The sequence below is a fragment of the Elaeis guineensis genome, chromosome 1 (genome assembly GCF_000442705.2).
Source record: "Elaeis guineensis isolate ETL-2024a chromosome 1, EG11, whole genome shotgun sequence".
NCBI lineage: Eukaryota > Viridiplantae > Streptophyta > Magnoliopsida > Arecales > Arecaceae > Elaeis > Elaeis guineensis.
Genome location: NC_025993.2, coordinates 40,024,170 through 40,168,348, shown reverse-complemented (window position 1 = coordinate 40,168,348; position 144,179 = coordinate 40,024,170). Strand labels below are relative to the sequence as shown.

Sequence of the window (144,179 nt, the reverse complement as noted above, 5' to 3'; positions counted from 1 at the left end):
TCTTTTGTGTCTTCTCCTGAGTTGACCTCCAACGTCTCCCTCCCTTCTCGGCTTGCTTTTCTAGGGTCCTTTAGGTTCTCCCCCAAAGAAAAATATCTTCCGATTCTTCTGCCCCCGTAAGTTCTGGGAGTTCTTCTGCTTCCAACCCCCAGGCCCCTGTCTCTGCAGACGAACCCGCGTTCGGGGCAGGGTCTCGCCCGGTTTTCGCACCGGACGCCATTCTATGTTCGTCGACTCCGGACGAACTTCTTCTGATAAGGGCTCGGTATGGGGTCCCTTCAGAGTATGACCTGGAGCTTCCTGGCCCCTCTGATCGGGCCAGTGCTCCCCCTCCTGGTCGCTTTTGTTTGTACCAGGAGGCATTCCGTGCCGGACTCCGGCTTCCGCTTCCTGCTTTTGTTGCCGCCTTCTTTCGTTTCTTAGATATTTCTCTCGCCTCTGTCGCCCCGAACTCCTTTAGGTTTTGATAGGGTTTCTCTCCCTCTATCATATAGCCGAGGTCCAGCCTTCCCTCTCCCTGTTCAGACATTTCTACACCTTCAAACGCCATCCTTCAGCGAAGGATTGGTGGTACTTCTCCCCCCAGTTCGGTAAGAAGGGGTTGCTGAAGGGCGCCCCTTCTTCGATTCACAACTGGAAGGGGAAATTTCTCTTCATTTACTGTCCGACCCTGGAATTGGGCCTGCCCCCTTGGGGGTCTCTGAGGGATTCCATCCGCCGGGCTCCCAGCCTGGGAGAGGACGACCTTCAGGCCGCCCAGAAGCTCCTGAGTTACCCCGCTCCTTCCCTTCCAAACCTACTGAGGGAGCTGCTTCTCTTCAACATCGGCCTGAGCCCTCAGGATCCAGCAAGTATACATCTTTCCTTTTCTTGTCTTCTTCTTCCCTCTCTTTCTTTCTCTCTCCTTTTTCCTCTTTTCTCTTTCTCTCTTTTCTTTCTTCTTCTTCTCTCTCTTTTTTTTTTTTTTTTTTTTGGACTGATTGGTGCCGCTTTTTCCTTCTTCTTTTCTTTTCCTATTTTTTTTTTTTTTTTTTTTTTAGCAATGGACGCCGAAGCCACACGGATGCTCGCCAAGGCCATGAGAGCCCAGAAAAGGAAGGGCGCGACGACTTCTGGCTCGGCGAAGAGGGCCAGGGTGGAGGAGACGATCTTGGCCGCGCCCGTCCAGGCGACCCCGATAATCGACATTCCTTCGGATGCCGAGCCAGCGGCCCCCCGGGCTCCCTCAAGGAGCCCGCCGACCGGGGTCCCCATTCCGGAGGTCCGCCCCGCAGAGGCGCCCGCCGCGGGGAGGAGGAGAAAATCGATGGCCCGCAGGCCGAGCAGCCACCGAGCCGCTGCAGACGAGTCCGTCTGCTCCGAGGGGGGATCGGAGAACCCCTTCAACGACAAGGCTCTGATCCGTCGGCTGCTCGATGGTTGCATTCTGTCTGATGTCGTGGAGAGGATCGACCGTGCCGATCCCGAGCAGCGGGCCTGGGACACCTTGGAGTCCTTTCTTGAGGTAAGCGGATTTTTACTGGCACAGTTGCTCGGTCTTTGTTGTAACTCTCTATCTGTCTTTGCAGATCGGGCACCAGCTCTTCGCCTATGTCGAGGCGTCGGGCCGCATGAGAAGGGACCTTCTTCGGGCGGAGGAGCGCTGCCAAGATGAGGTTGCTCATCTTCAAGCGAAGACGGCCGAGGTGGCCGCCCTCCGGGAGACCCTGGAGAGAGAGAGACAAGATCGGGAAGAGGAAAGACGTGTCCGGGAGGAGGAGAGGCGAAGCCTGGAGGAGTCGGCAAGGAAGGCGGAGGTCGAGGTCGCCCATCTGGCCGAGCAAACTCCAGTTTTGGTCTCGAAGGCCAGGACCCTTGCGGTGGAGGAGTTCAAGACCTCCGCGGAGATGAGGGAGCTGAACGTCCAGTTCGGCCTGGAGGCGTTCACCAAGGGGTTCGAGCTCTGCCGAGAGAGGGTGGCCAGCAGATATCTCGACCATGATCTTGGCTTTTTGGAGGAGTCTGACGATGAGGCCGCCCCTTCGTCCGCTGCTGCCGCGGTTGCGCCCCCCGCGCCGAGCTCTCCACCTCCAGCCCCCGAGGTCTGAGACCTCCGATCTTGTATCTTTCTTTTGTCGCCATATTTCCTTTCCGCTTGTCTTCAAAATTAATCAATAAAGTTGAATTTCTTATTGTGGATGGCCTTTCCTTCCCCCTGCTCCTTCTTTTCCGCCTTTCTTCTTGTAATAAGTTGGTCTTTAACGTTTGCTTCTTCCGATGGCAGTGTCCCGCCGAAGCACTCCCCTTGCCCCTAGGGGTCCCGCTGAAGTCAACTATCCAACGGCTAAAAAGGGAGGTCCTCCGCCTGACGAAGAGGTTGAAAAAGTCGGAGGACGAGCTCCGCAAATCGAAAAAATGCTATTCCGAGGCCGCCGCTGAGGCCGCCCACTTCAGGAGTCTCCAAGTGAAGGCAATCATGGACTATAGCTGGAGGAAGGCGAACTTCGCGAAGGAGCTAGAAGAATGCATGAAGAGCGCCAGCGATCGAACTTGGGCTCAAGAAGCCAGGATCAGCACCCTTAAGGTGGAGCTGTCAGCTGCAAAGAGGAGGATCGGCCAACTGGAGGGGAACTCATCCCGGCTCACAGCGCGGGATGAGCAGTTATGGTCACAAAAAGTTTCCGACCTCCAGAGGCAGCTTCAAGATGCTGAGGTGAGCCATGACGTGCAGTGGGCCAGCTGGCGCCGACAGGTAGAAGAGTACAAGGGGAGATTCCGTCGATCGACGGACGAGGTGATTCGTCTCCAGGGGCAGTTGGTTACTAGGGCGCAGCTTGCTAACGCCCAAGATAACGAAGAGCTCCAAGCCCTGAGAGGCACTGTCGAAGGGATTTCTGTCTCCCTTGGGGAGAAGACAGTTGAGCTTCAACAAGTACAAATCCAACTGGGGCTTGAGCGGAAGGCCGTCGCAGACGCAGAGGCGGAGTCCGAAGTTTTGCGGAAGTGGCATCGGGAAGCGGAGGCTGAGAGCCGACAACTTCGTCAGGCGCTCCAGGATATGCTGCAAAAGAAGGAAGAACTAGAGGAAACGGTGGAGAGCCTGAGGCAGTCCTGGTCGAGGGATGGAGGTGATCACCCTAGGTTAGAGGGAGCAGGACCTCCTTAGAGTTCTTTTGTAGACACCCTCCTCTTTTTTTTTCTTGTCGTTTTGTCCCTCTTTCACTGGCCGTCCTGGCCCTGTAGTACATATATCGAAAATGAGGAAAAAGCATTTTGTGTTACCTTGTCCGCGCGTAGCACCAATATTGTCGTTCGTTGACCCTTTCTCCTGTTTGACTTAGAGGTCGTCGTGGGAAGGGGCTCTTCCCTTCCATCCGATCTCGTCATGTGGCCAAGCCTTGCCACCATTCTTAACCCTTGCTGGCGAAGTAGCGGATGGAGCCCGGCTTTCTTGGCGGCGGAGCCCAGCTCCCGTAGGAGCCCGGGCGAAGCTTTCCTGGCGGCGGAACCCGGCTCCCGTAGGAGTGCGGGCGAAGCTTCTCTGGCGGCGAAACCCGGCTCCCTTAGGAGTCCGGGCGAAGCTTCCCTGGGTGGTGGAACCCGGCTCCCGTAGGAGTCCGGGTGAAGCTTACCTTGGCGGCGGAACCTGACTCCCGTAGGAGTCCGGGTGAAGTTTACCTTGGCGACGGAATCCGACTCCCGTAGGAGTCCGGGTGAAGCTTCCCTGGGCGGTGGAACCCGGCTCCCGTAGGAGTCCGGGTGAAGTTTACCTTGGCGGCGGAACCCGGCTCCCGTGGGAGTCCGGGTGAAGCATCCCTGGGCGGTGGAACCCGGCTCCCGTAGGAGTCCGGGTGAAGCTTACCTTGGCGGCGGAACCCGGCTCCCGTAGGAGTCCGGGTGAAGCTTCCCTGGGCGGTGGAACCCGGCTCCCGTAGGAGTCCGGGTGAAGCTTACCTTGGCGGCGGAACCCGGCTCCCGTAGGAGTCCGGGTGAAGTTTACCTTGGCGGTGGAACCCGGCTCCCGTAGGAGTCCGGATGAAGTTTACCTTGGCGGCGGAACCCGGCTCCCGTAGGAGTCCGGGTGAAGCTTCCCTGGGCGGTGGAACCCGGCTCCCGTAGGAGTCCGGGTGAAGCTTACCTTGGCGGCGGAACCCAGCTCCCGTAGGAGTCCGGGTGAAGTTTACCTTGGCGGTGGAACCCGGCTCCCGTAGGAGTCCGGGTGAAGTTTACCTTGGCGGCGGAACCCGACTCCCGTAGGAGTCCGGGTGAAGTTTACCTTGGTGGCGGAACCCGGCTCCCATAGGAGTCCGGGTGAAGCTTCCCTGGGCGGTGGAACCCGGCTCCCGTAGGAGTCCGGGTGAAGCTTACCTTGGCGACGGAACCTAGCTCCCGTAGGAGTCCGGGTCTTCCATTTTGCTTGACCCGACGCGAGGTCCTCGTTATCAGCCTGGCTTGTGGGGGCGCGTTAGGGCGCTGTAAGGCCTCTCCCCCCTCCGGTCTAAAAGAACCGGGCCTTCAACTTTGCTCATGTCAGGACGAGGTCCTCCTCCTGTTCCTGACATGACTGTGGGGGCACATTAGGGTGTTGCAAGGCCTCTCCCCCCATCCGGTCTAAAAGAATCGGGCCTTTGACTTTGCTCAAGTTAGGGCGAGGTTTTCCTCCTGTCCCTAACAGGGCTGTGGGGGCACATTAGGGCGTTGTAAGGCCTCTCCCCCCATCCGGTCTAAAAGAACCGGGCCTTTGACTTTGCTCAAGTTAGGGCGAGGTTTTTCTCCTGTCCCTAACAGGGCTGTGGGGGCACATTAGGGCGTTGTAAGGCCTCTCCCCCCATCCGGTCTAAAAGAACCGGGCCTTTGACCTTGCTCATGTCAGGACGAGGTTCTCCTCCTGTTCCTGACATGGCCGTGCTTTTGGAGGAATCATGTCCGGTCATAATACATCCATGCTAGGTGGGAGGAGCATGTTAGCTAAAAAGAAAAGTAGATTCAAAGCGAAATAGTAAGCGATACATTTACAGTATTCCCGCTCCTTCTTGAGGCCCTCCGGCGACGGAGTCGATGGTCCCGATAGGAGGCCGGTCCCTGGGCTGCTCCTCCCTTTTCTGCGGTTCGGGCGGTGGGAGGGCTCTTGGCCGGTCTCCTCTACCCTCAGGCCGGCGGCGGATGAATCTGTCGAGCCGACCTCGCCGGATGAGCTCCTCGATCTCGTCCTGGAGCTGGATACACTCTTCGGTGTCGTGGCCGTGGTCGCGGTGGTAGAGGCAGAACTTGTTGGGGTTGCGCTTCCCGAGGTGCGTGCGCATCCTCTCCGGCCTAGGGAGCAGCTCCCTGACCTCCATCAGTACCTGGGCCTTCGAGGCGTTGAGGGGGGCGTAGCTGCAGAACTTCCCTGGCGGGGAACCCCGCCGAAACCTGTTGTCCGGGCTCCTCTGCCTGCGTGCCCGGGGGGGAGTATGGGCGCGCTTATGTCCAGGAGGGGATCGAGAGCGAGGCCGGGCTTCCTTTGGCCTCTTCTCAACTGCGGGCTTACCAGAATCTCCCGCCTGACGCTCCCTCGTCGTCTCTTCATCCTTCATTTTGAAGGCCTCTTCCGCTCGGGCGTATCCTTCAGCCCGAGCCAGCAGATCAGCAAAATCTTTGAAGTACTTCTTCTCCAGGGAGTACAAGAGGTCATTCTTCTGAAGGCCATCTTTCAGGGCGGCCATGGCAACCGATTGGTCCAAGTTTCGGACCTCCAATGCCGCGATGTTGAAGCGGTTGATGTAGGCCCGTATAGACTCCCCTTCCCTCTTCTTGATGTTGATGAGGGATTCCGAACCTTTCCGGGGACGTCGGCTGCTGACAAAATGGGCCACGAATTGGTGGCTCATTTGGTCAAAGGAGAATATGGTACCCGGCTTCAGAGCCGAGTACCAGTTCCTTGCTGCTCCCTTCAAAGTAGACGGGAAAGCCCGGCACAAGATGGCGTCGGGAGCACCATGAAGCAGCATCATCGTTCGGAAGGCCTCCAGATGGTCCACCGGGTCTGACGTCCCGTCGTAGCTTTCAAACTGGGGGAGCTTGAAATTCGGCGGGATCGGTTCCTGCATAATCATTTGGGAGAAGGGAGGGTCAGTGCAGATATCTTCACCGTAAGCGGGAGGCGCATGGCGGAGTTCTTCGATCCGCCGGTTCATCTCCTGGAGCCTCCGGTCCAGGAAATCCTCTCGACTTCGAGTCTCGAGGGTCCTTTGGCAGAACGGGGGCAGGGATCTCCCAGGGGTGGAGTCGTGGTCCGACTGAGGGCTCTCCACCCTTGGATTCACCTTCCCGGGAAGGACGGGGCGGCTGGCCCAGGTGGCCCGCCCCACCGTCGGGTTCTGACATTCCGGAGATGCCCCTTCCGGATGCGCTGACGCCTGTGGCGGCTGCTGCTGCATCGCCTGTACGGCCTCGACGAGGCCCTTGACCTGCTGCGCCAGCAAGTCAAACTGCTCCGCGCCGACCGCCGTCGCCGGAGGGGGAGGAGGAGCTGGCTGAGAAACGGGAGGGGAGGCCGGAGCTTGAGATCTGGCCGCGGAGGCCGTGGACCGCCGGGTGGATGCCCTGCGTGGAGGCATCGGGTGTCGATCTCGCGGGGGAGGATTAGGAGTAGATGACGGAGAGATGGCCGGAGGCGGCTCCGTTGAGCGCTCCTTCAAGAACAAGGGTGCTGCGAAGACACAGCCCCCCTTCCTCTAGCGTCAATCCTGTTGGTGCAAAAATCCGCCTGCACCGGAGAAGCTGGAGTTGAGGAAGCCGCGGTCACCGTCGGGACCTGCAAGGGAAGTCTAAACCGGAGGTGGGGTTGCTCCGGCAAGACCCTCCGATGCTCAAGTCAGTTTTCTACCTCAACAAGAATGGAGTGCTCGAACGGAGAGTTTAGCAGAGTTTTGAGATAAGGCAAAAGAGCTTAAAAAATAACGTATCTGAGTCCCCCCTTTTATAGGCGGGGGAGGCAACGGACTGATGGCGATGTTTGTAACCGCCTGGTAGTGGGCCGCCCACGGTCAGGGGAATTGATTGCGAAAGATAATGGAGCAGACACGTGGGCATCACCTCGACTCGCCACGTGGAGTCTGCTATGAGGGGTGGAGCAGCGTCCGTTGTCAGCGGACAGGAGAATTGCATGATATCCGTCGCAGGAGGTGGAGCAGGTTCGTGGCTGTCGCTGTGGCCTGCCAGGGGATAGCGGAGCTGTGCGGAGTCCGCCGCAGGAAGTGGAGCAGGGCAGCTATGGTTACAGTGGCTTGTCAGGGAATGATGGTGCTGCGTGGAGTACGCCACAGGAAGTGGAGCAGGGTCGTGACCGTTTTGAGGGCCTGTCAGGGGGCGTGGATCTGTCGATTGAAGCTCGGTAACGGCCGGAGCTCGGTTTCGGTTGAGGTGCGGGTGAGGTCCTCCTGGCGGTAGGGGTCGTGGGCAGAGCCCGGCTCCCGTAGGAGTCCGGGCGGAGCTGCTCTGATGTCGCTGGCGGAGTCCGGCTCCCGTAGGAGTCCGGGCGGGGCTGCAACTGCTGTCGGCGGTGGAGCCCGGCTCTCATAAGAGTCCGGGCGGGACTGCGCTGCGAACAAAGTTAAGGGTGAAACCCGGCTCCGATAGGAGTCCGAAATGAGCTTACCAGCAGTTGATACTGAGAGCGGAGCCCGACTCTCGTGGGAGTCCGGGCGGAGCTGTTCTGATGTTGGCGGCGAAGTCCGGCTCCTGTAGGAGTCCGGACGGAGCTGCGCTGATGTCGTCGGCGAAGTCCGGCTCCTGTAGGAGTCCGGACGGGGCTGCGCTGATGTCGTCGGCGAAGTCCAGCTCCCGTAGGAGTCTGGACGGAGCAGCACTGATGTCGTCGGCGGAGCCCGGCTCCCGTAGGAGTCCGGGCGGAGCTGCGCTGCAAACAAAGTTAAGGGTGAAACCCAGCTCCGATAGGAGTCTGGATTGAGCTTACCAGCAGTTGATACTGAGAGCGGAGCCCGGCTCCCGTGGGAGTCCGGGCGGAGCTGTTTGGCGGTGAAGTCCGGCTCCCGTAGGAGTCCGAACGGAGCTGCGCTGATGTCGTCGGCGAAGTCCGGCTCCCGTAGGAGTCCGGACGGAGCTGCGCTGATGTCGTCGGCGAAGCCCGGCTCCCGTAGGAGTCCAGGCGGAGCTGTACTTGCTGATGGCGGTGGAGCCCGGCTCCCGTAGGAGTCCGGGCGGAGCTGCACTTGCTGATGGCGGTGGAGCCCGGCTCCCGTAGGAGTCCGAGCGGAGCTGCACTTGCTGATGGCGGTGGAGCCCGACTCCCATAGGAGTCCGGGCGGAGCTGCACTTGCTGATGGCGGTGGAGCCCGGCTCCCGTAGGAGTCCGGGCGGAGCTGCACTTGCTGATGGCGGTGGAGCCCGGCTCCGATAGGAGTCTGGATTGAGCTGCACTTGCTGATGGCGGTGGAGCCCAGCTCCGATAGGAGTCTGGATTGAGCTTACCAGCAGTTGATACTGAGAGCGGAGCCCGACTCCCGTGGGAGTCCGGGAGGAGCTGTTTGGCGGCGATGTCCGGCTCCCGTAGGAGTCCGGACGGAGCTGCGCTGATGTCGTCGGTGGAGCCCGGCTCCCGTAGGAGTCCGGGCGGAGCTGCACTTGCTGATGGCGGTGGAGCCCGGCTCCCGTAGGAGTCCGGGCGGAGCTGCACTTGCTGATGGCGGTGGAGCCCGGATCCCGTAGGAGTCCGGGCGGAGCTGCACTTGCTGATGGCGGTTCCGCCGTGGGTTCCGACTGTGGGTATTTTATACCCAACAGGATCCATTAAATACCAACGCACAATCCTCACTGACAGGGTCCACTAAATACCAGCACATAACTCCCACTGGCAGGATCCACTGAGTACCCACATATAATCCTCATTGATGGACCATTGAAATATAGTTAGGTTGAAAGCATAAATTCGATTTGTATCAAAATACTTTTATATCATAATATATCATAATTTCTATTAAATATATGCATAATCAATAAACCATAGTATTTTAGAATCACTTTTCGTTCAAACATAATTTCATGAATCATGCATAATTTTAAAGAATAATTATTTACTTCTAAAATAAATATAAAATATCTCGAGAAGATAATTCATTACTTACCTTTTACAAATCGATTAACCTTTAGAAGATTCTTCAGTGTCTATTATTCAAAATTATATTCTTACATAAATTTTAATTCAAAATTAAATCTAAACAAATTTCAAATCAAAACTCTACTTAAGATCGGACTCTTCACTAAACTCGATCAAAATCATCAAAAAGAAGCTTTTCACTATGCTAATCTTAAAAAGATAATTTTGAGAGAGAAAAATAATCTAGAGAGAGAAAATTCTAGAAAGATAAAGTAGAGAGAGAAAGTCCAACATTCTAGAAAGAGAAAGCAAATGTTCAGATTGAAGGAAGAGAGAGAAACTCTCTCTCATATTTTTTTAATTATTTTTTTTTCTTTTCTTTCCTTTTCCTTTTTCTTTTCTTTTTTCTTTTTCCTCTTTTTTTCTTCTTCTTTCACGGGAAAGGGAACCCGCATCCCTCTCTTCTTCTTTTTCTTTAATGGAACAGGGAAACTCTTGTTCCCCATTCCTTCTCCGAACTAAGGACCTCCTACCGATCGTGACTATGGCCGACGGTAGCTGGGGCCCTGGCAACACCACTGGAGCCCTTTTTTCAGCGAACGGCGGCGATCCATGGTGATGGAGAAAGAAAGAACACAAAAGCAGGGGATTTGATAAATGAAATTTTCATAGAATTTTTGACAGCAATCTAGGCTAAAGTTTGAGCTTAGGACCTATAACAAACTAAAGGAAAGATGCTTAGAAAGATTTACCTGATCTTCGATGAAAATTGCTGTGATTTGTGGTAGCCAAAATAAGATTATCCATCGGGAAGAATAGAAAGAAAAAGAATTAAATGGTGATCTTTTCTGGAGATTTTTCAGTGAGAAAATTAAAGGAATTAGGGCCTTTAAATAGATCTCTTAGGGGAAAAAATTAGTGTTTCAATCAAATTTCTTTTCCTAAGATTTTTAAGAAATCTAATCAGAGAAGAACTCAGGAGTTCTTCCACCAGCTTCCCATCTTTATGCTGATCCCATCTTTCCCAGCACGTGCAGAGCACGAGCTGGCCCCTTTTTTTTTTAGCTTATGCTTGAGATCTATGCGACAATTGGATCTGGTTTGGGGTATCACATTTTTTTCTACTAAAAAGAAGTTTCATCCTCAAAATTTTTTCTGCTTAAGTCCTCAAAACTTCAGATTACTTTTACGTTAAATCATGTCATCCTCTAATTTCAAAATCGAATCTTTCATCATAATATCTATCAAATCAAATTACTATTCTAATCAGTTTAAAAATAATTCAGACCACTATACTTTCACTGTACACTCTAATTCAATCCACTAGTACACTTGTGTCAATTTAAGTTTCTAAATTATATCTTGATCAGTATAAGTCATTGTCCCAATGTCCCTAGTATCTACCCGTCTACACTCTTGTCAGATTCTATGTGTCATATAGTTTATCCATTTATACTCTGATACCATATTAATTGTCATACTCCTAACCCAAGATCATGAGCCGAGGGTTATAGCAACCACCGTATACTTATAAAGAACTCTCTCCATAAGTATGCAAAGCATCTCATCACGATATCAATACATCACAGTGGAATAAAATTTAAATAATTATTATTTAATTTTAAATAATAAAATCAAATATCTTACATTCAATAAAATTTTACTAAAAATAAAATAATAGATCTAAGTCCAATTAAATTGATAATGCTAAATCTTGTCTCTAAAAGCTTTGTCTTAACGTTATTACCCATGCTCGTAATTAATTATCTAAATCTAAAAAATAAAAAGAAAGATAATGAACTAGATAGCTCAGTAAGTAATAAATATCTCAACTAGATATTTCAGATATTATATAATATTCAAAGATAATGCGATGAATAAATATAAAAATATATTTTATGCTAATTCAATGTATATCCAATCTTTTCAAATATTTATATACAATATATTCATAAATCTAATTCGAATCTAAATACTTATAACTTAACAACCTCGACTATGATCAATATTTAACCTCCATTAGCGGGGTCCACTGAATACCAGTGCACAACCTTCACTGATAGAGTCCACTGAATACCAGTGCATAACCTCCACTAGCAAGATTTACTAAGTACCAACATATAATCTCCATTGGCAGGATCCACTGAAACATAGTTAGGCTAAGAGCATAAATTCGATATGTATCAAAATAATTTTGTATCATAACATATCATAATTTTTATTAAACATATGCATAATTAATAAACCATAGTATTTCAGAATCACTTTTTGTTCAAACATAATTTCATAAATCATGTATAATTTTAAAGAATAATTATTTATTTCTAAAATAAATATAAAATATCTCGAGAAGATAATTCATTACTTATCTTTTACAGATCACTGAACAAACAGATCGATAAACCTTTAGGAGATTCTTCAAGGCCTATTATTCAAAATTATATTCTTACATTAATTTTAATTCAAAATTATATCTAAATAAATCTCAAATCAAAACCTCACTTAAGATCAGATTCTTCACTAAACTCGATCAAAATTATCAAAAGAGAGCCTTTCACTGTGCTAACCTTAGAAAGATAACTTTAAGAGAGAAAAATTCATCAAGAGAGAGAGAAATAATCTAGAGAGAGAAAATTTTAGAGAAAAAAAGTTCAATATTTTAGAGAGAGAAAGTAAAGGTTCAGACTGAAGGGAGAGAGAGAAGAGAGAGAAACTCTCTCTCATATTTTTTTTAGTTATTTATTTATTTATTTTCTTTTCTTTTCTTTTTTTTTTTCTTTTTTCTTTTTTCTCTTTTTTTTTCTTCTTCTTTCATAGGAGAGGGAACCCACGTCCCTCTCTTCTTCTTTTTATTTAACAGAATAGGGAAACTCTTGTTCCCCATTCCTTCTCTGGACTAAAGACCTCCCACCGATCGTGGCTATGGCCAACGGTAGCTGGGGCCCTGGCAACACCATCGGAGCCCTTTTCCTAGCGAACGGCGGCGGCCCATGGTGATGGAGAAAGAAAGAACACAAAAATAGGAGATTTGATAAACGAAATTTTCATAGAATTTTTGACAGCAATCTAGGCTAAAGTTTGAGCTTAGAACTTATAACAAACTAAGGGAAAGATGCTTAGAAAGATTTACTTGATCTTTGATGGGAATTGCTCTAATTTGTGGTGGTCAAAATAAGATTATCCATTGGAAAGAACAGAAAGAAAAAGGATTAAATGGTAATTTTTTTTGGAGATTTTTTAGTGAGAAAACTAGAGGAATTAGGGCCTTTAAATAGATCTCTTAGGGGAAAGAATTAGTGTTTCAATCAAATTTTTTTCCTAAGATTTTTAGAAAATCTAATCAGAGAAGAACTCGAGAGTTCTTCCACCAGCTTCCCATCTCTACACTGATCCCAGCTTTCCCAGCACGTGCAAAGCACGTGCTGGCCCCCTTTTTTTTGGCTTATGCTTTGAGATCTATGCGACAATTGGATCTAGTTTGGGGTATCACACATATGCACTAGGATTTGCCATGGTTCACTTAGACCTGGGTTTGACGTCGGGCATGAGATACATCACGATGGTGTGACCGAATGGATTGTTAGGAATTATATCCTAAAGTCAATTGGCTTATTATAAATAATTAAGCTTTGTATATGAATTATTAATCAATGAATTAAAATTATTTTGGCATGTTCATCATATTGACATCTTCCTTATAGAACTCTTAGTTTTATGATGAAGTCCTTAGAACTATAATACAATTGATAAAGAAAGATTTATCGAATAGTTCTCAAAAATATTTGCGATCAAATGATACATTATTAATAGGATGATGATATTTATCGAGTGTAGATCATTATGTGCCATATAGATTGATTGTCCTCATAATTAAGAGTATGAAGATACTAGTTTGGCATACAGATGAGATATAGGAGTACATCATCACTGAACAAGTGACTCACTTGTTGAGTACTCTGTTGTTAAGGGCAACTCATGAAGATATGGGCATAAGTGTCTCTCAGATCTGAGATCACCACAGTGACTTGTAAACAACTCACTGTGATTTGATGTGAACTATCTGCATTTCTAATATAATGATAGAAGGCTATTGGGTATAGTTAAGTACTTATGAAGTTTGTGCATGGATCAAGATGGGATTGATTCCTCTGGATTATAGGAGATAATGCATTACTATATTTCAATTTAGTAAAATCTTGATCAGGATAGTCCATGTGATGAATTTAAAAGGTTGAAATATAATATAGATAACATATTCAGGGTTGACAGTAAACCCTAGGTCGTCTTGAGCATTCAAGGTCAAAGGGATGAATTATGCAGTAACCATGCATCTAGATTCTTGAATATTGCTTTACAAATATTTGATCTATCCGAACATCAAAAATTATTACTAGATGATAACTTTGATTAGTACAGAAAATAATTTTTATACTACCGACTTAGTATTCGAACCTATGGAGTTACGCACAAAGTCAAGCAACATAGAAAAGAATTGACCTAACATCTATGTATTTAATTTAAAAGTATATGACTCGATTGAATAAATAGATTAGTTTAATTGAGAATTAAATTAGAGGTCATACATGATTAAATAGTTGACTATATCCAGATAGCACTGGATATGAGGTGCAGATTTAATTTTGAAGATCATAATGATCTGATCTATGATCCAAGGGGTTTATGAGAGATTGAATTTAAGTACTAATTATTTTAGATTAGATTTAATTTAATTAAACTTAATTGGATTAAAAATTTAAGTTAGACTTGGACTTGAATCCTAATCAGATTGGGATTGATAGCCTATTCGAATTTGATTCGAATCAGGTTCAAATTGGATTCGAATTGAGCCTAATATAGATTAGATCTATAGAGTTCAAAATACCAGAGACTCTCTCTCATATTGGCTGACCAAGAGAAGGAGGGGGCACTGGTTTTTTCACCCCTCCTCTTGTGTGCGTGTGTGAGATAGTGAGCGCGCCAATATAGGCATCAACCCTTTCTCCCTTAGGTTTCTTAGTTGGATAAAGATTAGAACCTATTCGAAGTTGATTTGAATAGAGTCCTAACCAATTAAATATTTGATCAGATAATCTTAGGCATCATCTATAAAAGGGGTGGCCTCTTATTCATGTGGAGCATAACATCTAATTTCAGCATGAAATAAGAGAGGTGTGTGGAACAAAAGGAGGTGTCCTTTCCTCTTGGCATGGAGGGTTCTTGGCGTGAGGATCCCATCCAAAGAGTTCCTAAGGCATGGAGATCAGATATCTTCCATCCCTTGCTGCCCTCCTGAAGATTTGGTGCAAAGATCTTCATTCCTCTTTCCTGCGGTGCCTGGTGTGCGCACGAAGTAGAGGGTCTGTGCTTTCAGATCTTGCGAGGTATCTAATTCAAGAAACTCCTAAGGATCTTAATCTTATTTCTACTGCATATCAGAATCATAAGGGTTATGAAAAGTTTAGAATAGAAATCCGTTCAAATGCATCCTAGCAATATGATCTGAATTGGATTTTTTTCTTCAACTGGTATCAGAGCCAAACTTGATAATATAAATGCATAGTTAAATTTTTCTGATAGATTTATATTTGATATGTAATCAAATTTTTATAGTAGATATTAAATCTGATTTGAATCTATTTATCTAAATTTTTCTAATCTGATTTTGATCGGATTTCAAGATCCAAATCAATGGTTGATTGAAATATGTTATAATAGAATTTTTTGTTATAGAATTTTCTGTTAGAATAACAACCAGATTATGATCTATTTTAAATCAATTTTTGATAGATTTTTTATGAAGTATTTCAGATTAGAATTTAGATTTAATCAAGATCTGAATTGAATCTATTTTGATAGATTTTCAAATCTAATTTTAAACAGATTTCTACATAACATCGAAACAAGATTAACCAGAATTTTATTTTCTATGCATTCATATGTGTTTCTGAATAGATTTCTATATGATTCTAGATCTGAATTATTTATTTTATATGCTGTATAAATATAGGAACAGATCTGAAATAAAGTATATGATGCATTGATCTAATTAGATTAGGTGAATGTCATATTTGATATGATCATATTCATGTGCTCGTCTAGATTCTTTAACAATGTACATGTAGATGTAAATTAGATTTAAAATTTGATTTCTGATCTTAATAGTCTAGTACTCAGATTGGGATGATTACCAAACTGTCCGATCATAAAAGAAAGTAGAGATTAAAGTCTCTTTCTTGCCTGTTCGATGGGATCTCTTATGATGTGTAGAGGTACCACAGTGATCATATCTCATGAAGAAGAATAGCGAAAAAAATTTTAAAATTATTTTGATGATTAATATATTTAGATTAGATCTAAAATAATTTATGATTTATAGCAATTTTAATGAAATAAATTCAGATTTGAAATTTAGTTTTAAGATCTGAATTGGATGTTGCATATGATGTAATCTATATAGATTTAAATTTTTATATGATGCATGTGATGTATAAATAAAATTTAGATCAAATTAATAGAAGTTTAATTATTAAATTTAGATCTAAAAATTAGTTTTTAAGATCTAAAATAATTTGACATATGATGTATTCTTCACATGAAACCCTAGTAAAACAGTTTTAAAATTGAAACACACGTTTCACACACTTAATTTGGAATTAAGAATAAAAGATCTAGATTTAAGAATTGAAGATTTTAAGATACCTCATAAATTGATAGGTAATGGGTTAGCTCGAATCAGATCATCTAACTGGATTAGATCTAGGGTTAGAAATAAATATAGACTAAATAAAAAAATTGATTAAATCTAATCAAATGTTGAACTAACTTAGGTCAGAATTTTTCTAAATCAACCTCAATAGTTGTAACTTGATCAAGTCTATATTTTGACCATACCAAATGGACCTGATGTGGCTCAGTGGTTTAGTCCGAATCTTTTGGCTAATCAAATCGAAACCAATCGATCAATTGATGTCTCAGGTAAGTATGGCAATTCGACCAGTGGTCTTTAATTGGCAGTCTACTTATCCGATCATTTCGATAGTGTCTAAGGCAAGCCGATGCAGACCCTCCCATCGATCTCACTTATCTAGCCAATTTAATAGATTATATTTTGATTAGATCACTGAATGATTCAATCTGACTCATGCCATTAAGGTAAATCAGTTTGACTGATTTAGGTGTCTCTAAACCAGCTTATCTCTAATCCTCTTCATGACTTGGTGAAGTCAGTGGTGTTAGATATATGTCTTAAAAGCCAATATAGCTGACACATTGTAATATTTTTAGGATATAATTTTGTACTTAATATATTGATATGATCAATAAAAAGGATAAGTTCTTTTTCATTCAAGTGTAATGTGTCCTTGATTCATCTATGAAATTAGTTTCGATACATATTCTCAAAGTGTTGAGAATTATAGACATGTATTTAATTCCTAAAGGCTCCCTATCATAGGATCATCATGAGGACGATGATAGATCCAGATAAACTGGTGCACAAATCACTTTCTTTGGAATAGGTGTCTCTAATCTACTATATAAAGACACACGGTGACAAGTGCAGGTGGTTTGTTAGAGAACAACTGGCATTGAATGTGACCACGTGAGAGATCACTTGGATTTCTATTCAATCATTAGTGATTGTCTCGATGCTGTAGTTGTGTGACTGATTCTTTGACTTGAGATAGTACTGCTACTCGCAGTAAGACTACTAGAGTTTGACTGACACATAAATATGAGTCTCAATGAGCCCTTATAGTGGATGTTGGCGACAGTTGATCCACTGTAGAAGTGGGGTGCGCATCAAGATAGGATCTATCGACCTTGATAGAGAGGAGTGTCCTATGAGATTTGAGAGGCTAAATCCAAGAATTTATGACCACAGTAGAGTGATTGATGGAAAGGAGTTTCTATAGACATTATATCTGGACTTGAGCCAATCAAATCTATCATATGATTGATGTTGAGATTTGATGATTTATCCATGACCTACCATCTAGTCGAAACTCATAATAGAGAGATTAAATCACACGTTAACTACATCTAGAGGTTCATTTCAGTTCTACTGGATTGTCACTACATACTGCTAGGTGTTACTGATGGATTATGAGAGCTCACTAGGATTGTTCCGGATCGACAATCCTTGATTGAGTTAGAGATATAATGATAGGGATCATTGTATATCTCACTATCAGATAGAATTGAATCTATGAGGTCATACAATAAAGAGATTAGGCCTGAAATAAGAAATTAAACTTATGAAGTGTCAATTGAGTTTAGAGAAACCCATTAGATTCATGGTAACCTTGCTAGCACATGGTTGGACCCAATTTCTCTGTCTGCTGGGATTACTTATTTGATAAGATAATTCTAACTTAATTACCTGCTAATAACCTACATGAATAAAATTTATAAGACTCTAATTGTTGGATGTCTAAGATTATGAATTATATAAATTAAGGGTGTAAGTTTCTTATGAATCTCCTTGATAATTATTATGGGGTGCCACTTTAATTTGATCAATTTGGACGTGTCCATTAATTAAAGGGCCTTTGATTTTTATATGGGATATCTCTTGGGTGCAAAAGAGGATGTCTAATTATTGGTGCAAGGGCTCCAATAGTTAGTGCCTAATGGGCTTCCTAATATAAGTTGGATAACTTAAGTTAATAAGAATCCTAATGCAAGTAAGATTTGTATTATGAGATTGAATAGGATTCAATCCTTATGTCTATTTAAAGGGACCTCTCCTAAGGTCCCTAGAACATAAAAACCAGCAGTTTCTCACACCCAAAGGCTCTCCCCACGTCCTCTCTTCCTTTCCCTTTCTCTTCTCTTGAGTGTTCTATACACCATTTCCTTGGGATGCGCATCCCAAGGAGTTCCACGCCCAGAGGAGTTTGGATGCCTCTTTCTTGCTGGTTTTTAGCAACTGGTAGTAGCATATAGCAAGGAGAAACTCTAGAAAAGAGGAGAAAAAGAAGATCAAGGAGAAAAATCAAGTATTGATCGCGATCCAGGTTTTGTTCAGATTCAGCAGGCTGAATTTTGGAGAATCAAAATTTAGATTATAGAATACTGTTCCAGACTGATCTTGAGTGGATACTCATAGAGGCCAGATACTTGTGCAGCTAACAGAGAGCCTTTTCTCTTTCAGATCCAGTTTTGAAGAAAGAGATTGCGAAACAGGTATGTGATTTGATCACAATCTGAATTTTAGCATTAAAATAGATCCATATGATTTTATATTTTTATATATATATAATTTAGATTAAAAGTATTTTAATCTTATTCTCTACTGTAGTATTTAGAAAATAAAAATTTTGAAATACATATGCATGCAACAAATCCTGAATTCCAACAGTGGTATCAGAGCCACGGGTTTTCATATGCTGAATTTTGACATACATATTTTTGAAAAAATTTCAAAATTAATTTTTTCTTTGATACACGAGATGTATAGATGGATCAACTAATCTAAAATTTAATTTTAGATTTAATATTATAATATATAGATGATATATAATTGCATGCATAGATCTGAATTTTGATTTAAAAAGAGTTCTAGTCCATGTTCATGTGATACATAGATGCATGCATAAAATCTGAAATTTTTATATGATCTAAATTTTGATGTATATATGTGATATATGATTATATTTTTAGATCATAAATTTACTTTTAATCTGATCCATGATTAGTATCTAAGATATATGACATCATGCTAAGATCTAAAATTTTATTTAGATGTGATTTTACATGCATATATATGATATATGTTTGTATGTTAAAATCTGAAAACTATTTTTATATTCTAAAACTTATTTTTATACAATAAATTTCGATCTAAAATATGATTTTAGAATCTAAAATTTATATTTGTGCATGAAGATTTTAGTCATAGAAAAATCATAAATTAAGTCATGTAATAGGATTGTATTTAACATTTTTGATTTGAGCCATATGGGTCTAATTCGATTAAGTAATTGATCAAACCAAGTCAAGTATTGATAAGAGTCAGATCAATTAAGTTAATGATCATACAATTATAGTTGATCAAATCGATTGAATCCCATATGTAGAATCGATCAACCTAAGGACCTAATTTGGCTTGTTGGTTTGAGCTTGATTTGCTTGAGCTAACCAATTCTGTTCAATCAACCTATTGGTGTCTAAGGCAAGTTAATGAGATATGGTTATTTAATTGGTTCTGTTAGTCGATCTGATCAATTTATTGATGTCTTAGGAAGGCAATGGGGTGACCCCCATCGATCTCTACTTACCTAGCCAATTTGGAAGATTGGGCCTTGAATTAGGTTGCTTAGCAATCTGATTTAATCCATGCCAGTTAGATCGGTCATATGATGACTGATTAGATGATGCCTAAACCCAAACCTTCCAACAAATATTAAGTCCGTAGGTCTTCTACCGTTGTAGATGTGCAGGCGTGTTACCGATGTTGATTCTTCTCAGCTGGTCACAGTGATTCAGCTGCATCGAAAACATGCAACCACTCTATTAGCAAGGAGTTACTCCAGGGTAGGGATGGGGTTGGGCCCAATAACTGTTAGGTGAGGGATCCAATGATGGCCTTGCACCTGCTTGTGAATGGTGAGTCAGACTTAACTAAGAAGTGTGGACAATAACTGTAAGGTGAGCCCACATGACTTAGAGATCAAGTCGCTGCAACATGCTTAGTAAAGCATCTGGATAAAGAGTTGCCTACACATCGGTGTGCATGTTACCAATAACTGTTAGGTGAGATGCATGTCATCGGTGGGACCGCAGTATCCATTAGGAATCTTTTGTCATATCAGGATTTTCATTTTCTTTTCGGGGAGCAGAGGGATTTAAAAAATTAGTGAGAGTCATTATTTGCATCTTAAAGTCTTCAGAAGTAAATTAAAATATTAAGTATAAAAGTCTAACTTGAATCTCTACTCTTATAGTTAAACCATCATATCAACCTCAAACTCTCTAGCTCGCATCCTTGAAACCAATCATTTGACTGATAATAATTATAAAGATTGACTCAAAAACTTCAAGATTATCCTGACTTCAGAAAAGTTAAGCCATGTTCTCGACCAGGATCCCATTGTGTTACCAAACCATCCTACTACTGAGCAGAGGGCTGCTTTTGAGAAGTGGATAGATGAAGACAGTCGGGTCAAGTGTTATGTGCTGGCATTCATGTCAAACGAGTTGCAAAACCAGCACGAGCATATGTCCACTGCCCAGGCTATGATCACTCACCTGCAAGAGTTGTATGGTGAGCAAAGCCGTACTACGTGCTTCGAAGTATCCAAGAGACTCTTCAACCTCAAGATGCATGAGGGATAATCTGTCCATGAGCGCTGTATGACAGTGATCAAGGATATTGAAGAGCTTGAAAAGCTCGGGCTTAATATGCAAAAAGAATTGCAGATGGATATGATCCTTCAATCCCTTACTAGTTCATATAGTCAATTCATCATGAATTTTTATATGAACAAACTTGACTGCACTATTCCCAAACTTGTCAACATGTTGGTCACAACAGAGGGTACCTTGAAGAGTTCAAGGGGCACTGTTCTCACTGTGGAGTAGACTTCTTCTTCCAAAAAAAAGTCTACTAGAAGGAAGAAGGTTAAATTCGTAAAGAAGTAGAAGAGAGAGAGCAAGCCAAAGAAGGATGGTCCAAAGGTGGCTAAGGCAAAAGGAAAGTATTTTCACTATTATGCTGAAGGCCACTGGAGGAGGAACTGTCCGAAATACCTGGAGAGCCTGAAGATCAAAAAGGATGACAAATCTTCTGAAGGTATGCTTGTAATAAAATCTAACCTCACAATTTCTTCTACTTCTAGTTGAGTATTAGACTCTAGCTCAAGTGCTAATATATGTACCTTAATGCAGGGTCTGATAGAAAGTAGGAGGTTGAGAGAAGGTGGCATGATCCTTTGAGTCAACAATGGAGCAAAGGTTGCTGTAGAGGCCGTCGGTACTTACTCTCTTTGATTACTGTCAGGAGTTAGATTAGATTTAAAAGACTGTTATTATGTTCTTGTAGTTGGTCAGAATTTGATTTTTGTATCTGTACTAACACAGAAAGGTTTTAAAATTAGTTTTAATAAAGACTTTTGTTTTATTTATTTATGAAATAAATTGATTACATGAGGTCTTTTAATTGATAGTATTTAGCACTTGCATGTTAATGCGAATGTGAACTTAAACGAGCAAATAGTGAGTGCCATAGGTCAATAGAGATCCAGAGATGTGATTAACCAGAAGTACTTGTGGCACTATAGACTAGGTCATATTAGAGAGGACAGTATAAACAGACTGAAAAAAGATGGGATCCTAGGCTCTTTTAATCCAGAGTCGTATCTAGCTTGTGAATTCTGCCTTCGAAGAAAGATGGCCAAGTTACCCTTTGTAGGACATAGAGAAAGGGTCACAGAGTTACTTGCCCTGTTACACATCGATGTATGTGGGCTATTTGATGTACAGATCAGAGGTGGTTACACCTAATTTATTACCATTATCGATGATTTGTCTAGGTATAGGTATGTGTATCTAATGAAACATAAGTCTGAGGTTTTTGAAAAGTTTAAGAAATTCAGACATGAAGTAGAGAAGCAGATGGGTAAACTTGTTAAGATTCTTTGATCTAATCGAGAAGATGAATATCTTAATCAAAAATTTTTGAGATATACTATAGCTCACTTTATAGCTCATGGTGGAAAAGTTGGAGGATAGATCTACTATAGCTCACTTTATAGGGTACCTAAAAGAATCTATGGGATACTACTTCTACTTTCCACAAAATCATAATGTGATTGTGAGTCAAAATACCGTGTTCCTAAAAAAATAGTTTATCCAGGATGGCGGCAGTAGGAGGTTAGTGGAACTCGAAGAGAAGATCTCTTAAGAGTCTAAAGCTAAAGATCCTCAGAAACACATAGTCCATGAGCCAGTAGTTGATATTCCTCTGCCACCTCATAGATCTTGCAGGATCTTCTGACCTCCTGAAAGATACATGGGTATGCTTATGGAGGAAGTAAAAGAAATGTTCCTTATGGGAGATAGGGGTCATGGTGATGATCCCAATACCTTGGACGAGGTGATGTCTAACATTGATTTCGAGAAATGATTAGATGCTATGAAGTCAGAAATTGACTCGATGCACTCGAACCAAGTATAGACTTTAGTGGATCCACCTGAAGGTATTATACCTATTGGATGTAAATGGATCTACAAAAGGAACATGGTATCGATGGTAAGGTCGAGACCTATAATGCTAGGCTTGTGGCTAAAGGTTATAGTCAGTGCGAGAATATTGACTATCAGAAATTTTTTTCGCTCGTAGCCATGCTAAAATCCATCCACACTTTGCTTGCTGTTACAGCTTACTTGATTATGAAATCTGACAGATGGATGTGAAAACTGTCTTCCTGAATGGATTAATGCAAGTTGCAAAGGTCCATATATGGATTAAAGCATGCTTCTCGAAGTTGGAACTATTATTTTGATGAGGTAATCAAATCATTTGATTTCATAAAAAATAAAGAGAAATCCTGTGTATACAAAAGAGTCAGTGAGAGTGCAATCACTTTCCTCGTATTGTATGTGAATGATATTCTCCTTATTGGGAATGATATTTTCATGCTAACTGTTGTTCCTAAATTGATTTTGATGATTACAAAGCAGATTGAAGGGATACAATTAATTTTAAATTGAAAAAGGCTTTATGCTCTTCAAGGGCAAAATTGTAATTTCACTAAAATCCTGATTTGATAGTATCACTTGATAGAACAAAAGATTTGTAAACTATTGGTGAAAATTTCATTGTATTTGGACTTATATTTTTGAAGTTATGAAGGTTTGAAGTGCATGAGTCGACTCATGAGTCAACTCATGGCACTGTGAGCTGATTGGCACGCAAAAATTCTCTTTGGCATGCTAGTTTTCTGGCTTGGCACGACCTGTGAGTCCACTCATGAGTCGACCCACAAGGCATGAGTCGACTCATGAGTCGACCCCTGCTGATTTGAGCCAAGAATTTCCAGAAACGCATTCTCTGGTTTTTGCAACAGAGGTCGACTCATGAGTCGACCCCTGAAGCATGAGTCAACTCATGAGTCGACCCCTACGACGAAAAATATCAGCAACGGCTATTTTTTTGCCCATTTTAATTGCCTTTTATGCTTCCTAAAATTGCTCTAACGGCTCTTTATCTGCCTAAATTGTTTTCTCTTACTTCTAATGCAATAAAATGCTTTAAATGGTGAAAGAAATTGCAGATTAAATAGCAGATCAAACGTGAAATCAAAAATGAAAAAAATAGAAGAGAGGATCCGAAATCTGCACGAAAAAGTCTGAGATCAACGAAATATCCAAAAAGAAAAAGAGAGAGGATCCACAATATACAAGAGAGATTGTGAAAGAGAAAAGCAAGAGCATTCAAGAGGATCTTTCAAGCCTATTGTTCAAACTTGATCTAGAGATTTTTCAAAGCTTTCAAGAGATCTTCAATCAACAATCAACCTCTTCTCAAGCATTCGTTCAAGCGTTCATCCACCTTGAGAAAATCCGAAAAGGGGTTCTTCATTTGAGTAAAATTTTTATTGTTATATTCGCTCATTTAAAGGAGCTGTTATTGTATTAATCTGTGCTCAAAATTTTCTAACTCTTTGTGAGTTTTTGTTCTTGATTTTGGAGGATTTCCAAAACAAGAAAAGGTTGATCCGAACCTGAAATCGGAGTGTTTTGGATTTACTTGTACCCGGAAAATAAGTGATCTAGCTTGGGATAGCTAGTGTCGGAGTTTCCGACGTTTTGTATTCGGGTTGAATACAAAGTATAGTGGATTGAAATTTCCAAGTAGGAGCTTGGGGAGTGGATGTAGGTGCAAGGTTGGCACCGAACCACTATAAATCCTTGTGTTTGTGGTGTGCTTTATCGCTTTACCTTATTTCTTTATTATATCCTTGCAATTCAGCTTCAGGTAATTAATATTGAATTAAAATCTTTGTCTTGTTCATCATAAGTTATAAATTAAGTCTAAATTTTTAGAAACCCAATTCACCCCCCCTCTTGGGTTGCATAGCTGGGCAACAAGTGGTATCAGAGCCGGTGCTCTAGCCCTTCTTTGATCTAACAATCAAAGAGCCAAAGATCTATGGCAACCCATGTCGGTACTTCTCTAGCCGAGGGGCAATCTACAAACCGACCTCCACTTTTCAATGGGTCTAATTACACCTATTGGAAAGCTCGGATGAAGATATTCATACAGGCACTCGACTATGATATGTGGAGTATCATAGTGAATGGTCCTCACACACCCACCAAGATTATAGATGGTGAGGAGTCAACCAAATCCGAGAAAGAATGGGATGAGGTTGACAAGAAATTGGCACAATTAAATGCCAAAGCCATGAATGTTCTTTATTGTGCACTAGATGCTATTGAATTCAATCGCATTTCTACTTGTGCATCTGCTAAAGAAATATGGGATATGTTAGAAGTAACTCATGAGGGAACAAATCAAGTAAAAGAGTCTAAAATAAACATGCTTGTACATAAATATGAATTGTTCAAAATAGAGCATGATGAGTCCATAACTGCCATGTTTACTCGTTTTACTGATATAATTAATGGTTTGAAGAGTCTTGGCAAATCTTATACTAACAGTGAACTTGTAAGGAAGATTCTCAGGTCACTGCCAAGAACTTGGGAAGCCAAGGTGACTGCCATCCAAGAAGCAAAGGACTTGAACACTCTACCTCTAGAAGAGCTTCTTGGATCCTTGATGACTCATGAACTTAGCATGAAGCAACATCAAGAGGATGAAGTCAAAAAGAAAAGAACCATTGCCCTCAAATCCACAACTTCGCCTGATTATGAAACGAATGAATCTGAAGATGAAGAACAGGATGAAGAGATGGCACTCATCATCCGAAAATTTAAGAAGTTTCTAAGAAAAAAGAAACAGGGGATGAGAAAGAAATTCACAAAAGGGGAACAAAGCAAAGAAAAAGAGAAAGATCAACCCCTTACATGCTACGAGTGCAAGAAGCCGGGACATTTCAGATCCGAATGTCCACAACTGAAGAAAGGTCCCAAAAAGTTCAAAAAGAAGGCAATGATGGCGACTTGGAGTGCGAGTAATGACTCAAGCTCCGACGAGGAAACCTCAACAGAACAAGCCAATCTGTGTCTGATGGCACATGAAAATGAGGTAACTTCTGAATCCACTAGTGAATTCACATTTGAAGAATTGCATGAAGCATTCTATGACTCAATTGATGAATTAAAGAAACTAGGAAAGAAAAACAAAGAACTGAAATTGGAAAATCAGTCCTTAGTGAAACAAGCTGAAATTCTTTCAATTGAAAAACTCACCTTGAGTCAAGAAAATCAAAACTTAAAGGATGAAATTAACAAGCTAAAATCTATAATAGATAAGTTCACCTTAAGTTCAAACAAACTAAATATGATCCTTGAAAATCAGAAAGCTATATATGATAAGGCTGGACTTGGCTATAAACCTCTGAAGAAACAAAAGTTTCTGAAGGATATTTATGTAAATTATTCAGGTAACAAGTCTACAAATATTACTTGTTTCAAATGTGGTAGAATAGGACATAAATCATACACATGCCTTAAATCTACCAATACAACTATAAAGAAAATATGGGTTCCAAAAGGAACCATTCTGACTAACCCAAAAGGACCCAAGAAAGCTTGGGTACCTAAGACAGAGACTTGACCTTTGCTTGCAGGTGTGTCTAGCATCCCAAGAAGGAAACAGGAAATGGTATCTTGACAGCGGATGCTCGAGATACATGACTGGTGATGAATCACAATTCATCACGCTTGATGCTAAGGATGGAGGGATGGTCACCTTTGGAGATAATGGCAAAGGAAAGATCATCGGGATAGGTAACATTGGTATCACTCCCTCCAAATACATTGAGAATGTTTTACTAGTTAAAGGTTTAAAGCATAACTTACTTAGCATTAGTCAATTCTGTGATAAAGGGTATAAAGTAATTTTTGAATCATCTGTTTGCATTGTGACTAGTCCTATTAACGATGGCATTAAATTTATAGGACATAGGCATGGCAATGTTTATATGATAGATTTGAATGACTTAGCCAAATTAAACATGCAATGCCTAGTATCCTTGAATGCTAAAATCAATGAGACTAGTTAGCTGTGGCATCGTAGACTTGCACATATCAGCATGCATTCTCTTTCAAAATTAATTAAGAAAGATTTAGTTCTCGGTTTGCCAAAACTGAATTTTGAAAAGGATAGAATTTGTGATACATGCCAATTAGGTAAACAAACTAGAGTATCATTTAAATCCAAAAACACTGTTTCAACTTCTAAACCATTAGAGCTCTTACATATGGACTTATTTGGACCAACAAGAACCACCAGTCTAGGAGGAAAAAGATATGGCCTTGTAATTATAGATGATTACTCTCGTTTTACTTGGATTTTCTTTTTGGCTCACAAAAATGAAACTTTTCATATTTTCACTAAATTTCATCGAAAAGTTTCTAATGAAAAAGGATTTTCAATTCAAAATATTAGAAGTGATCATGGAACTGAATTTGAAAATCAAGATTTTGAAAATTTTTGTGATGAAAATGGAATTGGCCATAACTTCTCTGCTCCTAGGACACCCCAACAAAATGGGGTAGTTGAAAAGAAAAACAGAACCTTAGAAGAAATGGCCCGTACCATGCTTTGTGAAAGCAACCTTCCAAGATATTTTTGGGCGGAAGCTATTAACACAGCATGTTACATTTTAAATCGTGCTTTAATTAGACAATTTTTAAAGAAAACCCCCTATGAACTTTGGAAAGGAAGAAAACCAAATATTGCATATTTTCATGTCTTTGGTTGCCGATGTTTTGTATTAAATAATGGAAAAGAAAAACTTGGTAAATTTGATGCAAAATCAGATGAAGCAATCTTTTTAGGTTACTCCTCCACTAGTAAAGCATTTAGAGTTTTCAACAAAAGAACTTTAGTAGTTGAGGAGTCCATACATGTTGTTTTTGATGAATCTAACGATCTTCCTTCAAGGAAGAATGAGGGTGTTGATGATGCAGAGCCACTAATAGAAGGTATGAAGGAGATCACTCTGAAAGACTCAGCAACTCCAGAAGACAAGGATCAAGAAGATAAACAAGATGAGAGAAGTGAAGAAATTCAAGAACAACCTCAAGGTACAAATGACCTACCCAAGGAATGGAGGTATGTTCACAACCACCCTAAGGAGTTAATTATCGGTGATCCTATGCATGGGGTAAAAACACATTCTTCACTTAGAGATGTACTTAATCATTGTGCTTTTGTATCTCAACTTGAACCTAAAACTTTTGAAGAAGCTGAAAATGATCATAACTGGATTAATGCTATGCAAGAGGAACTTAATCAATTTAAAAGAAATAATGTTTGGACCTTAGTATCAAGACCTAAAGATTATTCAATAATTGGCTCAAAATGGATCTTTAGAAATAAATTAGATGAGCATGGAAATGTAATTAGAAATAAAGCAAGACTGGTTGCTAAGGGATATAATCAAGAAGAAGGAATTGATTTTGATGAAACCTTTGCACCTGTTGCTAGATTAGAAGCTATTAGACTTTACTTGCATATGCTTGCTTTATGAATTTCAAGTTATTTCAAATGGATGTTAAAAGTGCATTTTTAAATGGATATATCTCTGAAGAAGTATATGTAGAACAACCCCCTGGATTTGAAAATCATGCTTTTCCTAATCATGTCTTTAGATTAAATAAAGCTTTATATGGATTAAAACAAGCACCTAGAGCATGGTATGAAAGGCTAAGCAAATTTCTACTAAATAATGATTTTTCAAGAGGCAATGTAGATACAACCCTATTTATTAAAAGAAATCAAAATGATATGCTAATTATACAAATTTATGTTGATGACATAATTTTTGGGTCTACTAATGAATCCCTTTGTCAAGACTTCGCTAAGCTTATGCAGGGGAGTTCGAGATGAGCATGATGGGAGAACTCACCTTCTTCCTCGGACTCCAAATCAAACAATCAAAAGAGGGAATCTCCATCACCCAAAGCAAGTACACCAAGGAACTACTCAAAAGATTTGGAATGGAGAACTGCAAACCAATTGGCACACCAATGAGTCCCTCATGTAAGCTTGACAAGGATGATGAAGGTAAAAGTGTAAACTTAAAATACTATAGAGGTATGATTGGCTCATTATTATATTTAACTGCAAGTAGGCCTGATATAATGTTTAGTGTTTGCTTATGTGTTAGATATCAATCTAATCCTAAAGAATCTCATTTGAATGCTGTTAAAAGAATCCTTAGATACTTAAATGGTACTCAAACTCTAGGGTTATGGTACTCTAAGGACTCACAAATTAATTTATTAGGATATTCAGATGCTGATTTTGCTGGATGTAAATTAGATAGAAAAAGCACAAGTGGAACTTGCCAATTTCTTGGAGTTAACCTAATCTCATGGTTTAGCAAGAAACAAAATTCGGTGGCACTGTCTACGACTGAGGCCGAATACATTGCAGCCGGAAGTTGTTGTGCTCAAATCTTGTGGATTAAGCAACAACTCGAAGACTTTGGAATCAAACTTAATGAAACACCAATAAGATGTGACAACACAAGTGCCATAAATCTATCTAAAAATCCAATTCAACACTCAAGATCCAAACATATTGAAATAAGACATCATTTCATAAGAGAACATGTTCAAAACAAAAATATAATTCTTGAATATGTTTGCACTGAGAATCAATTAGCTGATATCTTTACAAAGGCCCTTAGTGAGGATAGATTCTGTGAAATTAGGAGAAATCTAGGAATTCTAGATCCATTTGCCTAAAATTTCTCAATTTCCAAAGAATTGATTAAAGCTCAATTTTCAACATCTATTCTGGTCCCAAAAGCTCAAATTTATCATTCTAAGAACTTATCATTGAGCAAAATTCCTTCACTCAAAATTTTAAATTTTTCTGGAATTTATTCACATTTTTCCTGACTTTCTGAACTTCATGAGTCGACCCCCATGAGTCGACTCAATGGCAAACTTGTAAATCCCACCAACTTTCAACGGGTTCATTGTTTTTATAAGGGTTACTGTTTGTGAGACGACTCATCTTCCCATCGTTCTTCTTCCAAAAGCCGTCTTCTCCAACTCTTCTTGCTCCAAATCCAAGGATTAATTTCGAGGCAATTCTTCCTCCTCCTCTACACCAAAAATCGCCTCCTTCAAAAGGATTTTCTGTGCTTTCTCGCTTTGCTTGGCGCGGTTGGAACGTGCCCTAGCACTTTACCGAACTTCCAAAATCCACTTCTTTTCTCCACCAAAATCCTTCGTCACTCCCTTGTGATCCCTCCTCCACTCAATTCAAGTCTTCTTGTCTGATACTTTAGTGGATATGGCTCCAAAGATGAAGCTTCCCCAAAGAAGGAAATCAATCCGTGAGCCTGAAGAAATTATCCGAAAGAAAAGGCATGCTCAATCTTCAACTGCTCCCACTCCAGTTTCAGTACCTACTCAAGGTCCCTCTTAATCCTCCATAAGCCCCAGTGTGAATCCTCTTTCTGATAGAAAAATTGAAACCGGGAAAAATATAGATTTTCGGTTCTTTGAGAAAGAAGGTTTTACTTTTGCTACCAAAATTAAAAACCAAGGATGGAAACTCTACTGCTCCCTTAAGGAAGTCACCTATGTTGACCTAGTTAGAGAATTCTATCAGAATCTACATTATGGAAACGGGTTAGTGACTTCAACTGTAAAGGAAATTGATATCTGCCTGGATTCTAGGATTTTGGGAGAAATATTACAGTTGCCTAGTGAAGGATATTCATATATGGAACTCCCAATTAAAGAAGAGGGGATCAGAATTATCTTAGGAGAAACTTATTCAGAAAGTTTAAACAAGTTAGAAGCAAAGATTTTGTCCATTGAGATGAGGGTGCTGCATCAGATAGTTTCAAAGCTCTTCTTTCCTAGGAGTGGTAGACATGACTTACTTTCCAGCAGAGATGTATGTGTCATGTTTCATGTCATCACTCAGACCCCCCTGAACCTCCCTGCACTTATGATAGAGGTCATGAGAGAAACTTTGAACAGATCCAAGGCACACTTGCCTTATGGTATGGCCCTTACTAGAGTATTTAGGAGGTTTGGAGTTAGCTGTGAGGGGGAGGCACCTACCAAGCTCTCACATGTGGACACTTTCAATCAACACAGCCTGCACCGAATGAGAATTACAAAGACTGATGGTGGTTGGATCAAGGGCTCTGAAGAAAGAGCTGAGGATAGAGCTGAAATAAGAGCTGAAGATAGAACTGAAGGCAGAGTAGAAGAAGAAGGTCCATCTTCTCCTGTACATGACTTCAGGGCAGCTTCACCAGATACCCAGTTCATTCCTGATACTGAGGCTGGCCCTTCAGAGTTTACTAGGATACCCACACCAGTGTATCAGCCAGAGAGCAGAGCACCTCATTCAGAGTTCAGACTGGCTGACGATCAGATCGAGCATATTTCACAGCGTGTGGCTTCTTTACTGTCTAGCCAGTGGAGTAGTACTTCTTTTGCACCTGGAGCTACCTCTTCTGATCAGACCATTACTCCCCATATCTCCACTGTATTTCAGATGATTTCAGATCAATCCATCAGGATACAGCAACTTGAAGACACAGTCTGGAGATTGACTAACAGAGTTCTTGACTTGCAGGGGCAAGTCCTTGCTTTGGCCCATCCCCAGCCACAGGAGTCTACTATTGAGGTCACAGACCTCACTGCAGAGGCTGGTAGGCTCAGAGGAGCACTAGAAGGTGGATATGAATTGCTGAGGAAAGAAATTCGAGGATCGAGTGAACATGCTACCACTCAGTTCACTGCTCTACTTCAATCTATTTCAAGAGCACTGAACGTACTTGATTCTATCAGACTCACCCTTTCTGTTCAGTCCTTAGCATCTCAGCATTCTCAGCCACCCAGTTCATCTCGCTCTCCTACTCGTGGCAGAGGCAAACGGGGTAGAGGATGCACTTCTGATCCATCATCTCCTCACCCTATCTCTGATAACTCCGATCATTGACTTATCTTGATCTTTACTAGATCCTAGGTGTTAGTATCTTGTTCTAGGATCTATACCTTGGGGCCATGTATTGACAATTAGCTGATTGAATTTTATTTTAAAGAACTATGTATTGAAACAATTATGTTTTTAATGGAATCATCTTTTGCTTATATTTCTACCTTTTGTAATGATGTTGATCATATTATGGTTATATATATTCTCCTTGTTGAAATATTGTCTTCTCTTTGTTGTTGTTTGCTGTTGATAATTGCTATATTAAGGGGGAGCAAACATCTGTGATATACTCTAAAAGGGGAGAAATTAAAGAATATTTCTGAAAAAGAAAAAGTTAACCATGTCTGATGATGTCAAAAAGGGGGAGAAAGTAAACAATTAAACAAAAAGCAAGCAACTCATTAAAAGCAAAACCCTAAATTATGAAAGAAAAAGGGGGAGAAATTAAACAAAAAGCAACTCATCAAAGGCAAAACCCCAAAAGCAAAATTACAAATTATGAGAAATTTGGCATCAAACAGTAATTTGGCATCAAACAGAAATTAAACAAAAAGCAATTCAATTATTGAGAAATTAAACAAAATAATATTGGAGATATTAAACAAAAATTGGAGAAATTAAATATTTGGAGAAATTAAATAAAAATTGAGAAATTAAACAAAATTTGTGAAATTAAACAAAAATGGTATTTTGAGAAATTAAACAAAAATTTTGAGAAAATTGATATCAGACAGAAATTAAACAAAAAGCAAAATCATAAGTACAATGCAAATAAGTAATTTTTTATATGCTCTGATATATTTTAAAATTCAAACTTGCTCTGATATATCTTATGAAATTTACCTTGATACATCTTAAGAAATTTGATTTACTCTGATACATCCTAAAATTTTTTTTAACTTGCTCTGATACATGATAAAATTTAATCTGATACAGTGTGAAAGTTTCTCTGATATTTGCTCTGATACAGTGTGAAATTTTCTCTGTTAAATTATAACATTTACTCTGATACATTGTAAAATATTCTCTGATAATATTGTAAAAATTATTTTTCTTGCTCTGATATATTGCAAAATTTATTTTTCTCTCTTACTCTGATATATCTTAAACTCAAAATGATCTAATACTCTTTTCAAATGTTTATGAAAATGGACAAACTATTTTCGCATATGACCATTTATATCACATGCCAAAAGAATCATACTCTTTTCAAGCATATACACCTATAATGCATTCTTTTGAAATTAGTGATTCACATAAATGTTTTTTTGTTCAAGTGTTTTGTCATCATCAAAAAGGGGGAGATTGTTGTTCCTAAATTGATTTTGATGATTACAAAGCAGATTGAAGGGATACAATTAATTTTAAATTGAAAAAGGCTTTATGCTCTTCAAGGACAAAATCATAATTTCACTAAAATTCTGATTTGATAGTATCACTTGATAGAACAAAAGATTTGTAAACTATTGGTAAAAATTTCATTGTATTTGGACTTATATTTTTGAAGTTATGAAGGTTTGAAGTGCATGAGTCGACTCATGAGTCAACTCATGGCACTGTGAGCTGATTGGCACGCAAAAATTCTCCTTGGCACGCTAGTTTTCTGGCTTGACACGACCTGTGAGTCGACTCATGAGTCGACCCACAAGGCATGAGTCGACTCATGAGTCGACCCCTGCTGATTTGAGCCAAGAATTTCCAGAAACGCATTCTCTGGTTTTTGCAACAGAGGTCGACTCATGAGTCGACCCCTGAAGCATGAGTCGACTCATGAGTCGACCCCTATGACGGAAAATATCAGCAACGGCTATTTTTTTGCCCATTTTAATTGCCTTTTATGCTTCCTAAAATTGCTCTAACAGCTCTTTATCTGCCTAAATTGTTTTCTCTTACTTCTATGCAATAAAATGCTTTAAATGGTGAAAGAAATTACAGATTAAATAGCAGATCAAACGTGAAATCAAAAATGAAAAAAATAGAAGAGAGAATCCGAAATCTGCACGAAAAAGTCTGAGATCAACGAAATATCCAAAAAAAAAAGAGAGAGGATCCACAATATACAAGAGAGATTGTGAAAGAGAAAAGCAAGAGCATTCAAGAGGATCTTTCAAGCCTATTGTTCAAACTTGATCTAGAGATTTTTCAAAGCTTTCAAGAGATCTTCAATCAACAATCAATCTCTTCTCAAGCATTCGTTCAAGCGTTCATCCACCTTGAGAAAATCCGAAAAGGGGTTCTTCATTTGAGTAAAGTTTTTATTGTTATATTCGCTCATTTAAAGGAGCTGTTATTGTATTAATCTGTACTCAAAATTTTCTAACTCTTTGTGAGTTTTTGTTCTTGATTTTGGAGGATTTCCAAAACAAGGAAAGGTTGATCCGAACCTGAAATCGAAGTGTTTTGGGTTTACTTGTACCCGAAAAATAAGTGATCTAGCTTGGGATAGCTAGTGTCGGAGTTTCCGACGTTTTGTATTCGGGTTGAATACAAAGTATAGTGGATTGAAATTTCCAAGTAGGAGCTTGGAGAGTGGATGTAGGTGCAAGGTTGGCACCGAACCACTATAAATTCTTGTGTTTGTGGTGTGCTTTATCGCTTTACCTTATTTCTTTATTATATCCTTGCAATTCAGCTTCAGGTAATTAATATTGAATTAAAATCTTTGTCTTGTTCATCATAAGTTATAAATTAAGTCTAAATTTTTAGAAACCCAATTCACCCCCCCTCTTGGGTTGCATAGCTGGGCAACACTAACCATGGTCAAAAGATGGTTGTTCAAGAAATTCTTCATGAAAGACCTAGGAAAAGCATAATATATTCTCAGAATAAAGGTCTATAAGGATAGATCTAAATAGATGCTTGGCCTGTCATAAAAGCTATACATAGAGAAGGTGCTGAAGAGGTTCAGCATGAAAAACTTCAAGAGAGGTCTTTTACCTCTTAGGCATGGTATTTGTCTCTCCAAGATGATGTGTCCGACCACATCTGAGAAGATTCAGTGCATGAGTAGGAATCCTTATGCTTTGGCAATAGGAAGCCTCATATATGCCATGCTATGTACTCGATCTGATATTATCCTTGCCGTAAGTATCACGAGCAGATATTAGTCGAATCCAAGCGAGGAGCACTGGATAGCTGTGAAGAACATCCTTAAGTACTTAAAAAGGACTAAGGATCTGTTCATGATCTTTGGAGATAATTCTGAGTTGCAATTCGAGGATGTATTCTTATTTGATTTACTAGAAGGGTTCTGAGTAATCGATCAATAGAGGCTGAGTGTGCTATAGATGTGTAGGATGAATTCTGATTTTAATGTTAGTTGTAGAACTGGATGTCATGCCATGACACAGTACTACAAAGACAATGGCACCATAGCTCTTGCTAAGGAGCCAAGGTCTCACCAGAAATCCAAACACATAGAGCACCGATTACGCGACTACCTCATGTTAAGATGCAAAGAGTAGACTCCGTGAAAAATATGACAGACCCACTGACTAAGCAGTTGAGCCAATCCAAAAATGGAAGTCCACCTTGAAAAGATGGGACTTAAATTTATGGCCAATTGGTTTTAGTCCAAGTGGAAGATTGTTATATGTATGTCCTAGAAGCCAATATGGCTGACATATTGTAATATTTTTAGAGCACAATTTTTGTACTTAATATATTGATATAATCAATAAAAGGAGCAAGTTCTTTTTCATTCAAGTGTAACGTGTCTTTGAATCGTCCATGAAATTAGTTTCGATACATATTCTCAAAGTGTTAAGAATTAGAGATATGTATTTAATTCCTAAAGGCTTTCGGTCATAGGATCATCATGAGGACGATGATAGATCCAGATAGACTGACACATAAATCACTTTCTTTGGAATAGATGGGTCTCTAATCTACTGTATAGAGACACAGGGCGATAAGTGCGGATGGTTGTTAGAGAATAACTGGCACTGAACGTGACCATACGAGAGATCACTTGAATTTTTATTCAATTGTCAGTGATTGTCTCGATGCTGTAGTTGTCTGACTGGTCCTTTGATTTGAAATGGTACTGCTACTCATAGTAAGACTGCTGGAGTTTGACTGACACATAAATATGGATCTCAATAAGTCCTTGAAGTGGATGTTGGCGACAGTTGGTCCACTGTAGGAGTGGAGTGTGCATCAAGATAGGATCTATCGACCTTGATAGAGAGGAGTAGTCCTATGAGATTTAAGAGACTAAGTCTAAAAATGTGTGGCCACAGTAAAGTGATTAATGGAAAAGAGTTTTCATAGACATCATATCTGGACTTGAGCCAATCGAATCTATCATATGACTGATGTTGAGATTTGATGATTTATCCATGACCTACCATCTAGTCGGAACTCATGATAGAGGGATTAAATCACACGTTAACTATACCTAGAGGTTCATTTCAGTTCTACTGAGTTGCCACTATATACTGCTAGGTGTCACTGATGGATTGTGAGAGCTCACTAGGGTTGTTTCGGATCGACAATCTTTGATTGAGTTAGAGATATGATGATAGGGATCATTGTATATCTCACTATCAGATAGAATTAAACCTATAAGATCATACAATAAAGAAATTAGGTTTGAAATAAGAAATTGAGCTTATGAAGTGTTAATTGGGTTTAGAAAAATTTATTGGATTCATGGTAACCTTGCTAGCACATGGTTGGATCCAATTCTTCTTTCCGTTGGGATTACTTATTTGATAAGATAATTCTAACTTAATTATCTGCTAATAACCTAAATAAATAAGATTTATGAGACTCCAATTATTGGATGTCTAAGGTTATGGATCATATAAATTAAGGGTGCAAGTCTCTTATGAATCTCCTTGATAGTTATTATGGGGCGCCACTTTGATTTGATCAATTTGGACATGTCCATTAATTAGAGAGCCTTTGGTTTTCATATGAGATATCTCTTGGGTGTAAAAGAGGATGTCTAATTATAGGTGCAAGGGCTCCAATAGTTGGCACCTACTGGGCTTCCTAATGTAAGTTGGATAACTTAAGTTAATAGAAATCCTAATGCAAGTAGGACTTATATTATGAGATTAAATAGGATTCAATCCTTATGCCTATTTAAAGGGACCTCCTCTAAGGTCCCTAGAGCATAAAAACCAGCAGCTTCTCACATTCAAAGGCTCTCCCCACACCCTCTCTTCCTTTCCCTTTCTCTTCTCTTGGGTGTTCTATACACCCCTTCCTTGGGATGTGCATCCCAAGGAGTTCCATGCCTAAAAGAATTTGAATGCCTCTTTTTTGCTAGTTTCTAGCATCTGGTAGCAGCACATAGCAAGGAGAAACTCTAGAGAAGAGGAGAAAAAGAAGATTAAGGAGAAAGATCAAGTGTTGATCGCGATCCAGGATTCGTTTAGATTCAGCACGCTGAATTTTGGAGAATCAAAATTCAGATTATAGAGGATTGTTCCAGGCTGATCCTGAGTAAATACTCATAGAGATCGGATACTTGTGTGGCTAACAGAGGCCTCTTCTCTTCCAGATCCAGTTTTGAAGAAAGGGATTGTGAAATAGGTATGTGATTTGATCACAATCTGAATTTCAACATATATCAATTTTAGTATATGAAATAGATCCATGTAGTTTTATATTTTTATGTATACAAAATTCAAATTAAAAGTATTTTAATCTTATTCTCCACTATGGTGTTTAGAAAATAAAAATTTTGAAACACATATACATGCAACAAACCCCGAATTTCAACAAGTGGAAGGATTTATGACTTGTAGATCAATTTCTTCTCTTATTCTCAAATATTAAATCAAATTTTTTAAAATTATTAGATTCTTAAAATGATAAAGTTATGGGGATAACTAGTTCATAGCCTCCCATTAAGGTGCATGGTAATAAGTCTAATATTCTAAATAAGCATTAGTGGAGCCACATGCTTGGTGTTTATTGGGTATTGGAATTATAATTCATCATATGACCATCTTGATGTGCTTTTCAAATCAATGGTCAGGTTGGCCAAGCCATGCTCGAGTCTGGACATTCATTTATTAGATGCACTTTGTGTAGTCATGTTAATGGTTGGACCTAATTAAGATTTTCGATGGAGATGCCACACACCTAGTGAAGAGAAGGTTGGGGCAAAATCAATTGCTAAAAATTATTTTAAAAAATAATTGGCTAAGAATCTACCCATAGATGCACAAAGATTGATCGAGCCATACTCGGATCCGAATGCAGTCTGTGTGGATTCTAGTACCCACTAAAAGATTAATATAATTTCTTGAATTGAAGGCAGAGGCTATCAATTCATGTAAAATAATGGGAGAACCTTTAGACTAAAGTTCATATCTTTAGAATTAAAATAATTTATATACTAATAGATCTTTGATTTTTTTCAGCAATGGCCAATACACTATCGCTCCACTTGCTATTAGACAGTGACAAGCTTACCAAAGCCAACTTCGATAGCTAGTATTAAAAGTTGAAGATTGTCCTGGAGCATGAGAGGATCTTGTATGTGCTTACAGATCCAGTACCTAAAGAATCTGCTGCGAACGCACGTGGTGTGCAGAGAGATACTTATCGAAAGTGGCTCAATGACTGTACCATAATACATGCATCATAAGGGCGGTCATGAATGACGAGCTTAGCTGTATGTTCAAGGATGCACAACTAGAGGAGATGATTCAAATATTGAATGAGTTCTTTGGTACCCCTGAGGATGTTGAGAGGTATAAAACCTTCTATGCTATGTTCAGTGTGTGTATGCGAGAGGGGCCATTAGTCACTGATCATATATTGTACATGATCGAGCAGATTGAACGTCTGAGCAAACTTGACTTTTCGTTACATGAACAGTTGGCCGAGGATGCTATTTTGAACGCGCTATCGAAATCCCACTTATCCTTCTTGAGTCATTATAGAATGACCAAGCCTGTAATGAACTACTATGATTTCTTAGGATTGCTGCAGATATTCGAGAAGAACCATTAGCTCCAGAAGAAGTCAGTGCATGTAGTGGGAGATTCATCAACAAATCATCGATCCTCTAAGAGAGAAAAGAACAAAAAGGTACAAAAAAGTCATGCTATGGATCCAAAGCCGAAGCAAAGCAAAAAGTCAAAAATCAATAAGAGCCAGGCAGAATGCTTCTTTTGCAAGAAGTTGGGTCATTGGAAGAGGATCTGTCCTACATATTTAGCTTCTCTTGACCCAAACAGACTAAAGAAGAGAAACAAGCAATCTGTTGCAACATAAGGTACTTATATAATAACTCCTTATAATTTTTCTATCTGTAATACTACTATCTAAGTACTGGATACTGAAAGTCCAATTCATATTTACAATTCGTTGCAGAGACAGGTCAGTAAGAAGTTTAGAGAAAGCAAGCGATTCCTGAATGTTGGAGATAGAAGCCTTATTCCAGTTCTAGCTTTAGGAACTATTCAACTTGCTTTTGAGTCTAAAATTATCATGTTAGATGAGTGTCATTATTGTCTTTCTTTTATAATGAATATCATCTCTGTAGGCCTTTTGGCCAAACTTGATTTTAATTTTTTAATAAAGGATGATTTTTGTGATATCATTATAAATGATACTATAATTATACGAGGATAATTGAAACATGGCATATACTTATTATCACAGCCTGTTAATATAATGTACACATCAAACAAACATTCAAAAATAGATAATATCAGCGAAACATACCTTTGGCATTGTAGGCTAGGTCATGTAAACAAGAACAGGATAGACAGGTTAACCAAAGAGGATATCCTCAAAATTAATGATTATGAATTATTACCAATCTGTGAATTCTGTCTTCTTGGTAAGAAGATCAAGTCACTTTTTAAGAAGAAAGATGAGCGAGCCAGTGATATTCTAGGTCTAGTACATAGTGATGTATGTGGACCTATGAACATAAGTATCAGATGAGGATACTATCACTTCATTATATTTACTGATGACCCATCGAGATATGGGTATGTCTATTTTATAAAATATAAGTCTGAATCATTTGAAATATTCAAATGACTTCGTAGTAAAATAAAAAAATAAACTGAAAAGAATATTAAAACTCTTCGATCAGATCGAAGAGGTAAATACCTCATTAGTGATTTTTTGAATATCTAGAAGAGAATGAAATTTTCTCATAATGGATCCCTCTTGGAATATCATAATATAATGGGATGTCTGAAAAGAAGAATCGAATACTATTAGATATGGTTCGATCCATGATGGACTTTGCGAATCTCTCAATCTTCGTTTGGGGATGTGCTCTTGATACTGCCCGCTATGTACTGAATAAGGTTCCAAGCAAATCTGTCAATAAAATATCACATGAGATATGGACATGACGTAAGTCAGTGCTCTCACACCTTAAAATTTGGAGATGCTCGACTTATGTCAAATATTTAAAGACAGACAAGCTTAGATCTAGGTTCGATAAAAGATATCCTAAGGAAATGAAAGGGTATTATTTCTATCTCGTTGAAGAATAAAAGATATTCATCAGCAATAAGACAGTCTTTTTGGAAAGAGAATTTCTTAAAGAAGGAACTGATACCATTAAAATCAAACTTGGTGAAGTTCGTGAGGTAGAAAAATCGGCACATACAGAATCAAATTTAATTGGAGAATCAAATCTAGAGCCTATAGAGACATCATTGAGAAGATCTGGTAGAGTACTATGTCAACCAGATAGATACTATGGTTTCTTGATCCGAGATGTGATCCGAGATGGTGATTCTGTTAAACTAGATGAGAATGATGAGGATCTGATCACCTATATGGATGCCATACAAAGGTCTGACTCTGAGAAATGGCTTGATACCATGAAATTCGAGATGGAGTCCATGGAGATCAATGGTGTATGGACATTTGTTGATCTACCTAAAGGAATTAAACCCATAGGGTGTAAATAGATTTTCAAAAGGAAAAGAGAAGCGGATGGGAAGGTACAGACCTATAAAGCCCATCTAATTGCTAAGGGATATCATCAACGTTATAGTATTGACTATGATGAGACATTCTCTCTTGTGATATTACTCAAGTCTATTTAGATTATGCTTGCAATAGCAATATACTTAGATTGGGAGATCTGATAAATGGATGTCAAAACTATTTTTCTGAATGGAAAGCTGGAAGAAGAGGTGTATATGATACAACCTTAAGGGTTCACATCCACAGACGAATCTAAAGTGTGCAAGCTAAACAGATCTATTTATGGAATGAAGCAAACATCCAGGAGTTGGAACATGCATTTTGATAAGACGATCAAAATGTATGGCTTTGTTAAAAGCAAAGAAGAGCCTTGCATCTACAAATGGACTAACGATTCTATAATCATTTTTCTTATATTATATGTAGATGACATACTTTTAATAAGAAATAATATTTTTATTTTATAAAGTGTAAAGTTATGGCTGTCGTCACAGTTCTTCATAAAAAATTTAGGAGAAACATCTTACATCCTAGGAATGAAGATCTATAGAGATAAATCAAGAAGGTTGCTTGGATTGTCCCAATCCACCTACATAGACACCATATTGAAATGATTCAATATGGATAATTTTAAAAAATGCTATCTTCTGATAGGCCGTGGAATTACTCTCTCTAAGAAGGATTATCCAACAATCCCTTAAAAGAAAGAGCGTATGAGTAGAATCCCATATGCCTCGACAATGGGATCTATCATATACGTCATGACATATGCGAGGTCGGATGTGGCATACTCACTAGAGATACTGAGTAGGTACCAGTCTGATCGGAATAAAAATTATTGAAAGATTGTAAAGACAATCTTAAAGTATTTAAAAAATACTAAGGACCTATGGCTTATCTATAGAGATACTGATTTGAAACTTGTCGGATATATTGATTTCAGTTTTCAGTCAGATCATGATGACAGTAAAAGTGTGTTGGGCTATAGCTTCACCTTGAATGGAGGAGTCATATGCTGGAAGAATTTCAAACAACACATAGTGGTTGACTCTGTATACGAAGTAGAATATATTGCAACATCCGATGCTGCAAAGGAGGTTGTTTGATTAAGGAAGTTTATCAATGAACTTGGGGTGGTTCTCTCTATTGATAGTCTAGTTTTACTATATTGTGATAGTACTGGAGCCATAGCTAAAGCTAAGGAATCCAAGTTCTATTATAGAATCAAACACATTCTGCGATGTTATCATCTTATCTGTGAGATCATGGATCGAGATGACATCGAGCTGCAGAAGATTGATGAAAAGAAGAATCCGACTGATCCCTTCACTAAAGCTCTCGTGATCAAAGAGTTCGATGATCATAAGTAGAAGATGAGTATAAGATACTACTCCAATTAGCTTTAGTCCAAGTGAGAGTTGTTAGAAATTATGTCCTAAAGCCAATTGCCTTATTGTAAACAATTAAGCTTTGTATATGAATTATAAATCAATGAATAAAAGTTATTTTGGCATGTTCATTATATTGACATCTTCTTTATAGAACTCTTAGTTTTATGATGAAGTCCTTAGAACTATAATACAATCGATAAAGTAGAATTTATCGAATAGTTCTCAAATATATTCGTGAACAAATGATACGTCATTAATAGGATAATGACGTTTGTCAAGTATAGATCATTGTGTGCCATATAGGTTGTTAGTCCTCGTAATCAAGAAGTGTGAAGATACTAGTATGGTATATAAGTGAGATATAAGTGTACATCATCACTGAACAAGTGACTCACCTGCTGAGCACTCTGCTGTCAAAGATAGCTTGTGAAGGGTATGGACATAAGTATCTTTCAAACCTAAGATCACTATGGTAACTTGCAAGCAACTCATTGTACTTTAATGCTAGCCTATCTGCATTTCTAATTAGTGACGGAATGCTACTGGATATAGTCAAATACTTATGAAGTATGTGCGTGGATCAAGATAAAATTGATTTCTCCGGATTATAGGAGATAATGCATCACTCTATTTTAATTTAGTAAAATCTTGATCAGGATAGTCTATGTGATAGATTTGAAAGGTTGAAATACAATATGGATGATACATTTAGGGTTGACAGCAAATCCTAGGTCGTCCTAAGCATTCAGGATTAAAGGGATGAATTATATGGTAGCCATACATCTAGGTTCTTGAATATTGCTTTGCAAATATTCGACCTATCTGGACATCGAAAATCATTGTTAGATGGTAACTTTGATTAGTATAGAAAATAATTTTTTTACTACCAGCTTAGTATTCGATCCTATAGAATCACGCACAAAGTCAAACAATGTAGGAAAGAATTGACCTAATATCTATATATTTAATTTAAAAGTATATGACTTGATTGAATAAATAGATTAGCTTAATTGAGAATTAAGTTAGAGATCATATGGGATTAAATAGTTGACTATGTCCAGCAAGCACTGGACATGAGGTGCAGGTTTAATTCCAAAGATGATAATGATCTGATCTATGATTCAAGGGGTTTATGAGACATTGAATTTAAGTACTGATTATTTCATATTAGATCTAATTTAATTAGGTTTAATTTAATTAAGGCTAATTGGGTTAAAAATTTAAATTAGACTTGGACCTGAATCTTAATCCGATTGGGATTGACAGTCTATTCGAATTTAGTTCGAATTGGATTCGAATTGAGCCTAATATGGATTAGATCCATAGAGTCCAAAATACCTGAGACTCTCTCTCATATTGGCTGACCAAGAGAAAGAGGGGGTGCTGGTTTTTCCGCCCCTCCTCTTGTGTGCGTGCGTAAGATAGTGAGCGCGCCAATATTGGCTTCAATCCTTTCTCCCCTTGATTTCTTAGTTGGATAAGGATTAGAACCTATTTGAATTTGATTTGAATAGACTCCCAACCAATTAAGTATTTAGTTAGATAATCTTAGGCATCATCTATAAAAGAGGTGGCCTCTTATTCATGTGGAACATAACATCTAATTTCAGTATGAAATAAGAGAGGTGTGTGCGACAAAAGGAGGTGTCCTTTCTTCTTGGCATGGAGGGTTCTTGGCATTCTGGTTCTTGGCATGAGGATCCCATCCAAGGAGTTCCTAAGGCATGGAGATCAGATATCTTCCATCCCTTGCTACCCTCCTGAAGACTAGGCGCAAAGATCTTCATCCCTCTTTCCTGCGGTGCCTGGCGTGCATGCGAAGTAGAAGGTCTACGTTTCAGATCTTGTGAGGCATCTGATTCAAAAAATCTTTGAGGATCTTGATCCCATCTCCACTGCATATCAGGTAATCATAAGGATTATGAAAATTTTAGAATAGGAATCTATTCAGATGCATCATGGCGATCCGATCTGAATCAAATTTTTTCCTTCATGGATGGCATCGAGGGAGAAAATTTCATATCAGAGTCCGAAGGCCCCAAGCCCTTTTCCTTCCCCTCCAATCCTCTCTGCTCCCTCCTCCCTCTCGATTGACTTGTCTCCTCATCGAAAAATCTGATAGCTTTCCTCCTCTCTCTCCTCTCTCTTCCCTTCTCCTTCTCGAGCTGTCCTCCCTCTCAGCATACTCTACTTTTAAAAAATCAGAATCGAAGGGAGAAGACTATGCTCCCTCCGGCACCGACGCCGATGCCGATGCACCAGTGGAAAAAAGAAGAAGTTAGTACTCCCTTCTTCATTCTTCTTCTCTCTAGCAATGAATGGCTTGTTCGAAGTATCATCAGCATTTGGCAACCAAAAAAAATTAAGATATGATCGGGACAGCTGTGCCGACATTTGATCTGATCGAGATAAAGATAGGATAGCTGGGACAGAGGTCAAAAATGTGTTTCGGAATTCCGCACCCATCCTTGGTGCCAGAATCCCAAAAGAATGGGATGGGATGGCTGAGACGGCCCCCATCCCATCGAGACTTAAATTATTGCTTGCCATCCCATTCAACATTTGCATTAACAAGATGGACTCCAGTGACGGGGTATTCATGTGGGATTTTTTTTTTTTTTTTGAGAAAGATGGAGACTAATAGCATATCACTATCAGTCACTGGATTTATTAACATAAGAGTAAAATTTACAAATAAGCAGAATATATAGATTAACAAACACATCCAATAAAAGGAAGGGGCTTGCTAAAAAAAGAAGAAAAAAAATCAAAATGAAAATAAAAAATTCAGGAATTAGAAGAGAATTTCAATTGAGGGACAATGGTAGAAAGGGATATTCTTAGCCACCAACAATACATGGGAGTCTCAAGCAAAAACCATAGAGTATTGCAAAGCTTCTTTATCATCATTCCAATAGTAGAAATAGAGCTGAACAAGATTTAGAAGAGAGATCAGATAAAAGAGCACAGGAGCTGCAAATGTACAGAGTGTTGTGAGGTTTTCATCATCATCCCAAAGCATAAGTGAGTAAAAATAGTTTCAGAAGTTGGTTTAGAGGAAAAGGGGAACATCAGTCAACAACACTTTTGATCAAAAAAAGGAAAAGTGAACCATCATGTCCAGAATGGAGAAGGATTAGAATCTAGAGATTACCAATCTCAGCCTCACCCTATCCAGAAACTATCCTTTAAAATAGAATCAACATCGAAAAGAATAGGGAATAAATTACAACAACTTCTAAAATCCCTTGATATTATGCCACAACTTAGAGAAAACTGACACGTCCTTTTGAGAATAAAAAATCAACTAATCCTTGTATAGATTGAGAGCTTTAATTGCAATAGAGGAGGAGGAACACTTGTTTAGAAACATCCTAGAGTTTCTTTCACACCAATAGTACCAAAACAAAGCAACAATGAGACAAAGGGCTATAGGTTGTTGGTCTCTTGGGATATACCTAGATCTCCAATGAGAGACCAGGTCCAAGATTTTTTATTTCATGTTGGAATTCAAAAGCATGATGCACTCTTTTCCCACATGTATAACATGTAGGAGTCATTAGATTACTCTCCTTCTTTTTCTTTTTCAATTTTTCTAAGCTCTTCTTACTCTCCTTCTTGGGTAACTAAAGGAGTCTATTGGGTCAGATGTTCTCCAAGCAATCATGGTAGGAGGTTTTGAGTTGAGTGGGTTCATTGTATCTTAGGGATGATCACATCATGAGCTGGCATTAGGAGATGAAATTCGTTCTTAGGGTAGTATGTTCACATAACTTGTTTCAAGTATATCTTCTTTCTTAATTATTTTTTCTAATTTATCTTATATTAAAATTTTAAATTAGTTATATATCTAATTTTATGTAATTATTAGCAATTTCTAAAAATTAGGTATCAATAGTAAGATGACTTGAACACCAATCCCAAACGGGGCCTAAGGTCTTATCCATATTTATTAACTCACATGATATTGTTGCATGATGATGAATTCTTTTTCTACTTGCAAACTATCCGGTAATAAAACCTTAAGCCTAGTGCATTGCGGTAGTTGGCCTTCCCTAGGCCTATCATCTACCTTCTATTTGGCTACCCTACCCCCGCATGAGGTCTTTAATGTCAATTTCGATGCCTCCTACAACCACCAAGGTAGGACGATAAATATCAGCTTCTTTGTATAGGACTATAGAGATATTGTCTATGGTGCTTTGGCTTTGAGTGTGTAAAGTAGTTTTCTTTACTAATGCAGAGTATAGAGTAGCTTAGAAAGCCCTTCGTTCGTGACTTGATGACTCCCTCACCACCATGTTTGGCTAGAAGACAATACCTTAACAATTATATACTAAAACTATCGGCACCCAGTATCATCATGTTCTTCACGCTATACTAGCTTGTGTGCCTTTCTTTCTTTCTTCTCAAGTTGCTCAAATTTCAAGAGATTTCGATCAAATTTTGGATCAACTAGCTTACTGTGAAAGAGGCTTAAGGGGGCACCCATAGGGCTAGTTATTATTGTCAATGCATAATATAAGTAGAAATGCTTTAGTAAATTGAAATTTTTACTTTGTTAAAAAACATAAAATCACTCTAGTAATGTGGTGTCTTTTTTCCCTTTCCCTATTAAATCAGGTTCATGAAATGTGCAATAAAAGGAAGCAAAGACATTGACGTGCGATTTCTTTCTACCATAGCACTGTTCTAATATAAATAACCTTTTCAAAAAAAATAATTAAAAAAAAAAAATCTACTAATTTTTTTGTCCTCACCAAGACTGCAAATAGGTCGAGTCAAACATGACTCTATAAATTAATGTTTATTTAGAACTACAATTTATTTCAAAAAGTTAAGGGTGCGTTTGGTTAGCCATTAAAAAAATATTTTTTTATTTTTTAATTTTTAAAAAATAAAAATCAAAAAATAATATTTGATAATATCATAAAAAATAAAAAGTAAAAAATAATTACTTTATATGCAAAGTAAAAATTTTTTACTTTCTAAAACTTACTTTTCTACTTTTTTTTGCTTCCGTACGTCTAAAACACCAAACCAAAAAGTAAAGAACCCAAATCTTTCTCCCTCGTCGAGCTCTTCATCTCCCTATCTTCTTCTCTCTCTCTTCCTGAATCCTTCTCCCTCATCGAGCTTTTCACCTGTCATCTCCAAACGTTGCTTTTTGCTTTATTGTAACGTAGTTACCAAAAATACTTTTTATTTTTTTATTTTTACTTAATAGTAAAAATAAAAAAAAATTAAAAATATTTTTTAAAAATTAAAAATCAAAAATCAAAAAGTGTATCTTAACATCTGAATATAGTGAGATTAATTTGATCACTTTTTTAAATAGAGGAGAAAAAGGAATGACTTTTTAATACTCCTCTTGGGTGAATTCAATTCCGGTAGAGTTTGGTGACCAAGGTGGAGATCTAAAATAGGCCTATATGGTGAAATGTGAAATGGGTGTAATGTTGGAACCCCACGCGATCCCACGGGTCTTCAAAAACAGGTTGGGTCCGGTCAGGTTGGATCACAACTCCATTTGCAGCCTTCTCGCAGACGGTGACACCATCATTTTCCGTAACATATCCGCAAGCAACGCTTATCGCCAGCTGCCGCCTCCTCCAAATATGGCCACGGCCGTCAAGTTCCCGCCCCTCCCCCTCTACCCTTCGCAGCCGAACCCCTACCCTAATTTTAACGCTCCGAAACCCATGTTGTCTCCTTGTAGAAGCCTCGCGATTCGGTGCGCGAAGCGGACCGGGAAGCAGAGGTACCCGTCCGAGAAGAAGAAGCTCCGGAGAGTGAACGAAACACTCCTCCAGAATAACATCAAGAACCGCGCCGAGGGGTTCTGGAGGCTCTCCAAGCTCGGCGTCCCCGCCCACAAGGACCCTGGAAAGGATTTCATTGGGGTCTCCCTTCCTCTTCTTGAGGCCATTGCCAAGGTCCTCGAATTCCCGGTAATTCTGGCTCTTCTACATTCTTTGTATGTATGATGTAAAGGAGCATAATTGGAAGCTAAGTAATCCATTGGTGAATAACAATTTTGGGTTTTTCTGGATTATGGCCTTATTTTATGATTTTATTTAAAAAAATTCAACATAATCATCAAATAATGCAGAAAATGGATGTGTATGACGATACTTTAAATTAGTACTTTTCAAAAAAATGATCTCTCTAACTCTAACAGAACTTAGTCGAACAGGGGATATCTGGTCTTGTTAGCATTTTGAGATGTATCTGAGGATACTTTAAATTAGTACTTTTCAAAAAAATGATCTTTCTAAATCTAACAGAACTTAGTCAAACAGGGGATATCTGGTCTTGTTAGCATTTTGAGCAGACTAGAACAGATTAATCTAGAGCTTATATCCGGATATTATATTTTGACTACGATATTGAAAGCATACATTATACCGTGACGGAAATCTGATTCTTTAAACTTGCTTGGAGAAGTCATAATTCGAGGACTGGAAGGTCAGTTGTTAGCCTTGGCTTGGTCCAAGGAGAAAGGGTAATTTGTTATATTATGCATTTGTGCCTTTTTCAGGTTAAGAGCATAGTTGTACTGTCTGTAGGCTTTCTTTTTATAAGGCAAGACTACTGCTTCTTACTGCTTTTTGTTTTTGCACCAAAAGATCTGTGACATGTACGTTTAAATCTATGCTGTTATTTTTAAAATGTGCACTTTCTTGTTGCACTGATATCATCTTCCCCCTTCAATGGTAGGAAAGAATTCCGTTATCTCATGATGATTTGTCCGGATGTTTGATGCTCCTTAATGGACAAAAGCTTGATTAGAACAAAAGTTAAGAGATTCGAAGGCCTGGATGATTATGACACAGTGCTCTTCCGGAGTATCTAACTAGAGTTGGGAAATAACATGCAATTGATTGAACAAAGGGATTTATGATTCCTTTTCATAGAATCTAAGTATAACGCTGAACATCAAACAGTGGCAATACAGGAATTCCCCCATCTGAAGATTTCTTAATCTTCAAGCAATTACACAGAAGCCTGGATAAAAATTTCCTGTACTTGCATGATATATTCCATGTTTCTTTAATCTCTATTTTAAATTTCTGAAATGCTTGAAAATTTTTGGGTCTTGTTGATCCTTCCATGACCCCTTTACTCCATGTTGGTTAGTAGCTCAGAAAAATACCAATGGACTATTGCTGGTAAGATATGAAAAAATAGCTTGCAAGCCATCCTATTCTATGCAATCCCATTGCTGAGATAGGTGACAATCTCCTTTAGTACTGCTTTTTGGTTTATCTAATGCTTTTTTCTAGAGTTGTGTAGGTGCATTGGTTCGTGCCTTCTGCAACAATAGCCAAGTAGATGCATTATCTCCACTAATAAGCTAAACTTTCCTTTTGGTCTTCCTATTTCCTAGGGCACTAGAAGAAACTATCTTTATAGACAAGAAAATCCTTTTGGTCTAGTTTGTTACAGGAAAATGATTGGTTTTGTTTGGGAAAATGGTTAGTGGAAATAAGTGGCTTTTCTTGTAGGTTCCTTTTCCCCCTCTGTTGTTTAGTCTTGATGAATTCTGATAATATGTGCTTCTTTTATCAATGATTTTTTTCCTTGTGATAACTTGACCTAATGAAAGACAGCATTTTCAAAATTTGATCGAGGATTAAGTAAATATGAAGCTTCTACCTTTTACCTTTCTTTATTTAAATATGCTTAGCTGGTCCTACTGTCTAAAGTCAAAATTTCTATTTTTCATTTTTGGTTGTTGTAATTTTTCAAAAATTCTCTTGAATTTTTGTTAATAACAAACTTTTCCATGATAAGTTAGTGTCATATTTCAAGATTGTGAATTTGTGATGATATTTCTTTGGATTAAGGATCTCCAATTTCTTGATTCTCTGGTTGCTACCTTCCTTTCCAAATGAGTGATCTCGGGTCTGAACTTGAGTGGTGGTGAATAACCACTGAATAAAAAGAAAATGTGCTGGTAGCTGATTGCACCTGTTGACTGCCAACTGCCAGCTCATTCTTTCATAGTTCTTGGTTCTCCCATTTTAGACTATGCTTCTGATTTGGTTTGTAGGCATGACTTTGTCCTGGTTGATGGTTCCCTTTTTAGTTGTCATCTATGCTGATGGCTTAATTGTGCTTCTATGTTGTTATTTTGTTCTCTTTGAAGCACATGTCCTTTTAATAAAACCTATCTGTTCTGCATGGACTGTTTCTCTTTCTTAAACATCCTTTCATATATTGTGATCTTCAGTTTCCTGAAAGATATAAAGAATTTGCTTCAAGCATTGTTCATTTTCTCCAAAACTTCCACAATCTCTGTTTATAGTCTTTATTATCAGATTCCATTTAGATAATATTTTTGTGAAACCTTTCATGATAATGATCAAAGTTGGACGCATTATTACCTCTTTCCTTAGTAAGTTGATTCTGCTGATTCCTATTACTGAATCATCATTCTTCAAGTTCTTTGACTGGTTGCTGCAACTCTTTCTTAGAAATGTAATGTACTTTATTCTCTTCCCACTTCCTCTAGTAGAGAATTTCTTTGTCATTATCTTGAATTAATGTTATCATGGTCTGGAAGGTGTCCTCAAATCTTCTCTCTTTGCTTCTTTGGAATGGTGCAGTCCATGGTACCGACATCATTCCTTTTGGTTGGTTGCAGCCATGTTTGAAATGGTAATACAAATCAGAAATGCAAAAGTCTTCCATCATGTCTTAGATGCTGCATCTTGCAAGGAAGAATATGTATACAACAGGGAACATATTTCATATCCAAAGATTCTTGGAATGCGTTTGCTTCTGAGTGTTTTCTAGTAAGACATTTGCTTCCTTTAATAAATCATTAAATTTTAGCTATCCAAGTTAGAAAAGTCCCTCCCTCCTCTCCCCCAACAAAGGAAAGGTTATGCACTATTTCCAACACACAAGCAAAGGTCTTCCTATGAGTTTAGTTCTTTTTTTCTTTTGTACAAATATGCTAGTTCGATTGGTTCTTGATTAGCTACTAACTGACATTGCTATTGCAAGAATATTCAACTGATGCCAACATAATATCCTGCATGATTTTTTCTTTTACCTTTAACAACTTGACTTTAGAGAAGAAAAAAATCATAGACATCAAATCTTTACTCTTGCCACTTAAATTTGTGTAGTTTTATTATAATCATGTAATTGAATACCCGCTATATTAATCATCATATAAGATTCTCATTTTTTAAGGCCTAATTGGATAAGCTGCTTAATGAAATGAAGCATACTTTTTGTCATAATTTTTTGTTCCTCTATTGGTATTTTGTATCACCTTATGTTTTTGCATGCTTTTTTAAAGCCATTCTAATTTACATTGTCCAAATTAACATTTATAGATATACGTGAATATTTCTGGTCATGCTTTTCAAAACAATTATATGTTCCATAAGCATTTTTTGGTTTTTTTGTGCATTTAAATGAAGTAATAACAATTTAAGTAGGTTGAAACTAAGAATCTATGAATAGACAGTTTGTAAGTTCAGAAACAAGAGCTACATGACATAAATTATTTAAAATTGTATCTGACAAAATATGGTTTTTGTCATTCCTATGTTCTAGATCATTACTGCCATGTCTAGGAATAACCAAGGTTTTGAGTGCTGCTAGCATGGGTTGTCCCATGTCTAGGGCAGAAAAAAGAGTCCTTTTGTAATTAATAAACTAATAAAAAAATAGTAGGTGCCATGCTGACCTAATTCTGTACTAGCCCTGCATGGTGGGCCAACACTTAAACCTTGGGAGTAACCAAGGTTTGGAATCTCACAAGTCACATATCGATCTGTATTGTTCACATACCAACGCACCATGAGATACAGTATGTCTCTCATATCTGCTCCTTGTTTTCTGACCTGGATGATACCTCGTGTTGGCATCGTTGAATATGGTGTGCAAGAAGGGGATCAGAAGTATGGCATAATCGAGATTTGAGACCTTGGGAGTAGAAAATAAGTGATTATGGTGATACAACCATCACAAGGTTCACCATGCAAGGTGATTTCAGGAGCATGATGTGTTTGATAGCTGTATGTAGGACCAAATTTAACACTTTATATATGGTGATGTAATACGATAATTTCAATCAGAAGGGAATCTCCTGTCTGTTTGCTGGACTAGAAACAAAAAGTTCGCACCTTGTTTGATCTTTTGCAATCTAGTGCATTGGTAACTCCTCTTTTTTTTGTTTACGTTATGGGACTTTATCTCATTATGCTGCAAAAACATCTCATGAGCTGATGTTTCTTGTGGCAGGTTGCTGCCATGTTACCTCAAGAAGCATTCTCCATTGTTCGGAAGTCTTTTGATGCAAGAAAGGTCAGTTTACTGGATGTGCACCTGCATGCGCACAGACATATATACATACATGTATGCGTGCGCACTCTTTGCTCAATCCTCTTCTCCATTTTTGGGAAGTTCTTTGATGCAAGCAAGTTAACTTAAAGTCAATCTTTTCTCCATTTTTGGGAAGCTCTTTGGTGCAAGAAAGTTAAAGTTTATAAAATATGTTATGCCTTTGTACATATGCTTTTTTGGACAACTTGTATCCACTACATTTGGACATTATTTGAGATGATTTCCAGTGGGGAGAATCTTTCCTAACTTGAGCATGCATGAGTGTATATTATATATGATTATGCTTTTTGGTCAACCTTTATCCACTACGTTTGCATGTTATTTGAGATGTTTTCCAGTGGCTGGGAGAATCTTTCCTAACTTGAGCATGCATGAGTGTACATTATATATGATGGTGTATGATGTGTACAAGCAGAACTACTGGAATAAATCCTGGCACAGACAGACGTCAAATTCAATAAAATAAAAGTATGCATTTGTGTGGGTGCATATGGATGGTTGTGCCATATATTTATCCATGATTTTCATTATTCTTACTTGTAGTATCCTCTGTTGTGATGAACATTCGATCATTACATTGCTGAGGATATATTGATTTCTTGCCATCCATAATGCACACATTCATTCTGGCATACTTCTATAAACTTCATAGTATCTTGTAGTAGCGCCCTCCTATGTTCTTTATGAGGTATTTGGCATCCATCGGTTATGAATTTGCTCATCTTCTATTCGTCTCGATCATTGAAGTATCATACTGCCTCTATAGGCCCTTATTTTTGCTACAGCTTGCCAACTTAATGTTGCCAAATTTTGGGAGACTGTTGCTAAAGGCTTAGGATATTTTGTTGTATACTTCAACATAAAAATCCCAGCTTTTTCCAGTCAATGTGGTATCGACCACATAGCACGATAGGAGAAGGCTTTAACAAATGCTCCGGTTTACTGTTATCTTGACATTAACCCTGATGAAATTGGTTCCAAAAGCAAATTTAGGTAAGAGAAGGACTGCTTTAAGTTTTTGGGACCGGTTGGTGGGTAGGGATATTTACCTTATTGGTTGCAGGGATAGAGATGTTGGTGGGCGCAACTTTCAAAATTCATCAGAGTCCAAAGAACATGGCTGAGAAACATGCCATGCTGAGAAACATGCCATACTTTAGGAACCAACATGCATTTAGGAATTGAGTCATTCATTCCTAAAATCAAGAGGTACCTGTTATGAGGATTTCCTCTAGATGCAGAATGGTGGTTACCAACCATTATGTACTGTATTTATGGAAATTTCATCCCTTAAACTTGGCAATCCATCTTTTAGATATATGGTTAAGATTATTAGAGTTATGACGGAACACTCTACAACTCAGACTCTATCTCCACTTTTACTTGAAATCTCAAAGAAAGTTCTTAAATAAACTCTTCCAATAATAGACCCTTCCCTAAAACCTAGGAAGAAGAAATGGTGGAGGTTTCTAGTCTGTAGAAGACGAAGATGAGTGTCTTTCTCAAGGCATCAACTCAACAGCCCATGTGACATACAAACATGTTGCTTTCCCCCCTTCCCCTGTTTTTCAGTTTTTTTCTTATTTTATTATATTTCTTGCCACTTTTATTTTTCCTTCACTTTCACACAAAAAAGAAGAAAACAAAGATATGGGAATTTCTTAATGCTCCTACCATCAGCCAGCGCCTCAGACTTATAGGTGTGCATGTCCTTTTCTCTCTGCCCTTGCTATTTTTCAGGCCTTTTCTTGTTTCCTGACTGTTCTGGCTGACTTTTTTTTCTGATTTCTACCTTATGGACAATAAGAGTTCTCCAAGTAATGACAATAAAGTACTGATGGCAGTGGTAATTGCAATATATTCTTTCCTTTATTATTTGTTTATTTTTTATATATGTTAACATTAATAAATTGTTATATTTTCTTTGGTCTCTATTCACTGCTTGCACTATATTGCTTGGCTATTGCGTGTTCTGACAAATTTTGGATCTGCCACTATCTCACAATTAAAGCTCACCAAGAAGCAGTTCTTTAGAATTTTTGTCTTTGATGAATCTGCACAAATGGGGGTAAGGCTGCATACATTTGACCCTCTTTAGACTTTCCAGTGGCGGGAGCCTTGTGCATCGAGATGCTCTTTTTTTTAATGAATTTGCATAAACATTTAACTAATAATATTTGTTATAGGAAGCCTAGTTTACCTAAAAGGCTCAAATAAGACTAAGTGCCAAATGAGATGCAGCCAAAGAACCAAATATTATTTAACATCCAATAGTGTTTTAGATACTGCTGAAACCAGTGTTTGCCGAACCATCCCGAACCAGACGGTTCAGGATATTTCGAGTTGTATCGGCCGCAAATCGGATGGTTCAGCCGGCCAAATCGGAATATTGAACGAGAGAGAGGGAAAGAGAGGAAGAGAGAGAGGAGAGGAAAGAGGGGACGACACCGCTAGAGAGCCGGTGTGGAGGCCTCCACGGCTTGGTGTTGCCTGATAGGACGTGTAATCGAGAGAGATAGAGAGAGAGGGGGAATGACGGTACTGGAAGGAGGCATACCCGATAGAGAGGCCGTCGGATGGCCGCTGTGGCCATTGGATGGTGGAAAAAGGCATAGGCGGAGTTGCGGCCGCGGAACAAGGACGACCGGTGAAACGGTGAAGCCAGCAATGGGTGTACTGATTTCACTTAAAAAAATCTCATGAAATAAAGGCGATCGTCTGTTTCACGCTCATGGAGCTGCAGCCCACGATTTCACCGTCCGACGGCCATAGCGGCCAGCCGAAGGCCCTCTGATAGTCTCTCTATCGGCTTTTCTTCCTTTTTTTTTCCTTCCCTCGCTTTCTCTCTTGATCGAGATTTAGTAGAGGAAGCAGAGGCTTTGGTGGCTCTCCGAGCGCACTTGTGGCTTGCCCGTGGCCACCGTCGACATTTCCTCCAGCTATCCTCTCCTTCCCTCCCTCCTTTCTCCCCCTTTCTTTGTCTCTTTTCCTCGGTTCATTTCTTCTCTTCTCTGTTGGTTTGCACCGGTTTGATACGGATCCGTACTGACTCATACCGCCAGCTGGCTGGCACGGTATCGATTCCAGTTTGATGGACCTTGGCTGAAACCAAGGAATGCCGTCTTGATATTTGACCCTATATCGATACCAATTTATTACCATCTTGGAACGGTTGGTATGGGAGCTGGTTCGGCATGTTGACACTCGGTATACCCTTTGTACCGCACATTGATTTGGTAATGGTATGGTACAATATGGTTGGCATGCACTAGTACTGATTAAATTCCTTGGCTGAAACAAGATAATACAACCGACTGCGTATTTGTTTTGGCCAGATTATTGCACTAGCATGCCCCTAGGTTCTTGAAACATATAAAATTAAGACATCTTGGTTGTGTTTATTTATTGATCAGTATTGACTAGTACCAGTGGATATTGACCAGTACAAGCCTGGTTCATCTAGTTTGATACACTTATCATGCGTCCTGGTTGAAATAGGTTGATACCACTCGGTGTTGACCTCGATTTGTGTGGTTTGAAGGCATCTTGATTGGGATGAATTTTTATTTCAAAAATTACATGGTAGGGGTGATAGAGGGGATGGTGGTGTCCTTTGACGCCTATAGGCATATCGTGAAAGGAAGTTGAGCCCTTTTTATCCAAGCCATGACAAAGAGAACGAGAGAGAGTCCCGGGGGGGAGGAGAGACAGCGGAAGCAAAAGGAGAATGGAGGAAGGTCTTGATGGGAAGAGGATGTAGGTAGACCAGCAAGGGACCTTTTTTGTGCCAAAAATTAGCAAAATCTAGAAAAATTAGGGAAATTCATGTTTTTTTTTTTTTAAATTCAAACTTGGATACGTCATAGGGTGGACAACACCCTACAACATGGTGATTTTTCTTTTATTGATGAATAATTTATTTTTATAAATTATTAATATTTCTTGATTAAAGTATTACTAAAAATAAAATAAATAAAATTTTAGTCTAAAAAATTTCAGCAGGCTTGCACTTGTTGTTAATACACGAGAGTTACCAACACTTTATATGGGATCAGAGTTATAAACTAAGTTATGTACTTTTTTTTTATAACACTGTATTGCATTTGTCATTGTTCTCTTATAGATGTTGCTGGCTATTGATCAGTGAGTATAAGTGCCAATATCAACACCTGAATATCACATACTCATTGAAAAATAGAATTTAAACACTAAAAATACAAAAAAAATCATCGTGATACCCTTATCATACATAAAATCCAAATAGAATCCAAAAGAACTTGAAAAAATGAAAAAAATAAAAAAAAAACATTTTGGGGATGGGACTGGTACAAATCCTCATGGCATGGATCATTATGGGGTCGACCAACATTATACCATTTCAGCCTAAACCCAGTACCAGCTTTTTGTACTAGTATTTAAGATGTTGCCATCCAAAGTGTTTGATGTCCATTTGGGATGAGCTTCTAGTGTTGGTTGTAGCCTTTCTTAAAGACACTTTTCCTTTTCCACCCCCCACCCCCACCCCCACCAAAATAAAAAAAAAAAAACAAAATGCAATGCTTCCTTAACTTTGACATTCAACCTTCATCTATTTTTTATCATTTTTTAGTTTTTTTACATTCAGCCATCCAAGAGTGTAAGGGAAGGGTGACAATAGGTTGGATCAACCTCTATTATCATGGATCAATTGGTTTGACCCAAACCATGCCAATTCAATTTGCTGAGGTCTCACACTTCTTTTATTTGATTTGATCAATTCAGACCTAATTTGGCAATGTAGTGAAGGAAAAGAAAGAAGAGAGCAGGAGAGGAGAGGAGGGTGGCAATTGATGGTAGCATATTCAGGTGATGTGGATGGATGGTAACGAGGCAATGGATTTTGTTTGTTGTTAGATAATGAAGAGAGGTGGTGGTGAGGCAACAATCGATGATGGGTTGTAAAGATCATAAGGGTAGTGTTGTTGCAATACTCCGGGTGAAGCTGACGAGGTCGGTCCAATATCGAGCTAGAGTGTGGTGGCGAACCGAAGTGGCAGAATTTGCCGGTTGAACCTGCAAAGAAGTCCACAAACCAAAAGGGGATTCTCTGGTTCAGGATCCTCAGATGGTTAAGTCAGTTGGAGATCGAGAGCAGATAGTGGAAAAAAGAGAAGTAGAGAGCAAGAGGAATAGAGTGAAGAAGAAGAATGAGAGAATTCAAGTTCCTTCCAGTGGAGGAACTGAAGAATTGATGGTTCATCAGAGTTTCAGCTTTGAGAGTTTAGTTCTGACTTACCTTTGGAGAGTCCCTTGCTCTTTTTTATATAGAGGAGTTTGTTCGACCATTAATAGAGTTTGTTGGGCCATTGATAACTATCTGATTCAGAGGATCTCATTTGTTAGGCGGTTTTGGATAATCATCCTAGTTTTTAGTCGTTGGTTATAATAGATTGGCCAGCTGTAGAGAGATCATGGGTTGACCCACGTGGAGAATAGTTAGATCAGGGATTTTATCGATGTTTACGGGAGGTCGATCAAAATCTGATGTCTTTTTGATGTTGATTGGATGTAAATATGAGATCTATCTGACATCTGATACTAGGTATTTTTCTGACCTCGATATTTGCCCGACCTGGTCTTGAGTATTGCTAGTAAGTTAAGGTCACTTTTAAGTTGCGATGCTTTAGGGAGGCAGATCGGTATATTGTTGATTTTGATGTTGCCACGTGGCCAGAGATCGGTTAGGTGTATCAACAGATGCCCTCCACTTCTTTGATCCGAATTGATTTTTATTATGTTGGATGTGGGAAGTCAATTTGAAAATGATTTTTGACCTTTGCTGCCAAATTTTAATATGCCGTACATTGATTTCAGTGGTATTTATTGTTTAGAAGTACGAAATGACATGTTGTTTTGAAAATGATCCATTAGATCTTCCCATCATCACGAGGGCTCGACAAATCAGGAAATCATTATTATTTAGGGGATCGTACCTGAAATAATTGCTTACCATCTGTCAACATGTCATTGGCTGTTGCTAGTATCACACAGATTGGGTCTATGTGGCTTAATCTGGAAGAGGTGCGTCGAACGGTCCTCCCTTAGGATCATTCGATTACTGACAAATGTCACTGATCTACCGAGGTTGAGGTTGATTTGGGCCATTGACTACTTTTATAAATAGGTCAGTTCACTGCTCTTGTTGTTACTTTGCTTTCTTTGCTATGCGGAAGCATTGTCGGAGTATTGCCAGAGTATTCTTCTACTTTTATTGTCGCCAATGCTGTCGAAATCGGAGAAGAAAGCTCTCATCCCTATTCATTACGTAGGTTCTGTGATCTTTCTCCATTTTTCCTCGGTGTTTCCAGGCTATTTTAAGTTTTTTGCTTCCTTTTTTCCTATGGGTTTTCTTTCCTTTTCTATTCATTTCTGCGCTTCTTTCCCTTAGGTGCTCTTTCCTTTTTCTATTCTTTTGTTTGACATTTTCTGGTAGGTGATGTCTTCTGAAGGTTGCAAGAAGATAGGGAAAAAGAGTCGGGATGGCCAAGTACCTTGATCAACCCAGCCCCAAATCGGGCCCGAGGTAGAAACTTTACCTCGGTCCACCACCGGAGTGGGTATTTCAGGTCGGGGTGATCCAAGTCAGCGTGCAGAATCTTCGATACGTGGGCTTTTGGATTACTTCGGTCCTGGTACTGAAGAATTCATTTTGTTTGATGCTGACCTTCAAAATCTTAGGATGGAATATCAGATTTCTGACGACTTCCACGCAATCGTTCCTGATCAGGATGATAGGGTTACTAATGTTCCAGATCAATTTGTCGCTTTTTATGATAAGGCACTTCGATCTTGGCTTCAGTTTTCTCTCCCTCCCTTCTTTAATAATGTGTATTTGATTTCTATAGGGTCCACCCAACATAGATCACTCCGAACGCTATTCGGATGATCATAGTTTTTCATTATTTTGTGTAACTTTACAAACATAAACCTTAGGATTTTCCTCTTCATGGTGCTGTTCGTCCCGAAGAAATATCCTTATGAAAAAGACTGGTGGTATTTTTCACCTCGGCCAAAATGTAAATTCGGTTCTAATCTTTCTTCTTCTATTCATAGTTAGTAAAACCATTTTTTCTTTGTTTCTTCTAATAAATCTTGGGGGTTTAATTGTAGTTGGGGTAAACTTCAGCTTCAAATAAACTCTCATAATGAAGTCCTTCTTGGGGATGAGGAGGCTTTTGCAATGCTGCTTGGTATGAAGGTTTTGAAGCTATCGTAGTTGGTGACCGACCAAGCCTTATTTGATGCAGGCATCAGCCAAATTTCTTCTCAAGGTAAGTTTGATGTCTTTCTTCTCTTTTTTTCCATTTTTTTAAATAGAACTTTTCTGTTGCAGCAATGAAGTTCGATCCGAAGAGAATGATGGAGATTAAGAAGCGAAAGCAAGGATCGAGCAATGAACCTGCCGCCAAGAAGAGTTAGGGGGCAAGTTCTTCGGAGCCAAGATCAGTTCCCCAATCTTCTCCCGTAACTACTTTAGTGGTGAATCCTTCCCCTCCTACTCCGATCGCCGACCCAGGGCCAAGATCTTCACATTGGTCTGAAGTCGAGGTGGTCCGTCCTTCTCCAGCCAGGGAGGTTCCTCATCCCAGGGCAAGTTCTTCACCTGCTCCTTCGACATCGGCAAGATCAGGTCGGACATTGGAGCAACAACATAAACTTCTAGAAAGTGCTCTGCCGTCTTCATCATCTACCTTGCCCGAAGGCTTAACAATTAACACTTTTGAAATGTCCCTATTTAAGACACCGTGGCTCGATCGAGAGCTGCTTTGTGCGGTGATGCCTCAGAGGGATCTAGAGGCATAGACGTGGGATTGCTCAATTGAGCAATTACTGAATCATGGCTATGCTGGCTTGATTGATGTGAATCTTTCTCTTTTTCTTCTTTATATTGGCAAATTACCGATTTGATTTCTATTTTCTTGCTGCAGGTCACTTTGGACATCAAACTTTTGCATGAATACCTAATTTGGTTTTATGAGAATAAGAAGTCCCTATTGGAAGGACTTGAGGCCGAGTAAGCTTGCAAAAAAGCGATCGAAGAGAAAGCAGCCAAAGAGGCCAAGGTTCCTGAGGAATTGAAGAAACAATTACAGGAAAAATTGGTCACAATAAAAGAAAAAAAATCAGAAGATGTTGGACTTGCCATGCAAGGTCAACAATTATGAGGAAAAACTGGCAGATGCGAGGACCGAGGCAGATCGGGTCCCTGAGTTGGTAGCTAGGTTGAAGGAGTCTGAAGGGATTATTGAATCTAACTCGAGGAGGGTGGAATTATTAAAAAAGAAGACTGACTAGGAGAAAGAAAAGGCTAATGTTAAAGCTGTTAAGGATTATAAGGCTTCAGAAGCCTTTCAAGACGAAGTTATCGAAGCTGCTGAGGGAGCTTATGACTTAGGATTCCAAAACTATAAGGACCTGGTGAAGAAGCTTCTTCCGAACTTCGACATCAGTTAATTGGTTCCCGAAATGGCGGTTGGTGCATCTACTGAAGCTCCTACTCCAACTGAGGTGGCTCCTTAGCCTGCAGCTGAAGCAGCTCCTTAGCCTTCAACTAAGGTAACTCCTCAATCTGCAGTAGAGGCAGCTCCTCAACCGTCAATCGAAGTAGCCTGCCCGCCAATAGCCGAGGTCCTAGCAGTTGAGGTTATAACTGTTGAATCTCCGATGGCCGAAGCTTCCTAAGTTCCACCTTCCTCATCCGATCTTCCTAAATCTTGAATGTATTTTTTGCTTTCTTTGAAACTTTTGTACTAGCCCGATGTGGGCTTATGTAATCATAATCTTTATCAATGAAATCAATATTTCTCCAATGTGTTCACATTTTTCCTTCTTTTCTCCTTTCTTCTCTTTTTTTTTAGCAGGTCTATCCGACCTCCATTAATTCGATCTGGATCCAAGTTGCTTTATAGGGAACTTATAAATTGATTTAAAATAAATCCAGCATGACCTTGGTCAGATTAATCATAAAGCCAATGTGGTTAAGGAAATGTTAAGTCAAGTTAAATAAGTATTCAACTTATAATATTAAAATGATTTGACCTTAGAAATCAGACTGATCAACTAAGAATGAATCAATCTTAATAATTCCTATGTTTATAATTTTGAGGTTGAGATGTATCTTTGTTTGACGTTGTATTAGATCAGATCTTCTATTTAGTCGAGGGGGTTCCAACTTGAGTTGAAGTGTCGTATCTTTTGTCCTTTCAAGAGCACGTCATTTGAGAGTTCAAGCCGAAACTCGAATGTATTAAGTTGATGTCTATGAGGTCCATCTGGAGATCGAGTGTCTCATATTAGATATTTGTGAGGTCCAATCCGGAGATCGGATGTCTCACATTAGATATTTGTGAGATCCAATCCGGAGATCGCGTATCCCACGTTAGATATTCATGAGGTCCAATTTGGAGATCGGATGTCCCACATCGTAGTTAGATGAGAGATCGGGTCTTTCATTAAATCGTCCTAGTTTGGTCAAAATTTTACGAACCTCGTTTGGACAAGAATTGATTTTCATGATGTCCTCGTTTGTTTGGTCGAATAATCCGATCTCGTTTGGACAAGAATTGATGCATCAAAAAGCTTTATTGAAGATCTATTGATAATACATTCTGAGATTTTTAGCATTCCAAGTGCGGGAATAGTTGAACCATCTAAGTTTTTCATTCTATATGCTCCTGGATGAATTACTTCGATGATCCGATAAGGTCTTTCCTAATTTGGAGCAAGCTTTCCTTGTTTTGAAGGTTTTGAGACTTTAGCTCGACGAAGAACAAGGTCTTCTTTATGAAAGAACTTTGGTTTTATTCGAGCATTATAGTATTTGGCCACTCTTTGTTTGTATGTAGCTATGCATACCCGAGCTCTTTTTCTAGTTTCTTCAAATAGGTCCAAGTTGGCTCTTAGCCGATCTGAATTACTTTCTTTAGAGAAGTGTTCCACTCTGATTGTGGGTAAGCCAATCTCTATTGGAATCATGGCTTTCGCTCCAAAGGTGATCTTGAATGGTGTCTCCCCGGTTGGACCCCGGGGTGTAGTTCTTTAGGCCTAAAGGACATTGTAGAGTTCATCTGCCTAAACCCCCTTTGCTTCAGTAAGTCTTGTTTTCAAATCTTAAAGGATGATACGATTGGTGACTTTGGCTTTCCTATTTGATTGCGGATGTCTCACCGAGATGAATCTTTGTTTAATATGGAGCTCAATACAGAATTCCTTAAATTTTGAGTTATTAAATTGTCGTCCATTATCAGTGATAATAACTCGAGGTAGACCAAAGCGACAAATAATTGACTTCCAAATAAAGTCATGTATTTTTTTCTTAGTAATTTGTGCTAATAGTTCTGCTTTCATCCATTTGGTGAAGTAGTCGATAGCTACCACTAAAAACTTCCTCTGCTCTATCGCCATTGGGAAAGGTCTAAGGATATCGATTCTCTAGATGGCAAAAGGCCATGGTGCTGTGATAGAAATGAGCTTGACAGTAGGTTGATGTTGAATATTGGCATACCTTTGACACCGGTTACATTTATTAATAAGGTCAGCTGCATCTTGTTGAATGGTTGGCTAATAATAACCTTGTCGGATGACCTTATATGTTAATGACCTGCCCCCTAAGTGATTGCTACAGATTTCCTTATGGACTTCTCGGATAGCATAATCAACTTCAGATGGTTGTAGACATCGGGGTAAAGAAAGAGATACGATCTTTTGTATAATTGATCATCCTAAAGAACATACCATGGAGCTTGTCTTTCGATTCTTCTTGCTTCTATAGGATCAGTTGGCAGAATTTCATTGGTGATGTAGTCGACCAATGGATTAATTTAGCTCGGCTCATGACTGACCTGCAGGACTGATAGGACTTCAATGCTAGGTTTCTCCAAATATTTAATGAGGATCCTTTGATTGAGTTCTGAAAATCCTGATGTGGCAAGATGTGACAAGGCATTAGCTCGGACGTTCTCCGATCTTAGGATTTGTAGCACTTCCAGATCTATGAAGCATTTTGACAGCTCTTTTATATTCTACAAGTATTGAGCCTTTATAGAATCTCTAGCTTCAACTTGACCTCGTATCTTTCCGACGACAAGTTGGGAATCAGTGAAAATTTAGTTTCTTGATCCCGAGCTTCTTTGCCATTTTAAGCTCAACAGTTAAGGCTTCATACTCAGCACCATTATTTGAGGTGTTGAAATTGAATCTCAAGGCATGTTCAGTGACGACACCTTTAAGACTGGCTAAAATCAAACCAACTCCATTTTTTTTGGAGTTTGAATCTCCATCAACATGTAATACCCAATACGGGTCATCAATAATTTCCTTAGGACTTTTCTTGATCGGCTCTTCATTAAAAATAGTGCACTTTATGACGAAGTCAGCTAGTATCTGTGCCTTCAATGTTGGCCAAGGTTGGTAATGAATGTCAAGCTTACTAAGTTCAATAGTCCATTTTGCTACCTGACCTAAGGTGTTTGGCTATTGTAGGACTGATTTCAAGGGTTGATTAGTTAGGACGACAATTGAATGAGCTTGAAAATAAGATTAAAGACGTCGGACTAATGTAATGAGGGCATAAATCATCTTTTTTGCCTTTGTGTATCGGGTTGCAGCATGCCGCAGCAGCTTGTTCGTATAGTAGACCGGCTTCTGTGTTCCTGCATCTTTTCGAACTAATACCGAGCTAACAGCATTAGGAGAACTAGACAAATATATATATAACTCCTCATCTTGAACTGGTTTTGATCATATAGTGGTGGTGAGTTGAGGTACTTTTTGAGGTCATCAAATGCAACCCGGCATTTCTGATCAATTGAAATTCTTGATTTGCCTCAAGATTTTGAAGAAAGGGAGACATTTCTCAGTCAATCTAGAGATAAATCGGCTAGGTGATGCCACTTGTTTAGTGAGTCGTTACATCTTTTTGATAGTACTTGGATGCTTCATCTCCAGTAGTGATTGGATATTTTCAGGATTCGCTCTATTCCTCTATGAGTTACTAGAAAATTCAAGAACTTTTCCAATGTTATTCCAAAGGCACATTTATTTGGATTAAGCTTCATTTGGTGCTTTTGAAGTTCCCCAAAGGCTTCTTCTATATCAGTTATATGCCGATCTGTTTCAGTGCTTTTTACCCGCATATTATCGACATAAATCTCCATATTGCAGCCGATCTGTTGTTTGAAGATTTTGTTAACTAGACGCTGGTATGTAGCATCTGCATTTTAAGATCAAAAAGCATCATTTTATAATCATACAAATCTCTTTCAGTGACAAAGGTTATTTTTTCTCATTTTCTAGTACCATTCGGAGAGGAAGCATCCATGAAGCTGAGAAGCTTATGTCCCGAGATGGCGTCAACAAGTTGCTCTATTCTTGGCAAAGGAAAACAATCCTTTAGGCAGACTTTGTTGAGATCAGTATAGTCGATGCAAATCCTCCATTTGCCATTTGCCTTTTTAACCATAACAACGTTAGCTATCTACTTCGGATAATAAACTTCTCTGATGAAACCTATTTTTAAGAGCTTATCAATTTCAACCGATCTAAAAAATTTATTTTGGAAAAGCATCATAAAACAGCACATCAGTAGAACTTTCATTATCAACGAATATTTTTTTTACATCATAATTTGCTATCATCATAGAAATGACGACAACATCATTGTAATAAGTTTGGACTCCTCGAACATCATTATTAGAAAATGAAGTCACATCTCCAATGCATTGTTTTTTGACAAAGGATTTTCAATTGTTGCCCCTCGATCACTGGAAAGACCTAAGATCATATTGATGACTCCAGCAGTAGGCTAATTATGGTGCTGAGTGTCTTCATCGGTCTTCTGTCGAAGTTCAGTAGCCTGGTTCGTCCGATCTTGAACATATCAAGGTAACCTCGGTGGATCAAAGCTTCTATCTCATCCTTGAGCTGCAGGCAGTCTTCCGTCTCATGATCATGATCACGGTGGAAGTGGCAATATTTTTGTCCCTCTTTGCTGGTGGGGCCTTCATTGGATTTGGCCGGTGAAGATATCCCTATATCTTGATCTCCATCAAAATTTGGGCACGAGGAACAGATGGGGAGTATAGGTATCAAAATGCCGAGGTGGGCTTCTAAGGTTCTCCTCTTGTCAAGCTCCGTGATCTTCCTTACGGGGTCACTTTTTACCATTCTTCTCCTTTTTTGCTTGTTGATTAATGCTTTCCTCTTCAGTCTAAGCATATTTTTGAACTTGGGCCAACATTTCATCATACATGTCCAAAAAATTTTTGCTGAGGGAGAAGATCAGATGATTACTTCTGAGTCCTCGCTTTAAAGCAGACATGGCGATGGATTCATTGAAGTTTCTAACTTCAAGCGTGGCCGTGTTGAAATGCGCCACATACTTATGGAGAGATTTACCCTTTTGTTGTTGAATGGAGAAGAGGCTGTCAGTGTTCTTCAGATGTGGTTGGTTATTGCTGAAGTAAGTCATGAACAGTCTTCCCAACTGCTCAAAAGAAGAAATAGATTCCGATTGGAGTCTAGAAAATCACACCCTCGCTAACTTCTTGAGTATAGCAGGAAAAGTAAGGCAGAGTAGGGCATTAGACTCTCCTTACAACATCATGAGGGCTCTGTAACCTTCAAGATGATCCAATGGATCAGTAGAACCATCAAACGATTCTACTGTTGGCATCTTGAATCGAGAAGGAATTGGCTTACTGAGAATTTTTTGAGAGAAAGGAGATCGTAGGTTGAAGTTTTCTCCTTTTTTTTGGGAATGATTCCCAACTTGAACCTCCATCAATCTCTTCTTAATTTCTTGAATCTTCTATTCAAGATCTCCTTCCCAACGTTGCTTCCTAGCGTTAGGAACTGACTTTTCTTTAGAGATTTTGATGGTTTGATTAGGATGATGATCTTGATGGGTTGGTTGTAGGCTATGCTGGGACAAGATCTTCAGAGGGGCTGCTTCTTGTTGCTGGTCTGTGGTGCGTTGGAGCTGTTGCACAGTAGTAGTAAGAGCTTGAACCTGCTGAATCAAAAGGTTGAATTGCTGAGGATCAACCATCACTGGGGGTTGAGCAGCTTCTAGCAAGCCTCCTGGTGCAAATGGCAAGGGTAAGGAGTGATTCTATCATTTTGTGCTCTCACTTTCACCATTTTCCACCAAAAATTTGGGCAAGACCCTTCCTCTAGCGCCAATATGTTGTTGCGATACTCCAGGTGAAGCTGACAAGGTCGGTCCAATATCGAGCTGGAGTTTGGTGGCGAATCGAAGTGGCGGAATTTGTCGGTTGAACCTGCAAAGAAGTTCACAAACCAAAGGGGGATCCTCCGGTTTAGGACCCTCAGATGGTTAAGTTAGTCGAAGATCGAGCGTGGATAGTGGAAAAAGGAGAAGTAGAGAGCAAGAGGAATGGAGTGAAGAAGAAGTGAGAGAATTCAAGTTCCTTTCAGTGGAGGAACTGGAGAATTGATGGTTCAGTAGAGTTTCAGCTTTAAGAGTTTAGTTCTGACTTACTTTTGGAGAGTCCTCTTATCCTCTTTATATAGAGGAGTTTGTTAAGCTGTTGATAGAGTTTGTTAGGCCGTTGATAACCACTTGATTTGGATGATCTCATTTGTTAGGCGGTTGTGGATAACCATCCTAGTTTGTTAGCCGTTGGTTATAATAGATTGGCCAGTTGTAGAGAGATCATGGGTTGACCCATGTGAAGAATAGTCAGATCAGGGATTTTACTGGCGCTTATGGGAAGTTGGTCAAAACCCGATGTCTTTCCGATGTCGATTGGATGTAAACATGAGATTTACCTGACATCTGATACTAGGTCGGTATTTACCCTCGGTATTTGTCCAACCTAGTCTTGAGTACTGCTGGTAAGTTAAGGTTACTTTTCTGTTGTGATGCTTTATAGGAGGCAGATTGGTATAGAGTTGATCTCGATGTTGCCACGTGGCTGGAGGTCGGTTAGGTGCACCAATAGGTAGGATCCACAAGAAGAGATGAGGAATTGAGGAGGATAAGGGACCTTGTCGGCTAATAGAGGCCATGATCACCCCCTCATCCTTGAGAACAATGCCCGAAGGCGTTATTTTCCCTTGTTCATCTTTTAACAATCTCAATTGATTAGCCCCTAATTTCCTAAAACTCAATAAGCCCCCTTATTTTTGCTTTTTCCAAAATGTTTACCCCTTATATTAGTAATTCCTATAGCTGTGAAGTATTCCTTATATAGATATAGAAGTCTAGCTAGGTCAACATAATTTACTTAGAAAAAGAAGGTTACATTCTTACCAAAAAAAAAAAAAAAGAAAAAGAAAAGAGAAGGTTGCATGTATCTTACAACCTTTTGATTCTTGCACTTATCCTAGATTTTTCAGTGGCTTAATTGTGAGAACCACAGCATCATGTTTTGGTGTGTGATAATTCATTGACAAAATGACTGTCATTTGAACAAAAAAAAATTAAGCACCTGGTTTATTTTAGATGATTATTATTGCATGACAGAACATCAAAAAACAATTAACTAAAAATTCTAAAGTTTTTTCTCATTTGATAATGATTTTATGTTTTGTAAGTAGGTTTTACATCTTTTAAAATAGATATGTAGGTTTTACACCTTTTAATGTGCATATGTATGCATGTGGTATTAGTCCCCCAATAAGAGGAATCATGACTTTGCCCTTGAGGAGAGGAGGATAGGAAAGGTATTAAGGGAAGAGGAAGAGGGTAGGAGAGGGTAGAAAGGGGAGAGGAGAAAACAAGGATTAGGGGTTTATTGGATATTTACCATTAAATTATAGTGCTGTGTTATGTTTATGATTTATGATATCCTATTCAAGTATTATGTCATGTATTATGATATCCTTTATGGTGACATGATAAGTTAGATAGGGTTATCTGTACATATTCCAGCCACTAGCTGATTAGTGTTGCATGGCGTAGACTTGACATGTGGAATAAATGGGTCATGTTGTGCTCGTCGAGTCTAGTTTAGGGTTAATAGTTTGGGGTAAATATAGGTGACAATGCTTAACCATTTAACCCATTTAATTTCAGCCCCTTGTAGATCGAGGTAGATACTTATTTAATAAAATGATGAGGTTTAGATCTGGATATTTGACCCATTATAATAAATAGGTTGGTTTTGGGTTGATAGATTTTTGATCTATTCTATATTTGACTTGACCCAATTGCCACCCCTTGTAGTGGGTTCGCCTTTTCATCCTCTAATAATTTGTCTTTAAACTATGTAAGTATTTTTTCCATTTTACTTGTCCATTTAAATGCGTCCTTTTTTTGTTTCAATGTCTTTTGTATTCTTAAGCATAGTTTATCCTATAAATATAACCTATGCTCTTTAAAAGTCAGCATTTGACAAAACAACTAGTTTATATTTCTGTTTCCCATCATAGTTTCCATATCTTGCCGATACCAATGTCTTGAGTTGTCTATACCAATTAAGGTTAACCAAACTGGTATTGGAGGTTGTACCAACTAGCTATCGATTTGATACAGTACTAATATGTACTATATTGAGCCGAAGTGAACCGAAGATGATGGATCGGGAGAATAGTGAGGGAGAGAGGGAGAAAACCCTAACCCTAACTCTAGGAGGAGAACTAGGGGTGGGGAGAGCAGATGAAGGGGAGAAAGAGGGAGAGGGAGGAGAGAGGGGTACAGGGCATTGATGTTGATCAAGGACATTGATGTTGATCGATAATGGTGATATTGGTGTTGTGTACTGGTGGAGCCTTTAACAACCAGTAACTGCATGGTGGGGCTTCAAAGCTTTGATCATGGCAAAAGAGAGGGGGGAGAGAGAAAACAAAGGGGTCGGAGGTGCTCAGGAGGTTTAAAGACCAAATTGTCCTGATTCTTAGTTGGTTCGGTTTGGTGCGGTCTGAATTGCTTAGTTTGGGATGGTTCGGCAAACCCTGATCCCAATCAAGGTTCGCTATACTAGTGTGTACCATCCATATTGAGCATAACTTAATTGTACCGATATTGAACTGAGGCTCGGTGTGGGAGGCATATTGAACCTTGTATGCCGAACCGACCCCTGAGTGTACCGACTTTGTACTAAAACGATACCAATATGGGGTAGAGTATCGACATGGTGAACCTTGATCTCAACATCTGTAATTGGGAACATGCCTCCAATTCCCCTACTAAAAAAAAGATGCAATTATTTTGTGATACAATCAATGTGAAATAGCTGCATGGTGGAAAGCTTGACAATCAACTAAACAATGTAAGAGAAAACATGCTAAAAGGTCAAGGGATCTAACCAATTTGATCCAAGTTGGCTCAATAAATAATGTGAGAGTAATGATTAATGAATAAAACCAAGAAAAGGAGTTGGCTAGCATAGCTATTTAATCTAATCGAGACATTTATAAAAGTTGGCATCCAATGACCTTTTAATTGTGCTTGAAGGTGTGATTTTGTGGAATAATGAGGTAACTTATATGACAATCGAACATCATAAAATTGTGGGTTGGTACTTGGTAGCATCTAATCCATTAGGTTCTTCTTCTCGAAATATAATAATTATATAGTAGATGTAGAAACATAATCTTTTATACACAAATTGTTACATGATATATTACTAAATTTTTTTTGTGAATGAAAAAAAAGTGAATTTAGAAATCTATTTTGTAGTAGCAATATCCAATATTAAAGTAGCCAAACTTTAAGTCTTGTACTGTAATTGTACTTGCATTAGTGCATGGGCATGACAAGCCTTAGTAAATGTATCTTATGATTGTTAGGCATCATAACCACACCCATTAGATGAGGGGCAATGAATATAAGAGCTTTCATACCCTTGACTTGTTTGTTATCCTAGAAACTGACCATTTGAGGCTTTAGAGGTATATTGGTTGCCAATAGGATTACAATTCTCTGGAACTATTGAATAAAGTAAAAGAAAACCATATTATTTTTTTCCTTGGGATGTGTTGCATTGTATTGATATTCCAAATGCATGAGCTATGCCAAAATATACAATTTGAAGTATTTGTGCACTCTAGACCTTCATCCTAACGGTCGCAGAAAGGTTTCTGAGGTCTTCCCGTTTGATGCAACCTAAAGCTGTCTCCAATAATCTTTTGCTTGCTTTCCTTAATTTCCAACAAAGTGATCCCTCAAGGTTGTGATAGAGTATACAACTTTTGTTGTTTGTGTTTTCATGGTTTCCATGATGGAATTTGTATAGGAGGTTGACTACATTCTTTGACCTTCTTGCAAAGCTTCATGACTACTACTCTCCTTGAATGCTATGACTACCTTCCTGGCCTTCAAGTGAGATAGCTGCCCAAGTGCCGACGTTGGCACATAGGCAGGCACTTGGCAGCTTAGGGGCCACTTTTGTCTTCAACAAGTGTCTTGTTGTATGACTTACCGAGAGAATTAATTCTTTAACTAATTATTTATTAAATATAAAGATGTTTAGTTGCTTCTCATATGCTGAGATGCTTGACCATGTTACATTTTTACAAGGCCTTGGGTACTTTTAAATCACTTTATAGAGAGATTATTAACTAAAATTAACTAATTAAGTACCACCAAATTAAAGATTCCATTATTGCACGAGTGGTTGATAACTTTTGTTTGTCAATGAGATATTCTTTGAAGTAATTCTTTTTGAATTGTATACGACTCAGCAATGAAAAAGTATAATTCTATTAACTTATGATGATATTTTTACGCTGGTGCCAGCCCAATCGCCTGGGCATTTCATATGGGCCTTGAAAGGGGTGCACATTTAGTGGGCTGTGGCATTGTGCAACATGCAGCCTGGTGAATCTTCCCAAGGAAGATGATCATTCAGCCTAAATAACAGGCTAGAAAATGATCGGCAGAAACCAAAAAACTGAAATAGTGGTATCCATGTCCCTTGTTCAATGTAGTGACCAAAGGTGGTTTGTTGCCTCTGACTGCTGGATCCTTCACATCCTTCCTCGACCTTCACTCACCTACAATTGTTGGTTGAATCTTCCATGACACCAACATGCAAGTCTCTCTACTTTTAGGAAAGAAAAAAACTTAGAAACAACTCCATCCCATCTACCCTCTTGCTTCTTTTTTGCCTCTAACTTGCCGGTTAGATTGCTGGCAACTTCTTTTCTCCCCCCTGACTGTTCTCTTTGCTCGCCAAAAAAGGAAGAGGCCAGTGATAATGATAGCGAAGGATCTTCATCCACTTCCTCTTATTGGTTAGCTCACTGACGACCTCAGCCCTACCGCCTCTAGCCCCTGGTCATTGCTTTGTTTGCTTACCTCCAGCCATAGTTCCATAGGCTACCCTCCTGCATGTTTCCTAAAATGACACTAGGCCACTTCATCTAGCTTCTCCACCTACTATCTCTCCATCTTCATTTGGGTTTGTTAGCTGGTTGTCTTCTAATCCCTAGATTGTGGCATATGAGAATAATAGTGGAGCATTGGTAGGTGTCATGGGAGATTGGCCCATTGGCCGGAGGTGAGCAGAGACGTAGGAAGGAGGCAAAGAATCCAATAGGCAGTGGAAGAGATTTTCCCCTCTTGTTGGTTCTCGAAACAGGGGAATGGGAACCTCTTTTCGGTTTCTGCAATTCCATCCCTATCATGGCAATTTGGCTAGGATGGCCAACTTCTGTTATGGTGGCTTGCAAGCCATGCAGTTCACAGAATCCACGTCTCCTGAAAAGGGGTAAATGCCTAGGACCACCTAGGTGATTTGACAACTTTGTTCTGGCATCACAGGCTACAATTGAGTTTTCATTTGTGGGCCTGATTATTGTTTTTGTCTTGTTTGGATGATTTGTAGCTTGTAGGTTGTTAAGGCACTTAAGGGGTCCTCTTTGATCTAGTAATGCTCAAATCTTTGGCTTCTGTTCACATTGGTACACTTTGATACCACAAATCTTAAGGTAGAGAGTTTAATATATTGCACAATTCTACAAAATTTAAATACTAATTTGCAGGTGCCCTCTATATACAATTTAATGGGCAAAGTTTTTTCGTTGAATAATATGTGAATACAGTATATGATAAAAAAAATATATTTCAAATGCATGTGTTCCGAGAGAATCTGTAGCAAGAAACTTCTAAGAACTCAGGGCAGTTTGGACTTGCACTGATGTTTTTGGTCATCAATTTCTATTATAATTAAAAGTATATCAGTGTGCAGAAAGCAGAAATCTCAGATATAAACTGTGTTGATTAAATAATGTATTGTCTTTTTAACCTCTCTTTCTATAAAGTTGCAAAGAGAGAGACATTCGTAGATTCTGTTCGCTAGTTTTCTAGTTGGTCTGCATGTGTGGTGTAATATAATTTGATGAATATAGCCTTTATATTTGACATTGTGCTGGCCTCTATCAGTATATCTAGACATGTTTCAACTTAGTTAAAAGTCATTACCATAATTACGTAGCTTTTTTCCAACTAAATTTCAATTTAGTTAAAGATAAAACTGTTTAACATGACTTAAGGTCCTTCTGCTCATTTGTTTTCATGAAATCCAATTTTTGTAAGTATGATACCTGATGAAAAGGGCAAGTTTTTGTTAGCTGGATGCTGTTGTAGGTTGCACTTGCTGTGGTTCTTTTTATTTATAACTTGTTACCTACTCTCTTGATGTGTCTGCAGGTGCTGAAAGAACCTCAGTTTGTTTATACTGTGGACATGGATGTAAAGAAACTTCTGAATTTGGAACCTCGCACATGGGACTTCATCTATCGCTTAGAACCCAAACTTGGGGTCATAGAGTATATGCCCAAGGAAGACATTCCTGCTGATCTGATTCGTATATTACATGATTGTAAACAAACCCACAATGGTTTCAAGCTGGAAGAGAGACAAGACACTCACGGCAAGGATTCTAATGAGCTTCCACTTCTCAAAAAACCAAAAGTTGCAGTCATTGGTAGTGGGCCATCAGGCTTGTTTGCTTCCCTTGTGCTTGGGGAACTTGGTGCAGAAGTTACCCTAATAGAAAGGGGTCAAGCAGTTGAACAGAGGGGGCGTGATATTGGTGCTTTAGTTGTTCGGCGAGTTCTACAATCTGAGAGCAATTTTTGCTTTGGGGAGGTATGCTCTCGGTTCACTTCTATTTCTTCAATGTTATCATGGAATATGAAGACCTTGGAGTCCTGATGTGGTGGTTGTATTCTAGTAGTTAGTGATTTGATATTTTGACAAGTTGTTGCCAATCCCCTCACCTTGTCCTTTATCATCACTTTCAAAGCACTGGCCCATTATTCATGGTTATTGCCAATTGTCATGACAATAAAAAGTTTGTGGTAGCACTTTAGCTTGTCCACTTTCAAGAACTATAAGTTTAGGAATGGAAGATTATATTCCACTTAGTTAATATTAAATTCTATCATTAAATAATTATGATGATGACCAATGTTTCATAAATTAGCATGGTATGCAGGCAGTTGAGGTAGCTTGCAGTGCGTACGTAGTATGTGGCTGCTTAGGCAGTTCATGTTTAAATATATGGATAAAGATGAAGAATTAGACATAAATCAATAAAATTCAGAAAACATAAGAAAAATTACAGGTAAGGTAGCAAAGGAGGAGATGAATGGAGGGCTGGGCCACTTGGCATCCACCATCTGGGTCAATTCACATCCTGGTGCAGCCTAATCCAGGTACAGCATATCCATGGGGACATATAGGCATAATGGGTGACATAGGCGGCCACAAAAACTGTTTTTTAAAACCATATTAATGACATTTTAATTCACAAAATAAGGAATCCAATATGTGGCCACATTCTACAAAGACCAAAATTTTGCTGATATCATACAAAAAAGAAAAACCAAATATTAGATTATCCAACAATCTGATGTTTAATTTATGTAATAGATTAGATTAGATACTGCATTTTTTTTCTATCTTTGAGTGCCACACAAATGTTTTTGGTAGTTTTATTTATTTTTTACTCATGGATGAAATATACATCACCCTCTGCTATGCTGTGAACATTTTGTGTGTGGACACTTGCACAGCTGCACACATTGTCAAATACTTAAATTTTTGAGAGAGTAGAAGTTGGATGTGTTATGACTTAGTTGATCATGTTGAAATGGATTAATAGGTTGAATCAAGAGGACCGGCAATGAAAAGCTACTTATACATCCAATTCACTAGATACACATGGGTGTCTATAAAGGAGGATGTTAGTATAGAAACATTCTAGCCAAAGGTATGCCATCTTAGTACTAGGCTCTGTACCAGTGTCATCTTGTTATTGTGTTAGTACGGGGCCGGTTTGGCATACCTAGTATCGGTATGCCCCTCATACCATGTATTGATACTGAATTGGTACGGTATGGTATGTCTCATACCATCTGGTTTAGTATAGTATAACTGACCTTGATTCTAACAGCATTAAACTCTAAAGCATAGTGATCTTCAATCAACGATATGCTTTCTAACTTGAGGATCCACAGTGTGACATATTATGTTGGGATTAGAAGATTACAAGAAATAGATGTCATGAGTTTTGGTCTCCAAAGAATGCCGTACTGATCTATTACCAATGCATACCGATTGTACCATACCAGTATCGAACCAGTATGTAGTGTAGGGGCCGTACCGAGTGTTGGTACACCCAACTAGCCCCTGATTGGGCATACTGACACAGTAATAGATTATTGCTGTTATGGGGTTTGGCATCGAGCCAGCATACCTTGTTGGACTCTTTGTAGCTATGTATCAAGTGGACACAATATGATCTCTTGTTGGAAGTTAAGGTGATCTATTTAACCAGCAAAGAGGCATAGATACACTAACCACCGGTGGAGTATATGATGTAGGACTAAGCGTAAGTGTACAAGATGGTCTATTTCAAGGTTCGTCGAACCAGTCTTGGGTGTCGTACTCATCGGTGACTAGTATTCTACTATGCCGGTTCAGTACTTTACCGACATGGTGTGCAATGGCATGCTAGTTTTGTACATGTATGCCATTTTCCTTTTTTTTCAATTTTTTATTCTTTCAATTTTTTATTTTTTAGTGATTTTTTCAATGATTGTGGTTGTTTAACTTAGGATTTCAATGTTATTTAGTCAGTGGACTTCCTCCAAGAAGCAGATTGAGAAATATTTGATAAAGAATTATGGTTTAAAAGCAATGATTTTGGGAAATAACACATATTTGTTACTATATAATGAATCATGTATAAGACTATCTAAATCAAATAAAGTAGCGTTACTTAAAAACTTGTTGTCCTTATCTGTCACTATCTATGATAGTATGTGAACTAATAATTGCATTGGGCTTCTTAAGGGAGTTGGAAGGAATGTAGAATTCCATCGTATGGTACGCTCCCTGACCACATAGCGGTATTGAACCGGTATGGTATGGTATGGTATGGTATGCCGTACCACCTGATTTGATATGGCATGGCAAATGTTGCTGATCGATTTGGCTCGATACGCTCGAATCAAGTGGTTTGGGATGGTTTGGCTTACCTTCTCTATTTAAAAAGAGTTAATCTACTAAAGTGTATCATAAATCATATAGTTAAAATTTTGAACTATTGATTTTGCTTTAGACATGATGGAATATACACAAGTCAGTGTCGTATCTTTTTTACATGATTTTAAATGATAAATCAAAGCAAACACTATATTATATTGTTAAATTTTTCTATTTCCCAACTTTTGGATACATTTACTTGAAATCTCCAAGTTCTAGGTTTCAATTGTTGTTGTAGATTTGCCATTTACATGTTTCGTTGTTGAATTTCAGAATTGCCAGTGGAATTTTGTAAGCCAACTTTTTTGACAAAAAAATACCTTAAACTAATTTTAGCAGACCTTTAAACTCCATAAAATATTCTCTTGTGGAAACAAATTCTTCCTTTCATTTCCTAAGTAATGTCTGTAAACATTAACTCATCTCATCTTTGAGTTTTTTCGAAAAAAATTATTCTATTTTTTATGCCCAACAAAAAAGGAAGCCAATAAGGAAATAATAGATACAATTTGATCTCCAAATTTATTATAATATTGGGGTGCAAATGAGCTGCTCAACTTATGAGCTGCTTGAGCTCGACTTGATTCGACTATTATCGAGCTCGAGTAGCAAAATATTGGACTCGAAGGCTTGTGAGCTTAGTTGAATATATATACACATATATATGTATAATATTATATTTTATTTATAATTCAATATTTTAAAATATAATATTATGTTAGATTTTGTTTTAGCCATATTTTTTAATTATGACTGTGGCTCGAATTCAAGCTTGAACTCAACTCGACTATGGCTTGGTTGATATTCGAGTCGAGTTAGTCTCTAGTATTGCTTTTTTTTTTTAATCGAGTCAAGTTTGAGCTTGGATATTAAGGCTTGATTGAACTTATGTTGAGTTTCGAGCTTGAATAGAGTTGAGCTTGAGCCTATAATTGCTCAGCTCATCTCGGCTTGGTTACACCCAAGGTTTTAATTCTCATGGGATGGAAGTGTCCCTGTATCTTCATGGAATGGGATGCCCCGCTATCCAATCCCATCTCGATAGCCATTTTAGTTATGCATTTCCATAGATATCCTCCCTCTCTCTCTCCTTCATTTTTCCTTTCTTTCTTTTTTTTTTCTTCCTTTTTTTCTTTCTTTTTCTTTTACTTTCTTTCCTTTGTTCTTCATTTTTGTAGTCCCTTCCTTTCTTTCTTTTTTTTTTCTTCTTCTTTCTCTTTCTTTCCTTCCTTTCTTTTTCTTTTCTCTTTCTTTCTTTCTTTTTCTTCTTTTTTCCTTTCAATTTTTTCTTTTTTTATCTTCCTTTCTTTCTTTCCTCTTTCTTCTTCTTTTCCTGTATGGATGGGTTTCACAGTCTCGATCTCGTCCCAGTCCCGTTTTCTCACACGGATGGGACAGGATGGCTGGGATGCCCCTTGTCCCATTGGGACGTAAAATCTTGGTTACATCTCTATTATAATATATTTGTTCAAGTATATTTATAAGAAAGTGCCCTTATAGAATGTGAATATTTAGAGATTCTGGAATTGAATATAGTGGGCTATATAGATGATGACGTTATGGCTGTGGAAAGTTAAAATTTATTTTTTTTTTTAATTTTTTGATTGTTTATCTATTTTAAATTTTACTTGCTTTTTGTTAGCTTCATATTCTGTTTATGTTTTTAAGTGCATTTTGTATTTTTGCATTTAATTTATTTTTTCTTTTACTTTTTATTTCTTAATTTCTGTTTTGTATACACATGTTTATTTCCTCTTTTTATCTAAGTCATCTCCTTTTATTTAATGCACATTGCACATACTGTTTTGCTAGTGCTTTATTAAAAAGAGTTTTACATTTAGAAATATTCTCTTATAGGTTTCATTTATCAACTTTTTGGATGAATTTTTTTCTATAATACCTTCTTTTTTGTGTTTGCCCCTTTCTCTAGGCAACTCCCTAGTTCAACTATCCTTTCCTAATTCATGAACAATTCACAATCCACTTGACCCCAGGGCCGGATTCTTCACTTTTATTCTATTCTTCATGGTCCTATTTTCTCTCCCTAACTCTATTTCCCCCTCTTCATCCTTGCACAATCTTCCACTGCACTTTTCTTATTTAGAAAACTTAAAATACCAAGCTAATGGCTCATTATTGTCCTTGTCTTGAAATTCAAATACCATAAGGGATGGTCAAACAAATTCGCCACTTTTTACTAATTTAGGGAAACATATTGCATCTCTTGCTGGAAACTATTTAAATTCAAATTCAAAATGAGCATTTAACCAGAGTCTTTCTTTCCCTACTCTTTGTTTGTTCCGATTAATTTATTGCAAGTTTGCAAAAAATTGTAAAATTTTCTGTAATTCTACTATCTTAGTACCAACAGTGCTAGCTTTTCCCTTATGCTGAAATCCTCCTTTCCTCCTTGTTAGAAAGACTCTTGCACATGCTCTCCCCTACTTTATATGGAAACTGCATTCCATATTCCGTTTACTATCTACTGCTCTCCTATTCATGTTTTCATTTGTTGTTTTTTAATGATTTTCTTTGTTTTTTATTTATATTTGCTATTTTAAAATTTCTTATTCATTTCTATTTTATATTTTTGTTACTTTATTTTTATTTCATGTTTATACTTTTTTTTAGCAAGGTTTTTGGAGCTGGTATCGAATACCGATACCCATATCGATTCCTGATCGATATGGTACGATATCGATATCGTACCATATTGAGTGCCAGTATGGCCTAGCATGCCGGTTCTGTACCAGCATGCAATTTTTTTTTATTTTTTTTAGTTTCTTTTGAATCTAATCAATTTTTTTTAAAATTTTGAATTATTTTAGATCCAAATTAATGTTCATTTATGTCATATAATGATTCTATCACTTCGAAATAAAATAAAAAAAATTTAAAACAATGCATTAAATATATTTAAAGTTCAAACTATAAAGAACAATGTACTAATCTTAAGATCTCTGTTGATATAATATCTCGTCGAGTGTCTTCTAATTTTTCATAACTTTTGTTGATATCTAATTTTTTCTGTATTGAAAAATAATTTTAAATCTCATAAATTCAGAAAAATATATTATATGCTTCAAATAACACTTCTAAATTAGCTAAAATGTATTACTAATTTTATATATTTTTTATTATTTAATTAATTAAAAAAATATGTTTTAATTTCAAACATTCTAAAAATTTATTTGAGCTTAGATTCAAATAGAAGCATATCATGGATGTTATATATATTTTTCTAAGTCCATGTACATGCGTTAAAGGCTATTTATTTTTTAATTTTATTCAAAATTAGGCCTAGGCTATCATGTGCATCATTCATCAAAATCTTCACAATCGGACATCAATTTCATAGTGAAAATAGTTTGAACCATCCTAAACAATATTTTGATTTTACAGTTATTTTTTAAATTTTATTTTTTATAAATTTTTATTTCAAAAATATATTTTTAATTTAAAAAATATATAATTAATAAAAATTAATGATTTTAGCGTCATCGTGTAGATTGTCTAAAGATCTACAATATATAATAAAATCATGCCAAAATCAAAAATTTTGGTATGATTTCTCCCTATTTTTTTATTTGTTGCCTTTTTTGTCCACAAAAATGGGAAAAAAAATTTTGAGTGAGAAGATGTTGAATTACCTTGAATCCGGTTGAAATATGTTGGTTCTTTAATGAAATTCTAAAAAATCTGGATCGTTGGGGTGGTTTCCTTTTTCTTCTTCGGCTCAAAACTAAATGAACAAAAGACAGAAGCAAATGCTTCTCTGCCTTTCCTTCGAAAGGTTATCCATCCAGACACCCCACCCCACCCACCCACCCATGCTCCCCTCACGTGCAGCTTGGTTCGGGGTCAAATCGAGCCGAAGTGGCCCAAACAATGCAGTTTCGTGCGGTTCGGGTCTGTACTGCACCGAACCAACCGGCATTTTCCATTTTTTTGGGCCAAATCGGACTGGCTCCCGAATGATCTGGTTTGGATCGGTATGGAATTCCATGCCTTTTAATTTTTTCTTGTCATGTTCTCTTATTTATTTGGTACTGCTATTATATTTTTTAGTACATTTTATTTTCTGATATATATTTCTTTGCGTTATCTCCCATTGGATGGACTGTCATCTTATGTTTAGTCCACATGTTGTACCCAGTCCTTGTTGTTGATGGCCTTTTATATTTAATATCTGGCTCATCCTATTCACAAAGTAGGGATAAATAAAAAGAACAAGCCTGTGTGCAAAATGTAGGCAACTGTCCAAGGGACTAAATGTGAAATACTAATTGTGTACAGGCTAAGTATAAAATTGCAGTCACATAAAGGACCATGTATCAAGTTCTCCTTATATTAATTAATTCTTTTCTAACATTTTCCTATATTTATTTAGTTTATTTTAAGTTTATAATAACATAATTGACTAGTTTATATTCCTTTTGTTTTTTTCTATATTTTCCTGTAACGTGTATTGCATGTGCCTCTTTTCTAGCATGCATGTGTGTATGTCTTAAGAATTTACCTGCTTTTCTTTGAACAAAAATTCTGTCATCATTTTGCTGATTTGGTTGTACCTTGGCTGTCAATAGCATTGCAGCTATACGGTCAACCATGCTTGTTTAGGTTAGTCGTCATCATCTCTATGTTAATGGGAAAACATTGGAGTCCAGCAGTCTGCTGGAAGCTGAGCCCTTTCATTTAACATTTGTGTGTGGGCAACTGGGTATGATTGGCATGGTGGTTTCGTCACAAATAGCTGCTCAGCCAATCCAAGATGGCGTTCCATCTGTTCATGTTATGTTTCCTCTTTCTGAGCAATGCTTGCATGTTCTGCATGCTCGTTGCATTTTAAGCTAATGTAGCCTATTGGTGTGTGACCATTCTTCATGAACTACTTTATATTTATCATGACAAGTAGCTGACTCATAAACCAAGTTGCGTAATTCTCTAGGTAATTAAGAAAAATCTCAAATTGTACTCACAATCACATTACTATTATAATTTCTTCTAGAGGTGGCAATTTCTAACCCAACTTGTTTACCCTACCAGACTTGACCCGCCTAAACTGACCTCTTGGGTTAGCAAGCTGGGGACAGGCTAGCGAATCCTGACCTGCCAACAGGTAGGGATATGTTCTGGTTAGGGCCCCTCAACCTGTCTGGTCATAGAAGGGGGTTATATAATCTATGCAATTATTTTTATATATGTATGTTGATGTTCATATTTTATGTGATATATGAACCATTAGGCTACTGATCTAATGGCTTAGAACTAAAAGGAGAGATGAATTGCAGCAAAACAGTCCAAAAGCTATGAAAAAAAGCTACCCATATAATATAAAGCCCAAAAGTAAATTGGCATGGGCCTTAAATGGCTAAGATGGTTGGTTGTGAGTTGGCTATGGGCTGTATTTGGGTCAGGAATTCCTGATCTGCTGGTAGGTCAGGTCGGGTTTGTCTCAGTGTTTTATGGACCTTGATATATGATTGTCAACGTAACTGGACACGATTGCCAATTCTAATTTCTTGCTAATTTCTTACATGAGAAAGTGTTTTTGCTTCTTTTGGCTCATTTACTAATCATTAAGGATCTTAGGAATAAAATCTGAATTTTATAATTTTCTACATGTTCTGTTGAGCTCTGCTCTTTCATTAAGTTGTTCTCAGAATTTCTTTTAACTTCTTCTTAGATGCTTTAGTGTTTTAGAGAGTTCTGAATTTCTTCTGGATCATTTCTGAATTAATATGGTATGGTTACTTTATATTTATCACTTTTCAAAGGAGTCTTATTGGTTTCTGTTGAGAAAGATGTAGAAAGTTCTTTAGAAAGATATCACTGGTGAATTTAATTTATGTTACTGATGAGGTTCTCCTACCGATCATTTATGAAGTACTCATCCATAGCAGGGTGGTGCAGGTACATGGAGTGATGGAAAGCTGGTAACAAGAATTGGAAGGAACAGTGACAGTGTTCAGGCTGTAAGATCTTAATGTTACTTTGTTATTTTGTTATAAATTTCAGTTTTCGGCGTTAGTGAAAGTTCTTATTTATTGTGTTTTCTAGCAGCTGTCCTCTTAACTTTAAGTTGTACCATTATTCTCATAATCTGATTTATAATATTGTTCCATGCCTTAGCAGCATTCATGTCAATGAGGCATATATAGATAACAGTCTTAGTTGTTTTGTACCTGTATTCTCATCCTTCTTTGAATTGCTTGGAATTTTTAGATGCATATTGTTGCGGCCAATCGCCTCTCCGCCCGATCGTCGGGAAGCGTGCACCTGCAAAAGGAAGTCCGCACTGACCGGAGGCGGCTCCGGCGGGGACCCTCCGACGGTCAAGTCAGAGAGGTGACTGGGCAACAGTGAAATGCAGACAGAGAGCTCTGAGAAGGAGAGAGGGAGAGGAAAGAGAGGGAGGAGCGAGCCTGCGTATGTGGGAGAGACGGGCGGATCGACCCTTTGCACTGTTGCCTTCCCCGGTATATATAGTGGAGCTAGGTATGGCGCCGTCATTAATGACGCGGATAAGTGAGGAACTGTCAACTCACTGTAGACTGTCAGAGCCGCCGTGGAAATGTCATGTCGCCGTGTGGCCGTCTAATCACCAGGGTTGACCTCGCTCTCGGCGGGACAATACCCCTGGGGAACTGTGCCGCATGTCCGTGTCAGAGCTGACAGGGTCCGGCGGCTGTACGGCGATGGGAGGAGACGGCCGACCCTTGGTCGGTGGCCAGCAGAGTGGCGTCGGGTTCCTCCGTCAGTCGGCGAGTTTCATGTGAGTCGGCCTCTGGGTCTGGTCGGTCGGGAGGGATACGCCCGACATACCTCCAGTCGGTGATTGGGCCATTGAAAAGCCGTCAGTAGCGTCTGTTAGTCGGTCACTCCCGGCTTTCAGTCGGGGACGGTCGGTCGGGCCGCCAGCCGGTCGGGCCCTCCGATAGTCGGTCGGTCGGTCGGTCGGAGACGGTCGGTCGGGCCGCCAGCCGGTCGGGCCCTCCGATAGTCGGTCGGTCGGTCGGTCGGTCGGTGGGTATCCCCCAACAGTTGCCCCCCTCCACTCCTAAGTCGGATGATGAGCTGGCGACTAGGAGTGGATTTGTCGTACGCGAGGATCCGACCGTACCGCCGATTGATACGGTGTCCGGCGCCTTGTAAATGTCGAGAGGTTTACCGGCGCCCGACATCCAGTCGGCGCCAGGCGTCTCGTCCCATCAGCATCAGGTGTCGGTCGGCGCCGGACGTCCCGCCGTGCCGGATGTCCCGCTGGTGTCAGCGATAAAACCGGTGCCAGGTGTCATGTCCCATCGGGAAGTGGAACCGTCGTGTCCCATCGGGAAGTGGAACCGTCATTCCCGCCGTTCCCTCGGGAACTCCAAACGTCGCGTCCCGTCGGGAAGACAAAACGTCGCGTCACGCCGCGACACGTGGCGTGTGGCCATCGGCTCGCGTTCGGTGGAGCGGATGGAGGCGACGTGGCGCAATCTGAAGGGGGGTGCGTCGAACCGTCGGACCGTTGGACGGTCCTGATGATGCCACGCGGCGAAATCTGGGGAGTCTTTGCCGTGCGTGCCTTCATCTCGACCGTTGGGGAGCACTATATATACAAAGTTACCCCCACATGGTTTTTTACTCCTCTCATTTTTACAGTCGAGACTCTGCCCGCTTGAGCCTCCGCTCCAGGTACTTCTCCGCTCTGTCTCCCATTTGCGACTCTTTCCTTCCAAGGGCTAGAGTAGCCTTCCTCTTTCTTTTTCCTTTCTTCCTTGCCATTTCTTTGAGCTCATGGCTAGGACGTCCCCACGAGGTAGTCGGTCGGGAGAGCCGACCAAAGACACTCGGTCGTCCCCGGAGGTGGAGGCTTCTTCACTTTCGGGGCCGAACGTCGATCGGCTCCGGGAGCAGTACTGCGTCCCGGAGCAGATTCGGCTGTTCGCCCCTGGCGCCGATGGTCGGGTTAATAGCCCGCCCGAGGGTCAGGTGGCCTTCTATCTGGAGGATCTCCGGGCCGGCCTTCGATTCCCGATTCCGGAGTTCGTCCGGAACGTTCTGGACTATTACGGGCTGTGCCCGGCACAACTTGCGTCGAACTCGGTTCGGCTGATAGTCAGCTTTGCCCTCTTGTGTCGGCTTTTGCCGACCGAACCTCGGATCTCTCTCTTCCGAGTTTTCTTTGTCCTCCGACCCCACCCTAAAGCCCGAGGGTGGTGGTACTTCATTCCTCGGAAAGGGCTCTCTTTTATTACTGGTCTTCCGACATCCATCCACGGATGGAAGAACCAGTTCTTCTTCGTGTCGTCCTCGGCCCCATGGGGGTTTCCCGCCCGTTGGGGGAATCCCCGTACCGATCCGAACGAGAACAGTCGGGTGGAGGCCGACGATCGGGAGGACTTCCATCGGCTAAAGGACATCTCGGTGCCGAAGCAGAGCGAGCTCGTCACCGAGCAGGCCTTGTACGACGCTGGCCTTAGCCTGGTCCCCCGTTTAGGTCGGTTTGCATTCTCCCGACACCTTCATTTTCTTTTCTGTCTTCTTCTTTAGCTCTAACCTTTCGTCGTCTTTTTCAGATATGCCGCCGAGGACGCGACTGTCGGCAGCCGACATACGTCAGCACGCCGTGAGGAAGAGGCCGGCGGCAGGTGCCGGACCGTCGCAGCCTCCCAAGAGGCCCCGCGTGGTTCCGCCAAGCGAACCAGCCGGGTCGGAGGCAGAGCCGGTGATCGCACTGTCGGTACCGACAGTGCTTGTTGATGTCCCGTCCGAGGGACCGTCAGTCGGGGGAGCTGCTTCGCCCGACCGTCGAGCGGCTGACTCTGCCGGGGGCACGCCGACCGCCCAGCAGATTCCGAAGGTTCGGGAGGAAGTCCGCGAACCTGAGCTGCCGACGCATGCCACCGCCGCGCCGTCTGCCGAGACTCGGTCGGGCTCGAGCTTGCCGTCTATCTCCGACGTCAGGGCCTGGACGGCAAGCCGAGGTAAGGCCCCAATGGCGTCGGGTGACGAAGGTCGGTCGGCGGGCGGGTCGGCCGACTTTCCGCTTCCCGAGGGTGCGTCGGGCCTGGCCAACCACGACTTGGCCAGGAGACTGTGCCAAGCACTCCTTCCCGCCGACATCGAAGCAATGAAGAACCAGCGTGTCTCCGACATGCTGTCGTCCTTCTATCCGATGCTGATTCGGGTAAACCCTTCTTCCTTCTGTTTTTAATTGTCGCTTCGCAAGTTCGGCTCACTAACAGTCGGCTCTTTTTGTGCAGCTGGTCTTCAACATATCCGAGCTAGAGGCCGGATATCGGAAATTCGGGGATATGCGCGCGGCCTGGAGAGATAAGGTCGCGGGGCTAGAAGCCGAGAAGACCATCCTTGTCGACCAATTCCAGCAGTCGGTTGAGCGGGAGAACCGACTCGAGGGGGAGGTCTCCCAACTCTCGGAGGAGAACTCCCGACTCAAGGAGGCCAAGGCATCGTTAGAGTCGGAGCTCAAGTCGGCGAAGGATGACGCGGCCAAGAAGTCCCGGACCATCCGTCGGCTCCGACACGAGCGAGACAGTGTCGGCAAAGAGCTGGAGGCCGAGCGCGAGCAACTCCGAGCAAGTCTCGGGAACCTCGCCAAGGCCGAAGAAGGCCTTTCCGACGCGCAGGCCGACGCGGACGTCGCCAAAGCCGAGGCAGAGTCGGCAAAGGAGGCTTTGGGTCGGGCGATCGAGGTCTTCCGGGACTCGGAGGAGTACCGCGAAGAGCTCTTGGAGAGCGGCTACCTTTCGTACCAAGTTGGGTACGAGGATGCCCGGGAAGCCGTTCGGAGCTTGTACCCCGAACTCGACCTTAGCGGCGTGGTTCTGCCAGAGTCGGAGGCCCCAGCTGCGGAGGAGGCGGCCGGACCAGCGTCGGACGGTCTCTCCACCAGGGCGGAAGCCGAAGACGTCGCAGAGCCAGTTGCCGAAGATCGGTCGGCCCCGACGGATGAAGTCGGAGCAGAACCGCCGACCAACTCGCATCGTCGTCCTGTTGAGGACGTTGACTCCGACGATTAGTCGGTTTTGTTTCGTCATATGCTCTGCTTCGACCTGTAATCGGGCTTCGGCCTTATCTTTGTAGATAAAGTTTCTTTAAGTATTGAATGAAACTTCCCTTTACTTTCTCCCCTTGTTTGTAATGCCAACATGTCTGCAATGTCGAACGTTAGTCGCTGACTTAGTTAAGTCACTAACTCGCGCAAGTCGGTAGGACTTCAGCGACTTGTTCAGCCCCGAGAGTAAAATGTGTCCCGACTTTAGGTCGGGTTCCGACAATCGAAGTCGTCGTCCGGCGCAGTATCGGGGAAACGATAGTAAGTCGGGTTCCCATACCCCTGCGTCGGGTTCGATGTTTTCCGACGCCCGGTGGTAAGCCGAATGTCGTTCAGCCGGCCGTTAGTCGGTCGGCAAGTCGTAGATGCGACAAAGGTCGCGTCGTGTGATAGACGGTGGTAAGCCGAATATCCCTCGACCGGCCGTAGCTAGGTCGGAAGTCGCGACAATAGTCGCGTGGGCTTTTTGCCTTTCTTCGGTCGGGGCCCGATCGGCCTGTCGGCCGACGGATTCTGCCCGAAAATTCGACCGTAGAGGGAGCATGAACTCCCGTTCATAAGAGTCCGCCGGCCTTTGTGAAGGTCCGACGAGTCGTCGAAGGAGTATTGGCTCCCGTCGTTGTAGATGTATCGGTCCGTGTAAGGGGCCGATGTGTCGTCGGTGCCAGATCCGCGTCGGCGTGTCGGGGCTGAGCGCCGACCGGTAGTGGAAGAGTTAGAACTCCAATTTTTCAAACTGAAGATGTATTCCGACAATTGGATTACAGAATTCACTGGCAATACAGCTTCAAGTTGTCGGCGTTCCAAGTCCGGGGAATGGTTTTTCCCTCAAGGGTTTCCAGCCGATAGGCTCTCGGCCCGAAGGTGTCAGCAACCCTGTAGGGTCCTTCCCAGTTGGGAGCCAACTTCCCTTGGTCCAAGGGCTTCGACACCTCCGCCTTCCTCAAGACTAGGTCGCCAGGCCTGAAGAGCTTTGGTCTGACCTTGGCGTTGTAGTACCGGGCGACCCTCTGTCGGTATGAGGCCATTCGGATTTGAGCCTCATTTCGCAGTTCGGGGAGAAGGTCTAGGTCGGCCCTCCGACTTTCGGAGTTGTCCGGCTCGTGGTACTGCTCGACCCTTGAAGACGGCAGGCCAATCTCGAGCGGGATCACAGCTTCTGTCCCGTAAGCCAAACTGAACGGCGACTCTCCGGTCGGGACACGGGGGGTCGTTCGGTAAGCCCATAGGACGGAGCCCAGCTCGTCGACCCAGAGACCTTTGGCTTCGTTCAGTCGGGTCTTGAGTCCATGGAGCAAGGTTCGGTTCGTCACCTCAACCTCACCGTTGGACTGTGGGTGCCCGACTGAAGTTAGTCGATGACGGATGTGGAACCTGGCGCAGAAGTCCTTGAAGTCTTGGTTGTCGAATTGTCGTCCGTTGTCGGTGATGATGGTGTGCGGCAATCCGAACCTGAAGATGATGGACTTTTGGACGAAGTCCTCCATCTTCCGCTCGGTGATCTGCGCCAAGGGCTCGGCCTCGACCCACTTCGTGAAGTAGTCGATGGCGACAACGATGAACTTCCTTTGGCCCGACGCCGGTGGGAAGGGGCCGAGAATATCGACTCCCCATTGAGCGAAGGGCCACGGAGCGACAATGGGAGCGATTTGGCTGGCCGGTTGGTGCTGAATATTGGCATACTTCTGACATGGCTCGCACCTTCGGACCAACTCTGCCGCATCCTTCCTCATGGTCGGCCAGTAGTAGCCCTGTCGTAAGACCTTGAAGGCTAAGGACTTGCCCCCCAAGTGATTCCCACAAATTCCTTCGTGAACCTCTCGGAGGGCGTAGTCAGCGTCGGTCGGTCCCAAGCACCTGAGCAGGGGGAGGGAGAACGACCTCTTGTAGAGTCGGCCGTCCATGATCACGTATTGCGACGCCGACCATCGGAGTCGCTTGGCCTCCGTGGGGTCTTCGGGACTGGTCCCGTCGGACAAGTACCGGACGATCGGGTCCATCCAACTCGGTTCGGACGTTAGCTGCTGTACTTCTTCGACCCGATTGATGCTCGGCTGTTGGAGGTTTTCGACAAATGTTCGACCCAAAGAATCATAGGCCGACGTTGCCAATCTGGAGAGAGCGTCGGCACGGGCGTTCTCCGTCCTGGGGATGTGGGAGATCTCGAAATGCCCGAAGCGGGCCACGAGATCTTTTACCTTCTGAAGATACTTGATCATGGTCGGATCTCGCGCCTCGAAGTCGCCCTTGACCTGCCCCACGATCAGCTGAGAGTCGGAGAATGCCCGGAGGCCGTCGACGCCCAGTTCCTTCGCCATCCTCAAGCCCGCGAGGAGTGCCTCGTACCCAGGTGGAGATCGGGTCCGGCTCAGAGACCGAATCTCGTCCCGGGCCTTCAGCTCCCGACCTTCGGTCGGTCGTTGGGCATTCAGCGATGAAGTCGGCCAAGACCTGAGCCTTCAAGGCAGGCCTCGGTCGGTACTGAATGTCGAACTCGCTAAGCTTCATTGCCCACTTAGCGAGTCGTCCGGATGTGTCGGGTCGGCGCAGTACGGCCCTCAGGGGCTGGTTGGTGAGTACCACGATGGCATGGGCCTGGAAGTATGGTCGGAGCCGTTGCGCGGAGACGGTCAGGGCGAAAACCATCTTTTTCGTCTCCGAGTATCTTGCTTCGGCGCCGTGGAGCACTTTGCTGGTGTAGTAGATGGGCTGATGGGTTCGGCACTCGTTTTCCCGAACAAGCACCGAACTGATCGCCTCAGAAGATGTGGCCAAGTAGAGATACAAGGTCTCCCCGACCTGCGGCTTTACGAGCAGCGGCGGGGAAGCCAAGTACCCTTTCAGGTCTTCAAAGGCCCGTTCGCACTCATCCGACCAAGAGAAACCGTTCGCCTGGCGCAGGGTCTTGAAGAACGGGAGGCACCTTTCAGCTGATCGGGAAACGAATCGGCTAAGAGCGATGATTCTTCCATTCAGTTGTTGGACCTCCTTCTTGGTGTTCGGATGACGCATGTCGAGGATCGCCTTTATCTTCTCAGGGTTGGCCTCGATCCCTCTCTGAGAAACGAGGAATCCGAGGAACTTCCCCGAGGTCACCCCGAAGGCGCACTTGGTCGGGTTGAGCTTCATTCGGTGCCGTCGAAGGGTGCGGAAGGTCTCTTCGAGATCCTGAACATGGTCCGGGATCTGCGTGCTCTTTACCAGCATGTCGTCCACGTATACCTCCATGTTACGCTCGATCTGGTCTTTGAAGATCTTGTTGACGAGTCGCTGGTAGGTGGCGCCGGCATTCTTCAATCCAAAGGGCATCATCCGATAACAGTAGAGGCCCTTGGGGGTCACGAACGCGGTGTGCTCCTCGTCTTCAGGCGCCATCCGGATCTGATTGTACCCGGCGAAGGCGTCCATGAAGCTGAGCAGTCGAAATCCGGACGTCGCATCCACCAGCTGGTCGATCTTCGGGAGTGGAAAGCTATCCTTCGGGCATGCTCGATTGAGGTCGGTATAGTCGATGCAGATCCTCCACTTCCCGTTGGCTTTCTTGACCATGACGACATTGGCGAGCCAATCGGGATACGTGGATTCCCGAATGAAGCCTGCTTCGAGCAGCTTGTCCACTTCTTCGTCAATGGCCTTCTGCCTTTCTGGGGCGAAGGACCTTTTCTTCTGCCTCACCGGCTTCATTGTCGGATCGATGTTGAGTCGGTGAGTAATTGTTTCTGGAGGGATGCCCGACATATCTGCTGCCGACCATGCGAATATGTCGGCGTTGGCCGTCAGCAACTCCGCCAGTCGGTGGCGTTCGGTGTCGGGCAATTGAGACCCGATCCAAACTTTTCTGTCGGGATTTTCTCCTATCGGGATCGCCTCGAGCTGCTCGGCCGGCGAACCCCGCTCTTCCTCCTCCCGTTGATCCAGTTTGTCGATTGTCAGGGGATCCTTTGTCTCGTCGCTTTGGGCGGAGATTTGGAAGCATCGTCGGGCGAGCTGTTGATCTCCGCGCATCTCCCCGACTCCGTTTTTGGTCGGGAATCGAACAAGGAGATGGTACGTCGAGACGATCGCCCTGAGGGCGTTCAGTCCGGGTCGCCCGAGTATGGCGTTGTAGGCCGAAGGAACTCGGACGACCGCGAAAATGAGGGAGACCGTTCTTTGCCGTGGTTCGGTACCGACCGTCACGGGCAGGGTGATTTCTCCTTCTGTCGTGACGGTGTCTCCGGCAAAGCCGATCAAGGGCGTGGAGACCCTACTAAGTCGATCAGTCGGTAGTCGCATTCGGGAGAAGGTCGAGTAAAACAAAACATTTGTCGAACTTCCATTATCAACAAAAATTCGTTTTACATCATAATTGGCTATTGTCGCCGACACAACAACAGCGTCGTCGTGGGGAGTCTGGATGCCCCGAACGTCGTCTTCCGAGAAGGCAATCACGTCGTCCGGGCGCGGCTTTTTCGTCGGCTCTCCTCCTGCAGACGTCCCCGGGCCCAGCCGCTTGGAGATCATGTTGATGACCCCAGCCGTCGGCTGGTTAGTCGGTGCCTCTTCAGTCGGCTGGGGGCGTCGATCGGCAGTCGGTCGGGTCGGCGGACCCTTTCGAAACTTGCCGAGATACCCTCGGCGGATGAGATTTTCGATCTCATCCTTCAACTGGATGCATCGCTCGGTGTCGTGGCCGTGGCTCCGATGGAACCGGCAGTACTTCCGATGGTCGAGGCCCTTTGCCTTCAGAGGCGGAGGCCGTCGCAGGTATTCTTTCCCTTCGATCTCCATCAAGATCTGCGCACGGGGAGCGGAGAGGGGAGTGTAGGAGTCATACCTGGGACGCACCGACCTCGGAGTCTGTCGGCGGGGTGATTTTTGGATCTGTCGGGGTGGAGAAAGCCGACTACCGGCCGGGGGCCTGCTTGGTTCGGCGGGCTCCCGACCTTTTCTTCGCTTCTCCTTCGAACCCCTGGGCTCGACCAAGCGTCGGTCGGACGCTCCTTCGTCCGCGCGCATATACTTGTATGCGCGTTCCAGTAGCTCGGCGTATGTTCGGAGGAGGGTCTTGTCCAGAGAATAAGTAAATCGGGACGACCTCAGGCCCCGCTTCATGGCTGAAACCGCCATGTCTTCGTTGAGGTCCCGGACCTCGAGCGTGGCCGCGTTGAATCGCGCCACGAAGTGTCGGAGCGTCTCGTTTTCCCCCTGCTTGAGGGAGAAAAGGCTATCCGACGTTCGCGGCGGCTTTCGGCTGGTGCTGAAATGGGCCACGAACGAGTGCTCGAGCTGCGCGAAGGAATGGATACTGCCCGGTCGAAGACCGGAGTACCAAGCCCTGGCAGCCTTGCGAAGTGTGGCGGGGAAGCCGATGCAAAAAAGAGCGTCGGTTGCCCCTTGAATTATCATGAGAGCTTTATAGCTCTCGAGGTGGTCGACTGGGTCGGTGGAGCCGTCGTATGGCTCCACGTTCGGCATTTTGAACCGACTGGGAATCGGCTCATCGAGGACCAGTCGAGAGAGAGGCTGGGCGGTCTGGAAGTCGACGTCGTTCGAAGACTTCTGGCCGTCCATCTGCAGTTGGGCGAGCCGGCGGTCGATCTCCTCGAACCGTCGCTCGTAGTCGTCCGCTCGTCGATGCTGGGAGACCCCAGGAGTGGAGCCTCCGGAGGACTCTGAAAGAGAGGCCGACGGTGTACGCGGCCGCTTTTCCTTCCTCGCCCGTTCCAACGGGGAGGGAGAGGGCCGCTGAGACCGTCGGTCGTCGCGCCGTAGTCGCCCCTCCTCCTCTCCGTGGGAGCGCTGTTGAGAGCGCTCGCTTGGAGGCGACAGGGGTCGGCGCGGCCGTCGGCGGCTGCTCCTGGAAGGCATAGGTCGGGCCGCCGGTTGTTGCTGGAGGCTTTTGACTGCGTCGGTCAGTACGGTCATCTGCCGTACGATGGCCGCAATCTGGGCCTCCGTGGTCACTGCAGGATGCGGAGAGCTAGGCTCCGCCGTCGGTGGTGGTGGAGAGGCCTCTTCCCGGCGGGAAGAGCGCCTTGCCGACCCAGTGACTCTCGATCGTTGAGCTCTTGTCTTTGTCATGCTGTCCCCTACCTGGCGCGCCAATCTGTTGCGGCCAATCGCCTCTCCGCCCGATCGCCGGGAAGCGTGCACCTGCAAAAGGAAGTCCGCACTGACCGGAGGCGGCTCCGGCGGGGACCCTCCGACGGTCAAGTCAGAGAGGTGACTGGGCAACAGTGAAATGCAGACAGAGAGCTCTGAGAAAGAGAGAGGGAGAGGAAAGAGAGGGAGGAGCGAGCCTGCGTATGTGGGAGAGACGGGCGGATCGACCCTTTGCACTGTTGCCTTCCCCGGTATATATAGTGGAGCTAGGTATGGCGCCGTCATTAATGGCGCGGATAAGTGAGGAACTGTCAACTCACTGTAGACTGTCAGAGCCGCCGTGAAAATGTCATGTCGCCGTGTGGCCGTCTAATCACCAGGGTTGACCTCGCTCTCGGCGGGACAATACCCCTGGGGAACTGTGCCGCATGTCCGTGTCAGAGCTGACAGGGTCCGGCGGCTGTACGGCGATGGGAGGAGACGGCCGACCCTTGGTCGGTGGCCAGCAGAGTGGCGTCGGGTTCCTCCGTCAGTCGGCGAGTTTCATGTGAGTCGGCCTCTGGGTCTGGTCGGTCGGGAGGGATACGCCCGACATACCTCCAGTCGGCGATTGGGCTATTGAAAAGCCGTCAGTAGCGTCTGTTAGTCGGTCACTCCCGGCTTTCAGTCGGGGACGGTCGGTCGGGCCGCCAGCCGGTCGGGCCCTCCGATAGTCGGTCGGTCGGTCGGTCGGAGACGGTCGGTCGGGCCGCCAGCCGGTCGGGCCCTCCGATAGTCGGTCGGTCGGTCGGTCGGTCGGTGGGTATCCCCAACACATATATTCTATAAAGGTCATATAATTTGTAATTCCATCTTTGTGCATATCTTCTGTTTCATGATATTGTTTATGTGCCTCTTTTTCTTTCTCGAAGAACTGTGATGCAGTCTAGGGCTGAAAATGGGTAGGATGTTGGTTGGATATTGGTAATATCCATATCCATATCCATACTTATTTCAGCAGATACAAATATGGATATGCATATTAAAATGATATTAAATATCCACATTTGCTTTTAATGGATAGAGGTACAAATTGTAATCATATCCATATTGTTTCTAGAGGGACACATATTATTTGGATTTATGCAGTATGCAAATCAGATTTTTGAGCATAACTCGGTAAGCACAGTATTTGGTTATACAATGTAGGCCTATAAATGTTGTTATAATATTAGGAGAATGATGAGTACTGTGCACAGAGAATTTATTTAATTAATAGCACTCTTCTTGATCATCATAACATATATGTTTGTCCATGTTAATTTTAGGCAAGCCCCTATGGATACTTTGAATAAAAGATGTTTTTTTATTACTAATATGTTAAGTAACTATATGTCCAAAGTGGAGAAAATACCTTAGTATCTAGAAATCATAATCTGAATCCAAGAGAAACTTGTATTCTTACATCTGAATCCAAATCAGAAAGAAAAATATGAAATTCACATTTGTATGCATATTCAAATAATTCTCTCTATCTGAATACATATCTGAATCCAATTGGATGCAGATGGTTCTATCTGTATCTGACCAAATTCAGATCTGAACTTGATTTTATGGAACCCATTTTCAGCCGTAATGCATCTTCTCAAAATTTAGAAATCTTTCTTGCAGTACTCTTCACCCACAGGTAACTGTTATCCTAGTATCTTTGCAGAAAGTGTATGATAAGTGAGAACCTTCATTACCGTCTATGGCATTTATTAGCTTGCTTCTGATTTGCAGAGCATTTTACATTGTAACAAGAACTTTACCCAGATCATGGTTGATTATAGTGCTATAAGTTTGTTCTTTCTTTCATGGCACGTCTTAATTTTTCTCCTCAGTAATTCCAGATCATTTTGTTCTGATCATGTTTCTGTTGGATTTTCCATGTCGGAGCATGCATGTATGTTTCAAAATTTCTTTTCTAAACAACGCAGTGGAATAGAAGATTAAAACACCTTTTAATCTACATCATGCATGCATAAAACATAAAGCACTAGGAGCTACTTCATATGCTGAAATTGAATATGTGCTGAATTTAATGCTGAAATTGAATATGTGATCGAATCACATACCTGTTTCGCAAATCCTTTCTTCAAATTTGGATCTAGAAGAGAATAGGTTCTTCCTTAGCCGCGCAAGCACTCGGCCTCTACGGATATCCACTCAGGATCAGTCTGGAACAATCCTCTTTGGTATTGATTTTTTTTCTCTAAGAAAAATCAGCCTGCGAATCTGAACGAAGCCTGGATCGTGATCAACTCTTTGATCCTTTCCTTGATCTTCTTCTTCTTTTCTTCTCTTGCTTTTCTTCCCTTGATTATGAAGCAATCAGGGACTAAAACCAGCAAGCAAAGGGGGACGCCCAAACACCTTTAGGCGTGGAAGATGGAGGATGCCCAAGCTTGGGCGTTGGATCTTCAAGGGAGAAGAGAGAGGGGGCGTGGGCTCTTCTATGGAGGCGTGGGGCTGCTGGATTTCAATGCTTAGAAGCCTTAGGAAAGGATCATTTAAATAGGCATAAGGTTTGAATCCTATTTAAAATCAAACAACCACTTAATACAACTTCTATTTGCATTAAGAATCCTCATTCTTTTAGTCATTTGACTCCCTTTGGGAGATCCTTTAGATGTCAACTATTGGAGCCTTTGCACCCACAAATACACATGCCACATGGCACCTATGGGATGCCCCATACTGGTTCCACACGCCTTCTAATGAGTGGGCACGCCCAACTTGATCAAATCAAGTGGCGCCCAATCAAAACTATCAAGAAAATTAATTAAAGGCTTGATCTTTTAATTCATTTGATCCAAAATCCTAGGCACCCAACAATTGGAGCCCAATGAATCTAATTCATTTAGATTATTAGCAGATAATTAAATTTGAATTAATCTTATCAAATAAGAAATTCAAACGTAAAGAGAAAATTGGGTCCAACCATGTGCTAGCAAGGTTAGCTTGAACCCAATAGAGTTTCTCTAAACCCAATTGAGACTTTATAAGCCCAATTGCTTATTTCAGGTCTAATTCCTTTGTTGTGTGATCCCACAGGTTCAATTCTATCTGGTAGTGAGATATACAATGATCCTAATTGAGACTTTATTAGCCCAATTGCTTATTCCATCCCAATTGAGACTTTATAAGCTTAATTGCTTATTCCAGGTCTAATCTCTTTGTTGTGTGATCCCATAGACTCAATTCTATCTGGTAGTGAGATATACAATGATCTCTATTATAGTATCATTGAAACTCTTTTCAATGGGTCGGAACAATTTCACTCTAACTTATCAAGGATTGTCGTCCAATTGCTTATTCCAGGTCTAATCCTTTTGTTGTGTGATCCCACAGGTTCAATTCTATCTGATAGTGAGATATACAATGATCTTAATTGAGACTTTATAAGCCCAATTGCTTATTCCAGATCTAATCCCTTTGTTGTGTGATCCCATAGGTTCAATTCTATCTGATAGTGAGATATACAATGATCTCTATTATAGTATCTGTTGGTGCAAAAATCCACTTGCGTCGGAGAAGCTGGAGTCGAGGGAGTCACAGTCGCCACCGGGACCTGCAAAAGAAGTCTAAACCGGAGGTGGGGTTGCTCCGGCAAGACCCTCCGACGCTCGAGTCAGTTCTCTGCCTCAACAAGAATGGAGCGCTCGAACGAAAATTTTTGCAGAGTTTCTAGGTAAAAACAAGAGCTTATATAACGTATCTGGGGTTCCCCTTTTATAGACGGAGGGGGCAACAAATTGATAGTGACGCCTGAAACCGTCTGGTCGTGGGCCGCCCAGAACCAGGAGGAATTTATTGCGGAGGGTAGTGGAGCGGGATCGTGGCTATCGCCGTGGCTCGCCACGTGGAATCAGTTACGGGGAGTGGAGCGGCGTCCGCTGTCGTGACTCGTCAGGGAGTGGTGGAATCGCACAGAATCTGCCGCAGGGAGTGGAGCAGAGTCGTGGCCGTTAATACGGTCTGTCGGGGAGTAATGGAGCTACGCAGGGTCCACCGCAGGGAGTGGAGCAGAGTCGTGGTCGTTAATACGGCCTGTCGGGGAGTAATGGAGCTACGCAGGGTCCAGACTTGTCGGCCGAAGCTCGGTTGGAGTCGGTGGCGAGGTCCGGTACCCATAGGAGTTTGGGCGAGGTCTTCCCGCAGTCGGAATAGAAGACGGAGTCTGACTCTCGTAGAAGTCCGGACGCACTCTACTTGCAGTTGGGGTCGTAGGCGGAGTCCGGCTCCCGTAGGAGCCCGGGCGGAGTCTTCCTGCAATTGAAATCAAAGGCGAAGTCCGGCTCCTGTAGGAGTCCGGACAAGGCTTACCAGCAGTTGAAGTTGGTGACGGAGTCCGGCTCCCGTAGGAGTCCGGGTGGAGTCTTCCTTGCAGTAGAAGTCGTGGACGGAGTCCGACTCCCGTAGGAGTCCGGGCAGAGTCTTCCTTGCAGTAGAAGTCGTGGACGGAGCCCGGCTCCCGTAGGAGTCCGGGCGGAGTCCTCCTTGCAGTAGAAGTCGTGGACGAAGCCCGGTTCCCGTAGGAGTCCGGACAGAGTCTTCCTTGCAGTAGAAGTCGTGGACGGAGCCCGGCTCCCGTAGGAGTTCGGGCGGAGTCTTCCTTGCAGTAGAAGTCGTGGACGGAGCCCGGCTCCCGTAGGAGTTCGGGCGGAGTCCTCCTTGCAGCAGAAGTCGTGGACGGAGCCCGGCTCCCGTAGGAGTCCGGGCGGAGTCCTTGCAGCAGAAGTCGTGGACGGAGCCCGGCTCCCGTAGGAGTCCAGGCGGAGTCCTTGCAGCAGAAGTCGTGGATGGAGCCCGGCTCCCGTAGGAGTCCGGGCGGAGTCTTCCTTGCAGCAGAAGTCGTGGACGGAGCCCGGCTCCCGTAGGAGTCCGGGCGGAGTCTTCCTTGCAGTAGAAGTCGTGGACGGAGCGACGGGAGTTCACCAACAGTAGTCGAAAGTACAGAGGGTCGATCCCGCCAAGAACTTCGGCTGAGGGAATTTTATACCCAACACCAGTCCCCCCACTTCCGAGTTTGAATTTCGAATGAAGGAAGTACGGAGAGATTGTCGCAGCCGAAGTTCTCCCCCTGACGTCCGTGCGCAACCATCCTTGGGTATGTCGGCATTTAATGCGCGCATGCCGGAGCCCTTTTTCCGATTAGGGTGACCCGAAGAGTCTTTTCGGAAGCCCCATCGGGACGTGATCCCAAGCGTCACGCCATGAAAGTTTGCGAACAGTCAACCCTCGGTAGCGGTGAGTGGGACACGCGGGACACGTGGTGAGCACCGGTTGGTCTAGGGACACTCGCCACCATAATTGCGGTGATATCCGCTGCCTATTTAACCCCCCCACCCTTCCTTCGGGGGCTTTACCTCACCTGAAGGATGACACCTTTCCTTCGTCTGAGAGCTTAGCTACTCAGCCACTCCATCGGTGCCCCTGCCAACTCCGAGCGTCCTCCACGCAGGTCTTTGCCGTCTCCAGCCCCCCGATTCCTCTCTAAGGTGTTCCCCCGCCAGGGCCTCCGCCTCGGAGGCCATCCTCAAGAGGATGCCACGGGCTTGGAGGAGGGCAAGGAGGAAAACAGCAGTCTGCGAGTTCTTCGGTCATCGAGCGGCCGCTGAAGATTCCCGTCGCTTCAAAGGGGGCTCGAGGGAGAATTCCTTCAACAACAGGGGTTTAATAACGGGGACAACCGGTGAAGGCGTTCTGCCTGAGAATTTCGGAGTAGCAAGACGGGGTGACACCGGTCAAGAGGGCAGAGCTGTCGTCACAAGCTGTGGCGGGATCCTTGATGTCGTCGGGGCCGAGGGATCAGAAGCGGTCGGCGTCGACGGTGGGGCAGTAAAACTTGTTGCGGGGACGGTGGAAGTAGCGCATGCCGACCTTGCCGGGACACTTAGGACGGTGGTTGTCATGGAGCATTCGGTGATGGCGCATATCTCTGGCGCCATTGCTGCCTCCGGGGTAACTCCGGTTCTTCTTGAAACAGGTCTTCATCGCCGCTGCCGTGGCCCTTACTGCCCCCTGGAATCTATCCCATCCTTTTCCCCCTAGGGTTGGGATTTCGGAGGTGGAGCTGAACAAGGTGGGGGCGAGAGCCGATAGGCTTGTCACACGCACTGGGAAACGCGGCTGGGAAGGACAGAAACGGGAAGAGAAGTTTGCAGCTTGAAGTGGCCTCTGGTGTATCCCTTCCAAGCCATGTACTTGAGCCCTGTAATAATGTATTCTTTTCCGGCCCTCCGGGTCTCGTAACGTACATCTTGTTAGTCGAAAAATGAAGAGGTGATTTTGTTACCTTGTCCGTACTTTGCGTCGAATCGTTGTCTGCCGAACTTTTCCTTTGCCGTTGTTATTGTTGTGTTCCCTTCCCCTCCTTTTTTTTTTCCTTTCTTTTTTTTTTTTTTTTTTGACGTCGTCCTTAGGTTACCGGTGGTTGCCACGCCGGCTCGCCTTTTAGTTACCCCCTTCCTTCAACCCCAATGGCTCTATAATGCATACGAGAAGGCAATTTTCCACTACCTTTTTTCTCATGCGTTGAATTGTCGTTTGCCGAGCTTCTTTTCGGCCCTTGTGCCGTTCGGAGGTACCCGATTGCCATCGCATCGACCCATCTTTTTCGTCCGTGGCCGCAGAGTCGTCAGGGGCTATTCGGGTTCGGTGCCCCCATCAGGGCTCGGGCTCGGAGGTCTGAGCTTCTGTCACCCTGAGGAAGTTGTCTTACCTTGGGTTTGTGTTGAAAGCTTCCTTGAAAGCTGGGGTTTTTGATGAGAGTCCCAGTCCTTGCCGAGACAGAGTTCTCTACATCTTGGATGCTGTTTGTTTTTCATTCGTCGTTGACGTGACCCATCGCCTTCCCTTTTTTTTCTTTTTCGCTTGGAATTTTTCCTCCGCTTTTGGGGCGTAGTTTGGCTCTTGTAGGCGAAGTCGGGGCGTAGTTTGGCTCCCGTGGGAGTCCGGGCGGAGTCTTCCTGCAATTAAAGTCGGGTGCGAAGTCCGGCTCCCGTAGGAGTCCGGGCGGAGCTTACCAGCAGTTGAAGTTGGTGACGGGGCCCGGCTCCCGTAGGAGTCCGGGCGGAGCTTACCAGCAGTTGAAGTTGGCGACGGAGCCCGGCTCCCGTAGGAGTCCGGGCGGAGCTTACCAGCAGTTGAAGTTGGTGACGGGGTCCGGCTCCCGTAGGAGTCCGGGCGGAGCTTACCAGCAGTTGAAGTTGGTGACGGAGCCCGGCTCCCGTAGGAGTCCGGGCGGAGTTTACCAGCAGTTGAAGTTGGTGACGGGGTCCGGCTCCCGTAGGAGTCCGGGCGGAGTTTACCAGCGGTTGAAGTTGGTGACGGAGCCCGGCTCCCGTAGGAGTCCGGGCGGAGTTTACCTTGCAAGGGGGCCATTGGGGAAAGTCCCCCCCTTTTCTCTTCTGGTCTTCGAACGACCGGACTTTAGATTGACGTCGGGACGAGGTTCTTCTCCCATTCCTGTCGTAACAGGTTTCAGCTCTGGTTAGGACGGGGTCCTCCTTTTGTCTCTCCCCTCATCCGGTCTAAAGGGAATCGGGCCTTCGACTTTGCTCAAGTTAGGGCGAGGTTCTCCTTCTGTCCCTAACAGGGCTGTGGGGGCGCGTACGGGTGTTGTAGGGCCTCTCCCCCATCCGGTCTAAAGAAAATCGGGCCTTCGACTTTGCTCAAGTTAGGACGAGGTTCTCCTCCTGTCCCTAACAGGGCTGTGGGGGCGCGTACGGGCGTTGTAGGGCCTCTCCCCCATCCGGTCTAAAGAAATCGGGCCTTCCACTTTGCTCAAGTTAGGGCGAGGTTCTCCTCCTGTCCCTAACAGGGCTGTGGGGGTGCGTACAGGCGTTGTAGGGCCTCTCCCTCCATTCGGTCTAAAGGGAACCGGGCCTTCGACTTTGCTCAAGTTAGGGCGAGGTTCTCCTCCTGTCCCTAATAGGGCTGTGGGGGCGTGTACGGGCGTTGTAGGGCCTCTCCCTCCATCCGGTCTAAAGGGAACCGGGCCTTCGACTTTGTCGAGACGAGGTTTCCCTCTCGCTTCCGAGACAATTTGTTTGGATTGTCCTGTGGATGTAGGATAGTGCCAAAGACATGTAGATGTACAATTTTAGTTAAAATGAAGTTATTGGTAGTACATTCGTAAGTTCTCCGAGCTCCATGGTCGCAGGAGGTCGGCTCCTCCGAGTTCCTTAAGATAATAAGTTTCGGGCCGAACTACTTCTTTGACCTCATATGGGCCTTCCCAGTTAGGGGCGAGCTTCCCTCGATCCTGAGGCTGCGAGACAGCGGCTCGTCGAAGCACTAGGTCTCCTGCTCTGAAGACTTTGTTCTTGACCCGGGCGTTGTAGTATCGAGCGACTTTCTGTCTGTAGGCTGCCATTCGAACCTGAGCTATCTCCCGTCTTTCTTCCAACAGGTCGAGGTTGGCTTTAAGACTTTGCGAATTTTGATGTTCGTCGAATGCTACGACTCGCGCCGACGGGAGTTTAAGCTCAATTGGGATGACGGCCTCCGTACCGAAGGCCAAAGCAAAGGGGGTTTCCCCTGTGGGTAGCCTTTGGGTAGTTCGATACGCCCACAGCACATGATAAAGTTCGTCCGCTCAGGTTTCCTTCGCCTTTTCGAGCCTTGTCTTAATCCCCTGCAAAAGGGTTCTGTTAGTTACCTCAGCCTCGCTGTTCGCCTAAGGATGGGCTACCGATGTGAAGTTGTGGGAGATGTTTAGATCTTCGCAGAATTCGGCAAATTTCGCTCCCGCGAATTGCCGTCCATTATCAGTGATTAGGGTTCTAGGCAGACCGAACCTACATACGATCGACTTTCAGACGAAATCTTGCACTTTTGCTTCTGTGATTTTTGCCAGTGGTTCGGCTTCAACCCATTTGGTGAAGTAGTCGATCGCTACAAGGAGGAACTTCCTCTGCCCAGACGCCATAGGAAAGGGGCCAAGGATGTCCATCCTCCACTGTGCAAAAGGCCATGGGGCACTCAAGGGTGTGAGCTCAGTGGCGGGCTGTCTCTGGACGTTAGCATATCTCTGGCATCGATCGCACTTTCTGACATATTCGATTGAATCATGATGGATTGTCGGCTAGTAATACCCTTGGCGGAGCAACTTGTGGGATAAAGATCTAGCCCCCAAATGGTTTCCGCAGATTCCTTCATGCACTTCCCACAAGGCGTAGTCAGCTTCCGAAGGCCGGAGGCATTTTAAGAGGGGTAAGGAGTTTGATCTCTTGTACAATTTGCCCTCATAAAGGATGTACCGGGAGGCTTGGTTTCGGAGCTTCCGAGCTTCTTTCGCATCCTGGGGGAGAACTCCATCTCTAAGATAGATTACCAGGGGGTCGACCCAGCTGGGCTCGTGGTCAATTTCCATCACGGGCCGCGACTCTTCTGTACTCGGGCGCTTTAGAACTTCAAAGAGAACGCCCTTGGGCAGTTCGGTCGGAGCTAGCGTCGCCAGCTTGGAGAGAAGGTCAGCCCTGGTATTTTCCGACCTTGGGATCTGTTTGATGTTGAAGCTGCTAAAGGCGGAGATGAGTTCCTTTACCCTTTCAAGGTATTTGGCCATACTGTCCTCCCGCGCTTCGTAACTTTCGCTGACTTGTCCCACCACTAGTTGAGAGTCGCTGTGGACCCGGAGCTGGTCTATTCCCAGCTCTTTGGCGACCCTTAGTCCCGCAATTAGAGCTTCATATTTCGCCCCATTGTTCGTTGCGGGGAACTCAAAACGCAGAGCGTACTCCACGACGATTCCCTCCGGACTGACCAAGATTAGGCCTGCACCCGCGCCTGACATGTTGGAAGACCCGTCCACATAGAGGGCCCAAAAGCGATCAGAGGGATCCGCTTCTTCTTTGGGGGAGTTTGGTCGGGACTTCAGGTCGTCAATTTCGCTTTGTTCAGGTTCAGCCTCCTCTGGGATAGTACACTCCACTATGAAATCTGCCAGCACTTGGGCCTTCACTGCTGGCCTGGGTCGATAATTGATGTCGAATTCTGTGAGCTCGATCGCCCACTTTGCCATCCTCCCAGAGGCGTCCGCCTGGTGCAAAATCGCTTTGATCGGTTGATCAGTGAGCAGCATCACGGTGTGCCCTTGAAAGTAGGGCCGGAGCCTCCGGGCTGCAATCAACAAGGCGTAAGTTAGTTTTTCTAATTTGGTGTATCTGGTCTCGGCGTCCCTCAAAGCGCGGCTGACGTAGTAGATTGGCCGTTGGACTTTCGCTTCTTCTTTGACAAGGACGGCCGCGAGAGCCATGGGAGAGACCGCCAGGTATAAAAATAGTTCCTCCCTAGGCTCTGGCTTCGCCAACAGCGGGGGTGAGCCGAGGTAGCTCCTTAGTTCCTCGAATGCCTGTTGGCACTCAGGGGTCCAACAGAAGTTCTTGGGCTGCTTGAGGGTTTGAAAGAAGGGTAAGCACCGTTCGGCCGACCTTGCGACGAAGCGATTCAGGGCCGCTATCCTCCCCATGAGGCGCTGAACTTCTTTTATCGACTTAGGGGCGGCCATCTCCTGGATGGCGCGAATTTTCTCTGGATTGGCCTCGATCCCGCGCCCCGACACCATGAAGCCCAGAAACTTTCCCGAGGTTACCCCGAAAGCACATTTAGTTGGGTTCAGCTTCATTCTATATTTTCGGAGAGTGTCGAAGGTCTCCTCGAGGTCGGTGACGTGATCTCTGGAAGATTTGCTCTTTACGAGCATATCGTCCACGTAGACCTCCATGTTACGGCCGATCTTCTCCTTGAAGATTTTGTTCACCAGCCGTTGGTAGGTTGCGCCCGCATTTTTGAGGCCGAAAGGCATGACCCTGTAACAGTAAAGGCCACGATTAGTGATGAAAGCAGTCTTTTCTTCGTCTTCCGGCGCCATTCTGATTTGATTATAGCCGGAGAACGCATCCATGAAGGTGAGGAGCTCATGGCCCGAGGTCGCGTCCACCAGTTGATCGATTCTGGGAAGGGGGTAGCTGTCCTTTGGACAGGCCTTATTCAACTTTTTGAAGTCTATGCACATCCTCCACTTGCCGTTTGCTTTTTTGACTAGGACAACGTTGGAAATCCAATCAGGATAATTGACTTCCTTAATGAATCCGGCTTTAAGAAGCTTGTCCACTTCTTCGGCTATCGCCTTCTGCCTCTCCGGTGCATGACCTCGGATTTTTTCTTTCGTCGGTCGATGCTTTGGATCGACGGCCAGGCGGTGCTCCATGACTTCCGTGTCAATCCCTGGCATGTCTGCTGGGACCCAAGCGAAAACGTCCGCATTCCTTCGTAGAAAATCAATGAGCCGCGTTCGCACCTCCTCCTCCAGGTTGGAGCCGATCATCACTACATGCTCCGCGTTTCCGTCATTCAAAGGGATTGGTACCAGATCTTCAATTGGGGCGCCCCTCTCTTCGGTGAGGTCATCGCGAGCATCCAATCCATCAACGGGACAGGGGTCAGATTGGTCGCTTCTTTGCAGGGCTATGCTGTAGCAGTGCCTGGCTAGGGCTTGGTCTCCCCGGACCTCTCCGATCCCCTGGCTAGTGGGAAATTTCAACTTCAAATGGTAGGTTGACACGACGGCTCGGAGAGCATTGAGACCAGGTCGGCCGAGGATTGCATTGTAGGCTGACGGCGCCTTCACCATCAAGAAATTCACCAGAGCCCTGGATTGCCTTGGATATCGACCTGCGATCACAATCAAAGTTATCATTCCTTCTGTCGGAACAGCGTCGCCGGTAAACCCTACCAGAGGGGTGCTAATCGGTCTCAAATGGCTGTCAAGGATGGACATTCTTGAAAAGGCATCGTAGAACAAGATGTCGGCTGAACTTCCATTGTCGACGAGAATGCGACGGACGTCGTAATTTGTGATATTCATTGAAACTACGACCGCATCGTTATGAGGAAATTGGACTCCCTGGGCATCTTCTTCAGTGAAGGTTATGGGCTCTTCAGTCTTCTGCCGCTTGGGGGGTACGGCTGGTACGTTGGTTGCTTCCTGCCGGGATCCTCCCGAGACGGTGTTAGCGAAATCTGTAGGAGGCCGATTGTCCGACCACTCCATGCCGGTGACCATTGTCGGAGGATTCAGGGCCCGGGAAACCAGAGGTGGGACCGGGGCCCGAGGTATGGCTGCGGAGACCGTGGGTAGCCGTGCAGATGCTTCGCGAGAAGACATCGGGCGAAGACCCAGTGGAGGAAAGGAGGAGCGGGTGCCGGAGAAGATGATCAGAGGTGGCCCCGTTGAGCGCTCCTTTAAGAACAAGGATACTGCGAAGACACAGTGCCCTTCCTCTAGCGCCAATCCTGTTGGTGCAAAAATCCGCTTGCGCCGGAGAAGCTGGAGTCGAGGGAGTCGCGGTCGCCGTCGGGACCTGCAAAAGAAGTCTAAACCGGAGGTGGGGTTGCTCCGGCAAGACCCTCCGATGCTCAAGTCAGTTCTCTGCCTTAACAAGAATGGAGCGCTCGAACGGAAATTTTTGCAGAGTTTCTAGGTAAAAACAAGAGCTTATATAACAACGTATCTGGGGTTCCCCTTTTATAGACGGAGGGGGCAACAAATTGATAGTGACGCCTGAAACCGTCTGGTCGTGGGCCGCCCAGAACCAGGAGGAATTTATTGCGGAGGGTAGTGGAGCGGGATCGTGGCTATCGCCGTGGCTCGCCACGTGGAATCAGTTACGGGGAGTGGAGCGGCGTCCGCTGTCGTGACTCGTCAGGGAGTGGTGGAATCGCACAGAATCCGCCGTAGGGAGTGGAGCAGAGTCGTGGCCGTTAATACGGCCTGTCGGGGAGTAATGGAGCTACGCAGGGTCCGCCGCAGGGAGTGGAGCAGAGTCGTGGCCGTTAATACGGCCTGTCGGGGAGTAATGGAGCTATGCAGGGTCCGCCGCAGGGAGTGGAGCAGAGTCGTGGCCGTTAATACGGCTTGTCGGGGAGTAATGGAGCTACGCAGGGTCCGCCGCAGGGAGTGGAGCAGAGTCGTGGCCGTTAATACGGCCTGTCGGGGAGTAATGGAGCTACGCAGGGTCCGCCGCAGGGAGTGGAGCAGAGTCGTGGCCGTTAATACGGCCTGTCGGGGAGTAATGGAGCTACGCAGGGTCCAGACTTGTCGGCCGAAGCTCGGTTGGAGTCGGTGGTGAGGTCCGGTACCCGTAGGAGTTTGGGCGAGGTCTTCCCGCAGTCGGAATAGAAGACGGAGTCTAACTCTCGTAGAAGTCCGGACGCAGTCTACTTGCAGTTGGGGTCGTAGGCGGAGTCCGGCTCCCATAGGAGCCCGGGCGGAGTTTTCCTGCAATTGAAATCAAAGGCGAAGTCCGGCTCCTGTAGGAGTCCGGACAAGGCTTACCAGCAGTTGAAGTTGGTGACAGAGCCCGGCTCCCGTAGGAGTCCGGGCGGAGTCTTCCTTGCAGTAGAAGTCGTGGACGGAGCCCGGCTCCCGTAGGAGTCCGGGCAGAGTCTTCCTTGCAGTAGAAGTCGTGGACGGAGCCCGGCTCCCGTAGGAGTCCGGGCGGAGTCCTTGCAGAAGAAGTCGTGGATGGAGCTCGGCTCCCGTAGGAGTCCGGACAGAGTCTTCCTTGCAGCAGAAGTCGTGGACGGAGCCCGGCTCCCGTAGGAGTCCGGGCGGAGTCTTCCTTGCAGCAGAAGTCGTGGACGGAGTCCGGCTCCCGTAGGAGTCCGGACGGAGTCCTCCTTGCAGTAGAAGTCGTGGACGGAGCCCGGCTCCCGTAGGAGTTCGGGCAGAGTCTTCTTTGCAGTAGAAGTCGTGGACGGAGCCCGGCTCCCGTAGGAGTCCGGGCAGAGTCCTCCTTGCAGCAGAAGTCGTGGACGGAGCCCGGCTCCCGTAGGAGTCCGGGCAGAGTCCTCCTTGCAGCAGAAGTCGTGGACGGAGCCCGGCTCCCGTAGGAGTCCGGGCAGAGTCCTCCTTGCAGCAGAAGTCGTGGACGGAGCCCGGCTCCCGTAGGAGTCCGGGCAGAGTCTTTCTTGCAGCAGAAGTCGTGGACGGAGCCCGGCTCCCGTAGGAGTCCGGGCGGAGTCTTCCTTGCAGCAGAAGTCGTGGACGGAGCGACGGGAGTTCACCAACAGTAGTCGAAAGTACAGAAGGTCGATCCCGCCAAGAACTTCGGCCGAGGGAATTTTATACCCAACAGTATCATTGAAACTCTTTTCAATGGGTCGGAATAATTCCACTCTAACTCATCAAGGATTGTCGCGCAATTGCTTTTTCCAGGTCTAATCCCTTTATTGTGTGATCCCACATGTTTAATTCTATCTGGTGGTGAGATATACAATGATCCCAATTGAGATTTTATAAGTCCAATTGCTTATTCCAAGTCTAATCCCTTTGTTGTGTGATCCCATAGATTCAATTCTATCTGGTAGTGAGATATACAATGATCTCTATCATAGTATCATTGAAACTCTTTTCAATGGATCGGAACAATTCCACTCTAACTCATCAAGGATTGTCGATCCTGAGCAACCCTAATGAGTTCTCACTATCTACCAGTGATACCTAGCAGTATGTAGTGGCAATCCAGTAGAATCGAAAAAGAACCTCAAGATATAGTTCACGTGTGATTCAGTTCCTGTATTATGAGTTCCGACTAGATGGTAGATCATGGATAAATTGTCAAACTTTATCATCAGTCATATGATAGATTTGATCAGCTCAAGTCCAATTGTGATCCTTATGAAAATTCTTTTCCATCAATTATACTGCTGTGGCCACAGACTCTCAAACTTAGTCTCTCAAATCCCATAGGACTATTCTTCATCAAGATCGATAGATTCCATCTTGATGCATATCCTACTCCTATAGTGGACCAACTGTCGCTAACATCCACTACAAGGGCTCATTGAGATCATGTTTATGTGTCAGTCAAACTCCAGCAACCTCACTGCGAGCAGTCATACCATCGCAGGTCAAAGGATCATTCACACAACTACAGCATCGAGACAATCACTAACGATCGAATAAAAATTCAAGTGATCTCTCGTATGGTCACGCTCAGTACTAGTTCTCTAACAACTATCTGCACTCGTCGCTCAGTGTCTCTACACTATAGACCAAAGACTTATCCATCCTAAAGAAAGCGATCTGTGTGTCGGTCTATCCGGATTGATCATCGTCCTCATGATGATATTATGATCGGGAGCATTTAGGAATTATATACATGTCTCTAATTCTCAACACTTTGAGAATATGTATCGAAATGTTAATTTTATGGACGATTTAAGGACACTTTATACTTGAATGAAAAATAAACTCATCTTTTTATTGATCAAATCAATGTATTAAGTATAAAATTGTCTTAGTTTTATTATAATGTGTCAGCCATATTGGCTTCTAGGATATACATCTAATAATCTTTCACTTGGATTAAAGCCAATTGGCCACTAATCTAAGTCCCATCTTCTCAAGGTGGACTTCCATCTTTGGCTGGCTCAATTGCTTTGTCAGTGGATCTGCCACGTTGTCCGCGGAGTCTACTCTTCGCACCTCGACATATTTCTTTTCGAGGTAGTCGCGTATACTGCTGCTCTATGTGCTTAGACTTCTGGTGAGACCTAGGCTTTTTAGCAAGGGCTATGGTGCCATTGTCTTTGCAGTACTGTGTTATGGCATTAATGACATGACATTTAGTTCTACAACTAATATTAGAATCAGAATTCATCCTATACATCTACAGCATACTCAGCTTCCATTGATCGATTACTCAGAATTCTTTCAATATATCGAACAAGAATACACCCTGATGCAGGCATTCTATCATCAGCATTCATGTATCCTCCCACTCTTAGCTTTTCTTCAAAGATCAAGAATCTAAATTCTTAGTGCTTCTCAAGTACTTAAGGATGTTTTCACAGCAATCCAGCACTCTCAGTCTGGATTCAATTGATATCTGCTCGTGACCTTCACTGCAATGGCTATATCAGATTAAGTACATAGCATGGTATACTCTTATACCCAAGAGGTAGAAGTTTCCTTTCAAGGTTTTCTATGCTGAACTCTTTCAGTATCTCTTGTACTTTTTTGTGAAAAGCCAAGCATCCACTTAAATCTATTTCTATACCTTAATTCCAAGAATATCGGAGCTTTCTTTAGGTCTTTCATGGAGAATTTCTTAGACAACCATCTTTTGACTGTGATCAATATGGGAATATCATTTCCAATGAGGAGAATATCATCCACGTACAATACGAGGAATGTTATTGCACTCTCACTAATCTTTTTGTATACATAAGGTTCTTTTTCATTCTTGATGAAATCAAACAATTTGATCGCGTCATCACAAAGAAGATTCCAATTTCGAGAAGCTTGTATATGGATCTTTGCAGCTTGAGACTTTGTAATCACCATCACTAGATGTGAAACCTAAAAGCTGTTCCATATAAATATCTTTCTCAAGATATTCATTCAGAAAAGCAGTTTTCACATCTATCTGTCAGATTTTATAATCATAATAAGCTGTAATAGCAAGCAGAGTACGGATGGACTTCAGCATGGTTACAGGTGAGAAGATTTTTTGATAATCAATGTCCTCGCACTAGCTATAATCTTTTGCCACAAGCTTAACTTTATAGGTCTCTACCTTACCATTAGCACCTATTTTCCTTTTGTAGATTCATTTACATCCAATGGGTACTATACCCTCGAGTGGATCCACTAAGGTCCATACTTAGTTCGAATGCATCGAGTCAATTTTTGACTTCATTGCATCTAACTATTTCTCGAAATCGATGTCAGACATCACCTCGTCAAAGGTATTAGGATCATCAATTCATCACCATGACCTTTATCTCCCATAAGGAATATTTTCTTTATTTTCTTCGTAAGCGTACCCATGTACCTTTCAGGAGGTCGGGAGATCCTACTAGATCTACAAGGTGGTAGAGGAACATCAACTACTGGCTTATGAATAATGGGTTCCTGAGGATCTATAGCTCTTTGCTCTTCAAAGACCTCTTCGAGCTCAGATACTTCATTTCTGAATTTTTTGAACTTTTCAAAGGCTTCAGACTTGTGTTTAATCAAAGACACATACCCATATCTAGACAGATCATCGATAAAGGTGATAAAGTAGCTGTAACCACCCCTGGCCTACACATCAAATGGTCCACACACATCGGTGTGTGCTAAGGCAAGTAACTCAGTGGTCCTTTCCCCATGTCCTATAAAGGGTAGCTTGGCCATTTTTCCTCCAAGGTAAGATTCATAAGCTAGATACGACTCTGGATGCAGAGAGTCAAGGATCCCATCCTTTTCCAATTTGTTTATCCTGTCCTCTGCAATATGGCCCAGTCTATGATGCCACAAGTACTTCTGGTTAATTTCATCTTTAGATCTCTTTTGACCTATGATACTCCCTATTTGCTCGTTCAGATTCACATTCGCATCAATATGCAAGTGATATAGATTGTCAATTAAAAGATCACGTGCAATCAATTTATTTCGTAAATAAATAGAATAATAGTCTTTATTGAAATTAAATTCAAAACTATTCTGTGCTAGCACAGACACAGAAATCAAATTCCGACTAGCTACAGGAACAAAATAACAGTCTTTTAAATCTAATCTAAAATTCGACGGTAATCGAAAAGGATAAGTGTCAATGGCTTCTGCAGCAACTTTTGCTCCATTGCCGATCCGAAGGATCATGTCACATTCTCTCAACCTCCTACTTTCTATTAGACCCTGTATTGAGGTACATATATGAGCACTCGAACCAGAGTCCAATACTCAACTGGAAGTAGAAGAAACCGTAAGGTTAGATTCAATTACGAGCATACCTTCTGAAGGTTTATCACTCTTCTTAGTCTTTAGGCTCTCCAGGTAGAGTGGACAGTTCCTCCTCCAGTGACCTTCAGCATCACAGTGGAAACACTTTCCCTTTGCTTCAGCCTTCTTTGGAACGTCTTTCTTTGGCTTGCTCTCTATCTTCTGCTTTTTAGCGGATTTGTTCTTCTTCCAACCAGACTTTTTCTTGGTCGAAGAAGTCTGCTCTATAGCGAGAATAGTGCCCCTTGAACTCTTTAAGGTTCCTTCCGTAGTGACCAACATGTTGACCAGCTCGGATATAGCGCAATCAAGTTTATTCATATGAAAATTTACAATAAATTGATTATATGAACTCGTAAGGGATTGAAGGATTAAATTCATTTACAATTCTTTCTGCATATCAAGCCCGAGCTTTCCAAGCTCCTCAATGTCCTTGATCACTGTCATACAGCGATCATGGACTGACTGCCCTTCATGCATCTTCAAATTGAAGAGTCTCTTGGATACTTCAAAGCGTGCTGAACGGCTCTGCTCACCATACAACTTTTGTAGGTGAGTAATCATAGCTCTGGCAGTAGGCATATGCTCATGCTGGCTCTGCAACTTAGTTGACATGGATGCCAGCACATAACACTTGACCCGACTATCTTCATCCGTCCACTTTTCATAAGCAGTTCTTTGCTCAGCAGTAGGACGGTTTGGTAATACTAGGGGTTCTTGGTCGAGTACATGACCTAGTTTTTCAGAAGTCAGGACAATCTTGAGGTTTCTTAGCCAGTCTTTATAGTTTATTCCGATCAAACGATTGGATTCAAAGATGCGGGCTAGAGGGTTTAAGACTGACATTGTTTAACTGTAAGAGTAGAGATTCAAGTTAGACTTTTGTACTTTAAAATTATATTTGCTTCTAGAGACTTTAGGATGCAAACAACGACCCCCACTAATTTTTCGGATCCCTCCACTCTCCGGGTGAGAAATAGAAATCCTAACACGACAAATGGATTCTTAGTGGGTATTGCGGTCCCACCGATGCCATGTACCTCACCTAACAGTTATTGGTAATATGCACACCGATGCGTGGACAACTCTTTGCCCAGATGCTTCTCTAAGCATGTTGCAGCCACTTGGTCTCTAAGTCATGTGGGCTCACCTAACAGTTATTGACCACACTCCTTAGTTAAGCTCAACCCACTATTCACAAGTAGGTGCAAGGCCATCATTGGGTTCCTCACTTAACAATTATTGGATCTAATCCCATCCTTATCTTGGAGTAACTCTTTGCTAATAGAGTCGTTGCGTGTTTCCGATGTAACTGAACCACCGTAACCAGTCGAGAACAATCAACATCAGTAGCATGTCTGCACATCTACAATGGTGGAAGACTTATAGATTTAATATTTATGGGGAGGTTTAGGTTTAGATCTCATCTAATTAATCATCATATGACTGATCTAATTGGCATGGGCTTTAAACCGCCAAGCAACCTCATTCAAGACTCAATCTTTCAAATTGGTCAGGTAAGCGGAGATCGATGGGAGTCCCCCGTTGTTTTCCTTAGACACCAATAAATTGGTCAGATCAGTAAACGGGATCAATTAAATAATCATCTCTCAATTACTTGCCTTAGACATCAATAGGTCAATTGGTTCAAATAGGTTAGATCAAGTGAATCAGGCTCAAGCCATCGAGCCGAATTAGGTCCTTAGGTTAATCGATTCTACACATGGGATTCAATCGATTTGATCAACAACAATTGTATGATCAAATAATTTAATTGATCTAATCTTAATCAACACTTGACTCGGTTTGATCAATTACTTAATCGAACTAAACCCATTACGTTCAAATCAAAAACTCTAGATGCAATCTAGTTACATGACCTAATTTTTGATTTTCCTATAACCAAAACTCTTATGCACAAACACAAATTTCAGATTCCAAAACTAAATTTTAGATCTAAATTTCTTACATGGAGGGTAAGCTTTAAATCGTGAAACTAATTTTCAGATTTAACATACAAATATATATCTCATATATATATATGTAAAATTCAGATCTAAACAAAAATTCAGATCATAACATGATATCATATATCTTATATACAAATCATGAATTATATTGAAAATAATTTTCTGACCTAAATATGCAATGATATATCTCATATATGAATCATGAATCAGGTCAAATTAAATTTCAGATTTATACATGCATCTACATATCACATGATTATGAACTAGAAACCGTTCTAGAACAAAAATTCAGATATATGCATGTTTTCACATATCAACTATATGTTCTAAAATTAAATCTAAGATAAATTTTAGATTCAAAACACTTATCTATACATCTCATGTATCAAGAAAAAATCAGATTTTGAAACTCTTTTCAAAACATATATGTCAATTTCATGCATATGAAACTTGTGGCTCTGATACCACTGTTGGATTTTTCATGTTGGGGCATGCATGTATGTTTCAAATTTTTTTTCTAAACAACACAGTGGAATAGAAGATTAAAACATCTTTTAATTTACATCATATATGCATAAAACATAAAGCATTAGGATCTACTTTATATGCTGAAATTGAACATGTGTTGAATTTAATGTTGAAATTGAATATGTGATCGAATCACATACCTGTTTCGCAAATTCATTCTTCAAATCTGGATCTAGAAGAGAATTGGTTCTTCCTTAGCTACGCAAGTGCCCGACCTCTACGGGTAGCTACTCAGGATCAGCTTGGAATAATCCTCTTTGGTATTGATTTTTCTTATCTAAAAAAAATTAGCCTGCGAATATGAACGAAGTCTGGATCGCGATCAATTCTTTGATTCTTTCCTTGATCTTCTTCTTCATTTGTTTTTTTTTTCCTTGATTATGAAGCAATCAGGGACTAGAAACCAGCAAGCAAAGGGAGACGCCTAAACACCTTTAGGCGTGGAAGATGGAGGATGCCCAAGTTTGGGCGTTGGATCTTCAAGGGAGAAGAGAGAGGGGGCGTGGGCTCTTCTATGGAGGCGTGGGGCTGCTGGATTTCAATGCTTAGAAGCCTTAGGAAAGGTCCCTTTAAATAGGCATAAGGTTTGAATCTTATTTAAAACCAAACAACCACTTAATACAACTCCTACTTGCATTAGGAATCCTTATTTTTTTGTTATTTGACTCCCTTTAGGAGATCCTTTAGGCGCCAACCATTGGAGCCTTTGCACCCACAAATACACACGCCACATGGCACTCATGGGATGCCCCATGCTGGTTCCACACGCCCTCTACTGAATGGGCACGTCCAACTTAATCAAATCAAGTGGCGTCCAATCAAAACTATCAAGAAAATTAATTAAAGGCTTGATCCTTTAATTCATTTGATCCAAAACCCTAGGCACCCAACAATTGGAGCCCAATGAATCTAATTCATTTAGGTTATTAGCAGATAATTAAATTTAAATTAATCTTATCAAATAAGAAATTCAAACATAAAGAGAAACTTAGGTCCAACCATGTGCTAGCAAGGTTATCCTGAACCCAATAGGATTTTTCTAAACTCAATTGAGACTTTATAAGCCCAATTGCTTATTTCAGGTCTAATCCCTTTGTTGTGTGACTCCATAGGTTCAATTCTATCTGGTAGTAAGATATACAATGATCTTTGTCATAGTATCATTAAAACTCTTTTCAATGGGTCGGAACAATTTCACTCTAACTCATCAAGGATTGTCGATCTTGAGCAATCCTAATATACTCTCACTATTCACCAGTGACACCTAGCAGTATGTAGTAGCAACCTAGTAGAATCGAAAAAGAACTTCAAGGTGTAATTCACGTGTGATTCAGTCCCTTTATCGTGAGTCCCGACTAGATGGCAGGTCATGGATAAATCGTCAAACCTCATCATTAGTTATATGATAGATTTGATCAGCTCAAGTTCAATTGTGATTTTTATGAAAACTCTTTTTCATCAATCACACTGCTGTGGGCACAGACTCTCGGACTTAGCCTCCTCTCTATCAAGGTCGATAGATTCCATCTTGATGCACATTCTACTCCTACAGTGGATCAACTGTCGCCAACATCCACTACAAGGGCTCATTGAGATCATGTTTATGTGTCAGTCAAACTCCAGCAGCCTCACTGCGAGCAGTCATACTATCGCAGGTCAAAGGACCATTCACACAACTACACCATCGAGACAATCACTGACGATCGAATAGAAATCTAAGTGATCTCTCGTATGGTCACGCTTCGTATTAGTTGTTTTCTAACAACTACCCACACTCGTCGCTCAGTGTCTCTACACTGTAGACCAGAGACTCATCTACCCCGAAGGAAGCGATCATTGTCCTCATGATGATACTATGATCGGAAACATTTAGGAATTATATATATGTCTCTAATTCTCAACACATTGAGAATATGTATCGAAATGTTAATTCCATAGACGATTCAAGGATATATCATACTTGAATGAAAAATAAACTTGCCTTTTTATTGATCAAATCAATGTATTAAGTACAAAATTGTGTGCTAGCTTTATTATAATGTGTCAGTCATATTGGCTTCTAGGACATACATCTAATAGTTTCATTATCCTACATTTGGCAAGTTGATTATGGTGCTATTAAGTTTGTTCTTTCTTTCATGGAACATCTATAAATTTCTCCTTGGTGATTCAATATCATTTTATTCTGATCGAGTTTCATTTATGCTGCATTTAGCAACTAGCTAAAGTAATGCAATCGATTATATCAGGCATGGTACTTCTTTTTAAAATTTTGTCTTTTATTTTGTTTTTGTTTTTGTTGAAGTACATCTGAACCACTACATCAGAACAGCAGATATGATAGTCTTTGGTTTGGCCTTTATCTGATATCAGACAAAATCCACATGTTCAAGGAAGTTTTTGCTTGATCAGGTGGACCTTTTATATGACATTTTGGTGATTGGCTCCCACTCTTGTGATGAATTTAATGTTGGACTTGAATGGTTTATGAAATTGGATGATCTCCTAGTAATTTTGAAGATGATGGACTTTTAAGTGTGACTGGCTTTCTAGGGTCTATATTTGTCTGCCCTTCTATGTCTGTTACCAGGAAACCTATATATGCTGCTAATTTCGACTGCCCACAAGTGGAAGGTAGCATGGTCATTTAAGCCTCCATTGTTCACATCCTGATGAGATGAAGAGCTGTAGCACATATCAAAAAAAAAAAAAAAAAAAAAAAAGGTCTCAAGGAGTAAATGCAATTGATGTCAATTCAGATTAGGATCTTTAGTACAACAATCATAATGATAGTCCAAGTTCTTGTTGAAGTTGATGTGGCTCCATGGGCCTTTCCCTTTGGGGAAGGCTGAAGCATGTCATTGCTATTAGAGGGGGGAAATTTGGGTACTGATCTTTATATATCATATGAAATCTGGCATATGCTACTGCATATATTTCCTCGATGCAATTATGTTTCTTAATACATTGTGAGCTATTATACTATACTGATACTGGCTTGAATGTGTTTGGTTTTAGTGCCAGTAAAATTTCTAACACGATAGGGGTAACCATGTTGTTTTGTTCAAGATATTACCAAAGGCATGTGAAATTTGCATATGGTTGATCCTAGAAATTATGAAATGGTTGAAAATTGAAATGCTGTTCTGCTGAACTATTATTACTAGATTACGTAAATGTAGTTCTGGGGTTACAAGTAAAAACTGATACTTGGACTATACCAAGTAACACTGTTAAGAACTAAGACCACTTTCTATTGGCATTTGTTTAATGTTCTTTCTATACAAGTTCCATCATTACTGAATATGTGTCTTAAAATCAAAAGAAAGGGAATATTTTCCTATTCTGAGATCTTTATATTAAGCTAATAATTTTATATTTTTATACCTCTGCACAAAATGGGCATCCGACCATGCATGAGGTACATCATTGACTTGGCAAAGTAGGAAAGAAGAAAGAATTTTTTTTTCTTTTTTTTGTTGTGGGTTGGGGGTGGGGAGGAAGGGGGCGCAAGGGGCAGTTGGATGGGAACCCTAATCAGCTCTGATCTCTTGTTAAGCATTTTACCCCTATAAAATTATATTTTAGAGGCAATATGGTACAAGCAATTGAGTGAAGTTGGTTTGTTATTGCAGGTTATGAAAACTTTAGTTCAGTTTGGTGCCCCATCAAACATTTTGGTGGATGGGAAGCCTCACCTGGGAACAGATAGACTGGTTCCGCTGCTGCGCAACTTCCGCCAGCATTTGAAGGGGTTGGGTGTGAGTGGAATTATCTGCAGTTTGACCGATTAAAGAATTTTATATCATTTTTGAGATTCTGTCAGCATGGTGTGTACTGGACTCTTCCATTCATCTTTATTTATTTATGCAGGTTGATATAAAGTTTGGGACTAGACTGAATGATCTCATCGTAGAAAACAAGCACGTTTTGGGAGTCAAAGTTTGTGATGCAAGACATGGACCTGGTTATGATGACAAGAAGTTATCATATGATGCGGTTGTTCTAGCAGTTGGTCACTCAGCTCGAGATGTATACCCCATGTTGCTTGAACACAATGTAGATTTGCTCCCTAAAGATTTTGCAGTAAGTTAACATTTTTTTCATCCAATCCAATGGTTTGATCGAGTCCATCACTAATACCGCTATCTGCTTATCCTATTGTATAACATGTCAATCTGAAGAATGGGCTCAAGAATGAAATTTTTTCAATATAATACCTGGAATTGACTGGTAATAATAAATGAAGATGATGTTCTCTGAAGAGAATATTATATTGGATTTTTTTTTTTTTTAATTTTAAGATTCTTGTCATCTTTCTCCTTTTTCCTGGAGACTCGTTGTAAATATGTTATAGAGATTAGGTCATGGTTTTTGGGTTCAGATTTTCCTAAATATTGGATTATCTCTTGTAGCAGTGATTATTTTTTGGATGGGTTGTGGATGCTTCGCGCATTCTGCTTGCATCTGGACTGATGCTGGGGATTTAGTTTGCTAGTTCAGAGTGCCTTTATTATTTTTCAGTAGTTTGTCTTTTGTTGCTTGTAACAACTAGGAAATTCTTAATTGCACCATTTGCATATATTGTTCTGTATGTTTATTGTATATGGCATGTCTTAACAGGTTGGCTTACGAATTGAGCATCCACAACAACTAATAAATGGCATACAGGTAATTTGCTTTGTTGATTTGCTTTGGAACAAGTCAGTCTCTACATCGCATATATATGGAGTTTGAGGTTGATATTAATGATACTTCGCTTCTGTATTTTACACTCTGGTAGTCTATGAACTGCAAAATCTGAAACCATGTCTCCGGTCATAATCCTGACTCCAAAAAGGAAGTAGTACATGCTAGTTTAAAATCTTCTGAATAGCCTCTACACGATGATTTAGTTAGTCTTTCTTTATTTTCATTTTTCCAGATAGAACAAAGAGAAAGGTGGGAGGTTGTGTATGCAGATATCACAGCCTTGCCATTAGTGAGAATGAGCTCATGACAGTTTTTGTTGTTATTCCCTCTCACTCTGCCCAGCAATCAACCTATGCTAGCAATTCTTTTTTTCCATTTTTTCCCTATTTTTAGTAATAATGCTTTAAATTTCTATAGAGGGGTGCTCCCTACTCTTATAATAGATCACCAGCTCGTCTCTAATAGATTTGCTCTGATTAGAGTCAAGATTATATAATTGTTAGTTGCTAAAGGGATTTAGAAGTCATGCTTTTTGGTGATGTAATAGGATGGATAAGCTCATGGCTATGTTGGGAAACATGCAGTTTCTTCTAGAATTCATGGGTGTTGAAGGCAAGAAACAAGTGGATCAATCTATGCTTCAATTTGAGTAGTAGATCAGCAAACCCTAGTTCTTCTGGGGAAGAAATATTTCTGGTGAAGTGGATAAAAGATAGTTCTTGGTGTTCTTTGTTATTGGTTACTGACAAATATTAGAAAAAGAGTAACTCCACTTCCAAATATCTAGTGCAGATCTTTCATCAGTGAGTGAAAATCAAAATTCTTTTATCAATGGATATATTAGAAAAGAGAATAGCTTTGCTTCTATAATAGCCAATGAACATGATGATCGAAGTGAGGGTGCATCAAAAATTCTTTTAGGGCAAACAAGTGTTGAAACTTGAAAGCCAAACTATTGAACCAAGGTTTGCAGTATCGATGCATATGACCCCATATAGGGCATACCATACCATATTGATGCTTTATAAGGGGGTGCCAAACTGACCCATGTTGACACTGTATCAAAATGGTACTAAGGGGTTTGGTACTAAGATGGCAAACCTTGGTCAAAGCAATTAAAAAAGGCATGAAATTGAATAGGAGTGATTTCACAACCATTTTGGATCAGCCCATTTTGGTGTAGTTCATATTTTTTTCTTAGTCAAAGTCAATCATTGTATTTATTAGATAGTTAATAACTAGTGCTTAAACTTTAAATATGTTTTTTCGTAAATATGCAATGTGATATTTATAGTTTCTAGGTTTATTAATTGTGATTCATGCTAGTATTCCTTAAGAGTCTAAAAGGGCAGTTATTTGTTGTCCTTTAGAACTTTATGATCATATATTGTCTTCATAAAATCATGTGGTATAGATAGACATCCGTGAAAATGGCTATTTTTGAGTTTGTATTTTTTTAATGTAATGATGGATTTCACTTGATATCTGTTTTTTCCAACTTTCTTCTCTATCTTGGTCTCTTCTTCCTCTTGTGCTTGAAATAAGCTTCTGACATTAGTTCATATCAGAACTTTGGTCCTATCATTTGTCCCTCTTATTCTTCTCTTCAAGAAGACATGTCCTTTCTAAAATTGTCATTCTCAACAACACAAACATGATGAACTTCTAAACCAATGTTTGCCAAACTGGTCGGTACTGTATCATACCATTACCGAACTGGTATGCAGTCTTCTACCATACTGACACTTGGTATGCCTTGCTGTCTCGTATCGTATCATGTACTGACATTGTAATGGGATGCTATCAGTATAGGGTCTAGTACCGAGATGGCAAATCTTGTTCTAAACATTATAAGGAGTTGCTTTATTAGCATGAAGAACGCTTGACTTGAATAGGACAGCTAGATGAAGGATTTAGAGAACAAGTTGGTTCATGGAGCAAGCAATAAATTTTCAAGGCCATCTCGGGAAACTTGATGGCGAACTTCTAAACATTGTAAGGAGTTACTTTATTAGCATGAAGAACACTTGGCTTGAATAGGACAGCTGGATGAATGATTCAAAGAGCAAGTAAATTAGTTCCAGGAGCAAGCAATAAACTTTCAAGGTCTTCTCAAGAAACTTAAGGTTGTCACAGGTTGATGGTTAGGTGCCTAGATGGTAGGCAGTGTCATCTAGGCACTTGGGCAGTCCAACCATTTAGGTGTTGGGTGCTTTTGACATCTCAAAGCAAGGTAGTTGTCCTGGAGCCTATGTTGCACCTAGACTAGTGTCTGGTCGCCTAGGGGGCACTTATCCTTGGATAGGCACTCTATTCATTGATTCTTTAAAACAGTAATTTTTTAAACTAATTCTATATTTAGGTAAGTGTTTTACTTCAAGAGAGAGAAGTTGAGTCCATTTGTACCATGTTCTCTTAAATATTAACTGATGGTAGAAAAAATGAGAGGAAAACTATTTTGTAAACTAAAGCAAATCAAATGAATCATTATTGTATAATTTATGCAGTTCACTTATCATTATCAATATGATGTGTTTTCCATGAACTTAATGGCTCTATATATATATGAACATACAATTTTAATTTTTAGAATTTTCTTTTGCCCCAAAACCTTAACTCTAGGACATGCTATCTTAGCTTTTAAAAACTAGAATTTTAACTGATAAGCCATCATGCTTAAAAGTTGTTCATTCAACATAACACTCAGATCAACTTAATAGTAAGGCACTAGTTGAAGAGACAACTGAAGTTAAGAATTCATCTTAAAGGCCCCATAACGTGTCAAGATTTCATCTTTCAAATTCTCCTCCTAGTTGTTGCCTGCCTTGGTTCTTGAAACTCCTATTTTTAGAAGACCTAATAATGCTTTTGAACACATCAATCCTTTGAAACCTAGATGCTTAGATGTTACTATTGGAGAAAAGCTTGACGACCTAATAATGCTTTTGAACACATCAATCCTTTGAACCCTAGATGCTTAGATGTTACTATTGGAGAAAAGCTTGACGTTCCCTGGGGAAATTGAAATCTAGAGTTTTTGACAAGGTCTGCCATATCGACTGGTATTGATTGTACCATACTGTACCGGTTAGATATTAGAATGATACCAAAGTTTGGTTTGATATATGAGTTGAAGCAGTCCGTAACTGAGCAGAACTGCCTCGTATTGCTTGGTATGGCCCGAAAGCAGGGTGTGTACCATACCATACCAATTTGTACTGCTTAGTTTCAGGTGGTACCAGGATAAAAAGTGAGAAAAAGTGGGTTGGGAGCTGCATTGCTATGGAGTGCATATTGTACCATATGAATGTATTGTGAGAACTGGTAACCATATCGGTATAGTACCCAATGCCAAGATTGCAGATCTTGGTTTTTTAAGATTGGATTTCATGCCTTAAGCATTTTTTGATTGGCATCAATTTATTGAGGGGCATCAGGTTCAATTTTCTTTGGGTCAAGGTCATGGATTCAGCTCAAATTTGATGTGGTTGGAGAAGACTAGTACTTCTGGCCTCTGATTCAATCCTGTTGATTCTATTCAGTCCCTTCACATGCAACTCTACCACCATGTTTGATAAGCCGTATTACTTGATGACTATACTGAGAAGTTTCATGACTTGGTTGTTTGAGTTGGGACAACAGACTGAGAATAAATGTTTTCTGCTCTCTATCAAGCTGGCATGTCTTTGATGAGCACTATGCAATGATTTAAGCTGATTATGGTGGATATCTGCAAATGGTGACTAGCTTGAGGTTGTCTCCTAATAGCAGCATGTTACAATAAACGCAATTTGGTGACATGACATAAAAGGTATGAATTAAAATGAGGGCCTTTAAAGAGAAAGGTGTCCTCCATAAGATGGTGTCTGTTTGGAGCTTTGGGAGTTTAGCTGGGGAGTATAGGAGATTAGTGGATGCAATGACATGGACAGACCAGGATGCTCGATGGTATTTGTAACTCTTATCCTGGTTGCTTTTGTTAATCCACTTAAATTTGTCATCTTCAAAAAAGGTTCATGACATATTTGTTTCATGTTTTTGTGTTAGGATCCTAGTTGAGCCTATCTATATGTTGTGCTTAGAAATGCTTTGATCCTGTGCATTGTAAAAGCTACCTTTTATGAACCATGAGCAATATAAGTACATTTTTGTTCAGAATTGACTTAGCTGATTAATCAAGCACTATATTATCTTGGAAGTGCTTTGATCTTGTGCCTTGTAAAACCTACCTATTACAAACCATGAGCAATCGAGGTACATGTATGTTCAGAATTGACTTAACCTATTAACCAAGCACCATATTATCTGGAATCAAGCTTGGAGCAACTTTGCATGCCTCTTATAGATGAGCTTGTGTTGAGGTTTCATCTCCTACATCTGAGTTCTTATGAACTTTTACATTCTTGTAGTTTACTGTGACTATGGGCATGCTAAATTGGTGATATAATGTAAATTACCAGTACTCTACATTGGCTACTGAAGTTCATGAGGGACGTGGAAGAGTACCTGTGGCTGATTATAAGGTGGTGAAGTATATCAGTGAAGGGAATGATGGGGCCAGTTCTGCTTCAGATGATCTAATTCGTAGCTGTTATTCCTTTTGCATGTGTCCTGGTGGGCAGGTATGTTTTGTGTTACTTTCACAGTGGAGGTACTCATCTATTTTTGGTAATTGGTAAGATAGCCTTGTTGAAGTGCATGCTGGCAGGTTGTTTTAACTAGCACAAACCCATCAGAACTCTGTATCAATGGCATGTCATTTTCCCGCCGTGCATCTAGATGGGCAAATGCGGCACTTGTCGTCACTGTCTCTTCAAATGATTTTGATTCCTTTCAATCTTATGGACCTCTTGCTGGTGTTGAATTCCAGGTAGTTGTGACTATAATGCATTAGTTTCAAATATTCATCCTTCACATATATCTGAAGTGCCAAGTGCTACAGCTGAAAATGTTCTGAATGACATGTATCATCAGAAATTTCATGAAGACTGGAGAGTCATGTTCAACAAAGCACTTTTAAAAATGATTCAAGCATTATGGGACATTGGATTCTTGCAATAAATGAGTTCATTTTTGTGCGTCATTGAGGATGTAGTGTAAAAATGCATGCTATCTAAATAAACTGTAGGTGGGCATCCTCACACTTTCTCAAAGAATTAATAATATGCATATTGCTTGTTTAAAGATCCACAGATTCAAGCATTGTTAAGCGGACATTGTTATTGATCAGAAATGCATGTGAGCATGCTGCCTAGAAATGTTGGATTATAATATTTCTCAAGAGGCAATTAATAATTTATTACTCAAACAAGATAACTGTGATACCATTTGTTGGATATGGTTATGGTTGATCATATGTGCATTCTGTCAACATGGCTAATTGTGTAACTAAGGGCCTCCTTGGATGGTTGCATTTACTGTCTATTGGGTAAACCCTAGACATGGTTGCAGTAGAAATGATGGTTAGCAATAGGGGAAAGTGGCAATATCAGGGGAGCCCCTTTGCACTATTGCATAGAATAGGATGCCAAATTCTGTGCAAAAGGTGATGTCCAGCATTCCACTATCTTTTTATTTGCTTGTGTTGGGGTATCCTCAATCAGAAGAATTCCTTCTCTCCCCACCACTAACCCCTTCTCCCGTTGTCCATTTATAGGATTTATTCCATATGCAAACTGCATGGTCATCCAAACAGGTCCAGCATGTTTTAGTAAGTGAAAATTTAAAACATATATTGTAATTCGTAAATTTGTCTCATCAAATTGAAATGGAAGCAAGTCATGACACAATTCCTGTTCCATGTCAAATCTAGACATCATTATTATGCCAGCTTGCTGGAAGTTGGTTCGAGTTTAGAGTTTTAAATGAAAGATGCCACTATTTCTTTATGTTTGATCATTTAAGTAAAAAGATAGCCTGCTATTGTTCTTTGATAAACTTTATTAATTTTGTTGAAATTTTGATAATTAGCGAGAATTTGAAAGAAGAGCAGCTATAATGGGGGGTGGAAATTTTGTTGTCCCAGTACAAGCTGTTACTGATTTTCTGGAGAACAAATTGTCAGGTAATAATCATTTGTACTCTGTATTGCATCTTTCTAATCTGAAACTAACTTTTATTCTTATCTTAGTTACATCTCTACCACCGTCAAGCTACCGCTTGGGAGTTCAAGCCTCAAACCTCCATGAGATCTTCCCCTCTTACATTACACAAGCTTTACAGCATGCAATACTAAACATCGATAAAGAGGTTTTTCCTTTGCTTCTCTCATTTGATTATTGAAGAGGTGGAGTTGTGCTCTCTGCAACATTTACATTTTCTGATGCTTAGAATTTGCTGATATCTGCAGCTTCCAGGCTTTATCTCCCAGGATGCCCTCCTTCATGGTGTAGAGGTAATATTGTTAATCTTTCAGTTCTCAGATTTAATTTTTCTATATCCTTTGCTCAATATTGGGAATTAACTACATTGCTTCTGGAGCTCTATTAGTTGTATCCTGACTCTTGGCGGGGAAGTTTGCTCAGACAGTTTAATGTGAAAGTTTGGGGTGTACCACTTTGTATAAAGAAATGTATTGCAAGACCCAAAACTTGAACTCATCTTGACTGATGGGACAACTAGAATACTTAACTGCATTCCCAGTCTTAAAATTTCAGCTCATAAATTAATATGTAAACTTATAAAATTCTATATAATGATAGAAAATTTCTTATTCATAAACTAATTTGAACTTATACATGCATGGAAAATAGTGAAAAAGGATATCATATCCCATGCTTGACTCATCTGACATTTCTGGGTCAAGTTGACTGAGCTCATGAGGAAATAATCCTGTTAGGCTGCAATGCGCAAAACCCAAAACCTGTCTTATGGCCATGTTGAGTCAACTTGAATCCTTAATTGTGTTCTTGTAGCTTGAGTTTCAAATCATAAATTGTTGTGTAGAGTTATATAAAGTTGTAAAATACGAAAGGGCGATGTATCCAATGCTTATCTTATGGGAGTCTTCTGAGTCAAGTTGGCCAAATTGATGACTCGATGAGTCAACTGGTCCAGCAGTTGAGTTCTGCACATGCAGAGTTGGAGGGCAAGTGGGCTCAAATTATGGCTGATTGAGTTATGCTTCAATTTTTATAATTGGTGCATGAAGTTTTCATTTTTCATCATTTCTTTTTTATACATGAAAGAGGAGATCTTCATAATTTTGCATTTTTCTTGCATCAAGAATTTGCTTCCTTAGCATTAAGAATTTTTCGAGCAGAGCCATGTGGACAATCTCTAGGAGGAAATTAACTAAACTTTCTTCATACCTTCTGCAAAATGTAAACGTTGGAGCATTTCAAAAGTTCTCTGATGCTAGACTCCCCATGCTTTCAGACGAGGACAAGTTCCCCTGTGCAGATATTACGTCATGCAGACACATACGAGAGCACATCGTTGAAAGGGCTATATCCGATTGGAGAAGGTGCAGGTTATGCTGGTGGGATTGTCAGTGCTGCTGTTGATGGTATGTATTGTGGTTTTGCTGTGGCCAAAAGTCTCAGTTTATATCAGGGTGATATAGAGTCAGTTTTGGGCAAACCTCAGAAAAATACAGGTTTTGTAAAATATTGAGGATGCTTTCAAAGTTTTTGCCTAAAATTGCATGTTCCCCCCGATTTATATTAGTTCACATTGAAATTTATGAGTTGAAATTTGGTTACTAGAACATGGTTAAAAAAGGAACCTGGACATCAATGCATAGATATTTTATACTCCATGTCTTAACATTTCAAATTTTCAAGATGAACAATAACTGGTGTTATAATTGCATTTTATTTCTGATTATCATGAGATAAATCATTTTCTTGTTGGTTGTCGATAAAGTGTAAAGAAAGAAAAATTACAATCTCATGCAACCTATCAGGATGCATGTTCAAAAATTCATGCTGACCAGTTACTAGAATGCCCTTAAAAAAACTAAGGCTAATAAAGATTACATAAAGTTTACCCCAAATTATTTGAACAAGTCTTCTTGGTTTTGACCTTTTTTTTTTTTGGTTTAAAACGAACAATTTAACAATTTGCAGTGAGCCTGAGCCAATTCCACACTTTTATAGCCAGTCAGCTCAGCTACTTTGTGGAACTACTTGGACATTCAATGAGTAGCATTATGGTCAATTTTCATGCCAAAGTTTTAATTGATGATGTGCTGCTTGTTGGTCCTCACAACCTACGATTACTTTTTAAATATGTCATCATAAAAGTAATAAATTATTTTAAATATTTTTTGTATAGTGGTCTTTCATCATAAAAGTAATAAATTATTTTTAATATTTTTTGTATAGTGGTCTAGTCTCCCCCACATGTGACCTTTGTTTTAAATATCACCACTCTATAAATATATCATTATAAAAGTAATAAAATATTTTAATATTTTTTATATAGAAAGGTTTGTGGGCGATGGTCTAGTCTCCCCCACGTATGGCCTTTGTTTTAAATATCACCGTTCTCTGAGCTATCTAAGCTGATAGGTATGCCATGGGTGAATAAATCAAAACCTCTCTCTCTCTCTCTCTCTCTCTCTCTCTCTCAGCCGTATACAGATGCAGGTGTTTTCAGCGGAGTCCTTTACCATACTAATTCGATTTAAAATTTTTTATCAATTTAATATACATATTAATTTATTTATCAAGTAATACAAATTCTGAAATGATATATCTTTTTTAAAAACATCATTTGAAATGATATTTTTTCATTCGACTCAACGTCCACCTGGACACCTATCATGAAAAAAAAAAAATTCAAAAAAAAAAAAATACCATCTAGGATGGCGTTTTTAAAAACGCCATGCAGAATGATATTTTTCTTCTTTCTTTCTTTTTTTTATTTATATTTTTAACATTAATTTTTAGATGCAGTATATTTTTTATTATTATTTATATTTTTTTGTGCTTGATGTTAAACTAATTTAAATAATTTTTTTAACATGATTTCTTTTTCAATTTTTTTTTGAGACACATTTGAAAATCATGACAAATTATATAGCATCTTAATACTTGAAATTAAATAAATAAAATATCTAAAATTTTGATAGAAATAATAATATATAATATAAAATATAATAAAAATATATAATTTATAAAAAAATTTTCACAGTACTACAAATAAAAAAAATATTAAGTTCTATACGGATGTCGTGGTGTCCGTGGCCGTTGAAAAGGTCCTCAACGGTCGCTTTTGCTCCTGTATTACCTGGTCCCTCTCTTATATCAGTGGATGTCTCCTGAACATGCATATCAGGAATAATAAGTCCTGTTGGAGCATTTATGAGTTGAGTGACCTCTTCAATCCTCTTATCTGCATTCAATGATGGATCTGTAATAAAGATCAGACCACTCAAATAAAGAGTCATGATGCCAACTCGGACACGGTGCTGTCATCTGGGACATGTAGAAAAATGAAGTTCTTGGCATCTGTGGATAAAAAAGTAGTGACATATATCCAAATGATATTTTTAAGATAATTTTTTTTCTCATCTTAATCTTTTGTTCATGATATATTTTATTTATATTTTTTAAATCAATTTTTTTTGGATACGTAATATATTTTCTTATTATTATTTATATTTTTTTATGCACGATATTATTTTTGAAATCTAATTTAGATAGCTCTTTTAACGTGATATTTTCTTCCTCAATTTCTTTTCAAGACACATGTGAAAATCATGACAAACCATATAACATCCTAATATTTGGATTAAACAAGCAAGATATCTAAAACTCCGATAAAAATAATAATAAATAATATAAAATAGAACAAAAGTATATAGTTTACAAAAAAATTCCACAGTACTATAAATCCAAAAAATACTAAGTCCCACAAGAGCGTCATAGTGCCTGTAGCCGCTTGGACCTTCTCACGAAGGTCCTCAACAGTCGCTCCTCCTGCTCCTGTGTCATCTGTGATGGTCCCTCTCCTATAACAGCGGACGTCTCCTGAACATGCATATTAGGAATAATAGACGCTGCTGGAGCATCTGTGAGCTGAGTGACTCCCTCAACCCCCTCAAATGGATCCAATGATGGGCTTGGAATAAAAAAATCAGACCACTTAGATGAAAAATCATGATGCCAACTCAGACTCGGTGCTGTCATCTGGGGCATGTAGGAAGATGAAGACCTTGGCATCTGTGGATAAAAAAATGGTGGTATATGTGCAGCATGTGACGATGACATCTGCGGAATACATAGTGCTGGCATATCTGGAGCATATTGTGATGGTGTATATTTCATATTTGACGCATAGAATGCTCCAATCGCTGTCAATGTCCCTAAACATGATCTCTCCATTTCCTGCAGTATCCGGATCCGCTCGTCCTCATTAATCACAGATAAAGCACGACGAGTGTCCAGCATAAGACCTGACAAACGATCAGTCTACATAACAAAAAAAAATTAACAATATATTATAGATCATAAAATAAAGATATAATGTAGCTATATAAAATATTTTGCATTAACGATAAGAAGTAAAATAAAGATTTAATGAATTGAAATTAAATATAAGATTGACATAAGATAATTTTTGAGGCTCTACCAACATGCGTACGGTAGAACTCTCACCCTTGTACTCTGAAACTGCATATCAAGGCTGTCCAATGACCGATACTGTAATGCTAAGAAACCAAGTCATGTAATCCTCGGTATATAGATGACCTCCTAATATGATCATCATGAACTATATGATCTCGTCGTGCATTCCAAATAGTGATATACTGTGCATATTTGATACACCAGTCAATATGAGCTCTTCCTTGTCGATCAATACGATGAAGTCGCTGGCTGGTATCAAACTATTCTGGGATGTTTTTAGTCCGTCCAAACTACCGTAGTACACGATCTGGAAGATACCACTCCACATCAAAATAAATAAGCGGTGCCCTAGCAGTCCATATATCATGTCCATCCGTGCAACTCTGTGGTAATATGGACAATATATGATCTGTGTATGACTCCTACAAAAACTGATAGAGTTAAACATAAAGTCGGATTAGTAAGCTTATTTTTTAATAGACTACGGATACTACAAAATTATATGTGTATATAAATTAAAATTATCTATCTACATGTATCGGTCAATGTATCCAACTGATCTCTATAAACTCGTGCCACCTTTATCGATATATGGTGAACGTCGAATGCAATGTTTCATTTGCTCGACAGTATGTTCACATTAATTAAAATTCATTGGTAATTAAATTTTGTAAGTAATGAAATTAATATTTATATACCTATATCCCCAAAGTACATCTAATTTGAATAAAACATCGGGGTCGTGCTGCTCTGATGGTATCTCAAGCAATTGTCTCCACAATGGACTTATAGTCGGCATCCTCTCTCATATCCAAATCTATCAATTCAAAAAAAATCATATGTGATATGTCCAATCAAAACTATAATACCATGTAGAAAATTAAAATTTGTATTTCTTATGTCTGCAATAATACAAGATAACCTCCAATCTTTGACTGGTTTGCCACAGAACCCCGATATATAGCTCTATACAGGCAAGCTAGTACTGCATTACCCCAACTAAGCCTACGAGTAAAATCTAAATCCTCTAATGATGGTAAAAACATTAACTTCATCTTGTTCGATGAAGTATTAGCAAAAGGACACTCTCTAATAGTTACAGTACGTAGCCCTTGACATACTGTCACATCATCTCCTTTAGTGCATCATCTCCAATGTGGAAATATCGATAATGATCATCCAAATACTCTATCTTCAATCATAAATGATCAAAAAACTGCACATCAGACTGAAATCCTCATAATCGATAGCACATATCCTGCCACTCTGGAATGCTAAGAGTGGGATCAACTCTTGTAATTACCTCACCATCAACTGATAGTTCGGTGAAGACACTAACATCCTGTAACGTGATGGTTGCCTCACCGAATGGAAGATGAAATATATGTGTCTCTGGATGCCATCTCTTAAGTAAGGCAATAATAACACCAACATCCATCTATATGCGCCCAATCCGATAAACTCCATAAAACCTCAAATATCGTAAATAATCTAAAACTCTATCTGAGATATCCTCTGTCCTCCATATGTCAGCATTGGCTCGTTGTAATCGGAGGTGTCTAGGCTCCTGTAATAAGATAAAATAATTAGATAATATGTATCTCTCAAACAAGATTTTTTTTAAAAAAATATAAATAGTAAGAATTTAATACTTACATTGCCATCTATGATGGCCTGTGAGCGATGGGTCTTTTGCAATGTAAGAATACTATGGTCTCGAGGGCCTAGATGCCATCTCTCACAAGCCATAGTACACTAATGACTTTAAAACAATAATATACATTCCAAGTGTATTGGAGCATGAGAAATATGATACTAATTCATTTCATGATAAATACAACTCTGCAATTATACATAGAGCAATGGAGAGGCTAATATACAATTTGGAATATAGATTACACAACAGTTCAACTATCGAAAATACATAAAATAATATATAACTCTTTAATGTCTTTCACTATTTGAAGTTGATGTGTGTGGAAGTAACCTAGGACAGCGACAACGATCATGACCCTATTCTCTACAAATACCATAATGATTCTTGTTTCTTATTTGCCTATCATTCATCTCATTTCACAATCTTGTTGACTTTAGCCTGCCTTTCTGCTTAGATCTCAAACGATGATGATCAGGAATATATGTATACAAGTGTGTGGACATCTAATAGTCTTCATGTGGTAATGGATAAAATTCGCCACTCCAAGCAATCTTCTGCAATCTTAATCGCAATATGAGGAGTAAAAAAATTATTTGGATTCTCTTGCACACATCTTGAAGCTTGGGCATGTCTCATATTAAAATATTTCACAAGACGGTAGAATGTCATTTGAATGCAAGCTGTAATTGGCACATTTCTAGCTCCTCGTAAGACACTATTAAAAACTTTCAATAAATTTATAGTTAAAATACCATAACGCATGTCGCCATTATGTGTCAATATCCACTTCTCTGGTTTCAACTTAGACAGCCAAGTTCAAGCCTCTACATTCACTGTCTTGATCCTACTCATGATAAAGTCGAGCTTACGAACTTGATAAGTGCTCCTTGCTTGCTATATTGCCATTTTGAGCTGTGCATTTTTAAAGTGAATGTTGAAATTGCTGCAGATATATCTTAAGCTATATCAGTGATAGGCACGTGGCGGACTCCATCCAATAGACTCATCTACAATGGCATTCAATATACCTGGATGTCTGTCAGAAATTAGACATATTCCATTTCTATCTTGTGTGACATATGTCCTGAGCCGGAAAAAAAACCAACTCCAACTAGCAGTCGTCTTCTCATCCACAATTGCATATGCTAAGGGATAAATCTCATTTTCTGCATCAACTCCTATTGCAATTAGCATCTTACCTTTAAACTTCTCATACAAGTGCGTGCCATCGATGCTGATCACAGAACGGCAGTGCCTCCAACCCTGAATGTATGGTTCGAAAGCCCAAAAAATATAATTTAAAATCCACACATCGAAATTCTCAATTGAAAAAAAATCCTATGAAACAATAGTGCTAGAGTTTACATTTTGGAGTGCCACCATATAATAGGATAATTTTGCATAAGACGACTTCCATTCTCCATAAACATCAACCAATACCTTTTGTTTTCTACACCATACTTTCCTGTATAACACTGTATATTGAAATTGCTTATTAACGGTTGCCATAATAGCTTTCACTTTAACACCTGGATCTTTCTCAACCAAATGTCGGACTAGTGTGCCAATCATTTTTCCACTGATATATTTGTGGTCTCGACTCAATTTCATAAACAAATAAGTGTGACAACCCTCATATCTTGTGATCTAAAAATATCTATGCTTCTTCAAAAGTGCAGCACGAAGTCTCCATTTACATTCTTGTTTAGTATGTGATGATGCACATCATATGGACCACAACTTTGAATGTGATCGGACTACATTGTATGTCCGATGTTTTCGAATGTAATAAAGATCAACAGCTCTCTTTAGCTCATCTTTACTCTGAAATATCAGACCGATAGAAAATTCAGTCATCGAGGAGTTCCAAAATTGAGAGTCAGAGTACAATCTTCGACCAGCACTAACACCATCATCTTGATCTAAATTTAAGTTACTAAAAAATTATGGTGGTTCATGCAAATGAGGTTCAGATTCTTGTACATTATCATCTTCATGCAAAGGAGGTTCGAGTTCTCCTACAATATCGGGCTGATTATCTTCATCACCATCTTCATTTTCATTATTGTTACTGTCCTCATCAAGCCATTCTTCATCAGTCTCATTCTCATCGGATTTAAAATCTCGGTTATCAGAATTTATTCTAGTACTGATCCAATCATCGTCCTCCATTTGAGTGTCGTGTCCCACACTTATTGCTACTCCCAGCATAGAAGAAGTCACCATAGATGAAATCATCATAGGAAAAGTCACTATAGGACTTTGAATAATTGGATAACTAGAGTCCATAGTATTAGAATGCTGTTCTGTAAACGTGGCCTCAACATTAATGGTTCGCACCATTGAACTTACAGAAGGTAAAAAAGGTCCGGAGTTATTATCCTCGTGGGTTAAAAGCCTACTAAAATATTCAAATCTCGATACCATCATTTGAGTAGTATTTTTTTTTTGTGGCAGATGTTCAGATAGATAGCGATTGGGATCAAAAAAATATCATTTCAAATGATATTTTTTTAAAAAAATATCATTTCAAATGATATTTTTTTAAAAAAATATCATTTGAAATGATATTTTTTTTAAAAAATATCATTTGAAATGATATTTTTTTTAAAAAATATTATTTAAAATATTATTTTATAGAATTTATATTATTTTTGTAAATAAATTGATATATTTATTAAATTGATAAAAAAATTTTAAATCAAATTAGTACGATAAAAAACTTATTATCGGCAGATTCTATATGTGTCGCTATAATGGTATGAAAATTTTGATGCAAAAGTATTAATAAAATATATCAGTTTGTAGGATTAATTTATATTTTCCGTATCCACCAAAACAACAGGTCTCCGTCTTGCAAAGAATCAATTATCCTCCAACTTATATTATCTGATTTTATTTGTCAGCCACAGGTCCCTTACATTTGTCTGTTGTGCCAAAACGATCGAATCTGAGTGAAAGACAAAAATGAAATCAAAGAAAGACAAAACAAATTAGCTGTCGACCATCGGACTGCAATGCAGTTGCAGCTCCAGTCGAAGCAAGTCAACGAAAGAAATGTATCCTATAAATCAATCACACGAGTGATATGATTATTTTTTTATAAATTTTTAATATATATAATAATATTATTTATTTATTAATAAAATAAAATATAACTCATCATTTTAGTTGTATCTTATTATTTTTAAGATTATGATAAATACTATAGATTAGGACAATAATTTTAAGATCATGAAGGATTTATTCATGTAAAATCTAAAATCTTAAAATTTTAATCTAAAATATTTCTGATCAAAAAAATATTGAGTCAGAAATCAATATTCCAGATAGACCAGTATATTCTATGCATTACAAAAAATCAGAGATTTAGCGATCGAAAAATTGATTGTAAAATAATAAAAATTGATTACTAATTTATTTTATGATCGATTTTAATTGATTGCAAAAATACTGGCTGCAAAACTTTGCGACTGATTTAAATCGATCACAAAATTTTATGACCAATTTAGCGATCAAAAAAAAAAAAATAATTAAAATTTTATAATATTTTATTTTTTAAAATCGATCATAAAATCGATCGTTAAATTTACTAGAATATTTTTTATTAATAAATTGATCACAAAATCAGTCACTAATTTTTAAAATTTTTTATTAATAAAATCAATCACAAAATCGATCGCTAATTATTTTTAATTTTTTTAAATTAATATATCGATCGCAAAATCGATCGTTAATTTTGTTAAAATATTTTTTATTAATAAAATTGATCATAAAATTGATCGTTAATTTTTTTAATTTTTTATTAATAAAATCATCCACAAAATTAGTTGCTAAATTTATTAAAATATTTTTTTATTAATAAATCAGTCGTAAAATTAGTCATTAATTATTTTTAAATTTTTTATTAATAAAATCGATCACTAATTATTTTTATTTTTCTAATTAATTTATCGATCGTAAAATTGGTCACTAATTTTATTAAAATATTTTTTATTTATAAAATCAATCGTAAAATCAGTCACTAAATATTTTTGAATTTTTTTAAAAAATTGATCATGAAATCAGTCATAATTTATTTTTTATAATATTTTAATTTTTAAAATCGATCGCAAAGTTGGTCATAAAATTTTAATTTTTTAATATTTAATATTTAGTTTTTTATTATATTATTTTTATTTTTTATGTATTTTATTTTTTATATTATTATTAAAAATAAAATTTAGCTGGCGTGATCCATGGAGCGAGGCGTGGACCAGCGACCGATTCCCCTCGGTTTCTCATGGTCCACTATGGATCGAGGATGTTTCCCACCCGTTTCTCATGGCTTATAGTGAGGGGAGGCCGTTGCGGGTGGGCGGACGGGCAGTCGCATGGGTGGGGAGGGGGAGCCATCGCTGGCGGGCCGACGTGGGGAGGTCGAAGTGGAGGGGAGGCCGTCGAGGGGAGGCCATTGTAGGCGGTCGTTGGAGAGGGGAGGGCGGGCCGTCGCGGTTGAGCCTAGGAGGGGAAGAGGGGGTTCGGTCATCGAGGAGGGGAGTAGAGGCCGTTGCGGGTGGGCCGGTAAGGGAGGCCATCACGGACAGTCATCGGGGAGAGTAGAGGGGGCCATTGCAGGCGGGTCGGTGAGGGTAGGCCAGAGGGGAGGGGAGGCCGTCATGGGTGATCACTGGTGATGGGAGGGGGGTGCCGTCACTAGTGGGCCGATGAGGGGAGGCCATCACGGGCAATCGTTGGGGAGGAGAAGAGGGGCTTCGGGCATTGGGGAGGGGAAGAGGGGAAAAGGTCAGGGAGGAGAGGGGAGGGGAAGAAATCGGTAGCATCCATTAATTTTTTTTCAAAATTCAAATTTACGATTGATTTTTTTGTTGTAAAATATTCAAAAAATTTTATGGTCGAAAAATCGATCACAAACTTAATTATAGAATAAAAATAATTTAAAAATTTTATGATTGATTTTTCGATCGTAAAATTAATATTTTACAATGAAAAAATCAATCACAAACTTATTTATAGATTAAAAAATTAATTTAAAAATTTTATAATCAATTTTTCAATTGTAATTTTTTTAATATTTCATAAATAATAAACTTTGTGACTGAAAAATTGGTCATAAAATTTTTGAGCTATTTTTTAAACTATAAATAAGTTTGCGACTGATTTTTCGATCATATTTTTTTTTTAAATTTTACAATCATCAAATAGGTCATAAAATATTTTAATTATTTTTTTAATTTAAATATATTTTTGATCAATTTTTTGGTTATAAAATATTAAAAAAATTATGATAAAAAAATCCATCGTAAAATACTTAAATTATTTTTTTTAATCTATAAATAATTTTATGATCAATTTTTTGATCATAAAATTAATATTTTATGGTTAAAAAATTGATCGTAAACTTATTTATAAATTAAAAATATAATTCAAGAATTTTGTGATCAATTTTTTGGTCACAAAATATTTTAATATTTTATGACCAAAAAATCGATCGCAAATGAATTTTACAATCGAATATTATTTTTTTCTTATTTTTCTTTAAATATGGTATAATTTTAAAATTTAAAACCCATCTTCACCGTTCATTATCTGAATAATTATCATTAGAGTATCGTCACAAAAGATCATCTCGATCCGATAGCCCTAACTATGCCGATCAATAAAATTTATTTTTCACGATCGCGAATGACCATCTGATGATCTGATAGATAGAGACCATCAATGAGTCTAAAAACTTGCAATGATGATCTCAGTGATATTTTTAAACACACTAATCAAAATTTTACTTTAATCAGATATCATTATAATGGTCAATTTAGCATGGGATAATTTGGACCATTAAATAAAAAATGAGTGATCAAAAAGTCAAACGGCATTCGATTATAAGATAATTTTTTAGATAAATGATCTTTACTATGACTTTGATCATTTGTATGGTGGTGATCATAAAATTTAAACTGCATGTACATGAACCATCCATGTTAAACAAATCTTACAAAAGCACAAATATAATTATTTAAGGACTTTAAGAATAAGTATCAAGAGACATAGTTTTGGATAGTTCATATATGCGCAGTTTGAATTTTATGATCACCACCATACAAATGATCAAAGTAGTAGTAAAGATTATTTATCTAAAAAATCATCTTACAATCGGATGTCATTTGGTCTTGTGATCACTCATTTTTTATTGAACGGTCCAAATCATTCCGTACTAAATTAACCATGATAATGATGTTCGATTGAAGTAAAATTTTAATAATATGCTACAAATATCATCGACATTATCGGTGTAAATTTTTGAATCTATCGGTGATCTCTATCTATTAGATCATCATGAGATCGCTCGTGACCGTCGAAATCAAATTTTATTAATCGATATAGCTAGGGCTATCGGATCGAGGCAGTCTTTTGTGATGATACTCTAATAATAACTATTTAGATAATAAACAATAAAGATTGGGTTTAAATTTTAAAATTATATCATATTCAGAGAAAAATAGAAAAAAATTATATTCGGTTGCAAAATATATTTACGATCGATTTTTTGATTACAAAATATTAAAAAATTTTATGATCAAAAAATTGATCACAAAATTTTTGAATTATTTTTTAATCTATAAATAAGTTTGTGATTAATTTTTTGATCATAAAATATTAATTTTTTGATTAAAAAATTAATTACAAAATTATTTATAGATTAAAAAAATAATTCAAGTATTTTATGATCAATTTTTTGGTTGTAAATTTTTTTAATATTTTACAACCAAAAAATTGATCTCAAATATATTTAATTAAAAAAATAATTAAAATATTTTACTATTGATTTTTTGGTTATAAAATATTAAAAAATTTATGACCAAAAAATTAGTTGTAAACTTATTTATAGATTAAAAAATAATTCAAGTATTTTGTGATCAATTTTTTGATCATAATTTTTTTTAATATTTTGCAATCAAAAAATTGATCGTAAATAAATTTAAATTAAAAAATATAATTAAAATATTTTAGTATCAATTTTTTAGTTGTAAAATATTAAAAAAATTTATGAGCAAAAAATTGATTGTAAACTTATCTATAGATTAGAAAACAAGTCAAAAATTTTGCGATCAATTTTTTGATCATAAAATTTTTAATAGAAATAAAAAAATGAAAAGCTTGCAATTGATTTTTTGGTTGTACAATAATAAATTCATTTTGCAATTAAAAAATTGATCACTAAATTATTTAAAAATTAAATTAAATAATTAAAAATTATTTCAATGAATTTATGATTGTAAATCTATAAAAATTAATATTTTATAAATTTATTTTTAAATTCAATTTTTTGGTTGTAAAATCAATCGTAAAATTTTAATTTTGCAATCAATTTTGCAATGATTTTTTCGATTGCTATATTATTTTTTTTTATTATCGATCATAAAATTGATCGTAAAATTTTAATTTTGTAATCAATATTTTTTGGTCGCTATATTAATTTTTTTTAATAATCGATCGTAAAAAATTTTAGTCGTAAATTTCAATCAAAAAATTTGATCGCAAAATCGATCGCAAAATCACTATTTTCTTATAGTGATATATGCTTAATGGAGAGGGTGGCTGATTTCACAAGCAACTTATGTGGGACACTAATATATGAATATAAATACTCATTAGAGAATGAATTCACTGAATTGACTCGTCAATAGAGAATATCTTATGAAGCCTTACGTACATGTCAAAAGATAGTTCTTTAAGTGGGAGTTATGCAAGTGATCTTTAGATTTGAGACTATCATAGAATCTTGTGCACATGAATCTGTATTTTGGTTCATACTCATATATGGCATAAAGACATGTACCAGATATTCTGGATATGGTGGAATGTGTATGGAGATTGTGAGTCGGTCAATAAGAAATCGATCACTCCTAGAAAGAGGAGATGTTATCCTATGCATTCTCATCTCTTGATGACTCGAAAGTCTTTGACCAAAGCAGGATGAAGATTAGAAAGAATTTTTAATACTTCAGCATCAAAGTCATCATTGATTGATGGAGAATCAATAAGTATATGTGTTTGAGTTTGATATGATTCTATACTCATGAACATATTTAGGATGTGGGATGATCGAAGGATTGAAGTGCACCATAACTTACCACTAAAGGGTATGTTTGATATTGTTATCAAATTTTACATCTTCTGGATAGTCATGATATATTGCTAGATGTCAATCTTGACTTGTAGATTTGATCGAATTAAAGAGTTTAATTCGATCTCCAATTAGAAAGGGTTCTAATTGTTGAACGTGGATTAGCATAGTTTGGATCTTAATCGATTAGAAATGGTTCTAATCAAATTAGATCAATTTATATTTGGACTTACAATTGGCTAGATATGGAACTCAATGGGTCACATACATTAGAGAATTGGCCAAGAACCCATTTGATATGGTTGATTGAAATTATGGATCCAATTGAGTAGCCAGTAAGCATGCTAGCATGTGTGGCTAACCCCAGCTCCTTGGGAGATCAGATTTGATCTCAATCTTTATTTTTTGGCTAATCTAATTTGGTGAGTTTTTGGATTGGGTCGAGCCATCTGGAGGAAGCCCAAAGTGGGATGCCTCAAGACTCCTCCATGCCATATAACCAAGAGTCCATTTAGTTATGGACTCTTGGCGTGGTTTTGCGAAGGGGTGCACGCCCACTTGGTTTTGGCATGCAGAAGGACCAAGAGTCCTTCTGCTTTGGGACTCAAACCTATGTGGCTTGTTGATCAGCTGTTGAACTTCCTTGGCACACTTTTTAAAGTGTAAATATATCCTTTTGAATGGGCATGGGATGCTTGGAAAAGATTGACACGTGTGGGTGATAAGTCTTCATGCGAAGTGATGTGTGAAGAGTCTTTCTACTTCAAGTAGAAGGGGCCGGCACTTATCAGATTATCTAGCTATCTGGAATCAAATTTGAATCCTCTTGCCACATGGCAAGTTGAGGATTAATCTGATTTGTTAGGGGACACCAAAAGCATCCGTTTATCCTTGGCATGCGTGTGGGAGAGGAAATTGACGTATCGAAAACCAGATGTGTCTTTCTGTAAGAAGAAACTCTGGTTATCCTTGGCATCCATTTATCCTTTCTATTGGTGCCCCCTCGGTTCTATAAATAGGGACTGGAAGAATGAATTAGTCATTCAATTCCTACATCCCTATTTACTCTCTCTCTCCCTCTCTTGCAACTCTAGGTTTTAGAACAAGGTTTGTTCTTTTAAGATAAGCCTATTCCTAATAGTTTCAAGAGTTTAAGAAATTCTAAAGAAGGAGGTCAAGGCCAGAAGGAGGTTTTGAGAGGATCAAACTCAAGTCTGGTGGTGGGTCTGATCGATTGGTGGTTGGTCAAGTTCTAAAGGTTAGAACTCTTAAAGCAAGGTGAAGAAGGGGCGCCGTCTTTGGTTCGGTTTCTGTGTGGATCACCATTGGAGGGCGAACACTTGAATGCTTTGTGAAAGTAATTCTTCACTAAATTAGAATTCAAGAGGTATGCTTTCGAATATTTCTTATAGATCTATGCTTTGATTGGTATTGTCAAGGGTGCCTGGGTTCTAGGGTTTCAGTGCACCTGAATATTTGAATGAAAAATTTTAAATATTTAAACCTTCCACTGTGCCACCGAAACCCAACAGCCAAGTGATCTAACAGGATAAGAAAAAAAGAGCCACTAAAAATTTATTATTGCTCGTTATTTTGAATTTAATTAGTTAAAGGTGTTTTGCATGATCATTCTGACTATTTTTTTAAAGAAATTGCTGGTATTTTATATAGTGGCAACATAATTCATATTTCTTGCAAAATATCAAATTAGTTGTAATATCCCAGTGCCATGGATGGATCTTAAAGCAGGTCTGAAATTAAGAAAAAAAAAGAGAAAGGATTCTTAAGGCCAGTACATGCTTTGCACGTGTTGGAAAAAAGCTGAAATTATCATGGGAGCTGGGAATATTCATGAAAGAGTTCTTGAAGGAGTTCTTTTCTATCAAGAATTCTGCAAACACTAGGATTTCAAGTTGAAATCTAACTCTAATTCTTTCCTTGGAGGTCTATTTAAAGGCCTTAATCCCTTAGATTTTTTTCCACCAAAATCACTGCCGTTTGGTTGCCCCTTTATTTGATTTCTTCTTGATATATTGGTGGTCTGATCTTGCTTTGACTGCTAGAAATCAAATCAAATCCCATCCAAGACCATGTAAATCTCTTCAATCATCTTCCCCTCAATATTTTATGGGTTCAAAGCTAGAAATTTTGTCAATTTTTTTGTCAAAAATTTCATGAAATTCTCAATGATTGATTCCTCAAGTTTTCCATACCTTGTTCTTAATTTTTCGATGCCATTGGCCACCGCAAGTCACCAGACCAAGCCAGTTGTCACTGTTGGGGTTTGCTCCTCCGGCCACAGTGGTTGCCGACTGGAAGGAGAATGTTCTTTGATTCGGGAAGGAGACGTAAGTCCTCTATTTTGTGAAAGAAGAGAGAAGAGGAAGAAGAAAGGAAGAAGGAAGAAAAAGAAAAAAAGAGAAGAAAAAATGTGAAAAAAAAGAAGGAAGAGAAAAAAAGGGGGCCAGAGGGAAAGCCAATCTTTTGTGAAATCGTCCCATTGATCGGACTCTAATCTGATTAGATCTAGATCAATCCGAGATGTTTAGATTTATCTCATGATCTGATCCAAATCATGACTTGGACCAAGATTATGAAAATAAGTATGATTATTTATAAAAAATTAGTTATTATAAAATTATGAGAAAAACTCTCTAGTTACACTATGATCTGGATTTAGCCAATGAGACTGATCATTGGCCATATTCAGAAATTAGTTTTTCCTGTGTCTAGCCAGTTGGAGTTGATCACTGATAGAATTATTCCTTTTGGGCTTAGCCAATCGGATTGATCGCTGGCACATACTAATGTGTCACATATTTATTTTCAAGACTAATCTCTTTGCCCTATCATGGGGCTCATCATGGCAGTGTAAATCAGAGTAAGTTCTTTTCTCTGCCTAACTAGTAGGGCTAATCACTAGTGCACGTCGATGGATCGGATGTTCTATATTTAGGAGCTAGTCTCTTTTGGATCTTGTCACGGGGCTGATCGTGGCTATAGTCACCGAAGATTGAGAAAGGATTTTATATTATACCATTATACATGGCATATTTTAAAAATTAAAATTATATTGGTATATGTATCTATTATTGTTAATTTTTATATTTAAAAAAAAATTAATTATACTTGTTTGATCTCTTAGAGATATTGGTAACTTACTGAGCCCATAAAGTTCACTCTCTCTTTTTTATTTTTTTGGATCTAGAAGATACTAATGGGCTTGGGACCGATTAGTGAAGAGCGTAGGGTTTTGGATGTTACTTGCTTAGCTATCTTTAAATAAACAAATTATTTTGAAACTTTATTAGATCTTTGTTTTATTTCTTATTAGCCTAAGAGAATTTATCTTTCTATTGAATAAAATACTAGTGAATTTATTTTTACCACTGCCCATGTTGAATTGATATGATTGTGTATTGATAAAAATGCAAGTCTTGCATATGTTTTAGGACGTTGCCCTAAGGAGTGTACAGCCATCACATGTCCGATCCGGATGCTGAGTTCAAAGCATGATAGAGTGGTATCAGAGCTTTTAGGTTAAAGATGATAAGAACTTAGTTTAGTGAGAGTGGGATAGAATTAGGATCTTAATTGATTATCTCAAAATAATTATGGATGTTTAAAGTTGATTAAATTATTACACAGCATTTGAGTTTCTCTTATGGATATAAATTATGATCCTTAGGATTGAAGCATAGAAGATTGACACAGATTAAATTTTGAGGAAGTCATCGAGGTTAAATAACTAATATAGGAAGAAATATATATTTTGAATAATATAGATTGGTTGTATTATGTTGTGTTAGCATTGGATTTATTTGAAAAATTTAATATGATGTTATGACAATCTTGAACCTATTGAAAGTCATCTTGAGTTAGAGGACTATAGTTGTTTATTGATAAAAAAAATAGAAAGAGGGTAATCAAATGATTAATAATGTGGATACAATGCGTCCTTCAGTACTTTGATGTTGGGGACCGCCTTCTAGGTTGGATATGGCAAGATTTTACTAAGTAATGGAAGGGCATTTTATAAATAATTATCAAGAATAATTTCTTGAATTTGATGTTGTGAGTGGATCTTCTAAAGTTGATTCGCTTTCCAAATTATGATGCTTTAGCAATTTATAGAATCATGATGAATAAGTTAGAGGTTGATTTTTCAAAAAGAGAGATTGATTTTGAATTGTCTAATTGAATTGCCAAGGTAATTCAGAGTTGGCTTGATGCAAATCAAATTTAAAGGTTAGTATCTTGATCACACAATGGTACAAACATGAAAATTATCTCATGGAATAATTATGATCTAATATAATAAAATCTTTGCTATGACTTTATAGAATTTTAATCTCGGATCATTAAGAAATTTTGGAGAATGTTAATCAGAGTTGTGGAGTGGAAGTTTGGTGGTTGAGTCATTTAAAATTGATCAAAAATATTGATGGTGGTTTGAAATATATTATGATGAAAGATATGATTCTCTGATAAAAGAGACTTTTATTCATAAAGAAAATGTGAGTACTATGGATTCTTAGGCTAGTCATAATATGACTATATTGATTGTGCTAAGGAAAGTTTTGACCACCTTATGTCTAAGGTTAGTTAGTTATTAATTGAATTTGGTCTATTTATCAAGTATCTAATCTAATATGTTTCGTTCCCTCCTTATGATCTCAATTCAAATATAGAAATCACAACATCGATAATTTATCTTCTTAGATTTAATATTTATGATTCAATTTTGAGATCATTTCCATAATTATGATGGATCATTGTTGCCTAATGCCATTACTACATAATCATGATCACTTTCACCGTTATCTGAAGATTTGATTTTAATCAAGGTTGGCCATTATCTTTTATGGAATCAAAACTTTATCATAGTATTTGTGCCAAATTTATCTCAAGCTCTATTTCAAATATAATTGATTTTAATAAATCAATCTTGCTGTAAGATTTTGCATCCAATTGATTCCAACTCAATCTTAAATGAATATGCATTTATCTCAATCTCAAAATCTTGGTCACTTAATTAGTACTGATTTTATTAGTCTATATTTTAATCTTAAATGTGATAGAAAGATTTTGATCTATAATCATATTGATTTTGATCGAGGAGAGATTAGATCTTTGATTGTATATTAAGGGGCAAAATCCCAAAATTGATGCGAAATTATTGAATTGTTAAGTATTCTTGAAAAAAGTCTAAGCTTTGGTGTGGATATCAGCTTGAGCATTATAGTTGATCTGAGGGGTCAGATTGCTTGCGGGCTTTTTAATAGTGTGATCATATGTTCAATTTGATAGAAATGCCAAGCCAGGTTAGATAAATTATGATACAGAATCGGATATGGGATGAGTGTAGGTACATAGACGCTAAGGATATTGTGGTATAGATCTATGATGATTGCAGTATAAGTTATCTTCATGATTTTGACTAACCCTTGTGATTATGAATGAAAAGATCACTTTGGAAAAATAATTCATAGGGCTTGATATATGATGTAACAATCTATGGATCATGATATGATTAGTTGGATTTTGATTTAAAGTAATTGCAAAAAGATTGATCATAAAAATTTATTATACATTGTGATTATCGATTTAACCATTAACAGTTTGAGAGAATTGCAAGCTCAAATTTGATATGGGAGAATACTTTGATGTTGCTTTTGATTTTGAAATTTATTATTTAGTGGCCAGATAAAGATTCATTTATAAAATATTGTTTCAGGTTGATCTAAGAAGATCTTTGTTGCCCAGCTATGCAACCCAAGAGGGGGGGGTGAATTGGGTTTTTAAAATTTTAAAGTTAATTTAGAACCACAAGGATTAAGTAATAATAAGCAAGTTATATATAGTAAGTGATTTAAGCAAAGTGTAGAAATGAGATGCAAGAATGCAAGAAAATAAAGAAATTTAGATAGAGAGCAAGTAAGTACACCACAAACAATCAAGGTTTATAGTGGTTCGGTGTCAATCTTACATCTATATCCACTCCCCAAGCTCCTACTTAGAAATTTAAATCCACTAAAATGTATTCAACAAGAATACAATATCGGTACCTCCGACTCTAGCTATCCTAAGCTAGAACACTTATTTTTCAAGTATAAGCCAATCCAATACAATCCGATTTAAGGTTCGGATCAACCTATCCAAGTTTTGAAACTCTTCCAAAACTAAAGATCAAGACAGAAACAGAGTATAAGAGTTAATGATAAAGAAATATAAGTTTAGCTCCTTTAATGAGCAAATAAAACTTTAAGTACACTTTACACAACAAGAAAGAAGCTTTTCTGATTTTTCTCAAGATTGTTGAAGATTTGAATGAGCTCTTGAGGGGTTGGTGAACTTGAAATGAAAGCTTCTTTTACTTGAAGAGAACTTTTTGCTTGGAGCTGAAATGAATGCTTGAATCTCTTATATTTTTTTCTCCTTTAAGTGCCTTTATATCTTCAATAGATGCTAGAGAGAAATCTGGACAGATTTAGAGTCATTGGAGAGCTTTAAATGAGTATTAAATGTGACCAAAATGGATTGAAAACTAGCAGTTACAGAGATTTTCCGTCACAGGGGTCGACCCTAGGGTCATCCCCTGCACAGGAGTCGACCTCTGTGGTACAGAACAGAAAGTGACTGTTCTGTATCTTTGGCTTACACAGACAATAGAGGTCATCCCTGGGATCGACCTCTGGCACAGGGGTCAGGGGTCGACCCTGGGGTCGATCTCTGGCATAGGGGTCGACCTTAGGGTCGTCCCCTTTGGATGTGCCAGCCAAAAATAGCGTGCCGTTCAGCCCCTTTTGACAGGGGTCGACCTAGGGGTTGATCCTTTTCTTTAAACTTGATTTTCTCTCAAAATATATATCCAAAAAATATGAAATTACCTCCAATAGATCACAAATCTTCTGTTCTTGCTCTTGAAGCTTTCGAATCAGAACTTGATAAAATTATAATTCTGTCTCTGAAATATAATAAATTTTTTTTCAAGCCAAAATTGTTAGTAATCTTCTCAAATATTTTGTAATCATCAAAATTAATTCATGGAGCAACAATCTCTCCCTTTTTGATGATGACAAAATACTTGAGCAAAAGCAAAATATAACATATATAAAGAATTGATTAAAAATTTTAAATTTATGAAGATGCATCACTTAAATATTATAGCCAATTATTTAAATAAAATATATCATGAGTTGTTTGAAGATTAGTTTGAAAATTGCTTATAAGATTATTTTCTTTGACACATTTGCTTATTGTCCGATTTTATTTCTCTACTCTCCCTTTTTGACAACATCAATTAAGATCT

The 144,179-nt window shown here is 40.3% G+C and overlaps 1 protein-coding gene across 1 annotated transcript; it reads left to right on the top strand.

The window, feature by feature from the left end:
- Nucleotides 1–47,060: 47,060 nt before the first annotated feature.
- LOC105034784 (uncharacterized) lies at nucleotides 47,061–124,267 on the top strand. Its single transcript, XM_010910062.4, has 13 exons — nucleotides 47,061–47,454; nucleotides 51,770–51,832; nucleotides 72,528–72,968; nucleotides 81,275–81,346; nucleotides 115,452–115,577; nucleotides 115,690–115,902; nucleotides 116,440–116,487; nucleotides 120,969–121,130; nucleotides 121,217–121,378; nucleotides 122,479–122,572; nucleotides 122,639–122,757; nucleotides 122,858–122,902; nucleotides 123,886–124,267. The coding sequence occupies exons 1-13, from the start codon at nucleotides 47,122–47,124 to the stop codon at nucleotides 124,120–124,122; spliced, it is 2,115 nt and encodes a 704-aa protein (XP_010908364.1). The 5' UTR covers nucleotides 47,061–47,121; the 3' UTR covers nucleotides 124,123–124,267.
- Nucleotides 124,268–144,179: the final 19,912 nt, after the last annotated feature.

Bases quoted from the DNA above. Each gene is read 5' to 3' on its own strand.
- LOC105034784 (XM_010910062.4), top strand. From the start codon at position 47,122: ATGGCCACGGCCGTCAAGTTCCCGCCCCTCCCCCTCTACCCTTCGCAG. The intron at 115,578-115,689 runs GTGAGTGGAATT...TTATTTATGCAG, and splicing joins AGCATTTGAAGGGGTTGGGT to GTTGATATAAAGTTTGGGAC. The intron at 116,488-120,968 runs GTAATTTGCTTT...GTAAATTACCAG, and splicing joins AACTAATAAATGGCATACAG to TACTCTACATTGGCTACTGA.